The 120,999-nt window shown below is 38.3% G+C and overlaps 2 protein-coding genes, 2 long non-coding RNA genes and 1 other non-coding gene across 7 annotated transcripts in view; all 5 read right to left on the reverse strand.

Annotated features, from left to right (window-relative positions):
* The window catches only part of LOC141366153 (uncharacterized), a 2,553-nt gene extending 2,090 nt beyond the window's left edge, over positions 1 to 463 (reverse strand). The window contains exon 1 of the long non-coding RNA XR_012371255.1: positions 232 to 463. This is a non-coding gene — a long non-coding RNA (uncharacterized lncRNA). The remainder of the gene's footprint in view (positions 1 to 231) is intronic.
* Positions 464 to 12,462: 11,999 nt separating this feature from the next.
* Positions 12,463 to 13,050, reverse strand: LOC141366246 (uncharacterized). Its single transcript, XR_012371350.1, has 2 exons — positions 12,601 to 13,050; positions 12,463 to 12,512 (listed from the first exon to the last, which is right to left on the reverse strand). It is a non-coding gene; the product is annotated as an uncharacterized lncRNA (long non-coding RNA).
* A 1,425-nt stretch (positions 13,051 to 14,475) lies between these two features.
* Positions 14,476 to 67,050, reverse strand: LOC129445425 (urokinase plasminogen activator surface receptor-like). 2 transcript variants are annotated; one of them, XM_073871517.1, is made up of 5 exons: positions 23,153 to 23,279; positions 22,957 to 23,073; positions 17,784 to 17,927; positions 16,368 to 16,475; positions 14,476 to 16,066 (listed from the first exon to the last, which is right to left on the reverse strand). In XM_073871517.1, the coding sequence occupies exons 1-5, from the start codon at positions 23,199 to 23,201 to the stop codon at positions 15,873 to 15,875; spliced, it is 612 nt and encodes a 203-aa protein (XP_073727618.1). In that variant the 5' UTR covers positions 23,202 to 23,279; the 3' UTR covers positions 14,476 to 15,872. The 2 variants fall into 2 exon arrangements, with proteins under 2 accessions (XP_073727618.1, XP_073727619.1); XM_073871518.1 differs by lacking the exon at positions 23,153 to 23,279 and adding an exon at positions 66,929 to 67,050 and having other exon boundaries at positions 14,557 to 16,066.
* Positions 67,051 to 84,314: 17,264 nt separating this feature from the next.
* LOC129445426 (urokinase plasminogen activator surface receptor-like) lies at positions 84,315 to 118,015 on the reverse strand. 2 transcript variants are annotated; one of them, XM_073871520.1, is made up of 5 exons: positions 117,954 to 118,015; positions 89,142 to 89,258; positions 85,321 to 85,464; positions 85,032 to 85,142; positions 84,315 to 84,744 (listed from the first exon to the last, which is right to left on the reverse strand). In XM_073871520.1, the coding sequence occupies exons 1-5, from the start codon at positions 118,000 to 118,002 to the stop codon at positions 84,554 to 84,556; spliced, it is 612 nt and encodes a 203-aa protein (XP_073727621.1). In that variant the 5' UTR covers positions 118,003 to 118,015; the 3' UTR covers positions 84,315 to 84,553. The 2 variants fall into 2 exon arrangements, with proteins under 2 accessions (XP_073727621.1, XP_073727620.1); XM_073871519.1 differs by lacking the exon at positions 117,954 to 118,015 and adding an exon at positions 89,335 to 89,487.
* On the reverse strand, positions 113,307 to 114,574 carry LOC129423205 (uncharacterized). Its single transcript, XR_012371253.1, has 2 exons — positions 114,442 to 114,574; positions 113,307 to 113,673 (listed from the first exon to the last, which is right to left on the reverse strand). It is a non-coding gene; the product is annotated as an uncharacterized protein (transcript).
* Positions 118,016 to 120,999: the final 2,984 nt, after the last annotated feature.

Consider the following 120,999-nt stretch of genomic DNA (forward strand, 5'->3'; position numbering starts at 1 on the left):
ATTTAATATAGAATATATAAAAATATAAATAAATATATATAAACATGTAAATGTTTCTTAAATACATACATGAATGTGTGTGTATTTATTTATACATAATAATTACACACAGCACATACTCATATATTATGCCAAAAATCACTTTTATTTTGTATGCGATTAATCGCGATTAATCTTTGCCCAGCACTAATATATATATAAATAATGGCAGTGATGGGAGGTTTTTTATACCTTAAAATAACGTTTCCAAAAAAGTTTCAGTCGTTCATCCACTCGAAACAGGGTGAACGGCACTTTCACATTCGCTTTGCAGCCCTCTATCGGCCAAAACCGCACTAAAGAAGTTTCCAACCGTCGGGTCGCGGTCCTCTAGTTCGAGTGAAAACTACAAAAACTTGCTTTACGGTAGACCTACAATCCAATCAGCGCCAGCTGTGCTGCAGTAGGCTCAAGTATTTATGACAGTGGTAATGGACAATTCCGCTTCCAACCTGTAGGGGGGGCAAAGAGCAAAAACTCTTTAGTGTTGCTTTAAATTTAAGTTGTTTCAAGTACCTTTGCCATAGTTTTTATGGTAAATTAAACTTTATTAAATTTAAAATTTTGACCCTTAAACACATAAATTAGGCACCTTTTGATATCAATTAACATCAAAGTATTAAAAACCATTTAATACTATTAATAAAGTAATGCAGTTTTTCTTTAAAAAAAAATCACGAACATGAAATGATAAAATGTGTACTTTGTGGCACTTTCACAGACAGTCGGTTCAACTATAATAATAAAATAATATTGTATATAATTTACACATAGTAATATTATGTATATTTATAGAGATTAGTTACTTTACAAATAATTTTCCTTTAACTGGTGTGAGAGCGCAGCAATGCTGTAAATGTTTCGGCGTAGCATAGTGTTACTTTCTGTTTTCTTTTCTGCCCTACAAAGGATGTCTTGATTAATTTAACATTAAGGACCCTCCATATATCACATTCTTTAGAGCAGGGGTTTTCAAACTGTGGGTTGGCACTTACTAGGGTCCCACAGTGGGATCAGGTGGGTTGCAAAAAGTCACTTGATTGTTGTAGTGAATGACACAAAAACAATTTTGTCCTATTAATAACAATTAATGGCAAGGGTTTTGATATAAGTTTTTTTGTAATTGCAATTAAACTTACATTTAATGACAATAAAAATATAAATTACTCTCTTCTAAAAGAGAACACATTAATTTTTGTGGGCCTATTTCTAAATGTATTTTTTGAGCATTTAAAAAAACTTTGGTGGGTCCTGACATAGATTATACCCATCTAAGTGGGGTGCAAAATTATAAAGTTTGGGAACCACTGTTTTATGTAACCTCCAGAGCATGAGAAGGATGCAATCTTCTGAAATGAGACACAGCCAGTATATCTATAACTAGTATATCAAGACCTGTTGTGACAGTTTTGGGTGTGGCTGGCAGCAATGGCAGAATTAATGTAGCGGAACATATATTAACTGTAATGAATGCTCTTAACACTTATCATATACCATACACCATCAAATACTTTCACTTTCACTTCAAATCAGCTTAATCCCAGCCTTACGCTTCAGAAATAACGGTTTCCTGGCAGTATTGGTTAAGAGTGTGAAAAAGCTAATTTACAAGATAACATGTCAGATGCACTACACTTTTTAGGTTATTTTTTTACAGTTTAGCATAATTAAAAACATTCAGTTGAGTTAAGCTAACATTCATATTAAATGACCCTAATTTCTATTGGTAGTCTATAATATTTCAGTAAATTTATCCTCCATCATACTGAACTCACCAGTGGTGGTCACAGTTGTTGCACTTGCACATGTGGCAGTGGCAGTGTCCGGACACGTCTTCACTTTGCTTTCACAAAAACCAATATTACCTGAACACTCATAACATTGGAGTGAATGTCCTGAAAAAAAGAAACAGAATGAGGTAGAAATATATTGTAACTAATAAAACATTAAATAGGCTTTTGTGATTTGTACCTCCAGTGAAAAGAGTGCAGAAGAAAACAATGAAGATTTTCAGTTCCATCTTTGGTCAGTCAGGAGGTGAATAAAATCACAAACCCTTTCAGTGGCTTTTATATGAATGATCAAAAGAAGGGGCAAGGCTTTGATGAGAAAAGGAAACTTAAAAAAAAAGGGGTGTAAGTTTCATTTTGACATTGGTGGGGACATAAATAAAATTGTCTTTAGAGCCACATTGACACAAAAGTTTATTACTATTTACTCAAACAATATTTACAATAGTGTGTTGTTGTTGTAATCTTATGTATAAAGGTTACCGGTCAAAAACAACAAATATACAATAAGCTAGGGCTGCACGATGAATCACATGTGATTGTTATGCGCATCTGGTATTTTACCACACAGAGATCTAGTTCACCGACAAGCAAGTCAATTATCGAATCGCCTGCAATGATAAATATGATATTGCACAGCTTGTCAGTAAATGAAACAACAAACAAAAAATATAATTGCTAACTACATACTGTACAGACAGCTCAGTGTGGACTATTCTGTAGCTATACAAATGAGTCCAGACACAAAAAGTTTAAATTTGCTCATCTGCTTAATATGGGATTGTCATATATCGGGAGAAAACATTGTTCCTGAATCAATGTCACACAACTTTTGCTGTATTTTGTGCATAAAACGGTTGATATAAGAACGTTTTCTTCCCTGCAATCATGACATGATGATGAACATCACGTGTTGTTGACAGAGATTTCGCGCTGCGTACTTCCAATAGGGGTTATTCGATCTACGTCATCAATGTTCACGGCGGCCATATTGTTGACATAGAACTGTCAGTCTGTCAATTGACAAGCAAGGCAGCGTGGGTATTATGCATGGTATTATCGGTGTAATTTTTTTTAAACCGCGCGATGGTGTGTGGTGTAATACACAGCTGTTCTAACAACAGCAAAAAGAAACCCGGAATTAGTTTTTATGCGATACCGACTGTCAGAAAACATGAAAGAAAGGAGACAGAGGAGTTGAACCAGCGAAGGAAAGACTCCCAACAGCAAAGTCTGTCCCCATCATTTTACCCCAGGTAACGTTAGGGATATATGCCTCACAGCAAAGTCTGTCCCCATAATTTGATCATTTGGTTAGCTGTAAGCAGTGGCTGAAACTGCTCTTTCAAATAAGCTGCCATACATTGAGACTGTTATTAAATTAGTGTTAATACTATATGAACATAATAATAGGTCTGGCATTGATACTAGGTAGGGAATTAAGGGCCGTTCACATAGTTTTGAAAATCGTTTTATATTAAACAGAATAGCGGAGCTCACACCAAAACTATAACGATACAGATACAATGAACGACATCATTGGGATCACTTTCTGAGCGATTTTCCCACCTGATGAAGGATAAACCATTGATAGCATTAAAATCTGTTTGAACTTCAAGTGCACGAGCACTTAAAATGACAGTGAAGCTCATTGCTGAGGTCTATAACATTAGATTACCTCCAGTTGCTGTGAAAATTGACTACGTAATGCTTTTTAATCTATTACATTAACTAACAGTTATGCCAAAAGGTAAGAGATTACACAAACTATTAGATTCACTGTTTAGAGTTACGCAAAACGCAGCGTGTTGAGGACATCTGCAAAAGTTTTTATTACAAGCAATATTAAAGGCAAGTGATTTGCGCGAGTGCCGTGAGCGAATTAGCATAAACGTATTGTTTGGTGATGTGGACGATGATATAGTTATCGTTTTAATGTGAACGGCCCTTCAGTGCTTGTATGATGAATGCGGATACTGTATTAACGATATAGTTATAAATATCCGGATAAGTTACGGCTGGCAATAAGGACGGATCTTTACTTAAGGCTATTGGGTCTATTTGATATGGTTCCACAGCAATCAAGCTCATCTTCTCTTAATGCAGACGAGATGAAGCCATTAGGCTACTGCTCCCCTCGACTCAAATCTACGTGGTGCGGCTAGGGGCAGGACAGATGTCATGTCAACAAGATGGCCGCGGTTAGCGACTTCCGGTGTTTGCGAATAAGCCCTATTGCAGCCTACGTCAGACAGCGAGTAAATATAAAGCCAATCATAAGCGATGTGGGTTAGAAAGGCGGGAATCAAGAATGGCAAAGCCAATCATATTAGCGACTTAAAGGCGGAGTCCATGATGTTTGAAAGCCAATGTTGATATTTGAAATCACCTAAACAAACACGCCCCTACCCCAATAGAATCTGGACCTTCTGTTGATAGACCCGCCCCACACATACGCAACACGGCATTTGATTTGATTTGATTGGCTATAAGTGTGTTTTGGTAGTCGGCCCGTCTCCTTTTCCAACGCGTTTTTCAAACATCGTGGACTCCGCCTTTAAGTTACGGAGGTGGGACTCGTTGCAGAGAGCGAGATTTGTTAACCGTTTGTGTACCACAGACTGCGTACAGAACGCGGTTATAAACGATTTTAATCTCATTTTAATGATTCCTGAGTAAATTAATGTTACATAAAATAAGTATAAAGTAAAAAACACAAGGCACAGATGGACATCAGTGGTTATATATAGCAAAAAATGCATATGATAAGCAGATATGAATTCTGAAACTCTGCCCTCAATGCTTTTAAACATCTTAACAGAGCACGGAAAACAGCATGAACTTATCAAACGTTTAGCTCTAATAATACACTTGATGTCTGGCTTATTTAAGCTATAGACCGTTTCAGCAGTAACAACATAAACAAGCGGCTGCACGTAGCTTCCGGTAAACTCCGCTAAGAATAAATAACAACAAAGTTCTTTAAACATAGTTTATTTATATAACAAGCAAAAAAACAACACATAGATTACATAGGAAACCAAAACATTTGTTATTTTCGACGAGGCATTTGTTCAAGAGATCAGTTTAGCAATAGTCAGAGCATTAAAAAAACGAAACCGGAAGTAAGGTTCGGATCCAGACGTGTACCACGTGCTTCCAATGAAACCGTCTATATACAGTATCTAACTGTGGTGGTCGGGTAGTACTAGTTTTAAAGACTGGAAATGTATTTATCCTTTTTTCTTTTGAGAGATTAAACGTGTTATCCAGTTGAATTAAAAGACATTTTGTTCAACACACCTCAAAATGTGTTTTTGAATTGCACGTGCAGCTGAAAAGAAATCAAATCTGTGATCAGTATAAGCTACTTTCAGAGAAAACGAAACCTAAGAAGTATTTACCCCTGAGCACCTGCATTTACCAAACCCCTTTACGCCTTATATGCTGTGTTTATTTGTTTATACCTGTAAATACTGTAAATAGCATCCGCACTAAACACATTTTTACTGTAAATTAACCACCTGATTTTTGCACCGCATGGTTTTATTGCCTAACCCATTAAATAAATATTTTAATAAATGATCACACCCCTTCACCTTCGAATGTAACAAGTGTTCAAACTTCATTTAGGTTTGTTGGCATTCTATGAAAAAGAAACAAAGTAGGCTAAAAGTATGTTAAAATAAAAAATAGGCTGACTAATGATTACAAACTGCCCAGAGTAAAACATTTCCATTTGTTGATTGACTTATTGGTGTCATGTTCAAAGTTCAGTTATTCATTCAATAGGACAAAAGAACAATAGATTTTAAATACAAATGACTTTGTTTTTAAAAAATAATTGTTTTTATTCTGATAGTCAAACAGAGATGCATATCAGGAGTCTTCAATAATCAGCAAATTCAAAAGTCCTCATACTCGACTGTACAAAGAATCTGCTGCCATCTACTGGTTAAATATGTTATATACAGTTTTGCATTTTAAAGATATATTCACACAAAAATAAAAATTCTGTGTTCAATAACCCTCATATCATTCCAAACCTTTATGACTTTCTTTCTTCTGAGGAACACAAAACATTCTAGATTTTGAGAAATATCTCAGTATTTTTGTGTCCATACAATGGAAGTTAAATGTAGAAATTTAGTTTGGTTACCAGCTTGGACTACTATAACTATTGGTGAGAAAAATACAAACTACAGACTAGACTGGGCAAGCAGAAAACCACATCTTTATTGTTAATGCAACGGTAAAACAAACACAATGCAAGACAACAACAAACGTTTAATGTAAAATGATAATTTATATGATAAGAAATACAATCTTCATATAACAAATATATAAATATGAATGTATGTGTATTTTATGCATAAACACTAGCATTTACTTTAGAAATATTTTATGAAACACAGTTAATGGTTTGGTAACATATGAATAATTACAGTAATTTAACTTAGTTTAGAAATTTTGTTTGCTTACAAACGCTTATTGAAAAAATCGAAGCAAGTGTAATAGTGGTGTGGTTACATTTTATTTAATGTTTTTTCTGTTTTCAGTAAAAATGTTTCCTACTGTACTAATATAACACCAAAAATACAATGGAAATTATGCTGTATTAAATAAAACATGGCCTTTTATTACAAAATATGCCACAGTTGCAGTGATAAGCTGAATAAAGCTCTTTTATTTTACTAATCCCACCACAATATCTCAAATTAATGCTGTAGAGTGATAGTCGGGGAGCCAAAGTCTCAAAAGCTCAATAAAATGGGTTGAACTTGACCTGCTCTGCCATACTTTTTATTTGTGTTTTTTCTGTTAACTTTGACCCCAAGAACCAATAATTGAAGGGTCTGCTCTGCCGGAAATATCGCGGAAAAAATTAGTGGCCATTTTAGTGTATGCACCCTTTATTTTTATCAGAAAATTGTGAAAAAATATTTTTTTCCTCAAATCCTCAGTGGGTTGGGTAAACTGTCAATAAATGCATTCCTGATACACAGAACACATGTGCTAACAACATCCACTGAAAAAATAACTCTTAAAACACATTTCTGCATAATTTTGCATCAATTTAATGCAAAAAAGTAGGCGTTTTCTCACTTTTTTCCCCATATTTTCATCTTTACTTCGTTGGCAATCAACTATTCCCCCAAGTTATGATATCAGTCAATATGCCATTCTTTTCACCAAACAGTATACTCATTACACAGAAAAAATTATAAAAATCCAACCAAAATCAATGGATCTGTGATGATTTCACTACTAGTTGGCCATCAACAGGCTCAGAACCTTAATAGAATTTTTGGCTACTTTCAAAATTCCGAAAGACATACTGGATAACATGATTGTTAATGTCCACATTATTAAACATCATGGTCTAGGCTAGGGATCTTTTTAATTTCAAAAAACCCTGTTCTCCCAATGGAAATGTGTCACACAATAAATATAATACAGCAAAATGACTTTAATTATTTTATTGCCTCAGATGACAACTATTACAACTTTAAAGAGAAACTTTACTCATTTGCATTAAGCTTTGTAGCTTTGGAAACCCTGTTTTTTAATGGTCATGCATCATTTTCGGTTTCCCCTGGGACGGGAGCGGTTCGGATTTCGGAGTTGCGCTTCCTTCTTTCAGTGATGTGGGAATCGTCGTTTTGCGTCATTAAAAGAAGGAATTGCTATATCTTTGTCGAGGGTTTAAGACTACAAACACTAATTTTTCCGGGGAGGGCTATGTATGGGACCCACTCACGCTACAGACCTATTACAGATCAGTGGGTGGGACTTAATACACTAAAATAAATGATACAGCTGCCATCTTTTTGGAATCTAAGCTAACAGATGCTGAGGAGCCAGGCTTGATGTTTTTCAACAATGGTGGAAGGTTATCAATATGATATGGAAGAGGGTGATTTCGAAAACGTGATGCTCAAATCGGATGTTCATGGCTATCTTTATGAGCCACAATACAGGGAAGAGCAGCTGAGGCAGATGGAGGAACAGGAGGTTGAAGACCGAGGTAGAAGACCTGCCTGTAGAAGGTAGAAGACGAGGTAGAAGACCTGTCTGTAGCAGGGGAGGAGCTTGGACTGACTCGAGCTGGGAGGGACTGGTTGTGCCTGTGCTCTCGCTGTGAAATGGAGTCCGTCTGCTGCAGAGAATTTCAAAAATGCCAGTTTCTTCTGGATGAAATTTCTACATCAGATGAGGATATAGACGTTTGTGCGGTGAACCACCCAAGCTTCGGACCGCATATGGACAGCAGCATTCTGGCATTCATACATATTTTAGAATACCAAAGGTCAACTGGAAGTGACAGCCATAGCCTGCAGGGACAAACAGACTTCTGACTATAAAGTAAATGTTTCTATTTTATTTGGGAGTGGCTTGCAAAGCTGTGCATTGTGGGAGTTGTTGTCTTCCATACAAATGCGCCCTAAAGTCACTTTCTGTCTTTTTTCGGTCAAACAGGCACCACATTTGAAATGTATGTTACATTTTGACTAGAAATATGACCCACTTTCAATAAAGATTAATGTTTCCATGGGTGAAATGTCCCTTTGACGGAAAAAAATAACATAACTTAATTAACTAGATTCAGGTCTATGTGAGGTGGGATAATCAGAATGGTGGCACACTGCAGATACTGCTCTGGGGACAGACCGTCACCCTCACCACCCGAGGAGACAGCAAACAAGAACGACAGGGTGGATTATACAGCAGCGTGATAAAAGATGCCACCCTCTCTCTCTCTCTCTGACACACACAAACAGCATGGTAGGTTGGCTGAACCATGTGTGCCCGCTTATACACAGCCAACTGATGCAGGGATTGGCGAAGGTGTAATAGGAGGGCATCTTCAGTTAGTGGAAGGCAACGCATGTTTCTTTTGATGCTCACAAAGAGATGGGCTCACAGTGCATCTAGAGTACTAACAAAGTCACTCCTGTAATAGAGTGTCACTTTGTATCGCCGTGCTGTTGTTATAACCTTTTCCTGAACATACAGGCTTTCCTCAGGATCACCGTACCTGCACAGTGGCAGAAGGTCTGTCAGGTGTTTGATAGCAGTTGTGTAGGCCCGCCTTTAGCTCAGATAGCTCCCTGTGTCACATCCGGTAAGTATGTAGGTGCTGAGGGATGTAAGATCTGAAGCAGCACCATTATAGTTTCCTGTCAGAGCTTCTGTGATAGCATGAAAAGGTAGGAAGCCCATCCATGTGAGTGATGTAGTACATGCACATCATGATCTCATCTTTCTCAGTTGCAACCACTACAGCCCATTTGTGGTGCAGAATTTGTACTGAGTATGCAATGTGAGCAAACATCCTGGTATGTGCCTCCTCGTGTTTCTCACAGAAAAGTTCTGGGGGCTCAACCTGACAATCCAATGACAAGAGGACAGTGCGACCAGGATCACAATAGATTCCACAAAGAATAAGTGTGCATACTGCAGGAAGTGACTTGTTCTGAGCTGCCCATGCTTCCCCCATGTAGTTCAACAGGTTAGCTTTATTCAGTGAATTGTGAATGAAGCCTTTCCATACAGGTATAGGGAGAGTATCATGTGGCTTGTACTCCTTCATTTTGCTGGAGCAGGTTTTCATCCTCTTCTCTCGTTCCTCACCTTTCAGACTTTCAGCAGGATAGACATCATATCGATCACTAACAAAGTGGATGCAGTCACACTTGTCTGGGAGGATTCCAAGGAGCTTCCTCGGGTACTTTCTTTCAGTTCATGGAAGGCACTGCTCCCAAGATGTTAGTAACCTTGAATGAATGCCATTGCATCTACTACCATTACAACAGGCTTGTCAGATGGCGTTAGATTGTCCACTTCCCCCCATGAGCTGCCAAGGGCTGTCTTGATTGCAGCCAGGTAGTCTGCCTTGTTTCCTTTCCTTCCTGCAGGATGCACACTTATTCTTGGTGGAATCTTTTGTGATCCTGGTCGCACTGTCCCCTTGTCATTGGATTGTCAGGTTAAGCTTCCAGAACTTGAGGAGGCAGATACCAGGATGTTTGCTCACATTGCATACTCCCTACAAATTCTGCACCATGAACGAGCTGTAGTTGTTGCAACTGACACAGATGTGATCATGATGTGCATGTACTACATCACACACACGGATGGGCTGCAGAAGCTGTGGGTGAAAACGATAGATATCTTCCTACCTGTCCATGCCACCACAGAAGCTCTGACAGGGAAGTATAAGGCTGCTGCTTCAGAGGTTACATCCCTTCTCCTCAGCACCTACATACTTACCGGATGTGACACAGTGAGCTATCCGTACAGAAGAGGAAAAAGGTGGGCCTACACAACATTGACAGGCAGACAGAAATTCTGCCGCTGTGCAGGTACAGTGATCTGAGGAAACCCGGGATGTTCAGGAAAAGGTAATAACAGCAGCATGGCGATACATGGTGTCACTTTGACAGGATTGACTGTGGTGGTACTCTAGATGCACTTTAAGCCCATCTCTTTGTGAGCATCAAAGGAGACATGCGTTGCCTTCGACCAACTGAAGATGCCTTCCAATTACACCTTCGCAGATCCCTGCAACAGTTGGGTGTGTGTAAGCGGGCACACATGGTTCAGTCAACCTACCCAGCTGCCACTGATTTTGGGAGACAACTTGTCAATGGCAAATTGGTGGCAACCATGATGCCGAAAGAGGCAAAACCTTCTGAACTCAAACACAGCAAATACTGCCACTGCAAGAAAAGCATGCATGCCCGAGGATGCTTCTGTGCAAGAGCCAATGTGAAGTGTGGCATTGCATGTCTCTACACCTGGGATGTTTAAGGATTGAACTTGCGCTTGAAGACAGGGACATGTAAGTAGGCTGCGTGCGCATTTGTGTTAGAGAGTGAGGGGGTTGTATCTTTTATCATGCTGTGCATTTGTATGGAAGACAACAACTCCCACAATGCACAGCTCTGCAAGCCACTCCCAAATATAATAGAAACACTTACTTTATAGTCAGACGTCCGTTTGTCCCTGCAGGCTTTGGCTGTCACTTCCAGTTGACCTTTGGTATTCTAAAATATTTATCCAGAATGCTGCTGTCCATATGCGGTGCGAAGCTTGGGTGGTTCACCACACAAACGTCCATATCCTCATCTGATGTAGAAATTTCATCCAGAAGAAACTGGCATTTTTGAAATTCTCTGCAGCAGACAGACTCCATTTCTGTGTCCGTAGGTGCACAGCAAGAGCACAGGCACAACCAGTCCATCCCAGCTAGAGTCAGTCCAGGCTCCTCGCCTGGGACAGGCAGGTCTTCTACCTCGTCTTCTACCTTCTACAAGCAGGTTTTCTACCTCGAACTTCTACCTCCTGTTCCTCCATCTGCCTCAGCTGCTCTTCCCTGTATTGTGGCTCATAAAGATAGCCTCGAAATCACCCTCTTCCATATCATATTGATAACCTTCCACCATTGTTGGAAAACATCAAGCCTGGCTCAACAGCATCTTTTAGCTTAGATTCCAAAAAGATGGCAGCTGTATCATTTATTTTCGTAAGTCCCACCCACTAATCTGTAATAGGTCTGTAGCGTCCCACCCATAGCCCCCCCTGGAAAAATAACGACAGAGGGTTTGTAGTCTTACACCCTCGACAAAGACATAGCAATTCCTTCTTTCAATGACGCAAAATGATGATTTTTACATCATTGAAAGAAGGAAGTGCAACACTGAAATCTATATTTCTCCCGTCTCAGGGGAAACTGAAAATGATGCATGACCATTCAAAAACATGACTGGGTTTCTAAAGCTACAAAGCTTAATGCAAATTGGTGAAATATCTCTTTAAAGTTGTAATAGTTGTCATCTGAGGCAATAAAATAATTAAAGTCATTTTGCTGTATTATATTTATTGTGTGACACATTTCCATTGGGGAACAGGGTTATGTTGAAATTAAAAAGATCCCTAGACCATGATGTTTAATAATGTGGACATTAACAATCATGTTATCCAGTATGTCTTTTGGAATTTTGAAAGTAGCCAAAAATTCTATTAAGGTTCTGAGCCTGTTGATGGCCAACTAGTAGTGAAATCATCACAGATCCATTGATTTTGGTTGGATTTTTATATTTTTTTCTGTGTAATGAGTATACTGTTTGGTGAAAAGAATGATATATTGACTGATGTCATAACTTGGGGGAATAGTTGATTGGCAGTGAAGTAAAGATGAAAATATTGGAAAAAAGTGAAAAAAACGCCTACTTTTTTGCATTAAATTGATGCAAAATTATGCAGAAATGTGTTTTAAGAGTTATTTTTTCAGTGGATGTTGTCAGCACATGTGTTCTGTGTATCTGGAATGCATTCATTGACAGTTTACCCAAGCCACTGAGAATTTGAGGAAAAAAATAATTTTTCACAATTTTCTGATAAAAATAAAGGGTGCGTACACTAAAATGGCTACAATTTTTTTTCGCGATATTTCCGGCAGAGCAGACCCTCCAATTAGTGGTTCTTGGGGTCAAAGTTAACAGAAAAAAACACAAATAAAAAGTATGGCAGAGCAGGTCAGGTTCAACCCATTTTATTGAGCTTTTGAGACTTTGGCTCCCCGACTATGAAGTATAATTCCCTCTCAAGCACAGGCAGACACAAGTGGTTTCCTTTTACTGGTTTTAATGAAATCTTCTCCAAGTCAAACCGTGAAAACTAATAAAACACATAATCCCATGTTAGCTTAACATACACAATAGTGAAATAACACAGATAAACAATAAAATACAGACAGAAAAATTACCTCGTTGGCTGCATACTATGAAAGGAAATTGTCTTGATGCCTTCTTATCTTCAACATTTCTTAAACTTTTCACTTTAAATCACTTAAAGCGTGACCTTAAACTCATCAGCAATGCATGCCATGCTTGCATGCTTCTGGCTTGTTCTTTGTTTCACTGGCATTTAGCAGCTTAGCGGAGGTTTCAAAATAAAAGTCTCATCCGGCTTACCAAATATATATCAACATAAATTACAAACAAAAACACAAAAAATAATAAATAACAGTCAATATCTCAAATTAATGCTGTAGAGTGAAGTGTAATTTAATCTACTTTAATAAACAATGTAGAGAAAAACAGTCATTTAGTCAGTTTACACATTTTAATTTGTTGAAGCAACTCTTCACTTTGGTGACCTGAATAAGTAAAATAAAAATAGTCACGATAATTGAAACAGTATGTGCACAGAAAGCTTTTACTGTACCCAGTTAACATTACAGTATGGCTCCAAAAGTATTCAGATAAATACCCCTTAAGTTGTTTATGCAAGGATACAGCCAATATTTCACTGAAAATAAGTGTAAGTAGTCATAAACTCAACACTTAACAGTATCTTTGAGGAGTTTCTGAGGTGTTTGTCGTCCTGAAAGAGACGCAGTTTCCTCTGCTGCTGATTAAAAACTGTTTGCTGTGCTTTTTTAACATGTGATCTCTACTTAATTTTTTATTTTTTTGCCTACATTTACTCAAATAATACAATCCAAAAATATTAAGTAATGTTAGGCATGGAACTTACTTCTTTTTGTAAAATTCAAATTGTCATGTCTAGTTTTGCATCTTTAAGGCCTTTACTGGCCAGCCACGCAGTGGAGTACTTTGATTCATGTGATGGAGCATAAAATATGTTGCTTAAGTGTTTTAAACCTCTACATTGTTAATACTTTCAAATTTATTAAAGTATTTTAATGATTTATGGATAATTGATGAATAAATTTTATGTAGTAAAGCACAGCAACAAACAAACCTTTAATGTACATGTTGTTGTTGGAGTTGTTGTTGGTGGTTGCTGTTAAGTTCCCCTTCAGCCTGTCATCTCCTCTAGGCTTTCTGTCAGTGCCCTCATCTTTGATCTTATCTAGCTCTGCAGGTGTTAATTCTTTGTGCCGCTTTTTGTCATTCAACGTCTTCTATTTCGTTTTGTGCCTGGGACCATTCTCAAAATTGCCATATTCACCATACAAATTTATCGATTGGCAACAATCATCCATTTATACCTATAAATAAACATTTTTATACATGTGTCTCTCACTCTGCTTGCAAGGGTAACTGGTTACCAATGTTTATAGTAGTGGATTAATTTTGAACTATAATCAAACTGACTGGAACTAACTTACCTGTGCATTAAACGATTCTACTGCACAACTTCCAGCCAATCAGAATCGAGTATTTAAACAGAGCCCGTGGTATAAATATGAAATATATACTAATCAACATTAAAAGTGGATCAAACCTTAATAAAAGCTGTCTTTTAAACAATATCCGTTCTTGTGACAACGTTGATGAACTTTTTTGATCCACTTCAAATGTTGATAAGTGTATTAAAGAGAATCAACTTTTGTTTAGATTTTGTGTTGGAAAATTTTTGCATGTTCTGTACAATATAGTCCAGAGCTTTACAACAGTCTTTATCTCTAGACCCAGATTTACACTGAACATCACTAAAAGTAAATAAAAATGTGTTCTAAATCAATCACTAGTTTTTTTGTTTTTTTTTTTTTTGGTAGTATTCTACTTTACCACACAAAACACATTGGTCTTGACTGTTTAAGTGGTCTTTTAGAAGATTTAATTCAAAATCTTTGTTCTGTTCCTTAATAAATGGTCCTTGAATACTTTTAACAGAATTTTTAAAACATTGTTGAAAACATTTTATAGAAAACATAATACATTAGGTAATCTTTTCGTCAATGCTAAATTACATTTACACGTGGGCATCTATTTTCATAAACGAACATTTTAACCTCTCCGGTTTCAAAAATAACTTTGTGCACACATGTCAGTTTTCAGAAGTTTTCGTTGACATCTACCCGTGTATAGATGTCGTCAAGAGCATGCCAAACCTCTAGGTGGCGGTGTAACGAGAAGCTTAAGCCCACATAAGCCAATCAGAATCCTGAAAACAGCAACAAATCACTTCCTGTTCCTCTTTTGAACAGGGTCGCACTTTTGCCGTATATGTGAGCTCTGGCGCATACTGTGACGTTGGCTGGCTAAACATCTGTTTGTCTCAGTTTACATGCAACCATGTAACCAAAGATTTTCCAAATCTCCACTCTGGCCGGAGTTTTTAGAAAGAATCGAATTTAGAGGCGAGTTCTCTTTTTGTGTGTAAACGAAGGGAAATGTCTTGGTTTTTTAAATAACCATTTACGTGTAAACAGACCCTTAGTCCCTGAAAGGGGGGGGGGGGGGTCTAATAATAAAATCGTTCCCAGGTCCTGTGGTGTGAACATTCTAATAGTTCAGATACCATAAAAATTTACCCGCTGTGCAAATGAGGGCTGTAATCATTGACCCCAGAGATCATTGAGGTACAAGTCTGCATTAAAGGAACAGTATGTAGGATTGTGGCCAAAACTGATATTGCAATCACAAAACTTGTGGCTAAACCTGGTACTGCAGTCACACAACTGGTGGCCAATACACAACATGACAACATAAACATCAGTTGAGGGCTGCAACTCCACTTTTTAAATGATAATATCCTGGTCAGACCACGTTTGTCAGTGATATAAGTATTTGAAATGAAAATGATTTCTTAATGTCTAGTGACATATCAGGGCCATTTTATGATTAATTGATATACATTTCTTACATACTGTTCCTTTAAAGTTGTGTCCCAGTAAATAAAAAAATATATCTTTAAACACAAAATGTATGCAGATGGCTGCATGTGTATGCCTATCTTCTGCCACCTGCTGGTTCATACCAATAATTACAGTTAGTTAACTTCGTTTAGAAACTATGTTCGTTACAATATCATTCTCAAATGTTAAGGCTTATAAAGACTTATTGGAAAAAATTGAAACAAGTGTATAGTGGTGTGGTTAAATTTTATTTCATGTTTTCTCTATTTGCAGTATCTTTTTTTTTCTAAAAAAATATTTTAAATCCAAAATATGTCACATACTGCTGTTGCAATGATAAGATGCATAAATCATGAAACATACTCTTTTTTACTAATCCCACCACAATATCTCTCATTACTGCTGCACAGAGTAAAGTTCTGCTGAATTTAGTGGATCAGGATGTAGAAGAAGAGCGGCCATAAAAGAAAGAGGAGATTCTGTTTGATGCTCATAGCACTGTCACACAGATTCCCTTGACAACACGAGAAGCTCGTGTAACCTGGAGGATATTGTGATGTGGCATCACAGACAGATTTAGAGGCACATCCTTTAACAGTCTGAGACACAGACCCATCAGTTTCTAATGTAAAGAAAACAAAAGTTGATCAAGTGAATCATTCAAAACTTGACCACACAGATAATCTGATAAAACATATATAGAATGCATAGAGTATATATTCATGGTTATGGATTTCACAAAACATATTAAATACATGACCCTATCCTATGTTAAATATATGATAAATATATTTATGCGATTACTAGATACAGTAAATAAGAAAACCATGTTCTCTGATTCATAACAAATAGTGCAATTTAAATGTAACTTAATCAACTATAATAATGCAAAGAAAGACAGAAAAATGTGTCTTGATTCTCACTTGTAGCTTTAAAGCAGTGGTCTTCATCTCCTAAACAGTCTAATTTGCTGAAGCAACTCTGTCCATCACAGTAGTAACATTGTTTTCCATTGGGACTGTTAGAGGAATCTGTAGAAGAAACAAATATTATCCTTTTATTTTATGGAATACATAAGCTTAATGCTAGCATATGTACTGTATATATCACCTAAAGGATTATTAGGAACACCATACTAATACTGCGTTTGACCCCCTTTCGCCTTCAGAACTGCCTTAATTCTATGTGGCATTGATTCAACAAGGTGCTGAAAGCATTCTTTATAAATGTTGGCCCATATTGATAGGATAGCATCTTGCAGTTGATGGAGATTTGTGGGATGCACATCCAAGGCACGAAGCTCCCGTTCCACCACATCACAAAGATGCTCTATTGGGTTGAAATCTGGTGACTGTGGGGGCCATTTTAGTACATAGAACTCATTGTCATGTTCAAGAAACCAATTTCAAATGATTCGAGCTTTGTGACATGATGCATTACCCTGCTGGAAGTAGCCATCAGAGGATAGGTACATGGTGATCATAAAGGGATGGACATGGTCAGAAACAATGCTCAGGTAGGCTGTGGCATTTAAACGATGCCCAACTGGCACTAAGGGGCCTAAAGTGTGCCAAGAAAACATCCCCCACACCATTACACCACCATTACCAGCCTGCACAGTGGTAACAAGGCATGATGGATCCATGTTCTAATGCTGTTTACTCCAAATTCTGACTCTACCATCTGAATGTCTCAACAGAAATCGAGACTCATCAGAACAGGCAACATTTTTCAGTCTTCAACTGTCCAATTTTGGTGAGCTCTTGCAAATTGTAGCCTCTTTTTCCTATTTGTAGATGAGTGGTACTCAGTGGGGTCTTCTGCTGTTTTAGCCCATCCGTCTCAAGGTTGTGTGTGTTGTGGCTTCACAAATGCTTTGCTGCATACCTCGGTTGTAACGAGTGGTTATTTTTGTTAAAGTTGCTCTTCTATCAGCTTGAATCAGTCGGCTCATTCTTCTCTGACCTCTAGCATCAAAAAGGCATTTTCACCCACAGGACTGCCGCATACTGGATGTTTTTCTCTTTTCACACCATTCTTTGTAAACCCTAGAAATGGTTGTGCGTGAAAATCCCAGTAACTGAGCAGATTGTAAAATACTCAGACCGGACCGTCTGGCACCAACAACCATGCCATGCTCAAAATTGCTTAAATCACCTTTCTTTCCCATTCTGAGTTTGGAGTTCAGGAGATTGTCTTGACCAGGACCACACCCCTAAATTAATTGAAGCAACTGCCATGTGATTGGTTGATTAGATAACTAAATTAATGAGGAGAACAGGTGTTCCTAATAATCCTTTAGGTGAGTGTATAAATAGTTATGTGTATAAAAGACATACCTGGGGCGTATTTGTCATTACAAAGGTCTGTGGTACAGCATTGTGTAGACATAGTAAACCTGTAATATCCGAAGTTAACAGATGTACTTGTACAAGCATCCGTCACTGTACAACCCTTAGACTGCTTTTTCACTGCATGGCCACCTAAAAAAAGAATATGCTTAATGCTTTACACCTGACCCTTGTGATTTGTAAAGTGTGTGTGTGTGTATGTGTGTTTGTGTGTGTGTGTGTGTGTGTGTGTGTGTGTGTGTGTGTGTGTGTGTGTGTGTGTGTGTGTGTGTGTGTGTGTGTGTGTGTGTGTGTGTGTGTGTGTGTGTGTGTGTGTACCTGGTAATTATCACGTTGTGGGGACCAATTGTGCCCACAAAGATAGGAATACCAGTATTTTTGTGACCTTGTGGGGACATTTTGATGTCCCCACGAGGAAACAAGCTTATAAATCAAACAAAATGACGTTTCTTGAAAATGTGAAGTAAGAGAATGATTTCTGTGATGGTTGGGGTTAGGGAATTGGGTAGGTTAGGGGAATAGAATATACGGTTTGTATGGTATAAAATGCATTACGTCTATGGAATGTCCCCACAAAACATGGAAACCAGAATGTGTGTGTGTGTGTGTGTGTTGCCAGAGAGGTTACTAAAATTCTGAAGTACAGACATCTTACATCATAGTGAAACAATTCTGCTTCACAACTACTGATAATCCTACCCGTTCTCACCAAGATGCGCACAAATGACACGCAGTGTGACCATCCCGCAACAGACACGCCAAACTCCGACCCCGCGTGCATATGACACGCCAGTCCCTCCCACCCACCCACATGGCGAATCGTCTCGTGACGTTCCATTTACCGTTTTCTCATTTGTTTTCCGCTCCTTAAACCATTTTCGCTTGGGTTTAGGGTTAGATTTCACATTTGTTTAAGCAGGTTATTTAATATACAGGTTTCTCTATGTTTTTATCTATATTTAAGCCATGGTCGCTTGGAGTTGGGGTTAGAGTTGGGGTTTGGGTTAGGATGTCATTTTTATATAACAAAAAGTTGTTCTAACCCTAAACCCAAGCGAAAATGTTAAAAAAAAAAACAGAAAACAAATGAGAAAACAATAAATAAAACGTCACGAAACGATTCGCCATATAAGTGAATGGGAATGACTGGCGTATCATATGCACGCAAAATCGGAATTTGGCATATCTATTGCACGATAATCACACTGTGTGTCATTTGTACGCTTTTTGGTGAGAATGGGTTGGATAATCTTGAGATACGGATATCTACCCGTGAAGACAAGATCATAAGATTAAACAACAGTTTATAAGAAAATAAGAAAATAAGAAATACATCACAGGTTTTTACTCGAGTCAGAATTTCAGTCGTTTCATGGATAATATACACACACAAATAGTCTGCTTTTAAGAAACTCCCTTCACTTGCATTAGTTTATGATGAGTTTAGATGCAAAGCCCTTTAAGTGCTCCTGAGATGTTTTCTTGTAAATGAGCATTTATTTATCAGGCTCTCATGCTTAGGTTTAGTAATTTCCTGTAATGGTCCTGAAAAGGTTACTAGTCAGTAATTGAAATGCCTTATTTTCACAGAAGTCACTTTAGAAATTTTGTTCGTATATAACAAATTTGACTGTCTTTAGCTGCAAAACCCTCTAAGTGCGTGCAAAAATCTCCACTTTTAAAAAGGTATTGAGTGCTTCTTTATTCTTCTTTCTGTTGTTTTTAATGCTATTTGTGCATGAAACTAAACCTCTTAAAGAACATTTATGATACTCAATTTATTTATGAAAGAGTGAACAACTCTAATCAAGGAAGGACTTTATTTCGCTATTTAAAATAGCAAATATAGCTTGATTCTGTGAGCTTTTTTTGAGGAGTGGACGTCACAGTTAAACGTTTATGCACTGAAAAAATCTCATGTTGCACATGATTGATTTAAGTTTTCTTATTTTTCTTAAAAAAAATCTTAAAAAACGACAGCTTCCTCACGCAACATAAAATATTTTATTTTGTCTAAATAAAATGCTAGTGGGATTGTACAATGAGACAATGTAGTTGGTGTTTTGATAAAAAATAATCAATTTAATCTCGTAATGAAATATAATGACTAATAGACACAGTAAACTCCGCCTCATATGGGCACTCTGCACAGTCGCATGAAAGTCCATGCTTCCATGACAAAATAAAAGTTTCATTGTCATCACCTCGATTTCCGAGTCATTGATACACAGTTTGTTGTAATTATTATATCCAAGAAGCACACAAACGGCCAGGGGCGTTGCACAAGATCTGGGGCCCTATATGCATAGGCAGTCCTGATGGGCCCCCATGCCCCACCCCCATAATATATTTCAGACTTTCAAGGGCCCTCTCTTCCTTTGTGGCCCTGGTAATCAGTACTGGTTTTACCCCCAGTCCGACGCCCCTGCAAACGGCACTTGTCCAGTTGTCACTAGACATGTGGCATACTTTCTGCAAAGATGCTTATATTACGAAGACTTTAACCTTCCGTTAGAAAACCCACAACAGTGTTTAGCGTGTAGCGCCTCAGCCAGTCAATAATGATGATCAATGATATATTTTGCATGCGTTCAGAGTGTAACGACAGTCGTTTACAGTTTACATTTTAGTTTCTTGACAGAATTTAAAGGGAATTCACACGTTTTAGACCATAAAACATTTTTATTACATACAGCAAACATTTCCTCACTATCAGCTTGCTGCCTGTCCACTGATCAAACTGTAAAAAACGCAATCTCTGTAGACAGCCCAGGCTCCACAAACTGCAATAACAACAAAGTGGCCAAACCTACAAACAGAAACCATAACAAAGTGTTCCAGCCAATAAACGACAAGAAGGATTTGATGGTGGGGGTTAGGTGCGTTCATGAAAGCACGGAAGGGAGGGGAAGGGGGAGGAGTAAGCTACGCTCTGTTTGTTTGAAAACAGTTCAAACATCAACAAAAAGTGACGTCGCACAGATTCGCTTACAGCACCTTTAAAGGGGACATATTATGAAAATCTGACTTTTTCCATGTTTAAGTGCTATAATTGTGTCCCCAGTGCTTCTATCAACCTAGAAAATGTTAAAAAGATCAACCCAATAACTTAGTTTTGGTAAACCATTTTCTGCAAGCATGTAAAAAAATAGGTCATTGTAATTTGGCCCTTATTGTGATGTCAGAATAAGGTAATACCGCCCCCTTTATCTGCACTATCCAACCACAGCACAACCATTTAGTATGGAGAGAAAGAGAGAGATAAAATATTTCACAGCACAATTGAGTTTCAATTGCAACAAACCACCATCATTGTGATCAGTGGTTGCACTTCATCCGCTCATTTGCATTTTAAATGACACACCCAAAACGGCACACTTTTGCTCAGACCTAGTTTAAGACTTAGTTTACATCTTAAAAAAAATCTCATAATATGTCCCCTTTAAGATTACATTGTAATCTGTTAATTAAAAACGGCTCCTGCTCTCCTTCCCTGTGTAAAGCAGCGTTGCTATGCTAATCTTGTAGGCCTCCCTGAAGAGAGTTTTTGCTTTGAGTATCCTAACCGTATTTGCATTTTCTGTATTGGACCCTATCAGATCGGATGCCATTTCGTTGCGTTAGCAGCCAGCGTCGTCTCGCGTGAGGTTAAAAAGCCCAGGTGTGTGTTTGGCATCGAGCATCATTGTGATCATGGCAAGTTTAACTTCTACAGCTTGTTTTCACCGGCTGTATGTGCTTTGCGCAGGCGTCGCGCACACGTGTCTGTTTTTTCGACAATCGTTAAGTTTAATCGATTTAATTCTTATCGACAATTAATCGAAGATAGATTAAATGTTCTGATTTCTTTGTATAAATTCAATATTTGGCTTGATGGCTACATCTGGTGGAAAATTTTTGTCAATAGCCCACTCAGAAATCCCCTAAAATGCTGAAGTGTCAAATACTTATTTTCCCTGCTATATATATTTGGCGGTGATGGGAGCTGTAAATAATATGAGTGAAGATATGGTGTTTAAATGCAAGTTGTTTCAAGTTTTTAAGTACATTTGCCTTAGTTTATATGGTAAATTAAACTTTTTAAATTTAAAATTTTGACCCTTACACACATAAATTAGGCATCTTTTGATATCAAGTAACATAATATTATTAAAAACTAATACTATTAAAAAAGTAATGCAGTTTTTCTTCAAATAATAATAATAATAATAATAATGAACATGAAATGATAAAATGTGTACTTTGTGGCACTTTCACAGACAGTGGGATCAACTATAATAATAAAATAATATTGTATATAATTTACATAGTAATATTTATAGAAATTTGTTACTTTACAAATTTACAAATTACTTCACAAATTTAGAAATAATTTTCCTTCAATTGGTGTGAGAGCGCAATGATGCTGTAAATGTTTTGGCATAGCATAATGACACTTTCTGTTTTCTTTTCTGCCCTGCTACAAAGGATGTCTTGATTAATTTAACATTAAGGACCCTTTGTATATTACATTCTTTAGAGCAGGGGTTTTCAAACTGTGGGTCAGCACTCATAGGGTCCCACAGTGGGATCAGGTGGGTCGCACAAAGTAACTTGATTGTTGTAGTGAATGATACAGAAACAGTTTTGTCCTATTAATAGCAATAAATTGCAAGTTTTTTTGGGATTGAAATTAAACTTACATTTAATGACAATAAAAATATAAACTACTCTCTTCTAAAAGAGAACACATTTATTTTTGTAGGCCTATTTCTAAATGTATTTTTTGAGCATTTAAAAAAACTTTGGTGGGTCCTGACATAGATTTTAGGTGTGGCGGGCATCAATGGCAGAATTAATGTAGCGGAACAGATATTAACCGCATAATCTTAACACTTATCATACTATACACCATTAAATACTTTCACTTTCACTTCAAATCCACTTAATCCGAGCCTCAAGCCATTCAGAAATAACGGTTTCATGGCGGAATTTGTTAAGAGTGATAAAACAATTATAATTTACAAGAAAACAAGTCAGACGGACTTCACGTGAGCTTTATAGTTTTTTACAGTTTAGCATAATGAAAAACATTCAGTTGAGCTAACATTCATGTTAAATGACTCTAATTTCCATTGTTATGATATTTTAGTAAATTTATTTTCCATCAAACTGAACTCACCAGAAGTTTGTACATGTGTTGCACTTACACATGTGGTATCAGTGGCCGGACACGTCTTCTCTTTGTTTTCACAAGAATCCATGTTACCTAAACACTCATAACATCGGAGTGAATGTCCTGGAAAAAAAGAAACAGAATGAGGTTGAAATGTATTTTGTAACGAATAAAACATTAAATAGGATTTTGTGTTTTGCACCTCCAGTGAAAAGAGCGCAAAAGAGAACAATGAAGATTTTCAGTTCCATCTTTGGTCTGTCAGAAGGTGAATAAAAATCACAAACCCTTTCAGTGGCTTTTATATGAATGATCAAAAGAGGGGGCGAGGCTTTGATGAGAAAAGGAAATTTAAATACAAGGGGCGTAAGATTGATTTTGACATTGGTGGGGGACATTGTAAGGTTTATCACTGTTTACTTGAACAATATTTAAAATAGTATTTCTGTTGTCGTAATCTTATTTATAAAGGTTACAGGTCAAAAACAACAAATATACAATAAGCTATCAGGCTGCACGATAAATCACATGTGATTGTTATGCGCATCTCGTCAGTAAATCGCCATCACCGTCTTTCAGATGGAGCGGTAATTTAACACACTGAGCTGTTAGTTCACCCACAAGCAGGGGCGTCATTAGGCTATTTGTTAGGGGGGCTCTAGCCCCACTAAAAAAATTATATGTTAGTTCTATAAACTGAACACGGATTCGTGATCGTTTCAGTCCTCTTTAAATTTCCGTAGTATCATAAACAATTGATTATCTTAACCGAATGTAACATTTTATTGCATTCGGTCTTGATGAAGTCTCTGTCATTAAAGTTAACTAAGTAAGAAAAGAAGAAGAGAAAATCACTCACTGCTATGACCGGCTAACTGTAACCCTGTTATAAAGATTAATCCATATTTATTTAAATAGGCTAAATTACTTTTTTGCAAGAAATTCTTAGTAAAGTTTAAGGTTTATCGTGGATTTTAAATTTCCTGAAAAACTTACTGGCAACTAAGTTACTGGAGTTAAAATGAGGTATTTTGTTTCATTAACAGTTTCATTTCAATAAATCAAATGCAAGAAATAGAAAAGTTTTAAATTCAGCCTGACATCATGTTTAGAATCCATGCAGTTAGTGCAGTATAGCCTATAGGCATTTTTAATTTAGTGTGGGTTAATATGAAGTAATCAGCAATCATGAGATTCATTTATGCTTTTTTGATACAGGTTGCACATAATTTTCTTACATGGCCTCTGGACCCCATAAAGTAGCCTAGCTCTGCTGAATTCAAACCAAACACTGTATTCAAACTATTTTTTATTTTATTTATTTGAATTATACCCTCATTAGGGGGCTGAGCCCACCTAAAATGAAAATAGAATCGCCCCTGCCGACAAGCAAGGCAATTATCAAATTGCCTGCAACAATAAATGTGATATTACACAGCTTATCACATTGAATGAAACAACAAACAAAAAATATAATTGCTAATACTGTACAGACAGCTCAGTGTGCACTATACTGTACATATAAACAAGTCCAGACACACAAAGTTTAAATTTGCTCATCCGCTTAATATGAGATTGTCATATTGGGAGAAAACACTGTTCCTGTAATGTGTCGTATGTGAGGTGAGTGTCGACTGGTTTATTTATGTTCCCAATTTCACCAACAGGGGTCGCCACCCAGTGACATTAACATCAACATTGATATTTACACCAGTGGTCAATACTGCTGACGTATCTGAGAGACAGTTGGTGGTTACTCGAGCAGGCAGAGTTAGCCAACCCAATCAGCGTTACCGGGACTATGTCAGTACCTAGGCTGAAGAAATAAACTAAAATCAAGATATGGAAATGATAACTATGTGTTCCTTCGTTAACTGAACTAACTTTATTTGCTCATACGGTACCACTAATGTTCTTTGTCACCTTTTTTTTTGTGGTAGGTGGCATGGACAGATATTTCAGTAGGTGTTTTTGTTTGGTTTTGTTATGTGATGCCTATGAAAAGTGTTATGTGGGCTGTGTTAAGTTGAACTATATCTTATCTGAAAGAAAGAGGATGTAGAGTTATGCACTGTCACTTTAAATATAGGAGTTGTAGGTAATGAACTGACATTTTGGACAGTCTCTCTGTCGCCAGTTCCTGATATATCTCTTTCCTTGTGATGCTATGACGTAGCTATTGGGTTGCTGAGCTGGGCCTTCCACTCTTGCCACTTGATCAAAACCACGTTCCGTCTGCACTCTGACTGTTTGACCTGGTGTCAGTGCAGAGAGGTGGTGAGCACTGCGGTCATAATACTCTTTTCCTCTCATTCTACGATTGGTGATGGCAGCAGCCACGTTGTCTTGGATAGCAGGCCTGAGCATGTCTGTGGTTGCTGGCAGGAAGGTCCTGGTCTGCCTGGACATGAGGCGCTGAGCAGAGGAAGGAAGTCCATCACGGGGAATGTTGCGAGTGTGAAGAATGGCTGTTTGATTTGAGCGGATGACGGGGTCTGAGGAGGGCCCTGTTCAGATGCACTGGGTCGATGCAAAGTCGCACTGTTCCGTCTTTTTTCTTTGCTGCAACCATAGCAGACACCCAGTCTGTTGCGTCATTTTCTGGTGTAATGACACCAATGGCAGTCATTCGGTCCAGCTCCGCCTTAACCTTCTCTTTCATGGCAACAGGGATCCTGCGGGGGGCACATATCGTGGGGGCAACAGTGTCATCTAGTCTCATATGATATGTTACAGGCAATTTACCTATGACATTGGTGTCAAAAAGGTCCTTGTACTCCAGTATTTCTGGAGCTTCTTGTTGTATCATGTGGACGTCAGGTCCGAGATGTATGAAACCAATCGCAATACTGTCTTGTAGTCGCGTCTTGCCTGGTCTTTTTTCACGTAATAGTTGTTTGCAGAGGATGTCACTCTGTATCCCGCAGATGATATGATCCCTGATCAATTCATCATGGAGTGCGCCGAAATCGCATTTTTTTTGACAGTATTTTTAAAGTAGCGACATACGTTTGAATCGACTCACCTTCCCTGGCTAGCGGTGTTAAAAGCATGCCTGTCCATAATGATGTTTTTTGCTGGGAAACATAATTCAGCAAACTTTACCAGTAGTGTCTCTGGGTCTTTGTGACTTTCCCCCTCTCCATAAATAAATTATTCTGACTTTTCAACAGCCTTCGGGCCGGCAAGGTTCAGCAGCGTGTAGAACTTTCTTAGATTTATCCGACAGTCCTGCTTTGCAGTAGATGTCAATTCTTTTTCAAATTTCCACCAGTTGTTGGCAATGTTGTCATTAACTCTTTCACCGCCAGCGTTTTTTAAAAAAGTTGCCAGCCAGCGCCAGCGTTTTTCATGATTTTCACCAAAGTTTAATGCCTTCCAGAAAATGTTCTTCTTCAAATATATAAACATACATTATACCAAATGAAAGAACAGACCCTCTGCTTTCAAACAAAAAAAAACGTTTCATCCTACCTTCAGTAGATCTTTTTTAATCAACTTTTGAATATGGGTAGGTTTCTGCAAAAACACCACATTTTGAGCAAAAAGCAGAGATAATTCCATTTTTGTGACGGACTTTTCATAGAGATCCCATTCAGAGCGATATTTAAAACAGACACGGACATGCAGCAGCTTGCCATAGGGCAATACTTCCGGTTTTAAAAAGTTGCGGAAGGGCACCACCTAGTGGATAATAGCGGTATTGCGGAAAGACAGAAAATCTCGTCATTGGCGGGGAAGCGTTGTCTCTTGATTGACGAGATATCTCGTCAATGGCGGGGAAAGAGTTAAACAGTAGTGGATCGATATGACGGAGTCCTTGAGCCATTATCAGACACTTCTGACACCATGTAATGTCGTATAATTACACATGCAGCTTGTGTGAGTGTCAACACTAGACTGGTTTATTTACGTTACCCATTTCACCAACAGGGGTCGCCACCCAGTGACACTAACACACTGATATTTAAAGTGACAGTGCATAACTCTACAGTTCCTGAATCAATATGTCACACAACTTCCTGTATTTTGTGCGTAAAACGGTTGATATAAGAACATTTTCTTCCTCACCACCGGTGGCCTGCAATTATGACATGATGATGCACATTACGTTTTGTTGACAGAGATTTCACGCTGCAGACTTCCAATAGGCTTTATGCAATAGTTGCACTTCTTCCTGAACCTTGAGCCAGCTCCTTGTTTCCTGTCTGCCATTATTGGACAAACTGATTAATCCAGGTGTGATCCAGTAGTCAGTCACACCAACAGTAATCAGACACACCTGGATTAATCAGTTTGGCCAATAATGGCAGACAGGAAACAAGGAGCTGGCTGAAGTTCAGGAAGTAGTGCAGCTGGGCGTAAAGCCTATTGGAGCCTACGTCAGACAGCGAATAAAGATAAAGCCAATCATAAAGCGATGTGGGTTTGAAAGGCGGGAATCAAGAAAAGCAAAGCCAATCATATTAGCGACTTAAGTTACGGAGGCGGGACTTGTTGCAGAGAGCAAAATTTGTAAACCGTTTGTGTACCACAGCTTGCGTTATTTTTACAGAACGCTTAGCTCTATTAATAATACACTTGATAATACACTCTGGATTTTTTCAGATTACAGTACTCTTTTTAAAGACTGATAATGTTTTCTTTTGAGAGATTAAACTTGCTTCCTTTTATCCAGTTGAATTAAAAGATACATTTTGTTCAACACACCTCAAAATTTGTTTTTGAATTGCACGTGAAGCTGAAACGAATTCAAATCTGTCATCAGGTACTTTCAGAGAAAACAAAACCTAAGCATTGTTTACCCCTGAGCACCTGCATTTACCAAACCCCTTTTCTGACATTTACGCCTTTCCAAATTACAAATGATGTAAACAACAGAAGCTGTGTTTATTTGTTTATACCTGAATCCACACTTTGTTCACTAAACACATTTTTACTGTAAATTAACCACATGATTTTTGCACCGCATCGTTTTATTGCCTTACACATTAAATAAATATTTTAATAAGTTATGTTATCTCACACCCCTTCCTTACACCTGAATGTAACAAGCGTTCAAACTTCATTTAGGTTCATTGGCATTCCATGAAACCGAAACAAAAAGAAAATAGGCTGACTACAAAGTACCCAATAAAACAATTTGTTTATTGACTTATTGGTGTCATGGTCAAAGTTCAGTTCAGTTCAGAAAAACAACGGCAAGAAAAAATGCTGTGAAGACATTAATAATTGATGGTGTAGAATGTTCTGATGCAAAACTAAAAGAGATTACTGACTTTTATGAGAGCTTATACTCATCATCCTCTTCAATTTTAGACTATAACTACCTTGTAGAGAAAATTGGTAAATTTTTCCCTCAAATAGATGAACAATTTAAGATCACATGATGCAGAACTAGCAATTGCGGAGCTTGATTCTGCTGTTATGTGCTTATCATTAGATAAATCATCTGAACCTGATGGTCTCGTATGTAATTTTTATCTGCATTTTTGTAATTTACTAAGGGAATTTCTTTTTGCTACTTTCCAGGAAATTATAAATAATTATGATTTAACTAACTCAATGAAACAAGGTCTAATTATACTCATTCCCAAACCCGGAAAAGACCCCAGACTTTTGGATAATTTACGGCCTATTTCTTTATTAAATACAGATTACAAATTGTTAACTCATATTTATAATAATCGCCTAAAATTTGGATTGTCCAAAATGATTGAGGAGACACAAACTGGATTTATTAAAGGTAGATCTATATATAACAATATTCAACTGGTTTAAGACCTGCTAAAATAAAATAAAGAGATAAAAAATGATGGGGTAATTTTGTTTCTAGATTTTTATAAAGCTTTTGATATGCTAGATCATTCTTTTATTTTTAACTTTACTTTTATGTCTACAAACATTTGGATTTTGTAATGTGGTTCAGATGTTCTACAAAGATACTAATAGTTCAGTTGCCTTGCCATCAGGTACTTCACCTAGATCTTATATTAAGAGAGGGGTTAAACAAGCCTGTCCTATTTTACCCTCTTTGTTTATTTTGGTCACAGAGATGTTGGCTATCCTTATTAAAAACTCAAACATTGAAAACCTAAATGTGTTTGGACAGCAAGTTGTTATTAGTTAATTGGCAGACGACACAACATTATTTTTAAAATCCATTGATCAGGTTCCTAAAACAATGAAAGAGTTAATAATTTTTTCAAATTTTCAGGTCGGAAACTCAATATTAGCAAATGTGGAATTATGACTATACATGAAAACCCTCTTGAAGTTGCATATGATATTCCAATTAAAACTTGTGTTAAATATTTAGACATACACATTGCCAACAATGAGGGCATGAGAGAAAAGCTAAATATTGGAATAGATGGAATGATTGTAAGCATAAACTTGGTTTATGGTTGCAAAGAGACCTGCCTATATTTGGTAGAATTCTAGTAACAAAAATGGAAAGTATTGCCAGGTGCGTATATCCAGCATCTGGCCTTTTTGTCCAAGAGGTGGAAAGTAACGAATTACATTTTTACTCACGTTACTGTAAGGAGGTTTTCACATTAGCACTTTTGGTGCGCACCTGGCTTCGATTGACGTCAGAGTTCGGTACATTTGGTTGATGTAAACGCTGTCTTCCGAACTTGTATTCGAGTCCGCTTAAAAGTGGTGGTCTGGGATCCGGTTCATGTGAACTCCAGAACGGTTCGCTGCTGATGTGAGCGCAATCATACGAAATCAAGGAAGTGACGTTAATTACGTATTATGTGGAATGTCCCACCAAAACAGACGTGTGTGCGCGTGTGTGTGTGTGTGTGTGTGTGTGTGTGTGTGTGCGTGCACTTACCTTGACAACAAAATGCATAAAATGCTTGCTTGACTTTTGTTCGGTTTTCAAAGAAATAATACAGAAACGCACTTGCGTCTGTCTGCCGCAAATATACTAAAGCCGTTTCGATGACAACGGGCTGTCCGCCAACGTAACTTTTTGCGGAGGCATTCAGAAATCATCTCTCTGCTTGCAGTTCGTCAATCACGCTTGTCGTCTTCTCGTTTACAGCGGTTGCCAAGCAACATGAGTACGCGCCAGCTGCAGCTTGATGATGCACGCATACCGCGGTTCGGATGCAAAAATAATATGTGAACACAGTCCATGGGGGGAGTTTTTAAAATCTGTACTTTTACTTAAGTAGAATATTTGGTAACACTTTATTTTACAGTGTCTTTGTTACACATGTTACATGTAATTATTATAGGAATAACAGTTAATTATGCATAATTACATGCAACTAATCCTAAACCAAACCCTATTCCTAACCCCAACCCTACCGTAAGTACATGTTGTTGATGAGTATTACTTGGTACTAAAATATATAATTACAATGTAACAGTGCACCTTAAAATAAAGTGTAACCGAATATTTTATTACTCTTTTCACCTCTGTTCGTTTCTAATACAGCTATTAAGACCATTAATCAAATTAATATTAATTTTACAGTATATAAGAAATAGAATAACTTATGTTAAAAGAGCACAACTCACACAAGACTATGAGAATGGTGGATTACAAGCATTTGATTTTTTATGTATAAATGGTATGCTTAAAATTAAGTGGCTCAAAAGTTTTACAGTGTAGTAGATCAAAATACTTTTTGGTTTTGTGTCAGTAGAGGGATATTTGAGAGATTGGGTGGAGTTAATTTCCTACTAAAATGTGACTTTTTGGTTTCAAAATTGCCGGTCAAATTATCTTCCTTTCACCAACAAGTTTTATTGTATTGGAAACTGTTATACAACCATTACTTTACACCTCACAGAATTCCAATTTGGAATAATAGATTTGTTTTATCTAGACATAAATCTATATGCAATCTTACTTGGCTTGAGAAAGGCATTTGGTCTGTGGCTCATTTAATGAATGAAGAAGGCACATTACTTACTTTTGAAAATTTTTGTACAAAATATCAATTATTTGTTGAATGTAAACAATTTGAACGTATCATAAAAACTATTCCAAGAAATTGTATTTGTTAGGTGCGAAGGTCCTTCAGTGTAAAGCTAGATAATACATGTGAACTCCCATCTCTTTTTTTATGATCATGATCTCATGGCAATGATTTCCAATAAACTCATTAAATCTTCTTTTACTTCAAAGTTGTATTCTGGGAATTTTTACCGTAATAATGTATTACGGGTTTATGATGTACAGTTTATTGTACAAAATTACGAGTTCAATATACAAGGTTTCCAGTAGTTCCTAAAGCAAAGGAAATTCACTTTAAAATATTTAACGGTGTATACCCTTCAGGTGAATTTTTAAGACTTAAAGGAACATTCCATTTTCTTAAAAGAAAAATCCAGATAATTTACTCACCACCATGTCATCCAAAATGTTGATGTCTTTCTTTGTTCAGTCCAGAAGAAATTATGTTTTTTGGGGAAAGCATTGCAGGGTTTTTCTCATTTTGATGGACTTTGATAGACACCAACAATTAATACTTAACTCAACACTTAACAGTTTTTTTCAACGGAGTTTCAAAGGACAATAAACAATCCCAAGCGAGGCATAAGGGTCTTGTCTAGCGAAACGATTGTCATTTTTGACAAGAAGAATGGCAAATGTGCACTTTGAAAGCACAGCTTCTCGTCTAGATCCGGTCATGATGCGCCAGCTAACACGGTCTCACCCCATGGCGTCAATATTTGACGACACTTGACCATGCGTCAATATGTTGACGCGGAGGGTATACCTTTCGCGTCATTTTTTGACGAACTGGGGACTTCAATACTATTAGGTACGCGAAATTAAACAGTTGTCGCCTGGCATTGGGGTTAGGGAAAGGTTTGGGTAGGGATGTCAGTTTGTATATCTAACCCTAAACCGACGCGAAAATGGTAGAAAATGGTAAGAAAATAGGAAAGAGAATGCAACGGACTTAATGGTGTTGAGGTCCCCAGTTCGTCAAAAAATGACGCGAAAGGTATACCCTCCGCGTCAACATATTGACGCATGGTCAAGTGTCGTCAAATATTGACGCCATGGGGTGAGACTGGGTTGCGCCAGCGTGCCCACGCAATAGGGCTTATTCGCAAACACCGGAAGTCGCTAACCGCGGCCATCTTGTTGACATGACATCTGTCCTGCCCCTAGCCGCACGTAGATTTGAGTCGAGGGGAGCAGTAGCCTAATGGCTTCATCTCGTCTGTATTAAGAGAAGATGAGCTTCATATTTGTGGAACAATATCAAATAGACCCAATAGCCTTAAGTAAAGATCCGTCCTTATTGCCAGCCGTAACTTATCCGGATATTTATAACTATATCGTTCATACAGTATCCGCATTCATCATACAAGCACTGAAGCACGTTTACATTATAACGATAACTATAACGATAATTATATCATCGTCCACATCACCAAACAATACGTTTATGCTAATTCGCTCACAGCACTCGCGCAAATCACTTGCCTTTAATATTGCTTGTAATAAAAACTTTTGCAGATGTCCTCAACACGCTGCGTTTCGTGTAACTCTAAACAGTTAATCTAGTTTGTGTAATCTCTAACCTTTTGGCATAACAGTTAGTTAATGTAATAGATTAAAAAGCATTACGTAGTCAATTTTCACAGCAACTGCAGGTAATCTAATGTTATAGACCTCAGCATGCTTCACTGTCATTTTAAGTGCTCGTGCACTTGAAGTTCAAATAGATTTTAATGCTATCAATGGTTTATCCTTCATCAGGTGGGAAAAATTGCTCAGAAAGTGATCCCAATGATGTCGTTCATTGTATCTGTATCGTAATAGTTTTGGTGTGAGCTCCGCTATTCTCTTTAATATAAAACGATTTTCAAAACTATATTTTTTATAGTTATCGTTATAATGTGAACGGCCTTTAATTCCCTACCTAGTATCAATGCCAGACCTATTATTATGTTCGTTATTAATACTAATTAAATAACAGTCTTAGTTTATGGCAGCTTATTTGAAAGAGCAGTTTCAGCCACTGCTTACAGCTAACCATATGTGATCAAATTATGGGGACAGACTTTGCTGTGAGCATATATCACTAACGTTACCTGTGGTAAAATGATGGGGACAGACTTGGCAGTTGGGAGTCTCTCCTTCGCTGGTTCAACTCCTCTGTCTCCTTCCTTTCATGTTTTCTGACAGTCGGTATCGCATAAAGACTAATTCCGGGGGTTCTTTTTGCTGTTGTTAGAACATCCGTGTATTACACCACACACCATCGCGCGGTTTTAAAAAAATTACACCGAAAATACCATGCATAATACCCACGCTGCCGCGCTTGTCAATTGACAGACTGACAGTTCTATGTCAACAATATGGCCGCCACGAACATTGATGACGTAGATCGAATAACCCCTATACGTCATCACGTCAAGAGGTCACAGAGGACGAACGCGAATCTCTGCCTCAGTGTTTACAAGTGTCGAGAAAGAGGACCGTTCCTACGTTGTTGTATGTCAACTGATACTAATTAATGTCTTTGTGTCAGTTTATTGTTTACAATGGTCTGCAAATGTGCGTTTTATATATGTAACACGTGACCTTTCTACGTCACTACGCAATTACGTTAGGTCGCGCTGGACCAGACCTAAACGAAAAGTTGTGGTTTAAAAGAGCATATTTTTTATTTTTCTTGTCAAAAATGACAACCGTTTCACTAGATAAGACCCTTATGCCTCATTTGGGGTCGTTTATAGTCCTTTGAAACTCCGTTGAAAAAACTGTTAAGTGTTGAGTTAAGTATTAATTGTTGGTGTCTATTAAAGTCCATTAAATGAGAAAAATCCTGCAATGTTTTCCTCAAAAAACATAATTTCTTCTCGACTGAACAAAGAAAGACATCAAAATTTTGGATGACATGGTGAGTAAATTATCTGGATTTTTCTTTTATGAAAATGGAATATTCCTTTAAGATTTAATTTTGACCATATTATTTGTACTTTTTGCCAAGTGATATAGAGACAACTGACCATCTTTTTTATTGTATTCACTCAAATATTTTTTGGGGAAAACATGTCCTTCTGGCTGGAAACCAAAATACAGTCACTGCCTGCTTTTTCTAGAGACCATATAATATTTGGAATGTTGTTAACTGACAGTAGAGCTGAATTTTTTGTTAACACAATGTTAATTTTAGGTAAATTCTTTATTAAAAAATGTAAATGTACCAAAATCAAACCCTACTTTTCTGTATCTAAAAAAATAATTTCTTGATAGCTACCTTCCTTCTTTATATTATAAGTACTCTGTAAAAAAATTGCATAGAAATTACAATGTTATTGCAGCTGGGTTGCCGGTAATTTACCGTAGATTAAAATTAATGTTATTAACTGGCAAGAGTTTGTTCAAAGTCAAAAAAATCAGACATTAACAAGTCCCTATCTCAACAAAACAAAACCATACAATAACAGCCTCATGCAAAGCATTCTGGGAACCAGAAATCATCATCAACCTTTTTCAGTTTTTTGCTTCAGATTTTGTTTCCCAGAATGTTTTGCTTGATGCTGTTTTTTTTGTTTTACTCTGTAAAGACAAATACTTGTAAATGTTTAATGTTCATTTAACTTTGAACAAAATGTTGCCAGTAAAAAACATAAATTTAAATCTACGGTAAGTTACCGGCAACCCAGCTGCTATTTCTACTGAATTTTTTTACAGTGTAGTAAATTGGGGCGACATACTGTCACATAAAAATTATTGATGGTGACCTTTGACCGGAGGGGAGGGGGAACCTTTGACCTTCGGAGGAGGGGTGACCTCTGACTGGGACCTCCCACATCGTGAACGTTTAACCCGGACCTCCCACGTTGTGAGCTATTGAACCTTCACCCACGTCGTGAGCTTTTGAAGCGACCGCCTACGATGCATTGAAATGTTTATGACCGGGGTTATCTCCAGTGGGCCGTAAATCATGTCCGCCTGCGCTAAAACAATAAAAACAGTGTTTACACAAGTGGCCATCGTTAAAACCACATTTCATGCTTCCATCATAATTTATATAAGGTTGGCCCCAATATGCATAATAAAAGAGTTATCAGAGTTACGAAATCACGTGGATCATCTCACTGTAGCCTCTTTCACACAGTAATTCTGGTAAATTACCATGAATTTACCAGAATGAATTTACCAGTAAATACAAAAATGTGCTGTTCACACACGCAGTGGCGTTCCGTTATTTTACCAGTAAGACATCATTCACACATCAGTATCAAAATACCGGTAAATTCGTTGAGAAAGCGGAAGTACCTGTAGCACGCGGCAAGCTCAGTGTTGTATTTGTAAACAATCCACGTAGTTCATATCCACGGTCCGTATTTTGTTGTTTTCACGTCTGTGGTAAACAGTCGCGAAGCTGCTCATGACCAAACAACATTGAATGAGACGACGTCAAACCGAAAATGCGTTTTTAACCACAGTACTGTTTGCACTTTAGGCTTCACAGAGGGCGTGCTAAGGACGTCGGCAATTCGGCGGTCAGCTGTTTTTAACAACTTTGGTGAAGAAATGTGGATGTAAACTGCAGGTGTGCTCAACTTTCAAGCAGCATGTGTGTGGAAACGTCCGTAAACAGTGCGGGGGTAAACGCGTCATCTGTATTAAAACGCTATGATTGGCCCGAAGCTGGTCTGACGTCGTCTGTTCTAAATGCCGGTAATCCTATAATTTTCGTTCACACACAGCGCTTACCGGTAAATTACTGGTAATCTTACAACCTGTCTTACTGGTAAATTGGGAGCACTGATTTACCGGAAAGGTTCTGTTCACACATGATCTGTTAACTGCAATTTACCAGTAAATTACCAGTAAAGACTGTATGTGTGAAAGGGACTAGTGGCACCGAAAAAACGTCTCGGGTTACGAATGTAACCATTGTTCCCCGAGAAGGGAACGAGACGCTGCGTCGCCGAAGCTACGCTATGGGAACGCCCTCTGCGTGATTGCGTCTGAAGCACGTATGTCAAATCAGTCCAATGGTCAAGTGACACGTCATAGGCGGGTGACGTGGGAACCAGGAAGCTATAAAAAGAGCACCCAGCAAGCCAACTTCAGCTAAATTGTGCCGAAGCAAGACGAGACAGGGATGCAGGGAGTATGGCAGGGAGACGCAGCGTCTCGTTCCCTTCTCGGGGAACAATGGTTACATTCGTAACCCGAGACGTTCCCCTTCGAGGGAACTCGAGCTGCGTCGCCGAAGCTACGCTATGGGAACGATGTACCAAAACACCATACTACCAAATGCCTGTCTGTGTGTAAAAACGCGCACAGCTTAAGACATGAGCACCTGGGCTCCAGGCGTAGCACCAACATCTAACTCGTAAAACCGAACAAATGTGAGCGGAGAGGACCAGCCTGCCGCATCACAGACATCCTGCATTGAAGCCCCTAGCCACAGGGCCTTAGAGGCTGCCATACCCCGGGTAGAATGAGCCCTGACGGCGATAGGTGAAGGCCGTCCAGTGGTCTCATAAGCCAGAGAGATAGTCTCAACTATCCACACGATCGGGGGAAAAGCGTACAGCCGTAGCCTCGGCCATGGCTGAACCATGGCATCCAGTCCCAGCGGTGCTGGATGTGTGAGAGAAAACCATAGCGGACAGTGTGTCGTCTCTCTGGACGCAAACAGATCCACTTCCGCCTGGTAAAATCTCGTCCAGATGGACTCCACCACCTGAGGGTGGAGCCTCCACTCCCCGGGCCTCAGCCCCTGTCTCGACAGGACGTCTGCTCCCCGATTCAGACACCCGGGAATGTATACTGCTCTGAGGGACAGCAACTTCCCCTGTGTCCACAGAAGGATATGCCGCGCCAATTTGTACAAAGGGCGTGAACGCAAACCCCCCTGGTGGTTGATGTACGCGACTACCGACGTGTTGTCTGTCCGGACTAACACGTGATGGCCCCGCAGGTGAGGGATGAAACATCTCAGGGCATAAAACACTGCCATCATCTCTAGGCAATTTATATGCCAGCTGAGCTGTCTGGCCCCCCATAATCCATGAGCCAGATGGCTCCCCATAGTTGCTCCCCAGCCTGTGAGGGAAGCATCCGTTGTCAGTGTAACTCGACGGTACTGAGCCCCCAACATCAGACCTTGGGAGAGAAACCATGGTCTCTTCCAAAGATCTAAGGCACGAAGACATCTGCGCGTGACCTTGATCAGACGGAACGGGTTGCCCCTCGGGGAAAACCCTTTGGTTTTGAGCCACCACTGTAGCGGTCTCATGTGAAGCAGCCCAAGGGGTATCACATTGGACGCTGCTGCCATGAGCCCCAACAACCTCTGAAATTGTTTTACAGTGTGTGACTGGCCTAACTTCACTCTGCCTACAGCCAAAAGAATGGATTCCACACGAGCAGGGGACAGATGTGCCTGCATTGTCGTTGAATCCCATATAACGCCAAGAAAAGCTGTCCTCTGTACTGGAGAGAGCATGCTTTTCTTTGCATTTAGCCTTAACCCCAGTTCTCTCATGTGGGTCAGCACAGCATCTCGATGCTGCGCTGCCATACTCTCTGATTGGGCTAAAATTAGCCAATCGTCTATGTAGTTTAAGACACGGATGCCCCGGAGTCGTAATGGAGCCAGCGCTGCATCCATGCACTTTGTAAATGTACGGGGTGACAGAGATAGACCGAAAGGGAGAACCCGATATTGGTAAGCCACGCCCCCGAAGGCGAACCTCAGGAATCTCCTGTGTTGCGGGAGGATAGATATGTGAAAATACGCGTCTTTTAGATCTATCGTCACAAACCAGTCCTCGGATCTGATTTGTGTGACGATCTGCTTTATAGTTAACATCTTGAACTTTAGTTTTGCAACAGACCGGTTCAGATGACGTAGATCTAAAATCGGACGTAACCCCCCGTCTTTCTTTGGAACTATGAAATAGCGGCTGTAAAACCCTGACTCCCTGTTGTGAGGAGGAACACATTCTATGGCTTCCTTGCACAAGAGAGTTTCTACTTCTTGTTCCATTGTTAGAGTCTGCCCAGCACCCACTATGGTAGATAACACGCCGTTGAATTGGGGTGGCTGGTTGCAAAACTGAATTTTGTAGCCCTTTTCTATTATTTGCAGAACCCACTGAGACACGTTTGGCAGGAGTTTCCATGCTGCCAAATTTTCTATAAGGGGGACCAGCCTCTCGAGACTGGCTTTTTGTGTACTGCTTAAACTTTTCCCGGTGCCCTGAACCAGACTGGCAGGGTTCAATCTGGGTGATATTAATGCCTCCCTCCTCGGAGAGAGGTGTTGCGTGCCCCGCGCACGAGGCACACAAGAATATGAAGCCGCTGTGCCCCGAAACACACACTGCGGCGGGGTTAACACACTGGCATCCCGAGGGCATCGAGAAGAGACGGGCACCGTGTTGTGAGGTGACTGTCGGCTCTCCCCGATTGGGGGCTGCCCTCGGAAATATGACACTACGTCCCTCAGGACTTCTTTTTAGCCGACGCCTTCCTCGCCATAATAACAGCCCTCAGGTCTGTTTTCTGCTTGGATGATGTCTGAGTACGACCGCCCGAACCCCAGTTCTTTTGAGGGGGACCACGAGTGGCAACACTATGCTTTTGCGATGCTCTATATGATGTCGATGGCTGCTCCCGCCCAGCAGCCCTAGAATCAAGAGCACGGCGGGGGAGATAGCGTTCGAACGCCGCCGACTGCTTACGAGCCTCCGCAAATCTCTCGACGACAGTATTAACGGCATCGCCGAAAAGACCGGAGGGCGCAACTGGCGCGTCTAAGAGAAATGCCCTATCTGAGGTTTTAAGCTCGGACAGATTAAGCCATAAATGGCGTTCCGTGGCTACGAGAGCTCCCATAGATCTACCCAAGGCTTTCGCAGTCTCTTTAATCGCCCTGAGTGACACATCAGTGACTCGACGAAGCTCTTTAAATATATCAGACGTACCCCCCGCCTCGGCATCTAAATCTTTAAGCAATTCTGCTTGGTACGCCTGTAAGACAGCTAAGGTATGCAATGAAGCCCCAGCCTGCCCTGCAGACTTATAAGCTTTGCCCACTAACGATGAAGTTAACCTAACCGGTTTCGTGGGAAGCGAAGGTGATTTCAATGATGACGCCGCAGCGGGGGAGAGATAGCTCGCAAGCGTCTGCTCCACCCGGGGCATCGTTAAATATCCGTGTTCACCCATCCCCACAATGTTGGAATACATGGTGGCGTGAGGGGTATGAACACGGGCTGAATACGGAGCTTTCCATGATCTCGACAGCTCGCTGTGGAGATCAGGAAAGAAAGGCATGTTGCGCCGCGAAGGTTGAGGTTTCTGTTTTAAAAAGCGCTCGTCTAACATGCTCTGAGGACGCGCGCTCTGTGTCTCCGCCGGCCAGTCTAATTTTAAGCGAGCCACGGCATTAGTGACAACCTCCAATAAATCATCGAACGCGGGGGACGAATGAGAGGGCTCCTCAGCGTCCACCACGTCTACAGACATAATATCGACTTCCTCGGACGACGATAAATGCAAATCTGGGCTCCCGCCCTGGGCGGAAGAAACCGCAGCGCGGGCTTCCGAATCCAGAGACGGGGCACTAGATCCCGCGGGTGAAGGCTGAGAAAGGGGAAGACCCGTCTCAAGCTCGTCCGCGAGATCTAGTTGTGATCCCCACGATCGCAGCTTCCGCTCTGCCTCGGCAGCAGCGGGGCCAGAACCGTGGGGAACACGCGGCTCACCACCCTCCTCGAAGAGTGCGAGCCGCGAGCGCAACGTACGGAGCGGCATCCTATCACAATGTGCACAACCACCCCTCTCAAGAGACGATCGTGCGTGTTGTGCCCCGAGGCACATAACACAGAGATGATGCGAGTCCTCGCTCGTAATGAAACGAGGACACGGGGAAGCACACTCCTTAAAACTTTGTTTGGACTTAGACATGACACACACTCGCTTGCTGAGGCACAAAGAGCTGAAGTTGGCTTGCTGGGTGCTCTTTTTATAGCTTCCTGGTTCCCACGTCACCCGCCTATGACGTGTCACTTGACCATTGGACTGATTTGACATACGTGCTTCAGACGCAATCACGCAGAGGGCGTTCCCATAGCGTAGCTTCGGCGACGCAGCGTCTCGTTCCCTCGAAGGGGAACAGCGCGGGCATATCCACCCACAATGCATTGAACTTTTAACGGGCGCCATTTTGTCCAGGATTGTGTGACATCATCACGTTCTGACATGTTGATCTTTCTACAAATTATTTTGATCAGGGGATGAAATTCGCTCATTGAAAAGTTTCATTAAACACAGATTTTTAAGTGAAATGATCAAAGAAATGAAGTGTTCTTTCTTTCTTTTCTTTTAAAAGCCATACCGGTTTCTAAGGCTATATTCATGGTGAGAATAAATTTAATTAAATAAAGTAAGACTAGATTAAAAAAACTTTTTCAAAAGTATCAACGGAATAAAAAAGGTTTCTCACAGAGGCAGATGAAATACAATCTAGAAGAATATGTTTAATGAGAATTCTGTCAAGATGAACATTTTTGAGGATTTTCTCCTGAGGGTAAAAATCGATGTGTCATTTTTGAATGTCCTATTCTGCATTTTGTATAGATGACCTGATTCCAACGATTCTCAAAACAAAAATTATGTTTTTTAAATAAAGTGTTCAATACAAATATATGGTCTTTATAATAGTGGTATTTACACAGATCGTGGTCCTTAAAGCCGCATTCCTGAGAGATGCTTCCACTCCGGATCGTTAATCGTTATGGCAGTGTCAGGTGAGGACCGGGATATTTGTTATTTAACTCGTAAAGCATGTCCAGTCCTCCTGCGATAGCAGAATTTTGTTTATACAAGGGGCCTGCATTAACGCAGCATGCGTTGCTTTCGTCATACTAATAAGTACTGCATAGTGCTTTAAGTGGCCCAAAAGAGGTGCCGGTACTTTATTATTTTTTGCTGACTCGACTCCTCCTATATTGAAGGGGTTTTATATTCAGCTGTCAACAGACGACCTTGTAAAAAATAATAAATCCTTTTATAAGTTTGTGGATTTGCTTGAGCTATAAATATAAAATGTGCAGAAGGTATGCAATTTTCAACATGGTTAAACGCTAAAACTAGTTGTTCTGATAAAAGAGCTTGAAAAAACTTTAAAATGATACCAAGACCATGTCTATGGGTTCAAGAATAACAAAATACTGGGCCCGGTTCCCCGATAACGTTCACTCTTAGCGTGCTAAGAAGACTCAAAAAGATATATCTTACCAAAGTTGTTGATGTTCCTAAGTGTGTTCCCCGAAGTGTCTCTTAGGAAGCTTCTTAACACGCTGCCTCTAAGTTCGACGTACAGTGGTGCTGTCCCAAGTTAAGGTGCTGAATTATTTGCGATCACTCAGGGATCGATTTTCCACTTCACGCGAAGGTGCATTACGACTTAAGAAAGACAACACGTTCTATACAAATAGAACATTACTCAAATTATTCCAGTGACATTTATTTTAACATAGTTTAAGTTATCCGTAAATATAGACTATTAATTAAATGATCAAATTGTCAGTAATACGGGTAGACAAACCGGGTATCCCTCGCTATTTATCCACCCTCCTTATCCCGTTGTGCCACTTGTGCCGCTTCTTGGCATGGGTTTTGACTTTAAAAAAATATGTAATACACTTTTATACGAATGTTAAGGTACTTAACAATCAGAATTGATTGGCAAGCAGCTGCAGTATTTCTGTTTAATGCGGTATTGCTTACCATTAATGTTTTCGATAAAAAACAACCTATCTACAATAAACAGAGAGAGTTAGATAGAGAATATGGTCTGAGAAGATCTAGCAGCTCCATAATGAGTTGTCTTGGAAGGCGATGTTTTTATTTAGCCACGTCAGGCAAAATGTCAAAAGGTTTAAGGGTTAACAAATAAAAAAATGGCATGGAATAAACAGTTACGCGGCCGGTGTTGTGTGGAAGTCTGTTCCCCCTGTGTTTGCCTTTAGTGTAGCGTTTTTATAGCATTTTTATCACATTATACGTTTATTCTTTATATACATTGAAAGTTTTAATGGCTACTAAGATGTATATGTGTCCATTTATATAATGTATCTTGACTGTTCTTTATTGTAAGTCAATTATTTTTACAGTATGAATCATATTATATGTATAATACATATTTATTATGTTTGGAAACATAACAGTTTTAAAACAAACAGTAGAGAAAAAAGAAAAGAAAAAGACAGGCTATATGTTAAAAGACATACAACTGTCAAATATGAAATATTTAATAAATTGTATAATAGAATACATTGCTTTTTAGTATAACCAATTGAAATATTTAATCTTTCTAAATAAATTATAAATGTAACGTGATGAAAACGCTATAAACATAGAGGGGATAGACTTCAATGAGGAACAAACACCGGCGCCGTCTTTGATTCATTAGTTATGATACCAAATAAAGTCAACTGCATAAATAGTCCTGTATCCATTGCAAACATATTTTATTATAAGTCTTTAAATGTCCATAACATAAAATCATTGTCAGCATACCATAGTTTGACTTGTACTGCGCTGCACTGATTTCTAAAGACTGCGGCGATAGCGTTTTGCGCTCAAACAACGCTAAGAGAGAGCTTGTGAATGATCCAGACCAACCTTACGAAAGTGTGACTTACAGAAGATATACTTAAAGTATGAACGTTTTGGGAATCGTGCCATAGAGTTAAGAGAGAGGTTAAGGAATAGGTTAAGAACTACTTAGCGATAAGAACGTTTTGGGGAACCGGGCCCTAACCATTTGAAACTCGAAAGTCATCACTTTATTTTGTCCCATTGTTTTCCATTTTGCGGGTGTAAAACTTATGTGACGTCGTTCAAATTCATTGAAATTTTGTTCACTTGTAGTTTAACAATTAAACTAAATGTATAGTACAATTTCAATAATGTTTTTACTCAGCACATCGCCTGAGGAAATCCGAAGTTGCATCAAGGGGAACCAAACTGACAGCTGTGCAGCGGAGATTGTCACGTACCTACAAAAGGGTATTGGAAAAAGCTTGCGTCTGACCTGCAGCTATCATTCTGGCTTGGTGGGATGTCAGCCAGTGAGTCCTCTGATTCTGACCTTGTTCTCTTACTACTCAGAGTCTAAAACCAGGAAGGCATATTAAGTGTTCATTGTATTTTAATTTTAACCGAGCAGCTATGGTTGCGCGTTTCACACACAAACACACACCTCTCCAGACCAGGTTGACACTAGCCTCTTTCACACAGTAATTCTGGTAAATTACCATGAATTTACCAGAATGAATTTACCAGTAAATACGAAAATGTGCTGTTCACACATGCAGTGACGTTCCGTCTTTTTACCAGTAAGACATCATTCACACATCAGTATCAAAATACCGGTAAACTCGGAGAGAAAGCGGAAGTTACCTGGCGAGCTCCGTCCGTGTCGTATTTGTAAACGGCGGGTTATGACTTAATATCCACGGTCCGTATTTTGTTGTTTTCACATCTGTGGCAAACGGTCGCGAAGTTGCTCGTGACCAAACAACATTGCGTTAGGCGGCGTCAAACGGAACCTGGGCGTTTGCACATTAGGCTTCACAGATGGTGTGCTAAGGACGTCGGCAATTTGGCAATTAGATGGTAAGCTGTTTTAAACAACTTTGGTGAAGAAATGTGGATGTTAACTTCAGGTGTGCTCGACTTTTAAGCAACATGTGTGTGGAAACATCCGTAAACAGTCTGGGGGAAACCGCGTCACCTGTATAAAAAACCTTCTGATTGGCCCGCCCGATCTGTCAGCGCGGTCTGACGTCATCTAAATGCCGGTAATGCTATATTTTTCGTTCACACACAGCGCTTACCGGTAAATTACCGTTAATCTTACAACCTGTCATACTGGTAAATTGGGAGCACTGATTTACCGGAAAGGTTCTGTTCACACATGACATGTTAACTGCAATTTACCAGTAAATTACCAGTAAAGACTGTATGTGTGAAAGGGACTATTGACAGCAGCAAAATGCGCTTTTAACTTGTGAAACTCAAGGGTGTATGGGTAATGTAGTCTCTGCTCTCGGTGGGACGATTAAGGAAGCGTACATTGTGAAGGGGGCTCTGAAAAGCGGCAGCGCAGCCAAAAGATTCAATTAAACCTCTGATTTAAACAGATGTGCAAACGAGCGTTCCGGTACGCTAAAAGCACATTCTGGGTGCACGGAGAGGTGGTGGTACCCTCAAGAGCTATATTTGGAAGTGGCGGTACTGAGTACCTGCACGTACCGGCCCACTTAAAGCACTGGTACTGCATAAGTAAAGACAAAAAGGCACATAGTGCAAAACACCACCTGTCTAAAAACTGAGACTTTTAACTCTGTCCCCGCCATTGACGAGATATCTCGTCAATCAAGAGAAAGTATTGTTTAAAGATCGCTCTGAATGGGATCTCTATGAAAAGTCCGTCACAAAAATGGAATTATCTCAGCTTTTTGCTCAAAATGTGGTGTTTTTGCAGAAACTTACCCATATTCAAAAGCTGATTACAAAAGAACTACTGAAGGTAGGATGAAACGTTTTTTTTTTTTTTGAAAGCAGAGGGTCTGTTCTTTCATTTGGTATATTGTATGTTTATATATTTGAAGAAGAACATTTTCTGGAAGGCATTAAACTTTTGTGAAAATCATGAAAAACGCTGGCGCTGGCTGGCAACTTTTTAAAAACGCTGGCGGTGAAAGAGTTAACTTTAGGTTATTAGTATATTAGGTTTAGTATAGTTTTCAGACTTTCAAAAAAGAACTGGGTTAGGGTTAGGGTTGGGTTAGGGTTAGGGTTAGGGACTTACCAATTACCAATTACAATTATTTTAATCTCAAAAACTCAAGTTTTCATCTAGTATTTATTATTGTACCTGAAATACAAGTACCTGAAACATTTTTAAACATGCTCACACTCCTTAGCCAAAACACTAAAACTTTTAGTGCTTTTGTATTTAATATAATATTTAATAACATTAGACAAATTACCACATACAACACAAACAAATTAAATACATTCAGTGAACACAACATACACAATTTTACTTCATTACATGCTTTGATGCCCTCATGTCTTTGTTTCTACTGTTCTCAGTTAGTAATGTCTATGAGACAGAAGTCCAAAATCAAATCACTTACACCATCTACTTCTTTGGTGGTGACAAAGGGAGGTACATGATTTCTTCATTGTATAAAAATACAAGTAAACTTTCGTAACCTTTCGTAAACAATTTCGTAATAAACTAATTCAAATGATTTCTGTCTGAAATAAATATAATCATGCTGTTTTCTGGAGGAATTGACAGATGAGTTAATGACTCTGTCTGCATGTGGATTATTTTCACCTCAGTGACGGTAAGAATATTTAGTAATCTTTAGCGTTAGGGTTTTTTTTTCTTTTAATTCTTCTCAAACTATTTTTTTCATAACAGTGGCGAGGCTACACACTCAAATTGACAGCTGCCTGGTCCACCAAGTCAAAAGAAACACAAAATATTTTACTGGGAAAGCTCATGCATAAATGATAATAAATTATAGCCTCTTTATAATCGCTCAAATATGCATAATTCAGAAATAAATAACTATTTATAGAAAGCTTATCTTTTGCATGTGTTTTTTAAACCTCGCAAATGTTAACATGCAAGCGATTTTAAACAATTTGAGCGCAAGATGTTAAAGTGAGCTGTTGTGTGTGCGCAGACAATGACACGCACACATACTCAAATGGACGCACACTCATAAGCGGACGCACAGAGACGCGCGATTCTAAAGCATGCAAACACAAAATTATTTTGAAATAACACAGTCTTGGCACCTATTCTCATAAAAACATTCAGTTATGTCTGTGTTGAAGCAGTTCAGATAGAAGTCAGATCTTTGTGTTGGTCTGAAAGTAGCAGTTCTTATCTGCTTGTGTTTCTGTCATTTATATTAATTAAACAACAGAAAACAAAGTAAAAGCACTTCTGTATCTTTAAAAAGATGAATTATATTTAACTTATATAATAAAGAAGACAGTGTTATTGTTTATTTGATTCTATTTATGTACCTAAATACTACTGTTAGATCTTACTTTATTTGTAACTTTGTTCTTTTCTATTTTTATCATTTCTTAATTTGTTCTTATTTTATTTTCCATGCAGCCCCAGTTTTGCTGATCCGAAAATTATTCGATCTATGATTTTAAAAAACGCAATGTAACCATTTTACCAATACTATATAGTGAAATTATGTAATTTGAGAGTAGGCATTGAGGTCCACCCTATTTTACCCCTATTCTGTTTAAAATGTCTGGCCTTGCAGTGTTTCACACTCATTTGAGGGGTAAAAACATTTAGGGTTTGAGTTAAGAGTAATTTGGGGTTTCTTTGATTAAAACCAGGATCAGATGATTGTTAATCCAGGATCACATATTTCTTTGTCAAATCACAGCGACCATATAATGGGGGGGAGGGGTTAGCTAGGGGACCCCCCATAAGCTTTGACATAATTCGAACACTGGCGGGTCCCCTTATATGGAAGTCACCCCCATATCTCTACAGTAGCCCTAAACGTACAAACTACTAGCGCACTATTAAAACATTGTCGGTAATGTGTCGGTCGGGCCGTGCTCGGACACAACGTGCAGGGGCTTCGTTTATAGTTTTTTGGGCCCGATCTAAGCTCTAATACAGATTATGTTGACGCTGCAAAAGTTTCGAATATTTATTTATTTATTTATCAAACATATTCAACACTTTTTTACATTAGCCAGGGGATGAAAGAGAAAAAGAATTAAATAAAAACATGGAAATGCTGACATACATTAATACATTTAGCAGCTTTCTTGTTTATCAGATTATAAATACATTTTAGGTATTGCTTAACTTCTAATAGAAAAATACAGAATAATGGTTTATAATTACCATATTTACATTTATGCATACTAAACTTTGCCAACAAATGTAACACATTAATCAAATAATATTCCTTATGTAATGAGATATCATATGAGATAAAAACAAATTAAATATTTTCAAAACAAAGTCTGAGCAAAAAATGAATTCTAACAAAAGAGCACAAATCTAACCTTTTTTTTTTTATATAAGGACAACTCCAAAACAAATGAAAAAATGTTTTGCTCTAAAAATGCTTTAAATAATACGTCTTGCAGATGTAAATGCAGACATTAAAGAGGTGTCTCCGAGATGTATGTGTGCTCTCAGGGTGATTCATGATTACACACTACCCTTTAAAACACTTTAAAACACAATTTGTTTATTGACTTATTGGTGTCATGGTCAATTTCAGTTATTTATGAATTTATTTAGTGATTTATAAAGGAAACATTGCTTTGTTATATGTCTTAATATTTGTTGCATATGCCATTTTTGACTTTTGTGCGTACGTAGACTTGTAGTAAGGATCCTACGCACAGTTTTATAAATGAGATGTATGTCTCCGAGATGTATGTGTGCTATCAGGGTGATTAATGATTACACACTACCCAATAAAACACATCAATTTTATTGACTTATTGGTGTCAATAAATGAGATGTATGTTTCCGAGATGTATGTGTGCTATCTGGGTGATAAATGATTATAAACTAGGCCTACCCAATTAAACACATACATTTATTGACTTATTGGTGTCAATAAATGAGATGTATGTCTCCGCGATGTATGTGTGCAATCAGGGTGATTAATGATTACACACTACCCATTAAAACACTTCAATTTGTTTATTGACTTATTGGTGTCATGGTCAAAGTTAAGGGCCTTTATGTATAAAGCCGCTCAGAGTAAAATTTTAGTCTTAAGTGTGTCAAAATTCTAAGAATGACATCATTTTACTCTTATTCCTAGACTTAAGAATAAGTTTGATTTATAAAGCATCCTAAGTGTTAAGACTATGTCTCAGCTCCTAAATTATTTAAGAGAGCTGGAGAGGTCTCTTAACCTAGTTGTCAGGAATTTTGGGTAACACAAGACACAAACCCAGATGCGGACATAAAACAAGAGATTTATTTACACACAAGGGAGAAAATAGGAAAACAAAACCCACAAGGGGGCAAAACAAGACTGGGAAAACAGGACACTAAACTGACACTAAACTTTAACAAAACTAACAATAAGCTATTCAAAACAGAAAACAAGCAAAGACTGGATCAACAAAATACTCACAGGAACCGACAGGATATTTGACAAGGCATGGGACAAAACGAACGTGTACTGGACAACAAACACAAGGACTCTTAAATAGGGAGAAAGTAAATTACATACACCTGAAAATAATCACGAGTAAGGGATCGGGGAAAAAGTGACGAGACCCGGGAAATGCGTGGTCGGAATAAACCAATACTACAACCACCCATTTCCCACATAGAACATATGTACTGTCAGAACCCTGCCATGCTAAACTAGATTAAAATACCAACAGGATCCGACAGGATTCTGACAGTACGCCCCCCTCCAAAAGGCGGCTACTAGACGCCTTCGAAGGGGGAACACTAAACATGGGACAAGACGGACTGCATACACGACATGAACCATGAAAACATAACAAATAACATTAGGGGCAAACAAGACATAACAATGACTGGATTGGGATGGGACAATAAAAATAATAAACAAGGGAGGGGGGGTGGGGGAACAGAAAAGTTCATAGGGGGTGGTCCAGGGTGGGAGGGTGGGGAAAGAGTCTGGGTGGACTTCGGGAGAGTCCAGGGATGTTCATGGCCAAAAATGGCAAAATCTGGCTGGGGTGGCGCTGGCTGCGCCCACGGCTGGGGTTGCGCTGGCTGCGCGCACGGCTGGGGTTGCGCTGGCTGCGCACAAGGCTGGGGTTGCGCTGGCTGCGCACAAGGCTGGGGTTGCGCTGACTGCGCACACGGCTGGGGTTGCGCTGACTGCGCACACGGCTGGGGCTGCGCTGACGTCTGAGTATACGCCTCTGTGCGCTCTGGCGGCTTGGTCGACGGCTCTGGGCGCTCTGGCGGTCGCGTCGGCGGCTCTGCGCGCTCTGGCGGCCGCGTCGGCGGCTCTGCGCGCTCTGGCGGCCGCGTCGGCGGCTCTGCGCGCTCTGGCGGCCGCGTCGGCGGCTCTGCGCGCTCTGGCGGCCGCGTCGGCGGCTCTGCGCGCTCTGGCGGCCGCGTCGGCGGCTCTGCGCGCTCTGGCGGCCGCGTCGGCGGCTCTGCGCGCTCTGGCGGCCGCGTCGGCGGCTCTGCGCGCTCTGGCGGCCGCGTCGGCGGCTCTGCGCGCTCTGGCGGCCGCGTCGGCGGCTCTGCGCGCTCTGGCGGCCGCGTCGGCGGCTCTGCGCGCTCTGGCGGCCGCGTCGGCGGCTCTGCGCGCTCTGGCGGCCGCGTCGGCGGCTCTGCGCGCTCTGGCGGCCGCGTCGGCGGCTCTGCGCGCTCTGGCGGCTGCGTCGGCGGCTCTGCGCGCTCTGGCGGCTCTGGGCGTTCTGGTGGCTGAACAATCTCCCCCTTCCTCCTGTTCTTCCTTCGGGGTCGCGGAGCAGATAGAGGTTGTGGTGGAGCTCTTAAGTCGGAGGAGGACCCCCCGGACGACGACTCCCAGGAGATCCTCCTCTCACGCTTCCCTCGAAGGGACAGAGGTGGGGAGCGGCTCTCTGGAGCCGGAGGAGAGAGTTCAGGGTCGCCGAACCCCCACATCCCAACGGTCCTTCCCTCCCGGATGGGCGGGAGTCGATGGGGTTCGGCGGTTCGGGTCGGGTTCCACCTGACGTTGGCTATGGGTCCGCATACGAGCGGGTCATAAGACTCGTAACCCGACTTGTATGCGGGGCGGCAACCCTTTCCCCGTCTCGCCAGGCGAGTACCGGTGTACATGTCCGCTGGGTTCTTTTCTGGCACGTTCGTTCTGTCAGGAATTTTGGGTAACACAAGACACAAACCCAGATGCGGACATAAAACAAGAGATTTATTTACACACAAGGGAGAAAATAGGAAAAAAAAAACCCACGAGGGGGCAAAACAAGACTGGGAAAACAGGACACTAAACTGACACTAAACTTTAACAAAACTAACAATAAGCTATTCAAAACAGAAAACAAGCAAAGACTGGATCAACAAAATACTCACAGGAACCGACAGGATATTTGACAAGGCATGGGACAAAACGAACGTGTACTGGACAACAAACACAAGGACTCTTAAATAGGGAGAAAGTAAATTACATACACCTGAAAATAATCACGAGTAAGGGATCGGGGAAAAAGTGACGAGACCCGGGAAATGCGTGGTCAGAATAAACCAATACTACAACCACACATTTCCCACATAGAACATATGTACTGTCAGAACCCTGCCATGCTAAACTAGATTAAAATACCAACAGGATCCGACAGGATTCTGACACTAGTTAAGAGTAACAAGAGGGCAGCAGAGAGGCAGAGGTTCATGCACTTTACAACAAAGAATGTGCTAGAATGACTTTAATTAAAATGTATTTCTATAACACTTTCGAAAAAAATTATTGCTGCATTGTTGCAGAGCAGAAAATGTACAATAAATGCATGTTAGTAGTATATAGACAGTAGATAGGAATTAATATAACATCAAATATTAAGAGTATAGGGATTTTTTATACAATGTATTTATATTACACAATATAATACAGTATAAGATGTTTATTAGTGAAACTTATTCAAGTGCTTGCACAGTACCAATAATTTTTATGGGATTATCAAGACAGCAATGCTATATGTTTAAATATTTGAATAATATACACTGTAAAAAGTTAAAGTTGGATCAAATTATTTATAATGCCTAAAAATGTTATGTTTTTTCAACTTAAATTTCTCAGTTTAAGTGAAATAAGCCGCTTTTACATTGATAGGTAAATAAAACACCATAAAATGTAAATAAAATCTACAATAAAAAATGTGAAGTATCTACAAGATTGCAGTGACACTATAACTGTTAAGTGATATTAATAGAGTAAACAATCCTGACCCAAACCATAATGTTAGCAATGTTAGCAGTGAGCAAGCCAAAGGTGAAAGTGACAAAGATGGCAAAAATTACAATTGTGTTTAAGTGGAGAAATCAAACTTAACTTGATATAGAGTATTTTTTATCTAAGTGTTTGCAAACTTTAGTCTTTTCTTTATAAACAGCATGTGAGTGAAATCAGAACGATGTGATTCATCATCTTAATTTTTTTAATAGCATTACGTTTGTCTATTTCATTAACATGTTGAAACTTAAAGGTAACAGATTTGATCCTGAAACATTTTTAGTTATGCTGGTTAAAAGTCTCCTCACATCCTGATAGCAATAACTGTGTTAAGTTGTTTAAATGTATTTGTAGAAATTTATGTCATCTGTGAAAGGCGTAGGACCAAAAAAATGTTCAACAAATCATAGATTTCGGTCCGAACGGACGTTTCCTTTTTGGTCCCTCATACATAAGCGTAATTTGAATTCCCACCGCGCAGCGTGTCTACACAGACACCATACGTCATCGGCGCGTTCACCTGCGCTCACGCGCCTGTCTGTAAGCCAGCGAGAATGGCAAACTAGTGATGGGAGAAATTAAGCTTTTCGAAGCAGTTCGAAACACCACACACGCTGGCGACCCCTGCTGGTCAAAATAGTGTAAAAGCAGATATGTCCAAACATTTTACACTTTTTTTAACAAAATAATAGCAAGATTTGTATTAAAATATGTTCGAATTTAACTTAAATATTTAACTTAATTAAGACATAGTTAAAAGTCTTTTATGTGTTTTTAGTTTTATTTAGGGCAAACAAATCATTAAAACTAACTACCCTTTTAATTATGCACATTTTTGTCATTAAATCTGTTTATAAACAAAAAGGAGACAAAATTGAAGCGTTATTAGTCAGAAGGATAAATGTTTTATGAACTTTCATAATAAAACTGACCCGAGTTCACTTAAACATATTAGACACTGGTTGCTTGTGATCAACTACCCCTAGTGGTGAACCATCGGATTTTCGAAAAGTTTCGAAACAGTTATGACGTAATGAAGCCTCGTTTGCTAAAATCACGTGACTTGGGCCAGTTTGAAACAAGCTCCGAACCACTGATTCGAAACAAAATATTCGTTAATGTTTCGAAGCCTCATGAAGCAGTGCTTCGAAAACGACCATCACTATGACAAACTTTTCTGCTGAATTGACAACCTACACAGGGGCCACAAAACTAAAGGCATCTTTTATAACAAAAACTGCCTGGATCAGCAAGAGCAAAAACCCAAATGAACATCGGTAACTTTACTGCTTTACCACGAGATGAAACAGCTGCAGGACGCAAAGGGTCTGAAAGAGTCGTTGCACTGTTTATTTTGGTAAGGTAGGTACGCGATATGTTTGTATTGCGATGGATTCAGATATTCTACTTTGATGAAACATTGTGTTGCTTATGAAATTTGTGTTCATTTACGGATTAGCATAAAGATATAGTTACTACGTCTACACAACCGAACGTGTGCTTAACTAATTCTGATGTAAACCAGTTGTTTATGTTGGTTATTTTGGAAGTGTTATTTACTTTGTACTGCAAAGTTTTCTCACTGCTGAATGAGAGTGAGACATGAGATGTGACCGTCTGATCTGTGCGTGTTCATGTGTTTTGAAAGAGGCGTGACTTTGGATGGTGATTTGACTTGAGGGTGGGATCGGGATTTCATTGCTAGGTGGCTACCGTTAGCATTTTTCAAAATGTGTTACCCTACCTTTAATCAAAATGGTGCAAAATCGTTAACCTCTGAATCAGCCAATAGAAAGCTGGCAACGGTACATTCACAGCAGCATGTGACACCATACATTTCATGAATCATGAACACATTACAGTTATATTAGTATTTAAATATATGAATTTAAATTTGCTTTAAAAAAGAAATGTTTAATAATATTACAAATAAGTACCAACTTGATTACGTTTTTAACATGTTAATGAAATAGACAAACATAAATTAAGATGATGAATCACATCACTTTGATTTCACTGACAAGCTGTTTATAAGAAAATACTAAAGTTTGCAAACACTTAAAAAAATACTTTGATGATCAAGCCTCAACAAGATGATCAAGTTAAGTTGGTTTTCTCCACTTAAACACAATTGTAATTTTTGCCATCTTTGTCACTTTCACATTTGGCCTGCTCACTGCTAACATTGTTAACATCATGTTTTGGGTCAGGGTTTTATACTCTATTAATATCACTTAACATGTGTCACTGCAACCTTGTAGATTAGCAATTTTTGAGGTTGATAATGCTATTGTAGATTTTATTTACATTTTATGGTAATTTATTTACCTGTCATAAACTGTAAAAACAAAAGCAGCTATACTTTAAAAAACTTACTTCAATTAGTAACACCTATATTTAAACATTTTTAACTTTAATTATTTCACTTTAACTGAGAAAATTTAAGTTGAAAAAACATAAAAGTTTTAGGTAATATCAATAATTTGATCCAACTTTAACTTTTTACATTGTAATGTATATACCATTTAAGTATGCTTTCTTGATAATCCCATAAAAAATTCATGGTACTGTGCAAGCACTTGAATAAGTTTCACTAATATACATCTAATACTGTATTTTATATTGTGTAGTATAATAAACATTGTATAAAAAACCCTATACTCTTTATATATCATGTTATATTAATTCCTATCTACTGTCTATATACTACTAACATGTATTTATTGTACATTTTCTGCTCGGCAACAATAAAACAAATTTTTTTCCAAAAGTGTTATAGAAATACATTTTAATTAAAGTCATTCTAGCACATTCTTTGTTGTAAAGTGCATGCCTCTCTCCTGCCCTCTTGTTACTCTTAACTAGGTTAAGAGACCTCTCAGCTCTCTTAAATAATTTTGGAGCTGACTTAACACTTAGGGGGCTTTATAAATCAGACGTATTCTTAAGTCTAGGAATAAGAGTAAAATGACGTCATTCTTAGAATTTTGACACACTTAAGACTAAAATTTTACTCTGAGCGGCTTTATACATACGGGCCCAGGAGTCTCTAATAATCAGCAAATTCAAAAGTCTTCATACTCTACTGTACAAAGAATCTGCTGCCATCTACTGATAAAATATGTTATATACAGTTTGGCATTTTAAAGATAAGTTCACACAAAAATATAAATTCTGTGTTCAATAACCCTCATATCATTCCAAACCTTTATGACTTTCTTTCTTCTGAGGAACACAAAATAAAATAGATTTTGAGAAATATCTCAGTATTTTTGTGTCCATACAATGGAAGATAAAGGTACAAATTTAGTTTGGTTACCAGCTTGGACTACTATAACTATTGGTGAGAAAAATACAAACTACAGAGACTGAGCAAGCAGAAAACCACATCTTTATTGTTAATGCAATAGTAACACAAACACAATGCAAGACAACAAAAACAACAAACGTTTAATGTAAAATGATAATTTGTATGATAAGAAATACAATCTTCATATAACAAATATATATATATATGAATTTATGTGTATTTTATGCATAAAGACTAGCATTTACTAAGAAATATTTTATGAAACACAGTTAATGGTTTGGTAACATATGAATAATTACAGTAATTTAACTTATTTTAGAAATTTTATTTGCTTACAAACCCTTATTGAAAAAATCGAAGCAAGTGTAATAGTGGTGTGGTTACATTTTATTTAATGTTTTTTCTGTTTTCAGTAAAAATGTTTCCTACTGTACTAATATAACACCAAAAATACAATGGAAATGATGCTATATTAAATAAAACATTGCCTTTTATTCCAAAATATGCCACAGTTGCAGTGATAAGCTGAATGAAGCTCTTTTATTTTACTAATCCTGCAACAATATCTTAAATTAATGCTGTAAAGTGAAGTGTAATTTAATCTACTTTAATAAACAATGTAGAGAAAGACAGTCATTTTGTCAGTTTACACATTTTAATTTGTTGAAGCAACTCTTCACTTTGGTGACCTGAATACGTAAAATAAAAATAGTCACGGTAATTCTAACAGTATGTGGACAGAAAGCTGTTACTGTACCCAGTTAACATTACAGTATGGCTCTGAAAGTATTCAGATAAATAACCCTTAAGTTGTTTACGCAAGGACACAGCCAATATTTCATTGAAAAATAAGTGTAGGTAGTCATAAATTTAACACATTTTTGAGGAGTTTCTGAGGTGTTTGTCATCCTGAAAGAGACGCAGTTTCCTCTGCTGCTGATTAAAAACTGTTTGCTGTGCTTTTTTAACATGTGATCTCTACTTAATTTTTTATTTTTTTGCCTACATTTACTCAAATAATACAATCCAAAAATATTAAGTAATGTTAGGCATGGAACTTACTTCTTTTTGTAAAATTCAAATTGTCATGTCTAGTTTTTCATCTTTAAACGATTCTACTGCACAACTTCCAGACAATCAGAATCGGGTATTTAAACAGCCCGTGGTTTAAATATGAAATATATACCAATCAACATTAAAAGTGGATCAAACCTTAATAAAAGCTGTCTTTTAAACAATATCTGTTCTTGTGAGAACGTTGATGAACTTTTTTGATCCACTTCAAATGTTGATAAGTGTATTATAGAGAATCAACTTTTGTTTTGGATTTTGTGTTGGAAAATTTTTGCATGTACTGTACAATATAGTCCAGAGCTTTACAACAGTCTTTATCTCTGGACCCAGATTTACACTGAACATCACCAAAAGTAAATAAATATGTCTTCTAAATCAATCACTAGTTTTTTTTGGTTTTACTCTACTTTACTACACAAAACACATTGGTCTTGACTGTTTCAGTGGTCTTTTAGAAGAAGATTTATATCACAATCTTTGTGCTGTTCCTTAATAAATGGTTCTTGAATACTTTAAACAGAATTTTTAAAACATTGTTGAAAACGTTTTACAGAAAACATAATACATCATTTAATATCTTCGTCAATGCTAATTTAGACTACATTTACACGTGGGCAGCTATTTCCATAAACGGACATTTCAACCTCTCCGGTTTTAAAAATAAATTTGCAGTGGCGTGTTTACCATTTTGGGGGCCCTAAGCAAAGTCCAAGAACCGGGCCCCCCATGCCCCAGCATTGCCCAAGGTTTTTCATTTGAATTGCACAACAATAATATTCAGTATATAGAATTAAGTGAGCTATATATAAAGCGGATTTATTTTGTTTTACACTGCTTAAAATAACACTAAATTGTTACAGTTTGGTATGACAAAAATTCTTGGTTTAAAAAAATGTTTCACGCCCCTCTCAGATATATTTTTTGCTCGCAAATGTCTTACAGGATGTATTTCAAACAATGTAATTAATACTGCAACTTCAATGTCTGACATCTTACTAAAAAAACTAAATGAGGAAAAAGACGAAGCTTTAGATTATGATTCAGACTGATCTAACAAGCTGAACTAACAAACACCAGCAAACAACATTGTAAGTTGGTTATTGCTTGACTTTATGGATGGGAATCACATAACTCTCATGTTCATATTGTAAAACCAAACTTACTGTGAGATACAACAAGCATATACGTAGACTAGACAAACATTAAAGATGAGATTTGATGACAATAATGAGATACACAATATGATTGATCTATTTTCGACATGATTAAAACCCCTGCGTGGTGTCTTTATCATGTTTATACCTGTACGAGCGTGGAACAAAAAATGCGTGTCACCAATCACAGGTGTGAAGCCCAAAGTCTTTAAAGTAAACTTGACCATAGAGTCAATGTTGTGCAGCTACGAGAGCAGAGAGAGTCGAGGGAGCGCTCATTCCAGCACTTGTGTGGCTGCATTTGTGAGCGCTGAGCAGAGGTGCGTTTTCCCGTAGAGTTTCGCTCATGAAGTAGCCTATATGTGCCCTCACAAGGATGCGCGCATATATTATTCTGTGTACAGACTCGCACATATCGTGCTCGTGCATGCTTCATCCGTACCTTAGATTTGGGTCTGAATAAACGTAACATACTTTCGCACACCTTGTGGCCAGTAGGGGGCCCCTCAAGCCCGTGGAGCCCCATGCAATTGCGTGGTTTGCGTGGTGGGTAAACACGCCACTGTAAATTTGTACGCACATGTCAGTTTTCAGAAAAATACGTACCCGTTTATATATGCCGTCAAGAGCATGCCAAACCTCTAGGTGGTGGTGTAATGAGAAGCTCAAGCCCATGTTACTGTGAACTTCTGGTGTTTGTGAAATGGACACAGCGACAGAGAGTCGCAGGTTATGATGCAATCGTTACCCTATTTTTACAAAAACTGCTTCTACTGGGTCATAACGTAAGATACACTCACCGTCCACTTTATTAGGTACACCTGTCCAACTGCGCGTTAATGCAAATTTTTAATCAGCCAATCACAACTCAATGCATTTAGGCATGTAGACATGGTCAAGACGATTTGCTGCAGTTCAAACCGAGCGTCAGAATGGGGATGAAAGGTGATTTAAGTGACTTTAAAAGTGGCATGGTTGTTGGTGCCAGGCGGGCTGGTTTGAGTATTTCAGAAACTGCGGATCTACTGGGATTTTCACACACAAGGGTTTACAGAGAATGGTCCGAAAAAGAGAAAATATCCAGTGAGCGGCAGTTCTGTGGTCGCAAATGCCTTGTTGATGCCAAAGGTCAGAGAAGAATGGCCAGACTGGTTTCTTGAACATAACAATGAGTTCACTGTACTCAAATGGCCTCCAAAGTCACCAGATCTTAACCCAATGGAGCATCTTTGGGATGTGGCGGAATGGGAGCTTTGTGCCCTGGATGTGCAGCCGACAAATCTGCAGCAACTGTGTTTTGAGGAATGTTTCCAGTACCTTGTTGAATCTGTGCCACGAAGGATTAAGGCAGTTCTGAAGGCAAAAGGGGGTCCAACCGGATATTAGTTAGGTGTACCTAATAAAGTGGTCGGTGAGTGTAGATGGTAATGGAGCCCTTTTATACATTTTCGTGTTTCTTTAGAAATAATTAATGGACAAATGGAGTCTTTAAACGCCTCAGATGTAAAGTTATTCGCTGTCAAAATGACGCCAAAATGAATGGGAGTCAGTGGAATGCTAGAAGGAGGTGGTGGTCCGCTAATCAATGGCGGAGCCCAGGGAAGCTTTAATAAAATATGAAACCCTGCCCTCCTGAGTCTTCCAGTAGAAAACCCGGCTAAACACACTGTAAACAGGCCTTATGTGTAGCGGAAAAAACACCCAATCTGGCAACACCGCCACCAGTGTTTCATCGCTGCATGCGTCATCAAAACAAAATGCAGCATGAGGCTGAAAGCAGCATTTAGGCAACAAAGCAGTTATTTAAGATTGAATAACACACATAGTCTGCTAACGCATATTTTGGATCTTGAAATAGACTTTGACTAGGCTCACACTATATAATGTGCACGTGCGGTGTGCGATATGCAAGTTGTCCTACATGCTTCTCACCCTGATTGCGACCCCCTCGAAGCACCCGGCTAGCCTTTCAAGGTATGTGCAAGCAAATACAAAAATTTTAAGACAGTCAATGCTAATGTAAACCCTGGTTGGATAAGGATTTAAAGTTGGATATGAAGATGAAATCTGACGCATTTAGCTTCAGTGCTAAAACTGATAAAATAATTGCTGTCTGTGGTTCTTTATGGGCTTTAACGGCAATCATTTTTTTAAATAATATGGAAAAAAAACTATAAATTTGTTCATTGGAACTGTGAACTAGTTCAAAATTTTGAAGTATGAACTGAACTAGTTAATTTTGAAATTTGTGAACTGAGATTTGAACTAATTCATGTAGAAAGTGAACTTTCCCAACACTGCCTTAAGGGGGTTGCACACCGGATGCGCAGCTCAGCGCCGCGTCGCGTCTAGGACAACTCTGAGGTATCGTAAACCGGAAGTGCACATTTAATAGCGCGAGCTTCATCAGATAGTGTCTACTTCAAAATGCAAAATATACGTCAGAAGCCAATGTTAATTGTTAATGATTTGGGACAAATATGATGTTATTTAATGTTAAACTATGTGAGTGGCGCTGTGTGGCGCGACAGGGGTTTGAGCAACTTCCTGAGTCACAGCTGGGCGGCGCCGGTGTGCGTATACTCATAGAAAACAATGTGTTTGATTTTTTTAGAACGGCGCGGCGCTGCGCCGCCGGTGTGCGATCCCCTTTAGTCCCTAAAAGAGGGGCGGCATTCTAAAGGGGATCGCACACCAGCCGCGCAGCTCAGCGCCGCGCAGTGCTGCGTCGAATCGCGTCCAGGACAACTCGGAGGTACCGTAAACCGGAAGTGCAAATTAAATAGCCAAAGCTTCGTCAGATAGCGTTTACTTCAAAATGCAAAATATACGTTAGCAGCCAAAGTTAATCCTTAATGATTTGGGACAAAAATGATGTTATTTAATGTTAAACTATGTGAGTGGCACTGTATGGTGTGCAAGGTTATAATCGTTAACGAAAACTAACGAAAAAACGAAAACTAGATGGGAAAAAACATTGTCGTTAACTGAAATAAAAATAAAAACGAGTCATCACAAAAAAACGATAACTAACTAAAACTGTAATGTGTGTCTGGCAAAACTAACTAAAATAAAATAAAAATATAGATTAAATGTCCTTAGTTTTCGTCTTTGTCTTTTATAGAGCAAATAACGCTTCAAATTCCTTTCCATGCGTCTCTCATTCACGCAGTGTCACATACACACATTCGCGAATTAATGACTCGTTTAAGTTGATTCCTTACAAGGTGTTGCAAATAAATGAGTCTTTTGAATCGATTCTTTACAAAGCAAACGGGCCAAACGTTTTGAATTGGTTCGCGAATCAGTTTAAATGAATTGTTTAGATCGCTGCAACAACTGAATCGTTTGATGCGATTTTGCTTTTGTCTAGAAACACGCAGAACATAAAGAGTGTTGTATTATGTGAATATGAATTTACTAATCTTTTAACTAAAAGCTAAACTTCACACGTGTACCCGCCATTATATACGCGCGACCTGTTTGTCGTCAGAAACATTTAAACGCGCACAACCTCCAGAAGCACTGTGTACACGTGACTGAATGAAGAAAGTCCATTGATGATTGACGTCTGATTCTGTCTACTGTACTGTAAGTGCTTCTCACAACACACACACACACGTGACATGAGATTCACAACATAAGAAAACATGAGTTATTTTCTAAAATCAGTTTGTATTTCATGTAAGTGTAAACTGTCGATGACCATTTTAGGATATTCTCTGAGTGAACTTTAATATGCATAACTGAATGCAAAACACTGTCGGTTTACTTGTCTGATATTTCAGCTATAAGCTGTATACATCAACATTACGTTTTCAGACAAACAGGCAAAAATCCTCAGTTTGCTGTAGAGTCAAGAAGTGTCTAAACATTAAAAGATAAACAGACAAAAGTACAGAAATGTCACCTGTTTTAACATGCACACTATTCCAACTCAATAACACAACACGTTTGTATTTTAATACTATCTAATGTGGCCACGTTGAGACCATTAACTCAGAAGTGTTCAAGTGATGAACTGTGTCCTAATGCATTAATTGTTCACACGTGTAGTATCAGTTTGATCCATTTCTTTTGAGTTTTGCATTTGGGTACAACATACAAGTCAGCATTAAAGGCTGTTTTTCTTTGTTGTTAAAGCATGTATGTGTTGAAACATAATCAAAGGTTGATCAAATGTGACTTCTGTACTTCTGACACACTGATATTCATCTTACCAATTTCTGGTCTCCACAGCAAACTTTTGTCTTTACTGTCCTGATACTTATGGTGTACACTGGCCCCAGGGGGGCCGCGAGATGGTGCCAGGGGGGCCCCAGTTTTATGACATTTTATAAAATAAATTAATTTATCATGAATTCTGTGCAATTAAACCTAAAAAAATAAGACTACTAATCAACAGCACTACTTCGTATCATTTAATATGTTTTGTTTAATTAAAAGTTGAGTTTTAAAACAGTTTCTTGTCATAAATTTTCTTTGGGGGGCCGCAAAGAAATGCGCCGTACACAAGGGGGCCGCACGCAGAAAAAGTTTGAGAATCACTGGTTTACATATTTGTGCCCATATGTACATTTTATGTACTGGTTTTATTTTTGAATTAATCTTTTCTAAAAATGTATGATGTTTTTGTTGAGTTAATATTACACAATTCTTTTTCTGACCTTTTTGAATCTTGCCCCTGACAAATAACCCAAATTATGAAAAAGACTAAAACTAAAGGGTGATTTATAGTCGTGCGTAGGTCCTACGGCGTAGGCTATCCGTAGCCTGTGCGTAGCTCTGCGTAGCCTGACGCGCACCTCACAAATTTTCTAACAGCGCGTCGGCTCTACGCGGACCGTAAGCGCTGTGATTGGTCCACCAGAACCCCTCCCGTCAGGTAAAAAAACTGCGTCATAGGTATTTCCGTTTGAGACGGTGAAAACAAAGACGAGCTAAGTTGAGGAGTGATTTAACTCAAACTGAAACATAAGTCGCTGTTTATTTACTTCCATCATTGCTGGTCTTCTCAAATTATACACAACAAGTTGCTATTTCTTCTTCGTTTGTGGGTTTACTTGCTTAGCTTCTTCTTCTGTGACGACTTCTGCTGCTACTGTGGTTACACGCGTGATTACTGCCAACCAGCGGTTTCGCGTGTGTTTGCACGTCGACGCGGACGGCGACGCACAAGTATAAATGAAAACCGACGTGGAACCTACGCCGTCGCTGCTACGCCGTAGGACCTACGCACGACTATAAATCGCCCTTAACACTAAAACTAATAAAAACTAAACTAAAACTTAGCATTTTCAAAAAATAAAAACTAAACTAAACTTGCAAACCCACTTCAAAAACTAATTAAAACTAAACTGAATTTGAAAACAAAAAGTCAAAACGAAATAAAAATAAAAACTAATGAAAAATGCAAAACTATAATAACCTTGATGGTGTGACAGGGATTTGAGCGACTTCCTGAGTCACAGCTGGGCGGCGCGGACAGGCGCCACCTGGCGGCGCCGGTGTGCGTATACTCATAGAAAACAATGTTTTTGATTTTTTTAGAACGGCGCGGCCGGTGTGCGATCCCTAAAAGGGGGGGGGGTTCTAATAATAAAATCATTCACAGGTCCTGTGGTGTGAACATTCTAATAGTTCAGTTACAATAAAAAAGATACCCACTGTGCAAATGAGGGCTGTAATCATTGACCCCGGAGATTATTGAGGTACAAGTCTGCATTAAAGTTGTGTCACAGTAAATAAAAAATATATCTTTAAACAAAAATGTATGCAGGTGCCTGCATATGTATGCCTATCTTCTGCCACCTGCTGGTTCATACCAATAATTACAGTTAGTTAACTTCGTTCATTACAATATCACTGTCAAATGTTAAGGCTTATAAAGACTTATTGAAAAAAAAATTAACAAGTGTATAGTGGTGTCTGTGGTTACATTTTATTTCATGTTTTCTCTATTTGCAGTATTTTCTTTTTCTAAAAAAAAATAATGAAAATTAAGGTATATGAAATAAAACATTGTTTTTAAATCCAAAATATGTCACATACTGCTGTTGCAGTGATAAGATGCATAAAACTAATCCCACCACAATATCTCACATTTATGCTGTAGAGTGAAGTTTTGCTGAATTTAATGGATCAGGATGTAGAAGAAGAGCGGCCAGAAGAGAAAGAGAAGATTCTGTGTGATGCTTTTAGCACCGTTACACAGATTCCCCTGACAACATGAGAAGCTCGTGAAATCTTCATTCCCTTGTGTTGCAGCATCACAGATAGATTTAGAGGCACATCCTTTAAGAGTCACAGACTCACCAGTTTCTAATGTAAGGAAAACAAAAGTTGATCAAGTGAATCATCCAAAACTTGACCACACAAATAATCCGATAAAACACATATAGAATGCATACAGTATATATTCATGGTTATGGATTTCACAAAACATTTTAAATACATGACCCTATCCTATGTAAAATATATAATAAATATATTTCTGCGATAACTAGATACTGTAAATTAGAAAACCATGTTCTCTGATTCATGTTATCACATATTGATATGTCTTGAATAATAGTGCAATTAAAATGTAACCTAATCAACTATAATAATGCAAAGAAAGACAGAAAAATGACTTGATTCTCACATATAGCTTTAAAGCAGTAGTCTTCATCTCCTAAACAGTTTAATATGTTGAAGCAATTCAGTCCATCACAGTAGTAACATTGTTTTCCATTGGGGCTGTTAGAGCCGTAATCTGTAGAAAAAAAACTAATATTATTCTTTTATTTTATGGAAAACCTAAGCTTAATGCTAGCATATTTACTGTATATATCACCTAAAGGATTAAGAACACCATACTAATACTGTGTTTGACCCCAATGCTCAGGTAGGCCGTGGCATTTAAACGATGCCTAATTGTCCCTAAGGGGCCTAAAGTGTGCCAAGAAAACATCCCCCACACCATTACACCACCACCACCAGCCTGCACAGTGGTAACAAGGCATGATAGATCCACATTCTCATAATAATCCAAATTCTGACTCTACCATCTGAATGTCTCAACAGAAATCGAGTATCAGACCAGGCAACATTTTTTCAGTCTTCAACTGTCCAATTTTGGTGAGCTCGTGCAAATTGTAGCCTCTTTTTCGTATTTGTAGTGGAGATGAGTGGTACCCGGTGGGGTGTTCTGCTGTTGTAACCCATCCGCCTCAAGGTTGTGCGTGTTGTGGCTTCACAAATGCTTTGCTGCATACCTCGGTTGTAACAAGTGTATATTTCAGTCAAAGTTGCTCTTTTATAAGCTTGAATCAGTCGGCCCATTCTCCTCTGACCTCTAGCATCAACAAGGCCCACAGGACTGCCGCATACTGGATGTTTTTCCCTTTTCACACCATTCTTTGTAAACCCTAGAAATGGTTGTGCGTGAAAATCCCAGTAACTGAGCAGATTGTGAAATACTCAGACCGGCCCGTCTGGCACCAACAACCATGCAACGCTCAAAATTGCTTAAATCACCTTTCTTTCCCATTCTGGCATTCAGTTTGGAGTTCAGGAGATTGTCTTGACCAGGACCACACCCCTAAATGCATTGAAGCAACTGCAATGTGATTGGTTGATAAGATAATTGCATTAATGAGATATTGAACAGGTGTTCCTAATAATCCTTTAGGTGAGTGTACATATAGTGATGTGTATAAAAGACATACCTGGGGCGTCTTTGCTATTACATAGGTCTGTGTTACAGCACCGTGTAGATGTAACTGTCCTTGTATATCCGAGGTTAAGAGATCCACTTACACAATTCTCCTTCACTGTACAACCCTTAGACTGCATTTTAATTTCATTGCCACCTAAAAAAAGAATATGATTAATGTTTTACACCTGACCATTGTGATTTGTAAAGCAAACGTGTGTGTGTGTGTTGCCAGAGAGGGTACTAAAATTTTGAAGTACAGACATCTTACATCATAGTGAAACATTTCTGATAATCTACTCGTGAAGACAACATCATACGATCAAACAACAGTTTATAAGAAATAAAATACAACACAGATTTTTACTCTTGAGTCAGAATTTCAGACGTTTCATAGATAATATAGACACACAAATAGTCTGCTTTCAAGAAACTCCTTTCAACTGCATTAGTTTATGGTGAGTTTAGAAGGAAAACCCTTTAAAGGCGGTGTGCACAATGTTTAAAAGCCAATGTTGATATTTGAAATCACCTAAACAAACACGTCTCTACCCCAATAGAATCTGGACCTTCTTTTGATAGACCCGCCCCACACACGCAACCCCGGCAAGGATGTCAGTTAGTAGACACGCCCCTTACTGCTGATTGGCTACAAGTGTGTTTTGGTAGTCGGCCTGACTCCCTTTTCCAAAGCATTTTTCAAACATTTTGCACTCCGCCTTTAAGTGCATCTGACATGTTTTCTTGTAAATGAGCATTGCGTAGGTTTAGTAATTCCTTGTAATGACACTGAAAAGGTTAGTAGTCAGTTATTGAAATTCCTTATTTTCACAGATGCCAGTTTAGTAATTTCATTCGTTTATAACAAATTTGACTGTCTTTAGCTGCAAAACCCTCTAAGTGCGTGCAAAAAATCCCTTTTAAAAAGGTACTGAGTCCTTCTTTACTCTCTTTCTGTTGTTTTTAATGCTATTTGTGCATGAAACTAAACCTCTGGAACATTTATTTATTTATGAAAGAGTGAACAACTCTAATCAAGGAAGGACTTTATTTCACTATTTAAAATAGCACATATAGCTTGATTTTGTGAGCTTTTTTCAGGAGTGGACATCACAGTTAAACGTTTATGCACTGAAAAAAATAATTGAATTAAGTTTTCTGAAAATTATTTTTTCTTAAAAGATTTTTTGGGATGTACGTCACAGAAATATATAGGGGTGTGCATCAATTCATCGCGTTCCCATATATATAGCTAGGAAAATAAGTATTTGACACATTAGCATTTTTATCAGCAAGGTGATTTCTAAGTCGGCTATTGACACAAAGTTTCACCATATGTAGCCATCAAGCCAAATTTTGAATTTATACAAAGAAATCAGAACATTTAAGTATACAAGTTAAGTCATAATAAATAAAATGAAATGACACAGGGAATAAGTATTGAACACATAAAGAGAACAAGGTGCAAAATGGCATAAAAAGCCAGGAGATCACCTGAAATCTGTCAGTATTGAGAGAGAAACTCTGCCCTCTATCAGCACTAATTGATATCAGCTGCTTTACTCGTTACCCAGGAGGCACACAGGAAACATTACATGATGGGTAAAAGCAAATAACTCTCTCAAGATCTTCGTAATCTTATCGATTTTAGAAATCCCATTTTGATGGGAATGGTTATAGGTGCATTTCCAGAATATTGAATGTTCCTGTGAGCACGTCCATGCACGCTCACCATGCAAGTCTCCATTGCTGAACAAAACATGTTAAGGCTCGGTTAAAGTTTGCGTGAGAGCATTTGCAGAAGCCTGTGGATTATTGGACTATTATATAATATAAGATGTTTTGTTTGTGTGTGACTCATATCATTCCATGACGCATATAATTTCTTTTGGCACATATCTTTGTGCTTGTCAGCCCATCTAAATAAAGGGGCTCGCAGAGAGAGAATCAGAGAAAGACAGCCTGAGCATATCTTTATGAGACAGCTCTCTGGTGCTTCCCTTTCGAGAATTGTGAAACCCTTATTCGTGGTCTGAGTGTGTCTTATTTTATTACGGTATACAAGTAGAATAAACCTGACCGAACCTTCAAGATTTAAAGACCATTTGTGTGGAAGAATGGGCCAGAATCACTCCTGAGCAATGCAGACAACTGGTCTCTCCATACAAGAGGCGTCTAGAAGCTGTAATCACCCAAAGGCTTTTCTACAAAGTATTTAATAAATTGTGTTCAATGCTTATTCCCTGTGTCATTTCACTTTATTTATTATGACTCAACTTGTATACTTAAATGTTCTGATTCCTTTGTATGAATATTTGGCTTGATGGCTACATCTGGTGGAAATCCCCTTACTGATAAAAATGCTGATGTGTCAAATACTTATTTTCTCCGCTGTATATATACACATACATATATATACATACATATACATACATGCGGTGATGGGAGCTGTAAATAACATGAGTGAAGATGTGGTGTTTAAATGAAAGTTGAGTTAAGCTAACATTCATGTTAAATGGCCCTAATAATATTTCAGTAAATTTAATTGAACTCACCAGTTAATACTACAGTTGTTACACTTGAACATGTTTCAGTGCCTGGACACATCTTCACTTTGCTTTCACAAGAACCCATTATACCTGAACACTCATTACATTGGAGTGAATGTCCTGAAAAAAAAGAAACAGAATGAGGTATGTATTTTGTAACTAATAAAACAGTAAATACTAAATAGGATTTTGTGTTTTGTACCTCCAGTGAAAAGAGCGCAGAAGAGAACAATGAAGATTTTCAGTTCCATCTTTGGTCTGTCAGGAGGTGAATAAAATCACAAACCCTTTTAGTGACTTTTATATGAATGATCAAAAGAGGGGGCGAGGCTTTGTAAAAAAAGAAAACCTAAATAAAAGTCAGGGACGTGCACAGGAATTTTGAGGGGCAGTTGCTTTGACCTAAAAAAAAGGGCACCCCACCAAAAAAAAAAAACTCACGGACTTGAACAATCACCTTAACTACTACTAATAATAACAGAAGAACATGACTTGAGTCATGCAAATCCCTACATAAATTTTCCTATCAATATCTTAAGTCACTGATAGGTTTCTCCAAATTTAATAACTGAAAATGTGTTTGATGAAAAATGATGGGCATGTGCATCTCAGGCGGCTTGGAGGTGAGTAAATCATAGGTTTACAGTTTTTCTCAGTCGCTTTGGTACATTTCTCGAATCATACTCACAATTTGCAAAACAGTAAGTGCATTTCTCAAAACAATTTGTACAAATAGCAAAACACCATGGATAACCTGCAAAAGCCACTCTCTTACTCAAAATCCTTAGTTCATCTCTCAAAAGTAAATATCTGGGTCAATAAACATGTCAGTGCCATCAAAATGACAAGTCCACGTGTCATTGGGTACGGATAAGACAGTCAAATTGTTTAGTCATGTTGTCAATATTACTCTGATGGAAACTATATGGCAAAAGTTTTGACGACAAGTATTGTAAATTGTAAGTTACACCTTAGTATAAGTTATGTTTGAGTGTGATTGCAAGAGACTGGACAAAATTTACATTTACGCTTTTACTGTTTGTACTGTAATTCGTTGAAAGACCATGTCATTGCCATAAAGAAAGATAAAGACAACACTGCAAGCACTGCATAGCATAAAGAGAAAAAAAACAAAAGTATAAATGTGAACATGATAGATGTCTAAAAGATGTCTAACCATAGCCCAAGAATAGATGATGCACATACTTTTAGAACATGTAAAAGAAATGAAAGCAAACACCTTGAACACACTTTGCTTACATGTTGGAATATCATACATCTTCAAGTTATTTTGGCAAAAATGGCATGTAACCAAATTCAATTATTTAGGGTAGAAGTGGGTTACTCATTGCCGGACTATATTGGGTAGTTAGCAGTCATTTCAACGTCTCGGTTTTTGCTTGCTGGGGACGTTCCTGTTTGTTAGAGAAAGTCAAGATTCACCTGGGAGCAATTTACCAATTCACGACAGATTTAGAAAAAATGTCTAATGGAAATGTATAGAAATATGTTTGACCATACAGTACCCTGTATTTTGACAACATGTTCAACCATTTTGCATGTAAAGACTTATACTGTGAACTAATGCCTAAATGTTGTGGGGGGTGAGACTATTCAACAGAGACCCATTATAATACATTTTGATCAACATGACATAAGCAACTGAAAATGTAGGAAAAAGCAGAGAATTGTACATAATCATTTGCATGGATATACTAAAGCATTTGCAACTTGTTCAAAGAAATGAGAATCTGCTTTTCTGATGTGCACAAGTGACACAATGATGTGAGAATTGAACAAGTAGTTTTGAGAATTTCAATTCTGATCTGAGAATTGTACTAAAGCGACTGAGAAAAACTGTAATATCATTTTTGGCTGAATTATCCCTTTAACCAATTTGAATAAAATAATTAATGTGATGCATTACTACCATTATTCATTCTTCTTGCTAAAATGAAATGTGAGAAACTAACTATCAGCAGCTATGTTTGCCTAATGCCTACAAAAAAATAGTAGCCTAGTCTGCTTGTTTGCAAGCTAGGATACAGTAGCTGCTATCTATCTGATTATTTAGGCTAAACACAGCCTGGATTTATGAAGATTTTAACAAAGGTTGAAATTGTAGCCAACAACTTTATTTAAGTAAAAGTAACTAAAGAAATAATTACTAAAGTATAAGTAAAATATTTTAAAATGTATTTGAGTGAAAGTTAAAAAGTATGCTATGAAAATAATACTCAAGTAGCGAGTTACTAGTTACTCCTGAAAAAAATCTACATACATGCACACACGCACGCACGCACGCACACACACACACACACACACACACACACACACACACACACACACACACACACACACACACACACACACACACGCGCACACACACACACACACACACAGTATATACAGTGCGCTCCATAAGTATCAGATCAGTAAATACAAGATTTTTCTCTTGTGGAAACCAGAAGTTGGTAAGATGAATATCAGTATGTTAGACGTACAGAATGTCACATTTTATTAACCTTTCTTTATATTTCAACACATACATGCTTTACCAACAAAGAACAACAGCATTAAATGTGACTTATGTGTGTTGTACCCAAATGCACATAAGTGAATCAAACTGATCCTACACATTTTATGCTTTTCATGTGTGAACAATTAATGCATCAGGACACAGCTCATCACTTCAACACTTCTGAGTCAATGGTCTCAATATTCCCACATTATATAGGAGTAATGCATCCATTGTCTTGTACTTCTGACATACTGATCTTTATCTTACCAATTTCTGGTTTCCACAACAGAAACATCTTGTATTTACTGTTCTGATACTTATTGAGCGCACTGTATATACTGTGTGTGTGTGTGTGTGTGTGTGTGTGTGTGTGTGTGTGTGTGCGCGCGCACGCATGTATGTATGTATATATATATTTTTTCATGAGTAATTAGTAACTCGCTACTTGAGTATTATTTTCATTGCATATGTCACCAACCGGGGCGGGCCACTAATGCCCCTCCGGACGGTCCACCTCGAGGAGGTCCCCAAAAACACTCCAATGACCAAACACGAGAACAAGGAAATACAAGTAAAACAAACTTTATTTAAATTAGTTAAAATATAACTGGGATGGGGAAGGGGGGATTTAAAATAACTCTGCCATGTTCCTTTATTTCTGCAGGGGAGGATAGGGCCAAGGGAAGAAAGGACGGAGCTCATTCCTCATGGGGTGAGTATTGCAACTTCATGGGGTTTCTAATCATTATTTCTCCTTCTCCTGTTTAGTTGAACGTGTGGCGCCCTCCCCTGATTCCTGGAGGCAGAAAGGAAACACAATTACTGGATGTAGGGGTGCGAGACAACTACCTACTCCACTGTGGGATCACTCCGCGGCTCTCCAAGCCGTACGTCGTCTCGCTGCTGCGTGCACCCGTGCTTTCAGCAGGTAAGTATCACCGGCGCTCTTTCGGGTGTATAACTTTCTCTTTTGTTTGTCTTTCCCACAGGATACATGGACGTCGGGCCTCAACCCACCCTTGTTGGAGTACCAGCTCGTCTCGGATGCCGGCTACCGTCCTACACACACAAAGACAGGTTAGCAAGAGTTCCACTGAGTTACCGTGCCTTGCTCCGGAGCGACGATGGTCTCTGACAGCCAATACAGGAATACTCCTTTCTGTTTCAGATGGTTCCAGGGACGCTGCGGTTCAATAGGTGTGCTGCTCTGGAACAACAAGACAGCTTGGTTAAGTATAGCTTTAGCTCTGGTTCTAGTGTGGCTCTGCGGCTCAATAGGTGTGCTGCTCTGGAACAACAAGACAGCTTGGGTAAGTATAGCTTTAGCTCTGGTTCTAGTGTGGCTCTGCGGCTCAATAGGTGTGCTGCTTTGGAAAAACAAGACAGCTTGGTTAAGTATAGCTTTAGCTCTGGTTCTAGTGTGGCTCTGCGGCTCAATAGGTGTGCTGCTCTGGAACAACAAGACAGCTTGGGTAAGTATAGCTTTAGCTCTGGTTCTAGTGTGGCTCTGCGGCTCAATAGGTGTGCTGCTTTGGAAAAACAAGACAGCTTGGTTAAGTATAGCTTTAGCTCTGGTTCTAGTGTGGCTCTGCGGCTCAATAGGTGTGCTGCTCTGGAACAACAAGACAGCTTGGGTAAGTATAGCTTTAGCTCTGGTTCTAGGGTGGCTCTGCGGCTCAATAGGTGTGCTGCTTTGGAAAAACAAGACAGCTTGGTTAAGTATAGCTTTAGCTCTGGTTCTAGTGTGGCTCTGCGGCTCAATAGGTGTGCTGCTCTGGAACATCAAGACAGCTTGGGTAAGTATAGCTTTAGCTCTGGTTCTAGTGTGGCTCTGCGGCTCAATAGGTGTGCTGCTCTGGAACAACAAGACAGCTTGGGTAAGTATAGCTTTAGCTCTGGTTTTAGGGTGGCTCTGCGGTTCAACAGGCGCGCTGTTTTATCACACCCGGAGGTAGTACGAGTACATATCTCAACATGGGTAAGTGAATCTATATCTTACCCAACCTTGGCCCGCGACGAGGGAATACAGTCACTACCACCTTCCTCACGATTCGCTGCTGGTCAGGTCACAGCCTGTGCCGTCCGACAAGCTGGGGGAGATGTAGAGGGAACTACAAGACGACGTCCGTAACCGACCCATCAGCTCCTTTTCCTCTGTTTGGTGCTTTTATCTGAATGGTATGTGTGTTAAGTTACAGCCTAATATGTTGTAACAAACCTTAAATGTGATTTACAGACAGGGCTTCTTTTTTATTTACATGCTTTTGTTTAGATTTTGTTAGTGGATGGTGAGTTTTGGTGATGCCCACCAATATGTGAAATCTGTTCTGAATAAGGGTGCAAGCTGCACTCCAGTGTGCCACCCTGTATTGTGTAATGTATTGAGAGTTGAATTGTTCATGTAGTGGAAAAAAATAATACTAATACCAGGATCTGTCCATCAGAGATGATTTATTTACTTGCAAGGACTTATCGCATACAGAAAGAAAGACTATATGGGGAAAAAGTGAGGAAGTCTCAAATTCTTCTTACATTATATACTGTCATTGGGTTGTACCACCCCCTAGGCCAGTGGTTTTCAAACTGGGGGGGCCGCGAGATGGTGCATGGGGGGCCCCAGTTTTATGACATTTTATAAAATACATTAATTTATCATGAATTCTGTGTAATTAAACCTAAAAAGCACTATATATATTTTTTGTATAATTTTAGAGTTTTACAACAGTTTTTGTCACAAATTTTCTTTGGGGGGCCGCGAAGGAATGCATCGTTTGCAAGGGGGGCCGCACGCTGAAAAAGTTTGGGAACCACTGCCCTAGGCTATTCTATCAAACCAACTCCTTATTAGGTGTCGTTAGGCACTTTTGGGTGTTTAAAAATTATTTTACTTGTCTGCTGAGTCTAAGATGGTCAACATAAGTTTGCTGAGCCTAACTTCACACCTCTATAAACCCCATAACTGTCACACCACCCTTTTGAGTGGGGGGGTGAAAAGTTGATTTGCACTTCAAATGAATATAACTCTGGCATTTTTTGGGCTAGAAGCCTAATCTTGGTCTTGTTTTAAAGAAGACACTTTAAGGTGACATGTGACATATAGTAGGATTATCAATGTTTTAGGTGCACTCTTATCATAAATGAATCAATTACTCTCTTTGTACTCTTTGTCACGATTCGATAAACATTTACATCCAAAATATTGAAGTAAAGTCAGGTGTTCCTCAGGAGGAACGGTGACAGTAAAAGGGTTAAAAACAGTTACACTTTAGCTGGCCTTACCACAGACATCCTGTTCAAGTTCCTGTTTCAGCATATAAAAATGCAGCCCATTCTAACCAAAAAGCGTACCAATGACACGCAGTGTGATTATCGTGCAATAGATATACGCCAAATTCTGCTTTCGCGTGCATATGATACGCCACGCAAAAGCGGAATTTGGCGTATCTATTGCACGATATGCGTGTCATTTGTACGCATCTTGTGAGAATGGGTTGAAAAATGACATGCCAGACAAATAATGAAAATCATCAGTTATTGCTTAAAGCATAAAGAATACAACAACCTGATCTCACGAATTTCCGTGGCATAGTCACGGAATTTTGTGCTCATTTTTCCGTGGCATTCTCACGGATCTCCGCATTTTTCCTTGGCCCTGCTACGGACTGTCTTTTTCCGTGGCATTCTCACGGATTGGTTACTCAACTGTTTTGTCCTATTTTCTTACAATTTTCACTTCGGTTTAGGGTTAGATTTACATTTCACGAGTTCACACTTACAAATAAGTTGGTTAGATTAAATTAGTAAACGTATTTGGCGTGCTGTCCGGGGAGAGGGCTCTGAGCTCGGAAATGGGCCCGAACGCAGAGTACCCCCCCCCAGTTTAGGAATTAACCTGGTGAGTGAGAGGTGATGGGGTGGTGGAGGGATTCTGAAGACTGCAGAGGATCTTTGCAGAGTCAAACTGTGACTTATATATGGCTTGCCTTTGTCCTGATTGGGTAGATATGATGATTACTGATTGAGGACATCTGGTGGTACTAGAGTATCTGTTGATTACTGATTATAGACAGCTGGAAGTACTTAAGTGGTTTATTTGACGTGCTCCTCCCGAACTACGTTAATAAAACATCATTTCACGAGTTCACACTTACAAATAAGTTGGTTAGATTAAATTAGTAAACGTATTTGGCGTGCTGTCCGGGGAGAGGGCTCTGAGCTCGGAAATGGCCCCGAACGCAGAGTATCCCCCCAAAAAGCAAAATTAACTTATTCGGACAGCAGCCGGGAACTGTACCCCCCAAAAATAGAAATGATGAGGCTGATGTTGGCTGTGTTTGCTATGCATCCGATGGGAGTTCAATACTCGCTGCGATTGGAACCGTCTGACGGAAGTTCAATACTCACTGTGATTGTACAGGAAAGCCTCGGTTGAAAATTATGTGGACGGTTTATATTTGGAGGGCTTTTTGCGGCCTCCGAAGGGAGTTCAATACTCGCTGAAATCAGAGCCATCCGACGGGAGTTCAATACTCGCTGCGATCGGACGAGTAAGCCCTCACTGATGAAGGGGTGAATGAACTATATTGGGAGGGTCTTGCAGCATCCGACGGGAGTTCAATACTCACTGTGATCGGAACCCGTCTGACGGGAGTTCAATACTCGCTGCGATCGGACGAGTAAGCCCTCACTGATGATAAGGTAGGCAATTTATATCAGGAGGGCTTTGCGGCATCCGACGGGAGTTCAATACTCGCTGCGATCGGAACCCGTCCGACGGGAGTTCAATACTCTCTGCGATAGGACGGGTAAGCCCTCACTGATGATGGGGTGAATGAATTATATTGGGAGGGTCTTGCAGCATCCGACGGGAGTTCAATACTCACTGTGATCGGAACCCGTCCGATGGTAGTTCAATACTCGCTGCGATCGGACGAGTAAGCCCTCACTGATGATAAGGTAGGCAATTTATGTCAGGAGGGCTTTGCGGCATCCGACGGGAGTTCAATACTCGCTGCGATCAGAACCCGTCCGACGGGAGTTCAATACTCGCTGCGATCGGACGGGTGAGACCCCGTTAGTCGATGACATGGACGATTTGTATTAGAAAGACTTTGCGGCATCCGACGGGAGTTCAATACTCACTGTGATCGGAACCAATCCGACGGGAGTTCAATACTCACTGCTATCTGATGGGAAAGCCATCAATTTGCGATGAGGTGGACAATTTATTTGGGAGGGCTTTGCGGCATCCGACGGGAGTTCAATACTCGCTGCGATCGGAACCCGTCCGACGGGAGTTCAATACTCGCTGCGATCGGACGGGTAAGCCATCGCTGATGACGAGGTGGATGTTTGATTATTTTTGATTTGGTGGACTTTGCGGCGTCTGGCAGGACTTCAGAACTCAATGTGATCAGGTGGTTAAGCCCCTGCTGACTATAAGGTGTACATTTAGTACATTTGAAGGCCTAGATGTAGGCCGAAACATGTTGGTGGTATTTTAAGGTTCCATTATGAACTAGCACCTTTATTAAAGCGGTTTTATAATTAAGAAGAGTGCCTTGGTGTCCTTTGTTATTTTTGATTCATTTGGTTTATTTTTATTTGGAGGGCTTTGCGGCGTCCGACGGGAGTTCAATACTCACTGCGATCGGATGGGTAAGCCATCGCTGATGACGAGGTGGATGTTTGGTTATTTTCGATTTGGTGGACTTGCGGCGTCTGGCAGGACTTCAGTACTCAATGTGATCAGGCGGTTAAGCCCCTGCTGACTATAAGGTGTACATTTGGTACATTTGAAGGCCTGGATGTAGGCCGAAACATGTTGGTGGTATTTTTAAGTTCCATTATGAACTAGCATCTTTATTAAAGCGGTTTTATAATTAAGAAGAGTGCCTTGGTGTCCTTTTGTTATTTTTGATACACTTGGTTATTTTAGATTTGGAGGGCTTTGCGGCGTCCGACGGGAGTTCAATACTCACTGCGATCGGACGGGTAAGCCCTCGCTGATGACAAGATGGATGTTTGGATATTTTAGATTTGGAGGACTTTTATGGCATTTGACGGGACTTCAGTACTCACTGTGATCGGACAGGTAAGCCCCCGCTGTCGATGAGATGTACATTTGGTTATTTTAGATTTGGAGGGATTTGCGGCGTCCGACGGGAGTTCGATACATGCTGCGATTAGATGGTAAGTCCTTGCTGACAACGAGGTGAATGTTTGGTTATTTTAGATTGGGAGGGCTTTTGCACCGTCTGACGGGAGTTCAATACTCGCTGGGATTGGACGGGTAAGCCCCTGTTGATGTAGACTTGAATACGTTAAGTTATTACCAATTGGGAGGGCTCTATCAACATCCTAAGAGAGTTCAATACTCCCTGCGATCGTATGGCTAAGCCCCTCCGACAATCGAACGGGTTAGAGTTGGTTTGCTGATAAGAGTTTTGTGAGCTTTTTTGATGTGGAAGCGGTTAGAGCAAGCATCATTACCGCAGCAGTGGAAAAACTGACCCTCCGTTAGAGCATAGGAAACATCACTGCTGCGGTTGAAAAACTAAACTTCTGCGGGAACAGGTAAAACATAATTGTTGCAGCAGGAAATTTATTGATTATACAATATAGCTGGCTGTGTGTAAATTTATTTGCTTTAAGAAATCCTCGTACCTACGTCGATCAGACTTTTGAATTGATGTTGGTTAATAATAATGATAATAATGATATTTATAAATTATAAATGTTTTGTGTACTTGTATAGTTTGTATTGGATGGTATATTGTATTATGTTTTATGGTCAGTGCATGTGGACTAGGGGTGAGCAGCGGAGTTTGTATTTGTATTCGTAACGATCTCAAAATTGTTTGAATCTGAACACAGCAAAATCACCAGCATCGAATCCACTCCGCCAGCGCACACACGGGCACCACTACTAGGTCTGGTGGCACTCTTATAAACACCAGCAGCATACATCCAACACGGCGACTCCACTGCGTAATTTTTGTTTTGAAAATAAAATGCAGGACTTGCTTAATGTTAAAAGGGGTTATTAAGAGATAAAGTTTGGAACTTGATTGGTGTTAAAAAGTTATTAAGATAGATGAAACTTGAAAACGATCTTCCAGGCGCTGAATGACAGATTCAAAGCATGCATGGACGAGCAAGTGCGCGACCTCAATATATACACACATGCAAAGTTGATAATTGTATATTGTTTTTAAAAGCTATCATGTCCGGTTCTGCTGTAAATCATGGATGGGTGAAGTTGTGGCTGCAGGTTAAGCATCAAGCCAATGCAGTCTGGGATCGAGATGTTTAATAAATCATCTAAAAGGTGAACGACGTAGGAATTGCAAAGTTGTTAAGGAGAACCCATCAAATGCTTCTAGAAGCATATAAAAAATCTCTGGTATCTTTGCAGGCAAGTAAAAATTCTCTATCCCATAAATCCAGATGACTGAGTATTACTTTTAAATGCACAGGTGATACCTACTTTGCCAGCCGAGCACCACGACTGATGTTTTTGATCAGGGTTACAACTTGATCAATGTTATAATAGTGAAGAGAAAATCTTGGATAGCGTTTATCAAAAGCTGTGTTTAAGTAACTAAAATATAATCTTTATACGACAGTAAGTTGAATGCGTGTACGTATGACGTTTCCCAGATAGGTACGTTTGCAAGATGTCTGTTAAAGATCTGGAGATCTGGAACACATCTGGTGTGTCAAACATCTTACGAAGGTTTAAGAATGAGCTGCTTTATATGCATTCTAAATTAAAAAACGTCTTGCATACATCTTCAACATGTCGATATGACATCTTTTAGGAAACGTCTCAGAGACGCGTTGCAAATGAGCAAAAAATCTAAATACGTCTTGCGGATGTAAACGCAGACATCAAATAGACGTCTTCGAGGTGTACCTGTGCCATTAGGGTTAACACCTTGTTACATGTTTTAATGAAAACCCTGTTTAGTATAACAGACCACTGGTTGATATTGTGCGATTTTTTATACATTTTATGTTAATGTTAAATAAACTTACATTTTACCCGTCAGTCATCTCCTCAGTTTATGCAAAATGGTATCAGCATGGAAGCGTACTGATGTTGAACACTTACTATTTGTTACATGCATACCCAAGATGTATGGTGAATACAGATTATGCACGGGAATACTGTCTTATTTCGAGTCGGGGTGGCTGTTGAGCAGGTCTGAAAGTGAGTAACTTCTGGATCGTTGCTGTTTGGAGACACAAATGTTTAAAATGATTCAGTCCGAATTGGGGAACGGTTTTAACTTGTTTGCCTTAAAGAACCAGTTCAAGATAATGATTCGTTCACAAACTAAACAGACATCATTAGTCGTCACAAATAGTATTTTGGGACGGGAGGCTTTCAACGTAGCCGGGTTTAAACTGTGATCGAGGCCGGGCAATGAATACTGATGGTAAAGCGAAGCTTCGAATCTATTTGCTTCAACAATGATTCACTTTTTCTAAGCACTAGAAAAGCCTAGATATGGCACCACCTGCTGGTGAAAACGTACTACACATTTTATACAAATTCCACCAAGCAAAGGTAGGCTCTCGCTTGGGGGGCAGGAGAATAGAAGGGAGCTGAGGAAGAGAAGAATATATGGCATTCGGGCCTGTACCGGTAGCGGAGGCAGCCTCACGCTACAGTGTTCGGTCAGGCCACAGCCAGAGGACAGGATTAGAAGGAGAAACCTGTTCCACTAGCGGAGACATGCTCACGCTTAGGAATGGCGAATAATGGAAGGAAGCTGAGGAAGGGAAGAATATATGGCATTCGGGCCTGTACCGGTAGCGGAGGCAGCCTCACGCTACAGTGTTCGGTTGGGCCACAGCCAGAGGACAGGATTAGAAGGAGAAGCCTGTTCCACTAGCGGAGACGTGCTCACGCTTAGGAATGGCGAATAATGGAAGGAGGAAGCTGAGGAAGAGAAGAATATAGGGGGTCTGGGCCTGTACCGGTAGCGGAGGCAGCCTCACGCTGCAGTTTTCGGTCAGGCCACGGCTGGAGGACAGGATTAGAAGGAGAAGCCTGTTCCACTAGCGGAGACATGCTCACGCTTTGGAATGGCGAATAATGGAAGAAGGAAGCTGAGGAAGCAAATAGGGTGTCCGGGCCTGTGCAGGTAGCGAAGGCAGCCTCGCTCTACAGTTTCCAGTCGGAACATGATTAGAATGAGAAGGATCCTGGGTCTGAGCCGCTAGCGGAGCCATGCTCACGCTGCGAGGTTGCCATGCGTTGCCGATGGCTGTTGCTGATGATCCATAGCATGATCTGGCCTAGCTGGAGACTGTAACATCTACTCTAGAGCAAGGGTCTAAGCATATTCTATTAATAGACAATTGTAATATTTATTTATTACATATTTTCTATATTAGCTTGGATTGGTTTATGCATGTTAACATTTTAAACAATACTAAAACATATTTAACAAGTAAAAAAAAACATTTTTGAGGAGACTATATCAAAAAGTTGCCCTCCAGATTATTTTATCCATTGTGGTAGCCCTTGCTAACAAAAAGTTTGGAGACCCATGGTCTAGAGCTTCTGAAGACTGCAGAGGATCTTTGCAGAGTCAAACTGTAACTTATATATGGCTTGCCTTTGTCCTGATTGGGTAGATATGATGATTACTGATTGAGGACATCTGGTGGTACTAGAGTATCTGTTGATTACTGATTATAGACAGCTGGAAGTACTTAAGTGGTTTATTTGACGTGCTCCTCCCGAACTACGTTAATAAAACATCATGAAATGACATCCCTACGCAAACCCAACTCTAACCCCAACGCCAGGCAACAATTGTTTAAAGTTTAGAAAATATAAAAGAATAAATCCGAAAAAATTGTATAAACCAATAGTTAAAGTGACATACTAACGCAAACACCAAATCTAACCCTAAACCGAAGCGAAAATGGTTTGAAAATAGGAAAAAGGAGTTGAGTAACCAATCCGTGAGAATGCCACGGAAAAAGACAGTCCGTAGCAGGGCCACGGAAAAATGCAGAGATCCGTGAGAATGCCACGGAAAAATTAGCACAAAATTCCGTGACTATCCCACGGAACTTTGTGAGATCATGTTGAATACAAAGGGCATAAAGAATCAATTTTTATTACATTCATAATACATTTGCTGCATGTAGGTGCCAATACAGTGATGCAATTGATTAATCTTTAAGTTCTTGTTTATTTTTGATAAAATATTGAACACACACAAAAATCAATTAAGTGGAAGCTGCCACTGCTGGCTAGTGCTTAAACACTTCATTTAACTACTGTGTCATTAAGGCATAAATAGTCAAGTGAACAGCTGCATTTACGTTAAGTAGTCTAAATCAGTAAAAGTATCACAATGTATTTCTAATACAGGAACAACAAATTAGCATGTTACCTTTTACACAAGAAAATGATTCAATAAATAAATAAATATGCCGTGAGTTTACCCTCCCCAATGGTAGACCCAAAGTTACGCCCTTGGCAAGACCTAACCTCTTTTCATCTGATATCTGATACCTGACTCTGATAACTTTCATGTCATGTGAGACTTTTTTGTCTGATTCTGCTTTTTTTGACAGTGGTTTTCCTGAGACCTGACTTTTTTCATATGATATCTGACATCTGATGTCTGTCCTAAAATGTACACCGTATACCCGCTGTTGAATGGGGCTGTGATCATTGACCAAGGAGATCATTGAGGAACAAATCTGCATTACCCCCTCCCCTCAGTTTTTCTGCAATGTTGATTGTGTTACAGTTTTTCTCAGTCGCTTTGGTGCATTTCTCACATCACTATTTACATTTGCACAACAGTTAGTTCAACCTTCAAAACATTTAGTCATTTGTGCACATCATAGTAGCAGACAGTTTCTCATTCCTTCAAACAAATTGCAAATGCTTTTGGACATTAATCAATTGCTTTCATACAATTCTCTGCTGTTTTATAAAATTATCATTTATTTATGTCATGTCAGTCAAAATTAACTATACTTGTGAATGCAGAATAGTCATTCCATATAAAACTAATAATCCTCATTTCATTGCTTGAGTCATTACATACAAAATTGTTGAACTAGTTGTCAAAATCATTTTTTAAAAATCATTTTCCCCCAAAAATGTCTCCTAAATTGATCAATTTCTGAAATTATGTGGCCAGACATAGAGGAATGTCTGGATATGCAAGAATGATTACAGTACTATGTATGTTGTATTTTCAGTTCCAATATGTACCGCAATATTGTTTACAGTTGTGCACAGCTCTATCCAAAGGGAGTTTTTGTTTGTTGTAAATAAGGGTGTTTTTTTTCTTTTGCACAATGCTGTGAACAAATTAGAATCGCAAAGAGCTTATGCAGTAAAAATGTGAAACATACATATTCAGTGTCTTGTACTCAGTTACCTCACTAAATAAAGTAATGTGTAACTGTACTGTATTTTTCAAATAGCTGTGCAAATAGTATACAGTGCTGTCTTGAGTATTTTCAGGTAGTGTCACCAAGATCTGATTTTTTTGCATTGGAAAACATTTACAGATTTTCTCAGTCGCTTTGGTACATTTCTCAGATCAGAATTGAAATTCTCAAAACTACTTGTTCAATTTTCACATCATTGTGTCACTTGTGCACATCAGAAAAGCAGTTTCTCATTTCTTTGAACAAGTTGCAAATGCTTTGGTACATCCATGCAAATGATTATGTACAATTCTCTGCTTTTTCCTACATTATCAGTTGCTTATGTCATGTTGATCAAAATGTATTATAATGGGTCTCTGTTGAATAGTCTCACCCTCCACAACATTTGGGCATTAGTTCATAGTATAAGTCTTTACATGCAAAATGGTTGAACATGTTGTCAAAATACAGGGTATGGTCAAAAATATTTCTATACATTTCCATGAGATGTTTTTTCTAAATCTGTCCTGAATTGGTAAATTGCTCCCAGGTGTATCTTGACTTTCTCTAACAGACAGAAACGTCCCCAGCAAGCAAAAACTGAGATGTTGAAATGACAACTACACTTTTTCTCAATTGCTTTGGCTCAATTCTCAAATGAAAATTTTATTTTCCAAAACAATAAGATCAGATCTCTAAACAATTAGCTTATTGTTCACATCAGATTGGAATTTCTTATTGATTTGAGCAAATTGCAAATGCTTTGGCACATGTGTGCAAACAATAAGTACAATCGTCTGCAGTTTGCCCAACAACTAATTGCATATGGCTTGTTGATCAAAACTGATGAGTCAATTCTCACTTAAACTGTCAAACTCTTCACAAGTTCTCAATCATTTGTCATCGTGTACGCCATCACATTCCAAACGATCCATTCACTTATCAAAAACTACTAAACATGCATGTACACTCCATAAATATCTGACATTGATATTGTTTGTAATGTCTGTTTCATTGGAGATTTTTTCCCTGGTGCATGGCAATGGAAAACATAAGATGTGATGTGGATGAAAATCTTTGGCCTGACCAACAAGAGCGACAGGATGTCCAACAAGAATAATTTGTTTTTCATTGAGGTTATTTTGTAGTTATTTTCTATTATATATTTTTTTTGTAACATAGGAAATATGAAATGTACAGCAATTGGACAAGCAAGATTTCAGTTTAAATGTAATACACATACAAAAAATAAATGAAGTGAATAAATAGAAATGTTCATTTACTTTTTTTTATGTACTGTTGACTCTTCTCAATTATTACAATTTTTCATGAAACCTTATTTTCTATGGTGGACTTTCATGGTGAAAAAACAACTAAACATTTTGACCAGTGTTGCTCACACGATGACAAACATACTTTATATTTTGGTGCCCTTGGCCAAATTACTGACAAGATAACTAGGTTTTGAAGCATGAATAAAATGTTTTGGGTGTGTAACTTCATTTTGCAGACATGCAATTACAGTTTTTCTCAATTGCTTTGGCTCAATTCTCAAATGAAACTTTTATTTTCCAAAACAATAAGATCGGATCTCTAAACAATTAGCTTATTGTTCACATCAGATTGGAATTTCTTATTGATTTGAGCAAATTGCAAATGCTTTGGCACATGTCTGCAAACAATAAGTACAATCGTCTGCAGTTTGCCCAACAACTAATTGCATATGGCTTGTTGATCAAAACTGATGAGTCAATTCTCACTTAAACTGTCAAACTCTTCACAACTTCTCAATCATTTGTCATCGTGTACGCCATCACATTCCAAACGATCCATTCACTTATCAAAAACTACTAAACATGCATGTACATTCCATAAATATCTGACATTGATATTGTTTGTAATGTCTGTTTCATTGGAGATTTTTTCCCTGGTGCATGGCAATGGAAAACATAAGATGTGATGTGGATGAAAATCTTTGGCCTGACCAACAAGAGCGACAGGATGTCCAACAAGAATAATTTGTTTTTCATTGAGGTTATTTTGTAGTTATTTTCTATTATATATTTTTTTTGTAACATAGGAAATATGAAATGTACAGCAATTGGACAAGCAAGATTTCAGTTTAAATGTAATACACATACAAAAAATAAATGAAGTGAATAAATAGAAATGTTCATTTACTTTTTTTATGTACTGTTGACTCTTCTCAATTATTACAATTTTTTATGAAACCTTATTTTCTATGGTGGACTTTCATGGTGAAAAAACAACTAAACATTTTGACCAGTGTTGCTCACACGATGACAAACATACTTTATATTTTGATGCCCTTGGCCAAATTACTGACAAGATAACTAGGTTTTGAAGCATGAATAAAACGTTTTGGGTGTGTAACTTCATTCTGCAGACATGCAATTAAGTTCTGAAGTTCCAGCAAACAGTTGTGACATTTGCACTCACAGTTTAGAGAATAATAAGACTGTTGCAAAAAATGTGCCAAAGCAATTGAGAAAAACTGTAACTATAGACCCAGTATAGTCCGGCTATGAGTAACCCACCTCTACCCTAAATAACCTTGAATTTGATTACATGCCATTTTTGCCAAAATAACTTGAAGATGTATGATATTCCAACATGTAAGCAAAGTCAACAGGTGTTCAAGGTGTTTGCTTTCATTTCTTTTACATCCTTTTGCACTGCATGTACAGTTTTCCCTAAGGAGATTGTCCTATGTTTACATTTTTACTTTTTCTTTGTGCTATGCAGTGGTCTTTTCTTTTCTGTATGGCGATGACATGGTCTGTCAACGAATAACAGTACAAACAGTAAAAGCGTAAATGCGAACTCCAACATACACTAAGGTATACCCTACAATTTACAATAATTGTCATGAAAACTTTAGTCATAGTTTACATCAGAACATCCCTCCAAAGTAAACTGTATTATTGACAACATGACTAAACAATTTGACTGTCTTATCCGTACACAATGACACAATGACTTGTCATTTTGGTGGCACAGATATTTACTTTTGAGAGATGAACTAAGGATTTTGAGTAAGAGAGTGACTTTTGCAGGTTATCCATAATGTTTTGCTATTTGTACAAATTGTTTTGAGAAATGCACTTACTGTTTTGCAAATTGCGAGTATGATTCGAGAAATGTACCAAAGCGGCTGAGAAAAACTGTATAGAGTAAACTGTCATAATGAAAACATGATTAAGCCATTTGACTATCTTGTTCATACAATGCTGTCAGTACTTTTCATTTTGATGACACTTTCATTGACATAAAAACTTGCTTTTGAGGAATGAATTACCTATTTTGAGCAAGTGACACGCTTTTGCAGGTTATCAACTAGGTTTTGCAGTTTGTACTAATTGTTCTGAGAACTGCATTAACTGTTGTGCAAATGTAAATAGTGATGTGAGAAATGCACCAAAACTGTAAAAGCACTGGAATTTGTATTTTGTTTTTTAAATTGTGTCCTTTAAAAAATGTATGCAGATGCCTGCATATGTATGACTATCTGGTGGTGCATATCAATAATTACAGTTAGTTAACTTCGTTTAGAAACTTTGTTCATTACAATATCATTGTCAAATATTAAGGCTTGTAAAGGCTCATTGAAAATAATTTGAAACAAGTGTTTAGGGGTGTGGTTACATTTTATTTCATGTTTTCTCTATTTGCAGTATTTTTTCTAATATAACACCAAAAATACAATGAAAATTTAGCTATATTAAATTAAACATTGTTTTTAAATCCAAAATATATCACATACTGCTGTTGGAGAGTGATAAGATGCATAAATCATAAAAAATACTATTTTTTTATTTAACTAATCCCACCACAATATCTCCTGTAAAGAGTGAAGTTTTGCTGAATTCAGTGGATCAGGATGTAGAAGAAGAGCGGCCATAAAAGAAAGAGGAGATTCTGTGTGACGCTCTTAGCACCGTTACAAAGACTCCCCTGACAACATGAGCCCGTGAGACCTGCATTCCCTTGTGCTGATGTATCACAGATAAATTTAGAGGCACATCCTTTAAGAGTCTGAGACGCAGACCCACCAGGTACTAATGTAAAGAAAACAAAAGCGTATCAAGTGAATCATTCAAAACTTGACAACACACAAATCTGATTAAACACATAAAGATGACATAAATTTTACTCATGGTTATGGATTTCACAATTTTATCGTAAGTATATGATAAATACATTTCTGTGATTTATAGATACAGGTCATTAGAAAACCATGTTCTTTGATCCATGTTATCACATATTGGTATGCACTTACAAATAATGCAATTAAAAATGTAACCTAATCAACTATAATAATGCAGAATAATGACTTGATTCTCACCTGTAGCTTTAATGCAGTAGTCTTCGCTTCCTATACAGTTTAATTTGTTGGTGCAACTCTGTCCATTGCAGTAGTAACATTGTTTTCCATTGGCGCTGTTAGAGCTGGAATCTGTAGAAGAAACAAATATTATTATTTTATTTTATAGAATACATAAGCTTATTGCCATATGTACTGTGTGTGTGTGTGTGTGTGTGTGTGTGTGTGTGTGTGTGTGTGTGTGTGTGTGTGTGTGTGTGTGCGTGCGTGCGTGCGTGTGTGTGTGTAGTGATGTGTATAAAAGACATACCTGAGGCGTCTTTGCTATTACAAAGGTCTGTGTTACAGCATTGTGTAGATGTAACTGTCCTTGTAACTCCGAAGTTAATAGATGCAGTCATACAAGCCTCCGCCACTCCACAACCCTTAGACTGCATTTTCTGTTCAGCGCCACCTAAAAAAATAATATGCTTAATGCTTTACACCTGACCATTGTGATTTGTAAAGCGTGTGTGTGTGTGTGTGTGTGTGTGTGTGTGTGTGTGTGTGTGTGTGTGTGTGTGTGTGTGTTGCCTGAGAGGCTACTAAAATTCTGAAATACAGTGAAACAATTCTGCTTCAGAACTACTGATAATCTTGAGATACGCACCTCTACTCGACTCGTGAAGACAAGATCATACGATCAAACAACAGTTTATAAGAAAATAAGAAATGAAAAACAACACAGATTTTTACTCTTGAGTCAGAATTTCAGTCATTTCATAGATAATATACACACACAAATATTCCGCTTTGAAGAAACTCATTTCACTTGCATTAGTTTATGAGGAGTTCAGATGCAAAACCCTTTAAGTGCGTCTGACATGTTTTCTTGTAAATGAGCATTTATTTATCAGGCTCTTATGTTTAGTTTTAGTAACTCCTTGATGGCACTGAAAAAGTCAGTAACTGAAATTGCTTATTTTCACAGATGTCACTCTAAGTGCATGCAAAAATCTCCACTTCTAAATAAGTTTTTAGCCTTAACTCTCCTTTCTGTTGTTTTAATGCTATTTGTGCATGAAACTAAACCTTCGAATAAACTAAACCCCTGAAAAAAACATTTGTAATACTAAAATTTGTAATAATTTGGACGGAACTAAAATAGCCCATATAGCTTGATTTTTTATGATTTTTTTTTTTTTTGGGGGGGGTGGACCTCACAGTTAAACGTTTATGGAGCGACACAAACCTATAAAGCTCATAGAAATATATAAGTCAAATATATATATATATATTGTTTGGGTCTGTAATGCCTTAGAAGCTTCCTAAAAACCTCTCTCAGATAGCTCTATTAGGGTGGGGGATTTTAAACAAGTGGTTTTGCACCTATTTGGCTCCCCCTACTGGCTTAACTTGCAATCTCATTACTGATTGGCTGACTTTGCTGCCACTCAAAAAATGTAGCCAATTATTTTAAAGTGGAGGGGCAGTTAGATGCCTGTGATGTCATAAGCATCAGTTTTTCAGATTGGGCTGGTTTTTCATTCTCTGTCCTCTTTAATTTGAGAAATGTTTGTGGCACCCATACAACAGATAGAGAGACAGAGGAGGATATTAAGAAGTTCATACATTTTTATCAGAGATTTGTAGTAGCCTAAGGTAAGTTGTAATGAGGCAATAATTATCTAATACAACTATATATAATATTCGAATCTACATTTTATAAAGTTTTTTTATTATTATAGTTTATCCCACTGTCTGTAAAAGTGCTACAAAATAAACATTTTATTATCATTTAAATTGTTGGCGATGGCAGCTGTAAAGACGACCAAAGATGCGGTGTTAAAATGTAAATAGTTTTTTAAGTACATTTGCCTTAGAGGATAAGGTACATTTAAATGACGCTTACACACATGATTTGGACACCTTTTTATATCAAGTAACATAAAACTGTTAAAAACTGTTTAGACTATTAATGAAGTAATGCAGTTTTTCTTTAAAAAAATCATGAACATGAAATTTAAATGATGATAAAATATATAATTTGTGGCACCTCTACAGGCAGTGGGATCAACGCAAGATGTGTTAAAACATCACAAAGTGTGTTGTTCCAAAAAATAACACAGAGATGTGTTAAAGGAATAGTCTACTCATTTTCAATATTAAAATATGTTATTACCTTAACTAAGAATTGTTGATACATCCCTCTATCATCTGTGTGCGTGCACGTAAGTGCTGGAGCGCGCTGCGACGCTTCGATAGCATTTAGCTTAGCCCCATTCATTCAATGGTACCATTTAGAGATAAAGTTAGAAGTGACCAAACACATCAACGTTTTTCCTATTTAAGACGAGTAGTTATACGAGCAAGGTTGGTGGTACAAAATAAAACGTAGCGCTTTTCTAAGCGGATTTAAAAGAGGAACTATATTTTATGGCGTAATAGCACTTTTGGGAGTACTTCGACCCGGCGCAGTAACACCCTCCCTCTCCCAAAAGTGAACAGTGATTATTCTTTCTTTCTGGAATAATTATTGTTGTACTGTTATTCAGGTATATTGACGTTGTTATTGTACTGTAGTTGTAAGGCAGTGACCAGTCTGCTACATGCTAGTTGAAATGGGAGTAAGTTAGCGTCGACTGATCTAACGTTTTAACGTCTTATGTGTTTATTATCATATCATTTCACATAATGAATTCACTGATGCGACACAGCATATGCCGGTGGTAAACAAACACTCGTTCAAATATTCGTGCACGAGTTTTGGAAGGCGTTCCCTAGAAATGAGCTGTGAAGGAGGGAGGCTGTTCTTACGCATGCGCTCATTTAAAAAACTTGGCGAAAATAACACGGTCTCACACCCATGGCGTCAATATTTGACGACACTTGACCATGCGTCAATATGTTGACGCGGAGGGTATACCTTTCGCGTCATTTTTTGACGAACTGGGGACTTCAATACTATTAGGTACGCGAAATTAAACAGTTGTCGCCTGGCATTGGGGTTAGGGAAAGGTTTGGGTAGGGATGTCATTATGTAAATCTAACCCTAAACCGACGCGAAAATGGTAGAAAATGGTAAGAAAATAGGAAAGAGAATGCAACGGACTTAATAGTATTGAAGTCCCCAGTTCGTCAAAAAATGACGCGAAAGGCACACCCTCCGCGCCAACACACCGACGCATGGTCAAGTGTCGTCAAACACCGACGCCATGGGGTGAGACCGGGTTGGCGAAAAACATCCTCTTTTGCGCCTTTAAGGACAACACATTAGATGTGTTTTCCTTAACTAGACACAAGATGTGTTATTTTAACACATTTGTTTTAAAAGTGTATGTATACACCAAACATTGCTCAAATTAAAAACGTGTAAAATATAATAAAAAACATGAAAATATAAACTACTCAGTCTTAAAAAAAAACACATTTTTGTATTTCTAAATAAATTTTTTGAGCATATTTTTATAAAAAAATATCTGACATAGCTTCACCCGCTTCACCCAATGGTTCTGTTTATCAGTGCGCCCTTAGCAACACCCTTAGCAACCACAGGTATCGGTTCGTTGTTTTTATTTGAGCTTTCATGCATATTACACATTGGAACACATTTTTGTTCATGGTCAGGGACTATTTTTTCTAGCGGAAGGAATGCTTTTTATTGATTTAACTTCATGAAAGTTGCACTAATTTTTTTTACTTTTTACTTTAATATTGTTTATAAAAGCGGTAGGGTACTTGAGGCAAGTGCTGTATCCTGAAGAGGTGACGGCTGAGGGGCGTTGTTAGGCACGACGCGACGGCGCCCTTCGGCCGTTGCTTATTCACGATACAGCACAGCCTCTTATACCTTACTGCTTACCTATACACCATCAAATACTTTCACTTCAAATCCGCTTAATCTCAGCCTCACACCATTCAGAAACACCAGTTTCATTGCAGTATTTGTTCAGAGTTATAAAAATGATAATTTGCAAGAAAACATGCAAACATGTCAGATGCACTACAAATGAGCTTTTTAGGTTTTTTAACAGTTTAGGATAATAAAAAAAATTCAGTTGAGTTAATCTTACATTCATGTTAAATGACCCTAATTTCCATTGGTAGTCTATAATATTTCAGTAAATTTATCCTCCATCATACTGAACTCACCAGTGTTGGTCACAGTTGTTTGAGTTGAACATACGTTGAAAAAGCTTGAACACGTCGTCTCTTTGTTTGCACAAGAACCTACTGGACCTGTACACTCATAACATTTGAGTGAATGTCCTGAAAAAAAGAAACAGAATGAGGTAGAAATATTTTGTAACTAATAAAACATTAAATAGGATTTTGTGTTTTGTACCTCCAGTGAAAAGAGCGCAGAAGAGAACAATGAAGATTTTCAGATCCATCTTTGGTCAGTCAGGAGGTGAATAAAATCACAAACCCTTTCAGTGGCTTTTATATGAATGATCAAAAGAGGGGGCGAGGCTTTGATGAGTAAAGGAAACTTAAATACAAGGGGCGTAAGTTTGATATTGACATTGGTGGGTACCTAATTAAAATTGTCTTTAGAGCCACATTGTCACAAAGGTTTATTACAGTTTACTTGAACAATATTTAAAATAGTATTTTGGTTGCTATAATCTTATTTATAAAGGTTACAGGTCAAAAACAACAAATATACAATAAGCTAGGTCTGCACGATAAATCGCATGTGATTGTTATGCGCATCTGGTATTTTACCACACAGAGCTGTAGTTTACCGACAAGCAAGTCCAGACATCCCAACCTGCAAAAAGTCATTTCAGGGAGGTATCCCGAAGCCCCCTACCACCCCCCCCCCCAAAAAAAATAAAATAAAAAGGACATTTCAAGATATAAAATCATAATATTAATTTCTAGAGTCCTATTCAATTATTGGTAACCCTTTACTAGGTCTCATTTGTTAACATTAGTTAATGTATTAACTAACATGAACTAACCATGAGCAGTACATTTGTTACTGTATTTGCTAATCTTTGTTAACGTTAGTTAATAAAAATACAGCTGTTCATGGTTTGTTCGTGTTAGTTCACAGTGCATTAACTAATGTTAGCAAGATTTGAATAATGTATTAGTAAATGTTTAAATTAACATTAACAAAGATAAAAAATGCTTTATAAATGCAGTTCATTATTATATGTTAACTAATGTAATAACTAATGTTAGCTAATGAACCTTATTTTAAAGTGTTTCCCCAATTATTTGTTAATTATTTTACAATATGTAGATTACTTTTACTATTTATATAAGCTGCTTATAATATTTATATAAACTGTTTTATTTATATTCTATTGCAACTTTAAACAGGTCTAAGGAGTTTGTTGTTTTCATGTAGCCTTGGCAACTATTAGCCAGCCTGAAAAATATGCACATGATATTAAACTTGTTGAACTCACCTCAATCTCAGTTCGGGAGAAGAGATAAAAGCCCGCCCACACTGACAATTGATTGGTTGATTTACCGGAGCAGGCCAATCAGGATGCTCTCTCTCTTATATGCGCTTAATGAGGCACACACACGCAAGGTCTCCCCCTCCCTCTCTGCCGTGCGCGTGCTACTCTTTCTTGCTCGCTCTAGATTCCGGGAGATTTTAACTAATTTGCGGGCGTCAGGGAGCCGCTATAAAAATGCGGGAGACTCCCGGAACTTCCGGGAGACTTGGGATGTCTGCAAGTCGATTATCGAATCGCCTGCAATATTAAATGTGATATTGCACAGCTTGGCAGTAAATGAAAAAATATAATTGCTAACTACATACTGTACAGACAGCTCAGTGTGCACTATACTGTACATATAAACAAGTCCAGACACAAAAATATGCTCATCCGCTTATTATAGGATTATCATATATTGGGAGAAAACATTGCTCGTAAATCAATATGTCACAACTTGTCCGGTGTTTTGTGCGTAAAAGGTTAACATAAGAATGTGTTCTTTCTCACCACCAATGGCCTGTAATCATGACATGATGAGGCACATCACGTCTTGTTGACTTGACAGAGATTTCGCGCTGCGCTCTTCCAATAGAGACAGAGCGCCGCGCATCACAACCTGAAAACCACACCCACCGGGAGAATCAATACCCTCCATTGACTCTACACTGCGAGAGGCCGCCCCCCCGCCACCCCCGGCCCACAACAAAAAAAAAACAGAACAATGCCCAAAAGCTGCCGCATGACAGGATGTACAGCCAACATGCCAAAAAAAAACATAACAGAAATTGGGTGAAACGTAATCGGCGATCCGCTTTTTTCTCCTTGAAGGCTGGGTTTTACGGGTCGACAGCTTATTAAAACTTATATCTGTTTTTTTTGGCTTGTTAGCTGCACATATTGTCACACTGCAGCTTTTAGGCAATATTCTGTTTTTTTTTTGTTATAAGCCAGAAATGCAAGGAGGCGGCCTCTCGCAATACAAAGTCAATGGAGATGGTTGGATTGCCCCCCCCCCCCCCCGGTGGCCGTGGTTTTCAAATTTGCATAACTGCGCTCTGTCTCTAATGCCCATTAAAGCATTCTTTCGGCTTCTTGTTCACACAGAGGGTTATCCTTGTATCTGACTAGGTCCTCTTTCCGGCAACGATCCCAGAAGATTAACGGGATGAGTTTGTGTTCACACAGACGCTTGTCTGGCAATTTTACGGGTATTTTCTTTGACCAAAGGTCTGTGTGAATGGGGTTTAATATAATTAATTCAATTTAGTAATTTCAACAAAAGACTGTGTCTTGTCAGCTTTACTTCAAAATTATTTGTTCAGCCAATATAACATTGTTGCGTAAAAGTAACAGATTAATAAAACCAATACAGACTTACATCTCATTAGCTGATGATGCTGCAGTGTATTATGGGTAAATTGTTGTTCTGGCACCCTCTTGCAGAAGTGTAGCACCATTAGATAGGTACATGAGTAAAAAGTGTCCAAATATGAGTCAATGAACTTGTTCTGATATATTTTAGAACAAAACAATCCACAAATGGTTTGAAATGTAACATTGCATTTCAAATATGTTTGTGATATGTTTGATAAACTGTAATTAAATAAAGGTTGTATTGAGCAGCTGCACTCTGATTGATTGATTCATTGTTATGGAGTTATTAAATCATTATTGTTAATTTTGTTTTCATCAATTAAATGTTTCATAATAGTGACTTTACTAGGATTTCTTTAGTCCATACAACATTTAAATTGTTAATTTTACAAAAACTTTTTTAGTAAATACAACTTACATTTTATTTGCTGACATTACTTAACAAAGCTATGTGGAACCCACTTGACGAAGTTTTTTTTTAAAGCAACACTATGTAGTTTCCATGTAAAAATGACTTACAGCTCCCCTATGTGGTTGAAAAGCGCAACTGCAGGCAGGGGGAGGGGCGGGGCTGTGTTTCCTACCCTCCACCGCCACTTTCAAAGTGTGCTTGTAGCAGCTAGGAGGCTGCTCAGGTTGCAGCAACAGTACAATTTGTCCAGTTAAAAGTTGTTCTATCACTGAAATAATTTTAGAGACATTAATTAAAGGTAAAAAAACTACATAGTGTTGCTTTAAGTAAATCCAACTTTTTATTTTTTTGAGTGATATCAACTAATACAGTTTTTCTCAGTCGCTTTGGTACATTTCTCAGATTTGACATTCTCAAAACTACTTGTTCAATTCTCACATCATTGTGTCACTTGTGCACATCAAAAAAACCGTTTCTCATTTCTTTGAACAAGTTGCAAATGCTTTGGTACATCCATGCAAATGATTATGTACAATTTTCTGCTTTTTCCTACATTATCAGTTGCTTATGTCATGTTGATCAAAATGTATTATAATGGGTCTCTGTTGAATAGTCTCATTAGTTCATAGTATAAGTCTTTACATGCAAACTGGTTGAACATGTTATCAAAATACAGGATATGGTCAAACATATTTCTATACATTTCCATTAGACATTTTTTCTAAATCTGTCCTGAATTGGTAAATTGCTCCTAGGTGAATCTTGACTTTCTCTAAGAGACAGGAATGTCCCCAGCAAGCAAAAACCGAGACATTGAAATGACTGCTATCTATTGACCCAATATAGTCCAGCTATGAGTAACCCACTTCTACCCTAAATAACCTTGAATTTGGTTACATGCCATTTTTGCCAAAATAACTTGAAGATGTATGATATTCCAACATGTAAGCAAAGTGTGTTCAAGGTGTTTGCTTTCATTTCTTTTACATGTTCTAAAACTATATGCATCATCTATTCTTGGGCTATGGTTAGACATCTTTTAGACATCTATCATGTTCACATTTCTACTTTTGTTTTTTGTTTTCTCTTTATGCTATGCAGTGCTTGCAGTGTTGTCTTTATCTTTCTTTATGGAAATGACATGGTCTTTCAACGAATTACAGTACAAACAGTAAAAGTGTAAATGTAAATTTTGTCAAGTCTCTTGCAATCAAATTCACACATAAGTTATACTAAGTGTAACTTACAATTTACAATACTTGTCATCAAAACTTTAACCATAGTTTACATCAGAACATCACTTCAGAGTAAACTGTATTATTGACAACATGACTAAACAATTTGACTGTCTTATCCGTACACAATGACACAATGACTTGTCATTTTCATGGCACTGACATGTTCATTGACACAGATATTTAATTTTGAGGGATGAACTAAGTATTTTGAGCAAGAGAGTGGCTTTTGCAGGCTATCCATGATATTTTGCTATTTGTACAAATTGTTGTGAGAAATGCACTTACTGTTTTGCAAATTGTGAGTATGATTCGAGAAATGTACCAAAGCGACTGAGAAAAACTGTAATATTAACCTATAAGATAAAATGACAATACAACAGTAAAATGATGTGTTTGTACTGGAAACGTGTGTCGTGTATTTGCACAGTGAATAATGAATCACAAAGTCTTCATTGTAAAAAAATCTCCATTCCCAACTAAACATTTTCTAGTCCCATATATGAATTACAGGAAATACAATGGAATAGTGGATTGCAATAAGGTTAGTAGTATACAAACCTACCCTAATAGTCAAATAATATTTTTTTAATCATACCCTTACTGGGGGCTGAGCCAGGGCCGGTTCTAGATATTTTGAGGCCCTAGGCAAAATTTATGTTGGAGGCCCCTCCAAACTTCTTTTTATTAAGTTTTTATTAACAAATTGATTAACTTTATGCTAAAATTTAATTAGAAATTATGCAAAACCACATGTGTTAAAAATTTTAAGGCAGTCAAATGTATTACAGTAAAACACCACCTTTTGGGGATAACACAGGATAACAGTTTTGCTTCCTCCAAAGAGTAAAATTAAAAATACAACAGTACACTGCAAAATCCCTAACCGTAAAAAAACTACAGGTGAACACCTCCTAGAAAATGTTTATTGTTTTTTATTTTAACTGAGTAAGGAAGAATTTCCCTCTTACTTAACCAATATACAGTATAAAGTTATCTGACTATTGTAATACCTTTTTATAGACTGCCTTAAATATCCATACAAATCAGCTGCCACTGGAAGTTAAACAGACAAACTACTTTCATGATTTGAAAACTAAAATAAACTGTAGAGGACTTACAAGATATACAGAAAGCTTACTTTAGGTAACGTCAGTTTTGTTTGCTGTTCGACTTTAAATACAACTTTTTTAACTTGACCATTTTGATAGTCAGCTCCCCACGCGATGCTATCGTGCACACGCATTCAAAGTGTCTAAACAGAGTCAGCAGCGCTCAAGTTTGACATGTCCTGAAATGACATTGATACACAGAACAAAATACCTGCATCATGTGCTGCACTGTCTTTGCATGATGCTTTTGCAAAGCAGGAAACAAAAGACATGATAGCTGCTTTCAGTCACTTAAAGTCAGTCAGCTGCAGAGATTTGAATGCAGTTCATTTAGGCTTCTATAACTTCATGAGGCGCTGCAAGAACCGACAGGTGGATGATATCAAAGCACCGCGAGAGCAAATCGAGAAATCAGTCTGCTTATCAATCGTTCTTGTGTTACTTTGATGTCATCCGCCTGCAGTTCTTGCAGTGGTGGCACTGCATAAAGTTGAACTCACCTTAAAACTTTATTTAATGGTGTCAGTAGTGATTGTCGGACCACTGCACATGGACTTAGCAGTTATGGAGGCCCCCCCTTCCAAGCTTGAGGCCCTAGGCATTTGCCTACTTTGCCTATAGTTAGCGCCGGCCCTGGGCTGAGTCCCCCTAAAATGAAAATCCTAGAATCACCCCTGGGCTCCACCTTGCAATGTTAGCTGGGTTCACAGCCAAACAAACATACTTGACATTTAAGGCTCGTTCTCTACTCGCACGCTATTGCCACACCCAGCCCTCAATTGAACTGCTGACTAGGTTGTTGTCAACTTTTTTGTTGTTGTCATGACAGCGCAGTGCGCAGTGCGCACGCAGCGATGCACATGCATACCAGACACACTGAAAAGAAACTTTAAGATGTGCGCTTTCCAATTCGAAAAATGGAGACTGAGTCTGACTCTGAGGCACAGCCATCATCAATTAAAACATGCTCACAAGTTCACCATCCTTCCTCCCCCTTCTCGTTTCGTGAACCTCTGGAGTTGTGAGTTAAGAATGAGAAACTGCTAATATGATGTGCACAAATGACTAAATGTTGTGGAGGTTGAACTAACTGTTGTGCAAATGTAAATAGTGATGTGAGAAATGCACCAAAGCGACTGAGAAAAACTGTAATATGCCATGTAAGGTGGTATGTACTAGAAATGGGTAAACCACTATCAGTGAGTCTGCCTGTGGGGTGGGGGATAAAAACATTATCAGCGGTGGGCCAGGCAGTGTCCCACATTGTCCCTCAGAAACACACCCCTTGTCCCCCTTGGGCTTATTAGCAGGTGGTCACCCTATATACAGTATCTAACTGCGGTGGTTTTCAACACACCCCAAAATGTGTTTTTGAATTGCACGTTAAGCTTTAACGAAATCATATCTGTGATAGGTATACTTTCAAAGAAAACGAAACTTGTTTACCCCTGAGCACCTGCATTTACCAAAACCCTTTACACCTTAGCTGTGTTTATTTGTCACCTGATGTTTGCACAGCATCGTTTTATTGCCTTACCCATTAAATACATATTTTTAATAAATGATGTTACGTCACACCCGTTCCTTACACATTGGAATGAAACAAGTGTTCAAACTTATTAAGGTTTGTTGACATCCTATGAAACCGAAACAAAGTAAAAGTATTTTTAAATAAAAAATAGGCTGACTAATGATTACAAACTACCCAATAAAAAATGTCAATTTGCTGATTGACTTATTGGTGTCATGTTTAAAGTTCAGTTATTCATTCAATAGGACAAAAGATAAAGAGATTTTAAATACAGATGAAATGTTTTTAAAAAATAATTGTTTTTTATTCTGATAGTCAAACAGAAATGCATTATCAGGAGTCTCCAATAATCAGCAAATTCAAAAGTCCTCATACTCGACTGTACAAAGAATCTGCTGCCATCTACTGATAAATTATGTTATATACAGTTTTGCATTTAAAAGATAAGTTCACAAAAAAATGTATACACAAAAATAAAAATTTTGTCATCAATGACCCTCATGTCTTTCCAAACCTTTATGACTTTCTTTCTTCAAAATAAGAGAAATTATGAGAAATAACTTTGTCCATACAATTGAAGTTAAAGGTACAAATTAAGTTTGGTTACCAGCTTGGACTACTGAAACTATTGGCAAGACAAATACAAACTACAGACTAGACTGAGCAAGCAGAAAACCACTTCTTTATTGTTAATACAAGGGTAACACAACCAAATTAAAGACAATAAAAACAACAAACATTCAATGTAGAATGATAATTTATATGATGAACAATAACAAAGATAATGTTTAAATAACAAATATATGTGAATGTATGTATGTGTGTTTTATGCATAAAGAAATAAACATTTACTAAGAAATAGTCTATAAAACACAAGTGAATTGTTTGGTAACACAAAAGTTCATTGCAGTTTTGTATCAGTGAAGGATGTTGTAGGCAGAGATCTTTCTGTACAACCACATAAAGTGCACATGGTAAAAAAAAGTGGTTGTGGGGGAATCCAATATGAAAATTACATATGAATAATTACAGTAATTTAAATTTAAATTAGTGTAGAAATTTTGTTTTCATTATTACATTTTGTCAAATTTAAAAGCTAACAAATGCTTATTGAAAAAACCAAAGCAAGTGTAGAAGTGCTGTGATTACATTTTATTTAACGTTTTTTTCTGTTTTCAATAAAAATGTTTCCTACTGCACCAATATAACACCAAAAATACAATGGAAATGATGCTATATTGAATAAAACATTGCCTTTAATTCTAAAATATGCCACAGTTGCAGTGATAAGCTGAATAAGGGGGCGTGCACACCAACGCTTTTACGCCCGCGGCCGGCGCATGTTTTCAATTGTTTTCAATGGAAGCTCAGCGTTTTTGAAATAACAGCTGGCATTCGGCGTTGTCCAGGCGTTTTCAGCCGCGTTTAAAAGTTTTGGTGTACACAACACCTAAAGCTCTTTATTGTCACCCTACTACAGATTTAGGGGTTGTGCAGACCAAAACTTTTAAACGCGTCTGAAAATGCCTGGACAAAGCCGATTGCCAGCTGTTTTTCAACTGAGTGCCAGCTTTCTTCAGCTAAGCGATTTGGTAGCTCTGATACGTCAGCTGTGAGATGGTTGGTTGCTGTGATACTTGTCCAGCCCCCTCCTCCACTGTGATTGGACGGCCGCGTGAGAACTGACATTGATGAGCGGAGCTTTTAGTCCAAAGTTGAATATTTTCAACTCTGGGCGCTCAGCGCTGAGTGCGGTAAAACCGCCAGGCGACGGTTTAAGCGCGGAAGAAAACTGCTAGCTGCTGGCTTATTTCAAAAACGCTGAGCTTCCATTGAAAACAATTGAAAACATGCGCCGGCCGCGGGCGTAAAAGCGTTGGTGTGCACGCCCCCTTATACGTGTTTGTCTACATACAGCCTCATTGTGCAGTAATTAAATGATCAGAAATGGATTATTTTGCACACTTTTCAGTAGCTATTATCACTTAGGTGACCTGAATACGTAAAAATAAAAATATTCACGATAATTCTAACAGTATGTGCACAGAAAGCTTTTACTGTACCCAGTTAACATTACAGTATGGCTCAGAAAGTATTCAGATAAATACCCCTTAAGTTGTTTATGCAAGGACACAGCCAATATTTCATTGAAAATTAAGTGTAAGTAGTCATAAACTCAACACTTAACAGTATCTTTGAGGAGTTTCTGAGGTGATTGTCATCCTGAAAGAGACGCAGTTTCCTCTGCTGCTGATTAAAAACTGTTGGCTTTTTTAATGAATTTTGAATCATTTTGATCCAGATTAAACTTTTTGAACAACTGGCCCCATATTTTATTAAAGCCATATTAATAGTAGTACTAAGGGGGTACCCTTAGTGTCCCCTTTTTTTTGCTTTGGGCCACTGCCGCTCAAAATGTCTGTGCACGGCCCTGCTCCAGATTAGTGTGCCACGTACGCAAGTTTTGAGAAACTGTTTTTAAGGAAGTTGTCAGACCACAGATAGTTGTGGTTCCAGTGTGCTCTCTGCATTATTTTTTTTTTTTTTGTGGTGAGAATGGAAACTTTATTTGTTCTTTGACCAGTAGCTTGCATTTAACCACTTTTCTCTGATGTATTGCAACATATTTTGACCTTTAACTTACATCTTGTACACTGAAAACAGGATGGAAAATTTCAAAATCACTCACTGCCTTTCAAGACTAACTATAACATCTTTATAATCTATATAATATGCAAAAGCAGGTGCAGATGCTGGCTTTAAAAAACAATGCATGAGTGCTGCCAACTTGTTGCACATTGTATACGTCACACAACTGCAACCAACCCTTATTTGTCCTGTTCCGAGTGGAACCCGTCTTGAAAAACCTCTGTATGACCTTGGCTGTAATAAATCCACAGAAAGGCGAACGATTTAAGAACCCAAGTGGAGTTTTATTAAGAAGAAACGTAGACATAAACAATAACTAAACTTGACATGAACAAAAGCATGGCATGGATACTCACCAAACAGAAGGACATACAGATATAGTACAGATATAATACACATTACACTATTCATGCATTTAGGGCAAATAACGTACCCATTTATTTATTATATGATATAAAACACAGCATACAAAACAGTCACATAAACAGTCACTTATACAGCACCTGCCTGACAAAGTGAAGTTGAGATCCAAAGAAATTCAGGAACAAATGAGAAAGGATGATCAGTCTGGAAGGGGTTATAAAGCTATTTCTAAAGCTTTAAGGACTCCAGCGAATGAGGTAACTCGTCAATGGCGGGGAAAGAGTTAACGTTCCACCTGGAAGTTGGAACTAACACAAAGTTGTCGATTTATGTTTAGGTGACAATATGGTTTATAAAGACCGAACAAACGCTGCCGGTTTAACATGTTTGCCATTGTTGTTATATAATTTAGAGAGATTCATGAATGATGGTTGCACACCGGTCTGTTATTGGGGAGACATCTCCAAACATGATGCAGCAAAAAGCGAAACGTGATTGGTTGTTTAACGGGTTATGTTGCGTACACACCGAATGCAAAGCATTGCGTTCCTTGCCCTAGATTACTCGCTGGATTTAACTTCATGTCATGCCGTGGGAAGGTCTGGCTATGCAAGACTAGCGACACCCCCCCCCTCCTCCTTGAGACTTTTAAATCTTTTAGGGACAAATCTTGCAACATCTTGAACAAACATTATCTGTATTTGTGAGACATGCCCACTGATATGTCGGTATATTATGTTGATCGGTGGATAAACTGTGGAGGACTAGACATCATCTATAGCAGTAATTCTCAAAGTATGGTCCGCCAACCCCCCCCCCCCCCCATAGGTCCGTCAAAAGATGACCTAAACTAGGCAAGTGTTTATACAATCATCACTTATTTAAGCAGATTTTTAATGCACTTGCAAAACTTTGATATCAGTTCTTGCCTTTCTGTTTTAATAACGTAAAAATGGAGTCAAAAATAAAAGAAGTCAAAATAAAAGATCAAGCGTCAACTGAAAGCAGCTATAATCTGTTGTGATGCAAGGCAGAGGCGAGGATCCAAATGCAGTTACACATAAGTTTATTTAATAAAATGACAAACAGACAAGCAGGCAGACAACAGGTATGACATGGAGTAAACATACACAACAATACACGACGACCAGCGATGGGTAAGTGAACAAACAGTGAATATATGGAAAACAATGACCAATCACAATACAGAGACAATAAGTAACTAACGACACACAAGAGGAAATGAATGAGTATAATCAGTGTCCATGGTAACAAATAAGTGGGCGGAACAATCAATAGACAGGAGGGCAAACAAACTCAAGGAAAGACAGACAGAGTCATTACAGAGCCCCCCCCCCCTAAGAGCGTGTTCCAAACGCTCCCATGGTGTTATCACAGTTCCGGTGGGTGGTGGAGCAAAGCCGGAACAGGGGGAGGGACGGTGGGCCAGGACCGTGAGGAGGTTTGGACCAGGGCGGAGCCGGCAGAGCAGGAGGCCAGGGCGGAGCCGGCAGAGCAGGAGGCCAGGGCGGAGCCGGCAGAGCAGGAGGCCAGGGCGGAGCCGGCAGAGCAGGCGGCCAGGGCGGAGCCGGCAGAGCAGGCGGCCAGGGCGGAGCCGGCAGAGCAGGCGGCCAGGGCGGAGCCGGCAGAGCAGGCGGCCAGGGCGGAGCCGGCAGAGCAGGCGGCCAGGGCGGTGCCGGCAGAGCAGGCGGCCAAGGCGGTGCAGGCAGAGCAGGTGGCCAAGGCGGTGCAGGCAGAGCAGGAGGCCAAGGCGGTGCAGGCAGAGCAGGAGGCCAAGGCGGTGCAGGCAGAGCGGTGCAGGCAGAGCGGGAGGCCAAGGCGGTGCAAGCAGAGCGGGAGGCCAAGGCGGTGCAGGTAGAGCAGGAGGCCAAGGCGGTGCAGGCAGAGCAGGAGGCCTAGGCGGTGCAGGCAGAGCAGGAGCCCAAAGCTGTGAGGCGAGCATGACCAGGAACCGGTGCAAGGCTTCAGCTCTAGATTGGGCCCAGGACGCCTTCGTAGGTGAAGTATGAGATTTGACCCGCATCGTAACCCATGGTGGTGCTGGAGGTGCTCGAAGTCTGCAAACAGGAAATGAAATGAGAGAGGCTGGCAAAGCTGGTGAAATTAATGACAGGACAGATAAAACAGAGAAACTAGTTAAATTCAATACTGCCCTCTTAATCCAGACAAGGAGTTTGTGGGGCTCCAACACGGCCATCTCGGACAGGACAGAGATCTCATCGTTAGCTGACTTCAGCAGAATAGAGTGTTCTGTGTCAGCCATTTCTGATAGGGAGAACAATTCAAGGTTGACCCCTTTAAACCAGACAGAAAGTTCAATGTTGACGACTCTAGTTTGGGCAGAAAGTTCTTGAGAGGCATCCAAGAGCATTGTGGCAGGATCAGAGAGTCCTGGTAGCTTGGGAGAAACCATATTAACTGTATTATGGGTTACAGCAACCTCAAGAAAGTCAAAAACAGATTTGAGGGTAGGCACAACAGTCATTGTACATTTTGTTTCAGCCAACTTGGGCAGAACAGAGCGCTCGGGAACCTCAAATAGGAGTTCTTTAATCATAACAAAAAGAGCTGAGGACTCACATGACCATGACTGTTCAGGTGATTCGGGCTCAAGCGTCTGAGAGATCTCCTGGAAAACAGAGGAGCACAAAACAGACCCACCACAACACAATGCCAGTTCAGACACAGATTCAAAATATTCAAGTGACTTAAATGGCTCAGTAAACTCAAATGGCTTAGATGATTCAGCCGGCACAGTGGGCTCAGGAGATTCACTCGGCTCAGGAGATTCACTCGGCTCAGGAGATTCACTCGGCTCAGGAGATTCACTCGGCTCAGGAGATTCACTCGGCTCAGGGGAATCAGAAGACTCAAGGGACTCACTTGGAGATTCGGTTGAGGATTCGATCGGCAGAGATTCAGTCAACGAAACGAGCGGTCCAGAGACTCCGGCCGCTCAAACGTTCATCAACGGGTTATCCACCAAACTGGAGATCATACGGTCGACCCGGATCTTCACCGGACAAAATGGTTGCTCCATTAACTCTGGCTTATGCTCTGGCACAGCGGCTGTCATCTCGTGAACAGACGTAACCACAGAGAGATTGGGATGAGACCTCAGTGGCCTCTGTAGTGACAGCGGGTTGCTCAGGCATAGCGACCTCCTCGGGAAGGATTTCGTAATTGGACACAGAAAGAACAGGGTGAAACAAGGTGAAACTCGTATCAACCGCGGCTTGCTTGGAGATGTCCTCCGAGGCTCAAGGAGCGACAGACACTGACTTTTTCCTCCTCTTTCGGTGACGTTGGCAGCGCAGTGGTTTCACAATCACCGGTTCGAGGGGAGCTACAGGCATAGAGGACTCCTCATTCGGGATTTCCTATAAGTTCCACCGCGTACGGCTTTGCAAATGACTGATAAATCCCCAAAAATCCAAAACTTGTAAGCCCTGCATTTCTGCCCGAGACAGAGGTTCAACCAGGCAGTCATTTAAAAGATACTTTAATTCTGAATCACTGAGGTTCAAACCACTCGCACATGTCCAAAACAATTGGGCGAAACAACTCACAGATCGCTCTTCTTGGCGCAGAGAAGTCAAATCCGAAAGCCTGTCCCACCATTCCTCTTCTGTGGAGGGAGACAAAACTTGAACTTGTAAGCCGCTGTAACGGAGCATGTCGGCGTTCAGGAACACACACCGGAATGAAAAAAAAAAACGCTGCTGGATCCTACAATGGCTGGTCGTTCTGTTGTGATGCAAGGCAGAGGCGAGGATCCAAATGCAGTTACACATAAGTTTATTTAATAAAATGACAAACAGACAAGCAGGCAGACAACAGGTATGACATGGAGTAAACATACACAACAATACACGACGACCAGCGATGGGTAAGTGAACAAACAGTGAATATATGGAAAACAATGACCAATCACAATACAGAGACAATAAGTAACTAACGACACACAAGAGGAAATGAATGAGTATAATCAGTGTCCATGGTAACAAATAAGTGGGCGGAACAATCAATAGACAGGAGGGCAAACAAACTCAAGGAAAGACAGACAGAGTCATTACAAAATCCACAGATCTATTAGTTTTGTAATGTACTAATTTTTGTTTCATGTGTAAAATCCCTGTAATTTCAGTGATTTTGGACATTAAGGGGAACATTTTTTTTCAGCATTTTATTGTTACCATAGTTACAACCATAGACTTCATATACCCACCACCTCAGTTTTAAACTAAGGGCTCTTTGGAATGACATTAAGTGGAACCTAGGCTGTTATAGTATGTTTAATTGCAGTTTTTTTCATATGTGCAGTTTGTTGTTCATATTAAGCTGTAACTCATTTCACATTTACTTGTTATAATAATTTCTGAACATAGCATTGCATTTGTGTTTAAAAATTAGTTTTTGACTTGAAACAGTTGCATATTAAACGTAAATTTAGCTTATCCTTCCTATTTTGTTGTTTTTTGGGGGCGTGTTAGAGTGGGATTCTGTTAGGTGGTCCTCAGAAAAAAATTGGAAGATAAAGTGGCCTTGGGCTGAAAAAGTTTGAGAAACACTGATCTATAGCAACATTTAGACATCATCTGTAGCTGCATTCAATTGAAAGGAGATTGTGGCAACAATTAATTAAATGTTGTTTTGTATATAACAAATCAATTTCATGTATACATTTAGTTGGAGGTTTTGACACTGTTTAAAAGGAAGTTGTCAGACCACATGCAACTCTGTTTAGTCTTTCCAACCTCCTCTCTGCAATTTTTTTTTTTTTAAGAAATGTGGTGAGAATAGAAACTTTTCACTCACTTTCACACCAGTTTCCACAGAACAGGGACCCAACAACCACAGATTGATCGAACATTTTAAACATTTTGTTGCACGGAAATTCAAATTCCTGTGTATTCTCTCTATGTTATATGTTTTTCCAGTTGAGCTTATTGTGCATGTAGACCTCAGGACTTGATCTCCACATCACAGCCACCTTTACAGACAGGAGTGAGTTGGGCCCCTATTTTCCTCCTGTAGTCCATTATTATTTCTATAGAAGGAGTTTAGATATGGGAATATAATCATCACAGCATTAAATCATTGTATCACCTGCAGCCCTAGCAAGCATGCTAAAACGCACTTGACTAACTGATAAAACCAACAACCAGATAACTATCAAGACTGTCTTGCACGAATATACAATGCTAGTGCTACTTTTTATTTTTACACATTAACTAAAGCCAAATCTGAATGATGTTTTCATTTCCTTGATCAACAAAATAGATTCAACCAAGACACATTTACCTTATCTTATAGCTTATTTCTGTAAAGGCCACAACCATGTTTTGACACCAAAGCATTTGGTTGAGATTTTACATCTGAAAGAAAGCGGTACATATGTTTTCTGTAAGTATGTTCATTTTATGAATCACACATACACATTTTTGATAAATGATCGTAAGATCAAATGTAGGATGGTTTCTACGCAGCATTTCATAAAATTTTCCCATTTCAGTTTTGCAAAATACACCTTTTCCGAATTGCCTGAAAACCACCTCAAGCGGGTTTAACATTAAACATTATTGAACACAAAATCAGAAACAAGTGTAGAAGTATTGTGGTTATATTTTATTTCATGTTGTTTTGTTTACAGTATATATGTTTCCTAAAATCATTACATCAAGGAAAATACAATGAATTTATTAGCGAATAAAGCATTGACTTTTATTCCAAAATATGTCAACTTTGTTAAGCTGCGATATGTTATTTTAAATGATTACATTCACTTGCTGCATGCAGTAGCGTAAAGTGCAAAGTTTTGCTTAATTCAGTGAATCAGGATGTAGAGGAAGAATGAGCACAAGACAAGGAGTACATTCTGAGTGAGGATCTTAGCATTGTTCCAAACGAAGATCTTAGCATTGTTTCGAGTGAGGATCTTAGCATTGTTCTGAGCGAGACCATTACACAGATTACCATAACAGCATGAGACATCCGTATAACTGTGTATACTTTCTGATTTGGCAGCATTACAGAAAGTTTTAGAGGAACATCCTTTTACAGTCGTCGATTCAGACTTTACTAATGTAAAGAAAACAAGTCAATGAGTCATCAGTGAATGTTTACATTTTCATGTATGGAAAATATCAGACACATTTCTTTGATTTTAATTTGATTCCTATATTATTTTAAAAAAACCATGTTCTCTGATTTTTGGTTCACACAATGTACAAAGAGAACATCATCTATTCAGAAAGAATGACTTAATTCTTACATGTTGCTGTAACACAGTAGTCTTCATCTCCTAAACAGTTTAATCTGTTCAAGCAACTCTTCCCATCACAGTAGTAACATTGTTTCCCATTGGGTCTGTTAAAGCTGGAATCTGTAAAAGAAACATCTTATTCTTTCATCTGCAATGTTTAAGCTCAATGGTAGGATGTGTGTAAAGTGCTACATTTCAAAGACAATACCTGGGACGTCTTTGTTATTACAGAGGTCTGTGTTACAGCATTGTGTAGATAACGTTGTCCTTACAACTCCGAAGTTCATGGATCCACTTTTACAATTCTGTTTCACGTCACATTTCTTAGTAAGCTCGTTGACTTTATAGTCACCTAGAAAACAGGAAATGCTTTAAGCTTCACATCTGATTAGTAGAGTAAAAATTATCTGCATATAAGGGATTTTAGGATTTGAATTTCTTAAAATCAACCTTGTATGTCAACAGACTTATGTTTTTAAAATTAACAGCTAACAGCTAATGATAATTTAACTGATAATCTTGAGATGGAGACACCCCCTTTTCTCTACTTGTGAAGACAACACATTGCCAAACATAAGATTAACAACATGATCTCACAAAGTTCCGTGGGATAATCACAGAATTTTTTGCTCATTTTTCCGTGGCATTCTCACAGATCTCCGCCTTTTTTCGTGGCCCTGCCACAGATTTTCTTTTCCGTGGCATTCTCACGGATTGGTTACTCAACTGCTTTTTCCTATTTTCAAATCATTGTCGCTTCGGTTTAGGGTTAGATTTGGTGTTTGCGTTAGGATATCACTTTAAGTATTGGTTTATACTATTTTTTCTGATGTATTCTGTTATATTTTCTAAACTTTAAACAATTGTCGCCTGGTGTTGGGGTTTGGGTAGGGGTGTCATTTTATGTAAATCTAACCCTAAACCAAAGCGACAATGGTAAGAAAATAGGACAAAACAGTTAAGTAACCAATCCGTGAGAATGCCACGGAAATGAAATTCTGTGACTATCCCACGGAAATTCGTGAGATAAGATTAAACAACAACAAGTACACTATCAGAAAGAAATGTGCTACAAAAGTAGGGGTGTAACGATCAGGGCTTTGAACCAGATTTTTTCCCCAATTGTTTAGTTCCGAACAGAAACAGTATTTTAACGGCAAACACGTTTTCGGTTCAACCCTAAAATTGCCGTTCCTGAACCGGTTAGAACAAAAAAGAAAGTTCCCTAACCGGTTAATAAAATTCCGTGTCAGCTGTGGGACATACAAATAAGTAGGCTGATCATTAGGACATTAAACTTAAATTATTAGTCTACATTATTTTCCTTCTTGTCATCAAACATTTAAAAACGGCTACATTATGTAAGCGGTAATCCTGTAATTCTGACATGCCTACATTTGTTGAGTGCACTTAAACACACGAACACACACAGACGGAGGACACATTCCAAACGACGCTTCAGGAAGAAGATGCAGCATAAACAGTCGCTCCACATAAAGTGAAAATGACGTTGTATTTCAGTGCTTTATTCACCAAATGTATTTTAAAGGACTACAGTATGAGAGACAGTAGCGCAACTCTCTCTCAAGTTTATAAATCAAGAGTTCTGATCTTTGAAGGGCATAGGGATAATCACGTTTGATTGGAGTTGGACCGGACACATTCAACCGCATGTGTGTCTGTGCGGGTGTTAAAAGCTTCTCATTTCTCCAATGAGTCAACGACGACCAGAAGTGAAGTTCACTGATTCATATTGCACAGAAATCTTGTCGAAAAATGAAAAAAAATTACGGTATTAAACGGTTACCATTATTTTCAATAAACAGTTCTGTTCCGGAACATATTTTTCGAAAGTTTCTGGTTTCGTTTCTACTCCTTGCAAAAAGTTTCTGGTTTTTGTTTTCGTTCCGTGAACCGGTTCAAAGCCTTGGTAACGATACATGTTGTATCGAGATTTTGCAATATAAAACTGTGTTGTATTGCTCATCTGAAGCGCATCCACACACTTAGTAAAAGCGCAAACTTAATTTATATCACCATATCGCATTTAGTTTTAGCAATATAAATATTCAAAGCATTTTAGATTTTTGTTTATTCTCATCATGCACTACCAGTCAAATGTTTTTAAAGGTCATCCTGTACACTGTAAATAGCAGTGGCGGCCGGTGACTTCTTTTTTCGAGGGCACTCGATGTGAAGTTCGTCACAACATGGATGTAGCCCGTCGTGTGTGGTTTTTATAATCTATATTAAAATAATTTTTCAATAGATCCAACTATTTACCAGTGGCGGCTCGTGACTGCTCATCTGAGGGGAGATAATTCAAAAGAAGTGTTCAGAGTGTTGTGTGTGGTTCCCTTTCCAAAAAATGTGTTCTGCGTGATCCTGTGTGAATCACGTGTCTTGTCAAAGTAAGTGCCTGCTGCAGACGCGTCTAAGGGGTTTATGATAAAAGAAACGATCGCATGTGCCAGATACTCACATAATCTCATGTGTAATAAGAGTTTAGTGTTAAGGGAGTGTTTTGCGAGTATTTTGTGAACGTAAGCGTCACAAATCAAACTATCGATAAAGTCAAATGTAAGTACAAGGTTTATGTTATTATTTAAAAATCCAAAGAATCTGAGCTATTAAATATTTTATATTTTATCATCTTCAGTTTCACCCTGAGAAAATACTAAAGTTCTTATAGGTGCTTTTTGAAATGAATATCATGACACGATTATTTCCCCCACATAAACATGCCTTATGAAATATCCCTTTAAAAGGGTTTTTAAGATAATGAAAAATATTTAGTGACTCTAAACATTTTAGCATTCCATTAAATGGATTCTCCATCATATACTGAACTTACCAATGGATAACACCACTTTACTTGCAGAACATGTATTAGCTGTATAAGGACATGTTGTCCTTACACCTTCACAAGAACCTGTCGCATCTGTACACTCATAACATATGAGTGAGTGTCCTAAAAGAAAACAGAATGAGGGAAAAACATTTATCTGTATTTGTAGCTAATAAAATATTAAATAAGCTTTCTTGTTTTTTACTGTACCTCCAGCAATAAAAGTAACAAGGAGAACAATGAAGATGTTCAGATTCATCTTTGGTCTGTCAGTACAGTAGGTGAATAAAATGACAGACCCTTGTCAGTGGCCTCTATATGGCTGATGAGATGAGGGTGAGGCTGTGATGAGGAAATGCACCTTGAAACAAATGTGGGTGGGCATTCTGTGAAAAAAGAGTTTACACACTGACAGCATTGTTTGGTTGAACATCATTTTATAAGAAATGTGCACTTTATTAGTTTTACTGGCAGTCTCTCAAATCAGTTACTGCAAAGGGGCCATCAGTTGTAATCTAATGTTTGTAACATTAAAATGGATGAACACCAAAATCCAATAAGGATTTTTAACAGAGTTAAAAAAAATTCTATCAAACTTGACCACAAAAGCTGATGACATGTACATGTACATTAGGGCTGCATGATGAATCGCACGCGATTGTCACGCGCATCTCATCAGTAAAGCCGGTTCCTTGATTAGTAATAAATCACCATGAGCTGCTTTCAGATAAAGCAGCATTTATTACACAGGACCGTAGTTTATTAACAAGCGGGAAAATATCGCATTCATAATCGCAGGCGATTCATCCGCGATTATGAATGCAATATTTCCCTGTTTGTCAGTGAACTACGGCTCTGTGTAGCAAATGTCGCTCCATCTGAAAGCAGCTGATGGCGATCTTATACAGAATTCTAGTGTTGATGATTTGGTTGATTTAATTTGGTAGTTTTAATACCTCATGTACTGAGATTTTAAATGAAATTGCTACCCTCAAAGTTAGGAAATTAAAACCTAGAAAACAGCCTTGGATTAACAGAGAAGTCTGTGCGGAATGTAGAAGAGCAGAAAGAAAATTGAGAAAGGACAAATTGTAATTCTCCTATCAATTATCGCAAAATTATTTGGTCAAATTTGAAAAGGCGGTTGCCTTGCAAAGGTCTAAAAATTTCTCAAATCTGATTTCTCAAAATTCTTGCCTCAAATATGCAGTGATTCATCTGTTGCTTAAAAAAGTAAATCTGGATCCATTTGATCTTAAACACTATAGACTTATCTCGAAACTGCCATTCTTGTAAGAATAATGTATAAGTGCATTGTTCAATACAGTGGATCACTGCATTCTTTTATGACTCAGCCTTATAGTGGTTTGAGTTATATTTCACTGAGAGGAGTTTCTTGGTGGAGAGAGGTCAGTTTAATTCATCGCCCGCTTCTGTCACATGTGGGGTGCCACAGGGCTCCATTTTAGGCCCGATGTTATTTCCTTATATATGCATCATTTAAATGCCACGGCCTACCTGAGCATTGTTTCTTACCATGTCCATCCCTTTATGACCACTATGTACTCATCCTCTGATGGCTACTTCCAGCAGGATAATGCACCATGTCACAAAGCTCGAATAATTTCAAATTGGTTTCTTGAGGATGACAATGAGTTCACTGTACTAAAATGGCTAGATGCTGTCTTATCAATACAGGCCAACATTTCTAAAGAATGCTTTCAGCACCTTGTTGAATCAATGCCACGTAAGGCAGTTCTGAAGGTGAAAGGCGGTCAAACACAGTATTAGTATGGTGTTCCTAATAATCCTTTAGGTGAGTGCATGTTACACCAAACATGTTTGTTAACTCAAAAAGTGTAAAAATGTAACGTAAAACGTTTTAATCATGCATTTGGAATCTGCATTTTCAAGAGAATGAGTTCCATATTAATAATAACACATTTAATCTTCCCACTTAATTAGATCTGTTGCAATGCCAATTGTGTAATATATCAGTATTGCTCTGCATTCATTTTTACAAATATCCCAAACAAATCTTGCCGCAGATATATGGCAAATAACATTGATGTCAGCTTCCTGTGGGGTTTCCATAGAAATGAACTGTGTGTGTGTCTGTGGTTGATTTTTACTAAAGCACGTGATTTAACCATAAAATATTTCCGAGTACGACTTCTTTACACCTTAAAGGTTACTGTAAGCAATTTTTAATTATGTTGTGTTTCAAACGTCGTAATAGTGTATACTTATATATAATATAACATCCATAAGTGCACGTGTTTAAGTTTGGATAATTGATAATCTTTCTAAAGCTTTCTAACTAAAGGTTAATAATGTTGAAAAACTATATTGCCTATTGTTAGTTCATGCTAGCTAATGCATTGACTAATGTTAATAAATACAACCTTATTGTAAAGTGTTAGTGTAAAATTCAAGAAACATCTATTTTTCGATTAATCCGTTTTTTTTTTAAACGTGGTCGATTCAAAATCGATTCTCAAAGAATTCTTTAATATTTAATGTTAATCTAATTAATAGTCTTCTTCACTAGATGTCACCCTCTTTTTTGCCATGCGCAATGTTATCAAGGAGCGAGAGGCAAGCCTGTCATTCATTCATTCAATGCTTAAAATGGCAGTTTCATGTGCTTCATCGACGTTGATGCCACCTTCGCATAAAAAGTCAGAGGTATGGACTAATGGAAGCATTTTAGATTTCCCAAGCAAGACAACGATGATTGTGACTTTTAATTTCTTTTTATTAATTACCCACTTGCAAACTTCTTTTCAGTGTTCTTTTTTATTAATAACGTATTTGTATTGAATCTATATTCATTAAGTTGAATCGAGAATCGAGTATAAAAACCGACCCGAGAACTGGTAATCGAAATCGAAACGATCTGAAACATCTGAATCGATACCCATCCCTACTTATTACACAGCTATTTATCTCATAAGCAAGGTGAAGCCGGTTGGATGTACTGCCACATTCTCTGAAACTCCTTGGGAGATGCTTATAATAGAGAAATGAACATTGAATTCACGGGCAACAGCTTTGGTGAACATTCCTGCAGTCAGCATGCCAATTGCATGCTCCCTCAAAACTCGCAACACCTATGCCAGTGTGCTGTGTGATAAAACTGCACATTTTAGAGTTGCCTTTTATTGTGTCCAGCCTAAGGCACACCTATGCAATAATCACGCTGTCTAATCAACATCTTGATATGCCACACCTGTGAAGTGGATGGAAGAAGAAACCATAACAACGACATGTTGCAACAGGCACAGTCCAAAGTGAGACTGGCATCAGAGATGTAAAAAAGCTATCCATTGTATAAATGCCATTTCTTTATGCCCGTTGTTCACCATGTTTGTTTACTGTGAAGTCACGTTTGGCCGCGAGAAACATTGCGTGATCTCCGTGATTTTTAATGTGTTCTCAGCTGAGACTGACGTTATTTGTAAAGTTAATCTGATGGTGCATGGTGTGCAGAGTGCCGCTATCTCCACAGAACGGCACTCCACACACTTTAAATCGTCAATTTTTCATCATGTTTGTGGTCTCTCACATGTTGAAAATCTGATAAGATTTAAAAAATCTTTTGGTGTTGCCTAGCTTAAAGGGACACTCCACTTAAAAAAAAAAAATAGGGTCATTTTCCAGCTCCCCTAGAGTTAGATTTTTACAGTTTTTGAATCCATTCAGCCAATCTCTGGGTCTGGCGGTACCACTTTTAGCATAGCTAAGCATGATTCATTGAATCTGATTAGACCATTAACATTGCGCAAAAAATGACCAGAGTTTCAAAATTTTTCCTATTTAAAACTTGACTCTTCTGTAGTTACGACTACAGTTAAGACTGACAGAAAATTAAAAGTTGTGATTTTCTCGGCCGATATGGCTAGGGACTATACTCTTATTCCGGCGTAATAATCAAGTAACTTTGCTGCTGTACCACGGGTGCAGCAGGCGCAATGATATTACGCCCGAAAATAGTCCCTAAGGTCACTTTCAATGTGACCGGCACTAAGTTTGTGTAGTTGCAGAGTAGCAGTTGGGGTTTTTCGGGCACAGTGTAATTGTCATGATCCTGCCTGTCTTTCATAGTTATTCATAGTTGTTCATGGTCATGTGGCAGGATCGTGGCGGTACCCATGTTTTGTGTTGAAGCACATGGCCTTTTGTTTGGGTAGTGTGCTGCAGTGTCTTGTCTCTGCCCCCGCCCCCTCGTTTCCTTTGTTAATTATTCATTATTGGTTAACTCCCCGCACCTGGCCTTCCCTCATTGTCTTGTTTAGTTTTCCTTTTTAAGGCCCCAGTGTGTCTTGTCCTGTGCTGAATCGTTTTGTATTGTTTGGTATCTTTGACATAGTCAAGTCAAGTCAAGTGAATTCAAGTCAGTCCTGTGAAGTTTTGTCTCCTAGTGTGTCGTCTAGTCTTAGTCTTGTGAATCTTTGTGAAGGTTTTGTCTTTTGCCCCCACGTGAACTCTTTGTTAATAAACCCTTTTTGAGTTCACCTTCCCTGCACTTGGGTCCCGTTCCTCTCCGTGAGTCATGACAGTAATATCTTTTCAACACTGCAAAAAACATTTGACAAAAAACATAATTTTTTAATAAATACTAATTTCATGAGTCAAATGTGGTGTGAACATTCTAAAAGTGGGTGGTCTTACAAATAGTTCAGATACTATTTGTGACCCAGGAGGTCATTGAGGTAAATCTGCATTACCCCATTTTTTTTTATTTTTTTTTTTAGTAGATTTGTGTTTAAAGCACTGGATTTTAAATTAAAGTTGTGTTCAAGTAAATCAAATATATTCTTTGAACAAAAATGTATGCATACGCCTGCATATGTATGCCTGCTGTAAAATATATGTATCTGCTGCCACCTGCTGGTACATACCAATAATTACAGTTATTTAACTAAGTTTAGAAACAATGTTATTACAATATTATTAAAATTTTTCAAATATAAAAGCTTATGGGATAAAATTGAAGCAAGTGTATGGTGGTGTGGTTGGATTTTATTTAACGTTTTTCCCTGTTATCAATATAACACCAAAGAATACAATAAAAATTAAGCAACTTTAAATAAAACATTGTTTTTAATCCAAAATATGTCACACACAGTGATAAGATGCATAAATCTTAAAGGTTTTTTACTAATCCCACCACAATATCTCACATTACTGCTGTAAAGTTTTGCTGAATTCAGTGGATCAGGATGAAGAAGAATAGCGGCCATAAGAGAAAGAGGAGGTTCTGTGTGACGCTCTTAGCACCGTTACACAGATTCCCCTGACAGCATGACAACCTTGTGTAATCTTCAGGTGCTTGTGATTGTGATGCAGCATCACAGATAGATTTAGAGACGCATCCCTTAACAGTCACAGACGCAGACCCAACAGTTACTAATGTAAAGAAAACAAAAGTTGATCAAGTGAATCATTTAAAACTTGACCACACAAATATCTGATAAAACACATATAGAAAACATATACAGCAGTGGCAGCTCGTGACTGTTCAACAGAGGGGTGCTATTTCAGAATATGTGTTTGGAGTGTCGTGTGATGCTTATGTTTTTAAAGTATGTGTTTGTTGCGTCATGTGCATCACGTGTTTTGTCAAAATAAGTGCCTGCTGCACACGGGTCAAAACTGTTTATGATAAAAGAGACGCTCACCTTCAGAAAATACTCGCAAGACACTCCATTAACAGTAAACTCTGATTACACATGAGATTATGTGAGTATTTGGCAAATGCAAGCGTCTCTTTAGACGCGTCTACAGCAGGCACTCATTTTGACAAGACACGCGATGCATATTTTCACTCGGCACGCAGAACACATTTTTTGAAATTACGAACCAAACACATGACGGGCTACATACATGGTGTGATGAACTTCGCATTAAGTCACCGGCCGCCACTGATATACAGGATATATTCATGATTATGGATTTCACAAACTTAATACATTAGCCTATGTTATGATAAATCTATTTATGTGATTACTAAAAACAGTAATTTAGAAAACCATGTTCTCTGATTCATGTTATCACATTTTGATATGTCTTGAACAAAAAGTGCAATTACGTAACCCATGTATTAAAAAAAACCTAATCTGTAATAATGCAGAGATAAGAAAGTAATTTAGTCAGAAAAAATTACTTCATTCTCACCTGTTTCTGTAAGGCAGCGGTCTTCATCTCCTAAGCAGTTTAATTTGTTGAAGCAACTCGTAGGATCATCACAGTAGTAACATTGTTTTCCATTGGGGCTGTTAGAGCCGTAATCTGTAGAAAAAACTAATATTATTCTTTTATTTTATGGAATACCTGAGCTTAATGCCTGGATATATGTGTGTGTGTGTGTGTGTGTGTGTGTGTGTGTGTGTGTGTGTGTGTGTGTGTGTGTGTGTGTGTGTGTGTGTGTGTGTGTGTGTGTGTGTGAAAGACATACCTGGAGCGTCTTTGTTATTACAAAGGTCTGTGTTACAGCATTGTGTAGATGTAACTGTCCTTGTAACTCCGAAGTTAACAGATGCACTCATACAATTCTCCATCACTGCACAACCCCTAGACTGCATTTTAACTTCAGTGCCATCTAAAAAATAATATATGCTTAATGCTTCACATTTGACCATTGTGATTTGTAAAGCAAATTTAATCTTTCATTCTTTGTGTGTGTGTGTGTGTGCGCGCCCGCACGTGTGCGTGCTTGCGTGTACAGGCATCTGACATGTTTTCTTCTAAATTAGCTTTTTTAAGGTTCAGTAATTCCCTTTTAATGGCACTGAAAAGGTTACTAGTCAGTAATTGAAATGCCTTATTTTCACAGATGTCGCCTTAAGTAATTTCATTCGTATTTAACAAAAAAAGTCTTTAGCTGCAAAACCCTCTAAGGGGGCGTTGTAGGCACACCAAAGGCGTTGAAACGCGGCTGAAAACGGCAGGTAGGCAATGACTGTAGGTTTCACTTCTAAATAGTTTTTGAGCCCTTCTTTATTCTCCTTTCTGTTGGTTTTAATGCTATTTGTGCTTGTAACTAAACCCCTGAAAAAAACATTTGATACTTGATTTATTTATGAATAGAGCCCGACCGTAAAGGATTTTGAAGGCCGATACCGATACAAATGTTTGATGGTTTTAAAATCCAATATTCCGATATATCGGCCCATTTTGTTTATTATTTCAGAAACGTGTAACAAAACATATATTTCCCTAACATTAGTTATTTGTAGTTATTTATGAGTTTTAACTAAAATAATATGATAATGCATTTTAAAAAAGAAACTTGTTTCTTTTATTGTCTCATTACCAACTCACCATGAACTCATTTAAGCGTTGTTCTCTCTGCCCAACTCTGGCTGGATCAGCAGGTTGCAGGATGTGTGACGCGTTATACACGAGTGTTGCCAACAGGGAGGTTGTAGAGTGCCCTCTGGTGGACAAACTATACAACGGCAACACTCATGACATGATTGAAGGCTGTTTCATCCGTTTTTGTTTTTTTTTATTCATTTATTGGCCATTATGAATGACGATACCGACAGTTTGGAAAATGCCTAATATCGGCCTGCCGATATATCGGTCGGGCTCTATTTATAAAAGAATGAACAACTCTAATCAAGGAATTTTTTTCGCTATTTAAAATAGCCCATATAGCTTGATTTTGTGAGCTTTTTGGGGGAGTGGATGTTAAGGCAGCGGCACGAACCTATAAAGCTCATAGAAATATTTACATGTTGTTTTAATTTATGAACTGATTGCGGCATACATGCAACAGAGACAGAGGAGGATATTAATCCATTTTTGTCAGAGATTTGTGGTAAGGTTGGTAAGTTGTAAGGTAATGAGGCAATAACACTGTAAAAAATGTTTGTAGAAATTACATATTACTGGGAGCTTTTTGCCTGTAACTTACTGTAGATTTAAATTGATGTTATTTACTTGTAATAGTTTGTTTAAAGTTAAATGAACATTAATCATTAACAAGTCTTTGTCTTTACAGAATAAAACTTAAATAACAGCCTCATGCAAAGCATTTTGGGAACCAAAATATGAAGGAAAAAACAGAAAAAAAGGTTGATGATGATTTCTGGTTCCCAGAATGCTTTGCATGATGCTGTTATTTTAGTTTCATTATGTAAAAACAAAGACTTGTTAATGTTTATTGTTCATTTAACTTTGAAAAACTATTGCACGTAAATAACATAAATTTAAATTTACTGGCAAACAGCTGCATAACTACAGCAAATTTTATTTAAAGTGCACATAATATTACTATCTACATTATATACAGTATTATTTTATTTTTATAGTTGATCCCACTGTCTGTAAAAGTGGCACAAATTACATATTTTTTCATAATTTAAATTGGTGACGATGGCAGCTGTAAATCAGGTTGGTCGCACAAAAACACTTTTGTTCTATTAATGTAAATGGTTTTGATTTCATGTATTTTGGGATTGCAATTAAACTTACATTTAATTCATATAATGACAGAGAAAATATAAACTATTCTCTTGTAAAAGAGAACACATTTATTTTTGTATTTCTAAATATATTTTTCTGAATATTTTTATATTAAAAAAATATTTTGGTGGGTCCTGAGATTATACCTGTCTAAGTGGGTCCCAAAATGAAAAAGTTTGGCAACCACTGTTTAGAGGATGCAACCTCCAGAGAACGCGAAGGACGCAACCTTTGTAAATGAGACACAGCCATTATATCTACTATAACTAGTATATCAAGACCTGTGGTGACAATTTTAGGTGTGGGGACCACAATGACAGAATAAATGTAGCTTATTAACTGCATGCTCTTAACACTTATCCTATACGCAATCAAATACTTTCACTCAGGCCATTCAAATAAGAACACAGAGATGTTACTAACACTGATTGTGTTGTTTTTAACACATCCGTTCTAAAAGTGCATGAACTTTTACGTTTTTTTTTTTTTACAGTTTAGGATAATGAAAAACATTCAGTAGTGGTATCCTGGCCAGGATTAGACTAGTCCTAGATTAAAATAAATGACTAAACTAACTAACTTGCACTGACACATCTTAAAATACATCAGTGCCATTTATTTGTCCTCAAAAAGTAATGTTTTAGTAAGGCTATAGTTATATTTTCGAACAAAACTAAGGTCTAGTCCTGGCTTAAGCTTAATCTCTGTCCGACAAACCATTCCTTAGACTGAAAAAAATGATTCATTGAATTTAATAAATTTTTTAAGGTAAGTGGTTGCAATCAATTTATTTAAGCTACATTTAAACAAAAAGATTAGTAACATAAAATAAAATATAAAACTTTTGTTTAAATGTAGCTTAAATAAATTGATTGCAACCACTTACCTTAAAAAAATTGATTAAATTCAATTAATATTTTTTTTTCAGTGTAGTTGAGTTAAGCTAACATTCATGTTAGTTAAATGACCCTAATTTCCATTGGTGGTCTATAATATTTCAGTAAATTTATCCTCCATCATACTGAACTCACCAGTGGATTGTACAGTTGCTGCACATGTGGCAGTGCCCGGACACGTCGTCACGTTGCTTTGACCACAACCCATTATACCTGAACACTTATAACATTGGAGTGAATATCCTGAAAAAAAAAAACAGAATGAGGCAGCAATGTATTTTGTAACTAATAAAACATTAAAAAGGATTTTGTGTTTTGTACCTCCAGTGAAAAGAGCGCAGAAGAGAACAATGAAGATTTTCAGTTCCATCTTTGGTCAGGAGGTGAATAAAATAACAAACCCTTTCAGTGGCTTATATATGAAGGATCAAAAGAGGGGGCGGGGCTTTGATGAGAAAAGGAAACTTAGGGCATACGATTGATTTTTACATTGTTGGGGACATAAATAAAATTGTCTTCAAAGCCACGTTGTCATAAAGGTTTATTTTTGTTTACTTGAAAAATATTTAAAATCGTATTTCTGTTGTCATAATCTTACAGGTCAAAAGCAACAAATATACAATACGCTAATTTATTTCTTATTTTTATTTTTTTTGTGATGCCAGTAAAAATTCAGAAAGGGCAAGTTTAGTTAAAAACTGAACCAAAATATTTCCTCAAGATCTGCTGCAGAAACAATGCTGAAAAAAGTTAACACATTATACTTCAACAGCAATCACAAAACACATGGTTTTATTTAGTACACCCTTTAAACGGTTGTGTTAAAACGACACATTTTTGTCTAGTTTAATGTGTTGTCCCTAACTATATTAGTCAACATTTGAAGTGGATCAAAAACAAAAAAAACGTTCATCAAAGTTGTCCTAGGTTTTAAGACAACTTTAAAGAAAGGTTTTTATTGGAGTTATTATTGGAGTAACATTTGTGTTGTTTTAACACATCTTGTGTTGTCCTGTTTATTTATTTGAACACAAAATGACACACATTGTTAAAATAACACAATAGCATAAAACAAAACAATGTGTAAAAATGAGTACACCCTTTCTTAGACTGTAAAAGGGCTGGACGATATATCGGATGCGATTAACACGCGCATCTCATCATTGAAGCCGGTTCCATGATTTAGAAAATCACCATCACCTGTTTTCAGATGGAGCGGCATTTACAACACAGAGCTGTAGTTTACCGACAAGTTAGGCAATATCCCCTTCACTTTCTCTAACTACATTAAGACAGCGCAATGTGCACTACTGTAGTCCAGACACACAAAGTTTAAATTTGCTCATTCGCTTAATATGGGATTGTCATGTATTGGGAGAAAACATTGTCTGAATCAATATATAAGAATATATAAGAATGTTGATATAAGAATTTTTCTTCCTCACCACAAATAGCAAATCATGACATCACCGCCTCAACGCTTAGTACTTCCAATGGCAGCTACGTCAGACAGCGGGAAGGCAAAGCCAATCGTAAAGCGACATGAGTTATGTAGGCGGACTTGTTGCAGAGAACGAGATTTGTTAAGCATTTGTGTACCACAGACAGCGTTATTTTTACAGAACGTGGTTGTAAAAGATTTGAATCTCATTTAAATGATTCATGGGTAAACAAATGTTAATTAAAATAAGTAAAAGGTAAAAAACACAAGGCACAAATGAACATCAGTGGTTATATGTAAATACAGATTCATTATTTTGTCGAAATTATTGCTATAAGGGACAATTCCTTTGGATATTCCAAAATTACTTGGATATCGGTAGGTACATGTCCGCTACCATCCCTAAACAAATCAATGCCCTTACTTAACCCTTAAACAGGCAAGAGTGGAAAACTATATGAGCAAAAAATTATTTCATATATTTTTTGTATCATCTGGACTTATGTAAAAGATTTTGTAATATTTGATATATTCAGGATTTTATAAGTTGTATCTCCCAGGATACATTGTCCTATTAAGGTATAAAAAAGGACATTGTCATTACTATTTATTTTTTTATTTGCAGCATAAAATTATGTGATTCTGACTTCCTTTCTTGTTTTAAAACATGTCATACATATTTTCATCCATTTTAAACAGTGTAAACAACAGTGTATATAAATAACTAAATGTAAGTACAGGCCAAAATAAGAATGAGCAATTTTTTATGTATTCTTCATTGGTGCCTTTTCTTCTCTGCCTGCAAAAAAGATTTTTTTTAGATAATAACAATTTGGTAAATTTTTAGATTAATTTTGTATACTACCTCAACTACCCCTCAATGTAAACTACATCTGTTTTTTCCAACCCAGTATCACGCTAAAGCGTGTAATAGACACGCTGGTCCACTAGAGGATGCGTGTCAATGTCACGCTTTGCCTCCTCAAGGCGTGAAAATGACACGCATTTATGAGGATGATAACCAATAGGGGGCGATAATTTCTTATTGCCAAAAACTACAACAAGAGAAGCGACGCAGTTATATGGGTTCTCTGGAGCTCCATGGGTAAGGCTTTCTTGGAAATTTGGTGATTAATGTTACTAAAATTGAGTAAATCCTGTGTTTATGTTAAGTCGTTGTTGCAACGTTAGCAATATAATATCACCGCTAAGGCAACAGACAAGTCAGTGCACGCGTTTGGTCAGAATCCAATTGGCTCATATTTAGGACATAATTGTTTGTTCAGGTGCGGTCATTTAAGAAATCCTAAAGTTGGTGCAGCATAACATTTAATTTGCGTGTGTGAACTATGGAGTTATCTATAGTGGTTTTTACGTTACTAAGGTCAGAAACATTATTGGATGACTGTTTGATAATCAGCTAATGTATTAATCACAGAAAGCTGCAGTGACTGCATTATATTATGTTGCTAAACAGTTGTTCTAGCGTTTTTAAACCAATAGTTTTATTAATTTCGCGCGGAATGCAGTTCGTGAAATAAGCTCTAAATGAAAAAATAACCGATTTAAGTAAATAATTGTGTTCATTGTAAATCTGCTCATCTAAACATACAAGGCGGAACCAATCGATCACAGAGAGCGATCGCTGCTGACACCGTCAGCAGCACTTACATTCAGATTACAATAATATTTCACATTATTACATTCACATTACAATAATATTTCACATTATAAGTGTTTTTATATCAAATAAATGCAGCCTTGGTGAGCAGAATAGATTTATTTAATTATTTAATATTATTTATATAATAAGGCTAGTTTGTGCAGTTACATCTATGTCAATTGAGCGTTAGAAGGGATTAAAATTGATTGTGTTATGTTCTGTAATTGTTGTTAATAAATCTGTCAGAAGAAAGTGTGTAAAAG

This window comes from Misgurnus anguillicaudatus, chromosome 9 (assembly GCF_027580225.2).
Source record: "Misgurnus anguillicaudatus chromosome 9, ASM2758022v2, whole genome shotgun sequence".
Lineage (NCBI taxonomy): Eukaryota > Metazoa > Chordata > Actinopteri > Cypriniformes > Cobitidae > Misgurnus > Misgurnus anguillicaudatus.

What these genes read in the sequence shown, in the direction of transcription:
- LOC129445426 (XM_073871520.1), bottom strand. Translation starts at nt 118,002, where the DNA reads ATGGAACTGAAAATCTTCATTGTTCTCTTCTGCGCTCTTTTCACTGGA. An exon ending in TAATAGCAAAGACGCCTCAG is followed by an intron (nt 85,143 to 85,320) that starts GTATGTCTTTTA and finishes TTTCTTCTACAG; the next exon opens with ATTCCAGCTCTAACAGCGCC. An exon ending in CTACTGCATTAAAGCTACAG is followed by an intron (nt 84,745 to 85,031) that starts GTGAGAATCAAG and finishes TCTTTACATTAG; the next exon opens with TACCTGGTGGGTCTGCGTCT.
- LOC129445425 (XM_073871517.1), bottom strand. Translation starts at nt 23,201, where the DNA reads ATGGAACTGAAAATCTTCATTGTTCTCTTTTGCGCTCTTTTCACTGGA. An exon ending in AACACATGTACAAACTTCTG is followed by an intron (nt 17,928 to 22,956) that starts GTGAGTTCAGTT and finishes TTCTTTTTTTAG; the next exon opens with GTGGCCATGCAGTGAAAAAG. An exon ending in TAATGACAAATACGCCCCAG is followed by an intron (nt 16,476 to 17,783) that starts GTATGTCTTTTA and finishes TTTCTTCTACAG; the next exon opens with ATTCCTCTAACAGTCCCAAT.